Source organism: Pseudophryne corroboree, chromosome 11 (genome assembly GCF_028390025.1).
Source record: "Pseudophryne corroboree isolate aPseCor3 chromosome 11, aPseCor3.hap2, whole genome shotgun sequence".
NCBI lineage: Eukaryota > Metazoa > Chordata > Amphibia > Anura > Myobatrachidae > Pseudophryne > Pseudophryne corroboree.
The window spans coordinates 360,242,855-360,387,033 of record NC_086454.1 but is presented as its reverse complement, the minus strand read 5'-3'; the positions used below and the strand labels follow the sequence as shown (position 1 = coordinate 360,387,033).

Genomic DNA, 144,179 nt, shown 5'->3' with positions numbered 1-144,179 from the left:
GGCGGTCAGAGACAGGATGAGAGGGTGGTCAGAGATAGGATGAGAGGGTGGTCAGAGATAGGATCAGAGGGCGGTCAGAGATAGGAGATGAGAGGGCGGTCAGAGATAGGATGAGAGGGTGGTCAGAGATAGGATGAGAGGGTGGTCAGAGATAGGATGAGAGGGCGGTCAGAGATAGGATGAGAGGGTGGTCAGAGATAGGATGAGAGGGCGGTCAGAGATAGGATGAGAGGGTGGTCAGAGATAGGATGAGAGGGTGGTCAGAGATAGGATCAGAGGGCGGTCAGAGATAGGAGATGAGAGGGCGGTCAGAGATAGGATGAGAGGGTGGTCAGAGATAGGATGAGAGGGTGGTCAGAGATAGGATGAGAGGGCGGTCAGAGATAGGATGAGAGGGCGGTCAGAGATAGGATGAGAGGGCGGTCAGAGATAGGATGAGAGGGTGGTCAGAGATAGGATGAGAGGGCGGTCAGAGACAGGATGAGAGGGCGGTCAGAGATAGGATGAGAGGGCGTCAGAGATAGGATGAGAGGGCTGTCAGAGATAAGATGAGAGGGCGGTCAGAGATAGGATGAGAGGGCGGTCAGACAGGATGAGAGGGCGGTCAGAGATAGGATGAGAGGGCGGTTAGAGAAAGGATGAGAGGGCGGTCAGAGATAGGATGAGAGGGTGGTCAGAGATAGGATGAGAGGGCGGTCAGAGATAGGATGAGAGGGCGGTCAGAGACAGGATGAGAGGGCGGTTAGAGATAGGATGAGAGGGCGGTCAGAGATAGGATGACAGGGCGGTCAGAGATAGGATGAGAGGGCGGTCAGAGATAGGATGAGAGGGTGGTCAGAGACAGGATAAGAGGGCGGTCAGAGATAGGATGAGAGGGCGGTCAGAGATAGGATGAGAGGGCGGTCACAGGTAGGATGAGAGGGCGGTCAGAGGTAGGATGAGAGGGCGGTCAGAGGTAGGATGAGAGGGCGGTCAGAGGTAGGATGAGAGGGCGATGAGAGGGTGGTCAGAGATAAGATGAGAGGGCGGTCAGAGATAGGAGATGAGAGGGCGGTCAGAGACAGGATGAGGGGGCTGTCAGATATAGGATGAGAGGGTGGTCAGAGACAGGATGAGAGGGCGGTCAGAGATAGGATGAGGGGGCTGTCAGAGATAGGATGAGGGGGCTGTCAGAGATAGGATGAGAGGGCGGTCAGAGATAGGATGAGAGGGTGGTCAGAGATAGGATGAGAGGGCGGTCAGAGATAGGATCAGAGGGTGGTCAGAGATAGGATGAGAGGGCGGTCAGAGATAGGATGAGAGGGCGGTCAGAGATAGGATGAGAGGGCGGTCAGAGATAGGATGAGAGGGCGGTCAGAGATAGGATGAGAGGGTGGTCAGAGATAGGATGAGAGGGCGGTCAGAGAGGATGAGAGGGCTGTCAGAGACAGGATGAGAGGGCGGTCAGAGATAGGATGAGAGGGCGGTCAGAGATAGGATGAGAGGGCGGTCAGAGACAGGATGAGAGGGTGGTCAGAGATAGGATGAGAGGGCGGTCACAGACAGGATGAGAGGGCGATCAGAGATAGGATGAGAGGGCGGTCAGAGATAGGATGAGAGGGCGGTCAGAGATAGGATGAGAGGGCGATCAGAGATAGGATGAGAGGGCGGTCAGAGACAGGATGAGAGGGCGGTCACAGACAGGATGAGAGGGCGGTCAGAGATAGGATGAGAGGGCGGTCAGAGATAGGATGAGAGGGCGGTCAGAGATAGGATGAGAGGGCGGTCAGAGATAGGATGAGAGGGCGGTCAGAGATAGGATGACAGGGCGGTCAGAGATAGGATGACAGGGCGGTCAGAGATAGGATCAGAGGGCGGTCAGAGATAGGATGAGAGGGCGGTCAGAGATAGGATGAGAGGGTGGTCAGAGATAGGATGAGAGGGCGGTCAGAGATAGGATCAGAGGGTGGTCAGAGATAGGATGAGAGGGTGGTCAGAGATAGGATGAGAGGGCGGTCAGAGATAGGATGAGAGGGCGGTCAGAGATAGGATGAGAGGGCGGTCAGAGAGAGGATGAGAGGGCGGTCAGAGACAGGATGAGAGGGCGGTCAGAGATAGGATGAGAGGGTGGTCAGAGATAAGATGAGAGGGCGGTCAGAGATAGGATGAGAGGGCTGTCAGAGATAGGATGAGAGGGCGGTCAGAGATAGGATGAGAGGGCGGTCAGAGGATGAGAGGGCTGTCAGAGATAGGATGAGAGGGCGGTCAGAGGATGAGAGGGCTGTCAGAGATAGGATGAGAGGGCGGTCAGAGATAGGATGAGAGGGCGGTCAGAGATAGGATGAGAGGGCGGTCAGAGATAGGATGAGAGGGCGGTCAGAGGTAGGATGAGAGGGCGGTCAGAGATAGGATGAGAGGGCGGTCAGAGATAGGATGAGAGGGCGGTCAGAGATAGGATGAGAGGGCGGTCAGAGACAGGATGAGAGGGCGGTCAGAGATAGGATGAGAGGGCGGTCAGAGATAGGATGAGAGGGCGGTCAGAGATAGGATGAGAGGGCGGTCAGAGATAGGATGAGAGGGTGGTCAGAGATAGGATAAGGGGGCTGTCAGAGATAGGATGAGAGGGTGGTCAGAGACAGGATGAGAGGGCGGTCAGAGATAGGATGAGGGGGCTGTCAGAGATAGGATGAGAGGGCGGTCAGAGATAGGATGAGAGGGCGGTCAGAGATAGGATGAGGGGGCTGTCAGAGATAGGATGAGGGGGCTGTCAGAGATAGGATGAGAGGGTGGTCAGAGATAAGATGAGAGGGCGGTCAGAGATAGGAGATGAGAGGGCGGTCAGAGATAGGAGATGAGAGGGTGGTCAGAGATAGGATGAGAGGGTGGTCAGAGATAGGAGATGAGAGGGCGGTCAGAGATAGGATGAGAGGGCGGTCAGAGATAGGATGAGAGGGCGGTCAGAGATAGGAGATGAGAGGGCGGTCAGAGATAGGATGAGAGGGCGGTCAGAGATAGGATGCGAGGGCGGTCAGAGACAGGATGAGAGGGCGGTCACAGATAGGATGAGAGGGCGGTCAGAGACAGGATGAGAGGGTGGTCAGAGATAGGATGAGAGGGTGGTCAGAGATAGGATCAGAGGGCGGTCAGAGATAGGAGATGAGAGGGCGGTCAGAGATAGGATGAGAGGGCGGTCAGAGATAGGATGAGAGGGTGGTCAGAGATAGGATGAGAGGGCGGTCAGAGATAGGATGAGAGGGTGGTCAGAGATAGGATGAGAGGGCGGTCAGAGATAGGATGAGAGGGTGGTCAGAGATAGGATGAGAGGGTGGTCAGAGATAGGATCAGAGGGCGGTCAGAGATAGGAGATGAGAGGGCGGTCAGAGATAGGATGAGAGGGTGGTCAGAGATAGGATGAGAGGGTGGTCAGAGATAGGATGAGAGGGCGGTCAGAGATAGGATGAGAGGGCGGTCAGAGATAGGATGAGAGGGCGGTCAGAGATAGGATGAGAGGGTGGTCAGAGATAGGATGAGAGGGCGGTCAGAGACAGGATGAGAGGGCGGTCAGAGATAGGATGAGAGGGCGTCAGAGATAGGATGAGAGGGCTGTCAGAGATAAGATGAGAGGGCGGTCAGAGATAGGATGAGAGGGCGGTCAGACAGGATGAGAGGGCGGTCAGAGATAGGATGAGAGGGCGGTTAGAGAAAGGATGAGAGGGCGGTCAGAGATAGGATGAGAGGGTGGTCAGAGATAGGATGAGAGGGCGGTCAGAGATAGGATGAGAGGGCGGTCAGAGACAGGATGAGAGGGCGGTTAGAGATAGGATGAGAGGGCGGTCAGAGATAGGATGACAGGGCGGTCAGAGATAGGATGAGAGGGCGGTCAGAGATAGGATGAGAGGGTGGTCAGAGACAGGATAAGAGGGCGGTCAGAGATAGGATGAGAGGGCGGTCAGAGATAGGATGAGAGGGCGGTCACAGGTAGGATGAGAGGGCGGTCAGAGGTAGGATGAGAGGGCGGTCAGAGGTAGGATGAGAGGGCGGTCAGAGGTAGGATGAGAGGGCGATGAGAGGGTGGTCAGAGATAAGATGAGAGGGCGGTCAGAGATAGGAGATGAGAGGGCGGTCAGAGATAGGATGAGGGGGCTGTCAGATATAGGATGAGAGGGTGGTCAGAGACAGGATGAGAGGGCGGTCAGAGATAGGATGAGGGGGCTGTCAGAGCTAGGATGAGGGGGCTGTCAGAGATAGGATGAGAGGGCGGTCAGAGATAGGATGAGAGGGTGGTCAGAGATAGGATGAGAGGGCGGTCAGAGATAGGATCAGAGGGTGGTCAGAGATAGGATGAGAGGGCGGTCAGAGATAGGATGAGAGGGCGGTCAGAGATAGGATGAGAGGGCGGTCAGCGATAGGATGAGAGGGCGGTCAGAGATAGGATGAGAGGGTGGTCAGAGATAGGATGAGAGGGCGGTCAGAGAGGATGAGAGGGCTGTCAGAGACAGGATGAGAGGGCGGTCAGAGATAGGATGAGAGGGCGGTCAGAGATAGGATGAGAGGGCGGTCAGAGACAGGATGAGAGGGTGGTCAGAGATAGGATGAGAGGGCGGTCACAGACAGGATGAGAGGGCGATCAGAGATAGGATGAGAGGGCGGTCAGAGATAGGATGAGAGGGCGGTCAGAGATAGGATGAGAGGGCGATCAGAGATAGGATGAGAGGGCGGTCAGAGACAGGATGAGAGGGCGGTCACAGACAGGATGAGAGGGCGGTCAGAGATAGGATGAGAGGGCGGTCAGAGATAGGATGAGAGGGCGGTCAGAGATAGGATGAGAGGGCGGTCAGAGATAGGATGACAGGGCGGTCAGAGATAGGATGACAGGGCGGTCAGAGATAGGATGACAGGGCGGTCAGAGATAGGATCAGAGGGCGGTCAGAGATAGGATGAGAGGGCGGTCAGAGATAGGATGAGAGGGTGGTCAGAGATAGGATGAGAGGGCGGTCAGAGATAGGATCAGAGGGTGGTCAGAGATAGGATGAGAGGGTGGTCAGAGATAGGATGAGAGGGCGGTCAGAGATAGGATGAGAGGGCGGTCAGAGATAGGATGAGAGGGCGGTCAGAGAGAGGATGAGAGGGCGGTCAGAGACAGGATGAGAGGGCGGTCAGAGATAGGATGAGAGGGTGGTCAGAGATAAGATGAGAGGGCGGTCAGAGATAGGATGAGAGGGCTGTCAGAGATAGGATGAGAGGGCGGTCAGAGATAGGATGAGAGGGCGGTCAGAGGATGAGAGGGCTGTCAGAGATAGGATGAGAGGGCGGTCAGAGGATGAGAGGGCTGTCAGAGATAGGATGAGAGGGCGGTCAGAGATAGGATGAGAGGGCGGTCAGAGATAGGATGAGAGGGCGGTCAGAGACAGGATGAGAGGGCGGTCAGAGACAGGATGAGAGGGCGGTCAGAGATAGGATGAGAGGGTGGTCAGAGATAGGATGAGAGGGCGGTCACAGACAGGATGAGAGGGCGGTCAGAGTCAGGATGAGAGGGTGGTCAGAGATAGGATGAGAGGGCGGTCAGAGACAGGATGAGAGGGCGGTCAGAGACAGGATGAGAGGGTGGTCAGAGATAGGATGAGAGGGCGGTCACAGACAGGATGAGAGGGCGGTCAGAGACAGGATGAGAGGGTGGTCAGAGATAGGATGAGAGGGTGGTCAGAGATAGGATGAGAGGGTGGTCAGAGATAGGATGAGAGGGCGGTCAGAGATAGGATGAGAGGGCGGTCAGAGATAGGATGAGAGGGCGGTCAGAGACAGGATGAGAGGGCGGTCAGAGACAGGATGAGAGGGCGGTCAGAGATAGGATGAGAGGGCGGTCAGAGATAGGATGAGAGGGCGGTCAGAGATAGGATGAGAGGGCGGTCAGAGATAGGATGAGAGGGCGGTCAGAGATAGGATGAGAGGGCGGTCAGAGACAGGATGAGAGGGTGGTCAGAGATAGGATGAGAGGGCGGTCAGAGATATGTTGAACGTACCAGGAGTCACGGGGGCCACAGACAAGCAATGGGATCCAGCTCTTGGCCACCAGATCAATATGAAATTTAGCCACACACCTGGGATACCAAATTGCGTAGCGGTGATTCGTCCAATCGAATCCAGCTTCACCATAGTGTATTTGTGTGGTCAGAAGATGATGACCACACAGATATGGACTGTAACTGTAGCCGGAATCTTCAGTAATAGGGGAAAAGGATGAGCGTTCCTGGGTGGATGACTGTTATGTGGCAAAAAGGGAACGCAAAACAAAAAACTACACTCCATGACTGTTCTAAGGGATTGCTGCTGGCACACAGCCGCAGCCATAGGAGGCCAGAGCCAGATGGTGAAACTGCAACTGAAATAGCGCTGATGCAAGTGCCGATGGTACGAGCGATGGTGAGCCGATGGTGGCATCTAAATTACCTGCTCAGTCTTCATAGGGTCATCACTATGCATGGCGGTAACTATCAGCAGATGCGCCCCAAGATTTTTGTTCGATTTTCAAGCCTTACCCGCGACACTGCATATATGCGCAAAGCTTTGCTTTTTATTTTTACCCTATTTAAGCAAAAAATCTACATATATGTGAGAGACAACGAGGGATTTATTGCTAGCATTGGAATACAATGTATATTTATTTTATTGGTACAGTAATAATCCAGGGAGTATAATACACTGAAAAGCAAAATCAGTGTTTCAGGATTATACAGCCGTGATGGTAGCCGGTGGTCCCAGGGGGCGTACGGCCCCCCAATCCTTCAGCTGCCACCCCAACTCATCCCGGCTTTATACCCTATTTGTTGGCTTCCTGCCTCCTCCATCTTTTATTCATGGCGTTATGCCGCGCTAATCTCAACCTGTGGCTCTAACTCTTATTCTGGGATTAGGCGACTGTGTCGGCCCTTTTGGAGGTTAGTGGGCCGCAGGTGCCGGCCTTGAAGTGCATGAGGCTGCCTGTCCCTGCTTTTCCGTACAAAGATAGCGTAATCCAGCCGCTTATGTCGGTACGCGTGTACATAAGTATCCGTATGATGGTAACCAAACACAAGAGGTAGATTTAATATGTATCGGCTAATCATTGTTTTGTAGTCGTTCCATTCAGAGACGGTTCCGGGAAAGCATCAAGTGAGTGACGGCGGATCTCATACATTTACTCTAGACACATTCTCCTCTGCACCGAGCTGCACATCTAATGAAAACAAATCACCGTCTTCCTTGCGTGGGAGTCGCTGACTAATTTTATCCCTGCATTGAGAGATATTACAATGTGAGTGACAGCGAGAGGAGCCGGCTGCACACAGCTATAAATACTCCTCGCCCGCGTTACAAGTGGAGAGGACGCGTTTAATGCGCTGTTTGTGGAGCAACCTGACACCTTTTACAAATCTGCCTGGCTCTTAATTGGTTTATTTCCCCCCCTAGAGCTTATAGCAGAGAGGCGCTGTATGGATTGTATAATGATGACAGCAACATCTCTGTATGTGGAATTATAAAGTGGTCCACGGTACCGGGTAACTGCGTATGAAGGATGGGGGTGCTGTCGTAGGCTAAGGGTCAGTTTCAATTTATATATAGACTGTCCCCCGTGCATTGCAACTAGTATCGGCACAATACATGGCGCAGAAGATGCAACTGAAAATGGCGTGCGCGCTGCATAGGGGCATCTCAGCGGCACACCTTGCGTAGTGGTTAGCATCGCCGCTGCCTCACAGTACTGATTTAACTGGTTATAGGCCCATCTGTGTGGAGTCTGTACGTTCTCCACACATTGCTTCAGTCTCCTCCTGCATTGCAAAAACGTACGTGCAGGTTAATTGGCACCTGACCCTAGTGTGTATGTGAGAGGGAATATGAAGTGTAAGCTCCGCTGCGGCAGGGACTGAACGACTGAAATATTCTCTGTAAAGCGCTGCGGAATCTGGCCCTCATTCCGAGTTGTTCGCTCGTTATTTTTCTTCGCATCGCAGCGATTTTCTGCAAACTGCGCATGCGCAATGTTCGCACCACGGCTGCGCCAAGTAAATTTGCAAAGAAGTTTGGTATTTTACTCACGACTTAGCGAAGATTTTTCTTCGTTCTGGGGATCGTAGTGTGATTGACAGGAAGTGGGTGTTTCTAGGCGGAAACTTGCCGTTTTATGGGAGTGTGTGAAAAAACGCTGGCGTTTTCGGAAAAAACGTGGAAGTGGCAGGAGAAACGGGGGAGTGTCTGGGCGAACGCTGGGAGTGTTTGTGACGTCAAACCAGGAACGAAAAGGAATGAACTGATCGCAGTTGCAGAGTAAGTGTGGAGCTACTCAGAAACTGCAAATAAATTTCTGATCGCTATTCTATTCGCTATTTTGCGAATCTTTCGTTGGCTTAGCGTGTGCAAAGCTGCTAAAAGCAGCTAGCGAGCGAACAACTCGGAATGAGGGCCGATGTGTAATAAATGAGGTCGCAACTTGGAACGCTGCTTTTAAGTGAGAACGCGTCATTTCTACCCCGTGACATCCATTCAGCCATCGATGGGAAGTGACTGACATGCGTCTGACTTACAATCACTCATAGCTGCCGTAATCTGCATATGTCGGCAGGGGAGCATGTCGGCAGCGGCGCTTGCACTTCGCATTTGGATCAGGACCAGTCCCTTACTCTCTGGGAAAGGACTTATTGCACCAGCAATGCGGATGTGTCCGCCTCTCCGCTCAGCCAGGCGCAATTCTATGTCGCAGACTAGGGGCCTGATACAGAGTTGGATGCTGCTGCATCTGCGCTAGCACCCATTGCCGGAGTCGCAGGTGCAAGAATACGCCAATCCTAGTTTTAGCTTTCCCCTTGTGCATTATTAGCGCATGCAACTGAAAAGGGGTCGTGACCTCATGGAAGGGGGCGTGGCCTCACATCCTGATCTCATTTTCATCACTCCGGGGTGTGCCCCCGGCGGGATCCGCTCTGAAGATCGACACTGTCTAGGTCGACAATGTTTAGGTCGACCACTATAGGTCGACAGTCACTAGGTCGACAGGGTTGGATGGTCGACAGGGTTTCTAGGTTGACATGTGCTAGGTCAACAGGTCAAAAGGTCGACATGAGTTTTTCAATTTTTTTTTATTTTTTTTAACTTTTCATACTTAACGATCCACGTGGACTATGATTGGAACGGTAATCTGTATGCGCTGTCTCCGCCAGTGGAAACACATTTGAGAAGGCAGTCCCATAACACCCCGTGCCAGTCCCATAACACCCCGTGTCAGCCCCATAACACCCCGTGACAGTCCCATAACACTCCGTGACAGTCCCATAACACCCCGTGACAGTCCCATAACACCCCGTGACAGTCCCATAACACCCCGTGACAGTCCCATAACACCCCGTGACAGTCCCATAACACGCCCACGGCCACTTCCCAGACCCCGCCCACTATTTTGCTTCCCCCGTATGCAACAGCACAATTGTGCATGCAAATCTGTGTTACACATGCGCCATAGGGGTTTACAGAATCATTTGCTCATGTGCAGTAGCGAATAATGTCTGCACTGCACCAACATCGGCACTGCGCTCAGCGTCTGTCCCTGAAGCAGGCACTACATTCCCGAGGAAGGGCCGGAGCCTTGGAGCGCGCTGTGTCTAAGAAAAGTAGATGAAAATGTTCAACACTTGAAATAAAAATAAGCCCGACGTCCCCGTAGTGCAGTGAGGTGCGTGAGTAACGCGTGAGGTAAAACAAAAGCAGTATTACAGGAGTAATTATATTAAATGAATGAGCGAGGCAGACACGTCGGATTAGAGGCCACGTCTGGCACAGCCCTCACGGGTGCTGCTGATCCCAGTAGCCTCCCCTTTTTTCCCATCAAAAACTTTCACTTGAAACAGGATTTCAGCCTCCCGCTTCCTGATGAAAAGGATAACTGGGAAAAGGTTCCTGGAACTGTTTAACTCATACAGCACTATAACTGGAGCTTGGGCCGGAGATAGTTTGTTTGTGCTCGAGTCTCTGCTTTCACTGTACCCAGATCTGTCCCTGGCTGTGGCGGGTGCCGGCTCCGGAGTGCGCAGGCGTGAGTAGCGAAATCCCGCGCAGGCACACTGGAGCCGGCCGAGACAGGGAGACACAGCGCTTCAGCACTGAGCAGAAGCGCTGTGTGCTCGGGGGAGATCTCCAGAGGGGGGAGCCTTCGGCAGACATGATGTTAGTACATCTTCCTGCTTCACCTCGGTAATGAGCCAAACTGTGCCACTATAATACATTTACCCCATTTACTCTGCAAGAGAGGATGGTCAATGTTAGGCGCTAGGAGGGGACGGTTAGGGTTATGCTAGGGGTGGGGGGAGGTTAGGGTTATGCTAGGGGTGGGGGGAGGTTAGGGTTATGCTAGGGGTGGGGGGAGGTTAGGGTTATGCTAGGGGTGGGGGGAGATTAGGGTTATGCTAGGGGTGAGGGGAGGTTAGGGTTATGCTAGGGGTGGGGGGAGATTAGGGTTATGCTAGGGGTGGGGGGAGGTTAGGGTTATGCTAGGGGTGGGGGGAGATTAGGGTTATGGTAGGGGTGGGGGGAGATTAGGGTTATGCTAGGGGTGGGGGGAGGTTAGGGTTATGCTAGGGGTGGGGGAAGATTAGGGTTATGCTAGGGGTGGGGGGAGATTAGGGTTATGGTAGGGGTGGGGGGAGATTAGGGTTATGCTAGGGGTGGGGGGAGGTTAGGGTTATGCTGGGGGTGGGGGAAGATTAGGGTTATGCTAGGGGTGGGGGGAGATTAGGGTTATGGTAGGGGGGGGGGGAGATTAGGGTTATGCTAGGGGTGGGGGGAGGTTAGGGTTATGCTAGGGGTGGGGGGGATTAGGGTTATGCTAGGGGTGGGGGGGAGATTGGGGTTATGCTAGGGGTGGGGGGAGATTAGGGTTATGCTAGGGGTGGGGGGAGATTAGGGTTAGACTGTGAAGGTGGGGGGAGGTTAGGATTAGGTTGCAGGGAGAGGATGGTTAGGGTTAGGCTGCAAGAGAGGATGGTCAAGGTTAGACTGCAGGAGGGGAGGTTAGTGTTAGGCTCTGGGGAGGGGATGGTTAGGGTTAGGTCCCAGGGGGAAGGGGGGAGGTAAGAGTTAGGCTGCAGGGAGAGGACGGTTAAAGTAAGACTGAGGGGGATGGGAGAGAATAGGGTTAGGCTATGGAGAGGGGATGGTTGCAGCTAGGCTGCGGGCGGGGGGGGGGGGGGGTAAGGGTTAGGTTGCGGGTAGGGGATGGTTAGGGATAGGCTGCAGGAGAGGATAGGGTTAGGCTGCGGGTAGGGGACGGTTAGGGATAGGCTGCAGGAGAGGATAGGGTTAGGCTGCGGGGAGGGGACGGTTAGGGATAGGCTGCAGGAGAGGATAGGGTTAGGCTGCGGGTAGGGGACGGTTAGGGATAGGCTGCAGGAGAGGATAGGGTTAGGCTGCGGGTAGGGGACGGTTAGGGATAGCCTGCAGGCGAGGATAGGATTAGGCTGCGGGTAGGGGACGGTTAGGGATAGGCTGCAGGAGAGGATAGGATTAGGCTGCGGGTAGGTGACGGTTAGGGATAGCCTGCAGGAGAGGATAGGGTTAGGCTGCGGGTAGGGGACGGTTAGGGATAGGCTGCAGGAGAGGATAGGGTTAGGCTGCGGGTAGGGGGCGGTTAGGGATAGGCTGCAGGAGAGGATAGGGTTAGGCTGCGGGTAGGGGACGGTTAGGGATAGGCTGCAGGAGAGGATAGGATTAGGCTGCGGGTAGGTGACGGTTAGGGATAGGCTGCAGGAGAGGATAGGGTTAGGCTGCGGGTAGGGGACGGTTAGGGATAGGCTGCAGGAGAGGATAGGGTTAGGCTGCGGGTAGGGGGCGGTTAGGGATAGGCTGCAGGAGAGGATAGGGTTAGGCTGCGGGTAGGGGACGGTTAGGGATAGGCTGCAGGAGAGGATAGGATTAGGCTGCGGGTAGGTGACGGTAAGGGATAGGCTGCAGGAGAGGATAGGGTTAGGCTGCGGGTAGGGGACGGTTAGGGATAGGCTGCAGGAGAGGATAGGGTTAGGCTGCGGGTAGGGGGCGGTTAGGGATAGGCTGCAGGAGAGGATAGGGTTAGGCTGCGGGTAGGTGACGGTTAGGGATAGGCTGCAGGAGAGGATAGGATTAGGCTGCGGGTAGGTGACGGTTAGGGATAGGCTGCAGGAGAGGATAGGGTTAGGCTGCGGGTAGGGGACGGTTAGGGATAGGCTGCAGGAGAGGATAGGGTTAGGCTGCGGGTAGGGGGCGGTTAGGGATAGGCTGCAGGAGAGGATAGGGTTAGGCTGCGGGTAGGGGACGGTTAGGGATAGGCTGCAGGAGAGGATAGGATTAGGCTGCGGGTAGGGGACGGTTAGGGATAGGCTGCAGGAGAGGATAGGGTTAGGCTGCGGGGAGGGGACGGTTAGGGTAGGCAGCAGGAGAGGATAGGGTTAGGCTGCGGGTAGGGGACGGTTAGGGTAGGCTGCAGGAGAGGATAGGGTTAGGCTGCGGGTAGGGGGCGGTTAGGGATAGGCTGCAGGAGAGGATAGGGTTAGGCTGCGGGTAGGGGACGGTTAGGGATAGGCTGCAGGAGAGGATAGGATTAGGCTGCGGGTAGGGGACGGTTAGGGATAGGCTGCAGGAGAGGATAGGGTTAGGCTGCGGGGAGGGGACGGTTAGGGTAGGCTGCAGGAGAGGATAGGGTTAGGCTGCGGGTAGGGGACGGTTAGGGTAGGCTGCAGGAGAGGATAGGGTTAGGCTGCGGGTAGGGGGCGGTTAGGGATAGGCTGCAGGAGAGGATAGGGTTAGGCTGCCGGTAGGGGACGGTTAGGGATAGGCTGCAGGAGAGGATAGGATTAGGCTGCGGGTAGGGGACGGTTAGGGATAGGCTGCAGGAGAGGATAGGGTTAGGCTGCGGGGAGGGGACGGTTAGGGTAGGCTGCAGGAGAGGATAGGGTTAGGCTGCGGGTAGGGGACGGTTAGGGATAGGCTGCAGGAGAGGATAGGGTTAGGCTGCGGGTAGGGGGCGGTTAGGGTAGGCTGCAGGAGAGGATAGGGTTAGGCTGCGGGGAGGGGACGGTTAGGGTAGGCTGCAGGAGAGGATAGGGTTAGGCTGCGGGTAGGGGACGGTTAGGGATAGGCTGCAGGAGAGGATAGGGTTAGGCTGCGGGTAGGGGGCGGTTAGGGATAGGCTGCAGGAGAGGATAGGGTTAGGCTGCCGGTAGGGGGCGGTTAGGGATAGGCTGCAGGAGAGGATAGGGTTAGGCTGCCGGTAGGGGGCGGTTAGGGATAGGCTGCAGGAGAGGATAGGGTTAGGCTGCCGGTAGGGGGTGGTTAGGGATAGGCTGCAGGAGAGGATAGGGTTAGGCTGCGGGTAGGGGACGGTTAGGGATAGGCTGCATTAGAGGATAGGGATAGGCTGCAGGAGAGGATAGGGTTAGGCTGCGGGGAGGGGACGGTTAGGGTTAGGCTGCAGGAGAGGATAGGGTTAGGCTGCGGGTAGGGGACGGTTAGGGTAGGCTGCAGGAGAGGATAGGGTTAGGCTGCGGGTAGGGGACGGTTAGGGTAGGCTGCAGGAGAGGATAGGGTTAGGCTGCGGGTAGGGGACGGTTAGGGATAGGCTGCAGGAGAGGATAGGGTTAGGCTGCGGGTAGGGGACGGTTAGGGATAGGCTGCAGGAGAGGATAGGGTTAGGCTGCGGGTAGGGGGCGGTTAGGGATAGGCTGCAGGAGAGGATAGGGTTAGGCTGCGGGTAGGGGGCGGTTAGGGATAGGTTGCAGGAGAGGATAGGGTTAGGCTGCGGGTAGGGGGCGGTTAGGGATAGGCTGCAGGAGAGGATAGGGTTAGGCTGCGGGTAGGGGGCGGTTAGGGATAGGCTGCAGGAGAGGATAGGGTTAGGCTGCGGGTAGGGGGCGGTTAGGGATAGGCTGCAGGAAAGGATAGGGTTAGGCTGCGGGTAGGGGACGGTTAGGGATAGGCTGCAGGAGAGGATAGGGTTAGGCTGCGGGTAGGGGACGGTTAGGGTAGGCTGCAGGAGAGGATAGGGTTAGGCTGCGGGTAGGGGGCGGTTAGGGATAGGCTGTGGGGAGGGGATGGTTGAAGTTAAGTTGCAGAGGTAAATGCAGGATTTCTGTAGAAGGGATTCCAAATTAGAGCAAGTGTTTCCAGCCCATGAAGGACACATAATTAGCATGTAGCAATCTGTAGTCTGCCCCAAACACAGTGCAGTGTATGTAAGACAGGACGTCAGACATATGCAGGCCCAATGGTCACGGTAAGCCACTTACCAGATTCTCTCTCTGGTGCGATGACTGAGTGCTCAGACACACAGGGCAGACTTGCTAGGAAAATCTGCTACCACTGGGCATGTGCAGCTGCTCCATTCCACTCTTTATACTGCATGTAGTGGCCGCTGGCCAGGCTCTGGGGAAAGGGGGTTTCCGGGCAACTGGAAACCCCCCTGCGTTTGCCTATGGGAGGGGATGGTTAGGCTGTGGGAGGAGTGGGTTAGGGGTAGGGTTTAAATATGTGCTGGGATCCGTCAGAATCTTGACTGTTGGACGCTGCTGCCTGCATACTGACCGTCGGGATACAGACTACTGGGATTTTGTACCCAACGCCCGTGATGGTGCCGACCTAAGGACTGTCCACTGATCCACTGATCCACACCCCTTGCAGGGCATGCTGTTATATGCAGTTACACAGCAGCTAGACCGCCAGCGTTTGGTTAAGCCAGTGCTGGAGCCACCTAATGTCCAATGCTGTAAGTGATATCGTCAGGCTCTCAGGTTATTTCCTAGGCGTGTGTGTGAAGACTATTCCTCTCACTAATAATTAATAATCATCTTTAATTAACGCCACAAATATTAGTTACTCCAAAACATCTGACAGGTTTACAACCGAACATGATGTCTGAAGAGGACGAGATGAGTGGAGGTAATGGAATTTCAAAACAAATCTATCTAAACAAGTACGATGCGCCGTTCCGGTCTGTCAGCGCCCTGTTCTAGGTACGCAGCGAAACAGTAAAGCTCGTTAGCCCCACGCACCCCATTGTCTCATCATTTAATTAGGGACCATTTATGAAAACTGCAGATTAATAAGACAGCGCTGTCTGTGGCGAGCTATAAGGTAATACGCGTCGGTTTTCTAGTCCAGTTTGGAAAGTGAAAGGACAAATGGGATTGGTCTCTATTGTGCCACCATTTTTTTCCCAATGTCTGAGCGCAGCAGTCTCCCGTGCCTGCAGGATGACGGGTTAGCAATCTCACTAATTGCTCCCCTCCTGAATCTGTTCCTCGCTGTGGACCGCTTGGCGCCCCCTCTGCAGGTTGGCTCTGGTTGGCTCTGCTCCTCAGCGCCTAAACAATAATTTTTTACAGGTTTTTATAGGGGTCACATCTACATGATTAAGTCACGCCCTCCTGCATTACCGGGGCCCGGGCAGGCTGTCTACGGCCCTGCTGGTAATGGCCGCCATGCACGCGTTTTCAGTAGACCGCTCTTGCACGGATTCCCACAGGAGGACCCAGAATCCCTGTCCCTGCGTGCAATAGTACATTAATTTTAGGTGATGCATAATTTCTTATTGCTGCGAATCCGGGGCATATTAACAGAGGATGTGGCCGGTGTGCAGCCTCCTCCATCCGGGTCCCCTCCTCTGTAGCCGGCAGCACAATACGCCAAGCACTAGGGGGCAAACATTGTATTGCGCATGCGCAGATCTCTGTGGAAATGACAAGGCGGCCATTTTCCCGGAGATCACCTTATTGGGCAAAATGCCAGGAAAATGGGCACCGACGGGGGACTCTGGAGAGGTGAGCACTGAAAAAAATGGTGCAGGGTGTTGTGGGTCCACTGTATCCCGCACAGACTGTACCCATTGCATAGGCACACGCAAGGGGGGTTTCTGGTTGCCCAGAAACCCCCCTCCACCTGGCCAGAAGCTTAAATTATGACCACTATAGCAATAGTATATAATACAATAGCTAGAGCTGCCACCACAACATTCCATTATGTTTGTGTAGTTATTATTATGGGATGTTTAACCATTTGCTGACCACTTATGTTATTTATATCAGTTTAATACGTTTGATACAGCGTATAACATGCACTATAAATATTGTAATTATTAAAACAGTACTCCATACACTATCCAGTATATAAAAAGACCAAGAGGTACATATGTATATCCAGGGTAGGTACTTCTACCGTTCCCCAGACTCCTGCACTTGCTCCAATGTTCCACAGGGTGGGAGATTGTGGATTGCATTTGAAAACCCCTTCTAGAAATCCTGCGTTTGCCCCTGCATTGTAGACAGGCCACTGCTGCCAATAATAACAATTAGTAAGTAAATATGCCCCTTAAAGAGGAAGTAAAGTCCCCAGCTGACATTAATAAATATATCAAAGGCTTAGGTAATTCTCATGCTAATCTACTTATTAACAGAGCTGCAGGGGAATGTCTGGAATTTGCTAAACAATGATTTTTTATCTATCAATGTACATAAAATAACTGGAGTGTTTCTACTTCAAGCTTCTCTCACTCTTGTGCGGCGGCTACCAAGAGTGACAGCCTGGGAGAACGGCTTTGCAGAAAAGCACAGTGTGGATTGGTTGATACAAGGGGCAGAACCAGTGATGTCACAGCAGCTTAAAAGACTGCAAACACAGATTTTTGTCCTGCTTCGATCTTTGGGGGTCATTCCGAGTTGATCGCTCGCTAGCAGTTTTTAGCAGCCGTGCAAACGCTATGCCGCCTCCCACTGGGAGTGTATTTTAGCTTAGCAGAAGTGTGAACGAAAGGATCGCAGAGCGGCGGCAAAGTTTTTTTTGTGCAGGTTTAGAGCAGCTCAATACCTACTCAGCGCTTGCGATGACTTCAGACTGTTCAGTTCCGGATTTGACGTCACAAACCCGCCCTGCGTTCGCCCAGCCACGCCTGCGTTTTTCCTGGAATGCCTGCGTTTTTTTGAAACTCCCTGAAAACGGTCAGTTGCCACCCAGAAACGCCCACTTCATGTCAATCACACTGCGGCCAGCAGTGCGACTGAAAAGCTTCGCTAGACCTTGTGTGAAACTACATCGTTCAATAGTACGTTGTGCGTGCGCATTGCGCCGCATACACATGCACAGAAGTGCCTTTTTTTGCCTCATCGCTGCACAGCAAACGAATGCAGCTAGCGATCAACTCGGAATGACCCCCAGTGTACATAAATTAAGTGGAGTGTTTATACTTCATGCTTCTCTCACTCTTGTGCGGCGGGTACCAAGAGTGACAGCCTGGGAAAATGGCTTTGCAGAAAAGCACAGTGTGGATTGGTTGATACAAGGGGCAGAACCAGTGATGTCACAGCAGCTTAAAAGACTACAAACACAGATTTATGTCCTGCTTCGATCTTTATCGGAGCAGGTTAAAGGCCTGGTGGGGGCAAAAATGTACAAACGCCACTTCAATAGCTACTATGCAGCTGGAATACTTTTTATTAATACCGACCAATTGCACGGTCTAGTTTCTGTCGCTCTGTATAGACGCGGCAGCTCTGTGATGTCCTCTTGCTCTCTGGGTGTTATTAGTTAATATTATATTGTAGATGAGCGTTTCTAATAGGCAACAACAACAATTTTCAGCGAATGTTTGTAATACGTCCAAGAATCACGTAAGAGAATTGTGTCCCGTGCACGAGCCCCCCGACAAGCGCTCGTTCCGCTAGGCTTTGCGTTATCAATTTCAGCACTGCCGACAGCATTCGGCATTGTTAGTGTTTGCTGCAATATAATTGAGTTCTGAGGGAATGGCTCATTAAGTGCGCTGCGCTGCGGGGGAACTCTGAGAACATGCTTTGAATGCTGCGTTGAGAATATCAGGTCTTGTTTACACCTCTAGCTGGCGTGCCTTTCGGGGCCGTGCGTGTCGGAGCCCTTATAGCGTCGCTGTTTCACCCGCGCTCCCCTATATATTTATATCGATGCTGAAAACTGTGTTTTCCTTGCACACGGTACACAATTACACAAACATACAGGGGGATTTTAATTATTGCTTAGAAACCAGACCTGGGTTTTGAAAGCGCGTTTGCCCTGCGAGATCTCTGATTATCCACTTCTTTGAAAGTAATATAATTATGTTGTCAGGAATGAGCAATTTTTCACAATAGATTGAGTCGGCGAGCTCCTCCGAAGGCGCCTGAAATCCTCCATTCCTCGCACAGCCAGCAGCCGCCTCAACACGTTCCATTTTAATTTTTCAATCCTTACCATCCACCTGTAGCGTCCGCGGACACCCGTTTCATTTTCTCCCCCTAACCAGACAGACATAACGGTTGGCGTGATAGAATTACTTGTCAGGTGAGCTAACAGTGGCATTGATATATATACATTATCGTATATATTTTATTTTACGCTCAGCTGTAACAGAGGAGGTAACATGTAAATCTCGTATTATTATTTTGTTTCTTTAATACATGTCCCAGAAAAAGTTCACGGATTTGTGCACAGCTGTAATTATTGGCTGATCGTATGATGGAAACGGTGTCAGCGGCGTGCAATGATAACGTAACCAGGGATTGGTTTATTAACCATTGTAGTGTTCACTCTAGGAGTGAAAAGGGGCAGGGCGCCGGACTCCGGGGGCACATGTGCGCGCGTCCGAAATGGGGGCGCGACCACGCAAATTAGGGGGCGTGGCCACGCCGACGTCATTTTAGGGGGCGGTGCGGCCCACAGACGCTACTATAGAGAGCGTCTGTGGCCGGCGACGTCACTGTTGGGGGCGTGCCCAGCCCTCTCCCAATGCGTGAATGAATGCCGCGTGCATGCACACGGCATCTATACACGCCGGGAGGGCAGGGAGCGGGCGGCTGTTCTAGCAGGGCGCCGCAAAAGGGGCAGGGCGGGTTTTGCCTGCTAAAAAACGGGCAGGGCGTGGCGCCCTGCTAAAACAGCCTAGAGTGAACACTACATTAGAAAGCAGATGCAGAGCAACACAGGGTTAAACAGAATGCAGCAGATACACGATGCAGTTTCACCAGGTGCAGCCAGGAATGTATGGGGTTAATGCCGGATGGTGTAACACACCTGTATGAATATCCTCAGTGGTGGCAGTGGAGTATATAATATATATATATATATATATATATATATAGATATCTGTAGTGACACAGTAACAGTCTGCATGTAGGAGACACTCAGCGGCAGAGCCTGCCTTAGGCATAGGCAAACTAGACAAATGCCTAGGGCATTTGGTATGCTTAGGGGCACCAGCAGCTTCTGCTGATTAAAATGATATGCGGCATGCCTATATTCTGTGTGTGACTGCGGCTGTATCTGCATACGAAATGCTACATTACAGTGTATTCCTGGAAATCACTGTAACATAGCATTTCATATGCAGATACAGCCACAGTCGCACACAGAATATAGGCATGCCGCATATCATTTTAATCAGCAGAAGCTGCTTGTGCATTGTAGCCATATAGTAATGCAAATAAGATGCATTTTCATAAACAACAGGCACCCGACGTTAGCAGAGCTGCCAGCTGACTCATGTCAGGCATCTCCTGCAGAACTAGCGGCGGTGCTAGGGGGCACCAGCCAAAATCTTGCCTAGGGCATCATATTGGTTAGGGCCGGCTCTGCTCAGCGGCATGTGTCCTTCACCATACAAGACAGAACAGCGAAGAACCGGCAGAGAAACGCAGAGGCGCGGTAGCACACTTAGTCAGGTTGGAGGTCGCCTTTACGCCATTCCCGGGTCCTAGTGCCTGGACGGCAGAGGAGACAGCACGCAGTGGAGTGGTGAGGATGGATCGGAGTATCCTGCTTTTATGCAATAATATAAGAGAAGTGGTAAAGGATCTCGCTAAATACACCAACCACATGAAATATTGGTTGTTAATCCTTATTCCGAGGTGGTCGCATTTGCGGCCGCGATTGTGTATCTTTCCACAACAGCGTCTTTATGCAAATGCCGCAACCGATTCTCAGCCTAATGAGACACCAGCTGGCAGTGGCGCTATTCCGCAGCGACATGTACTAAGACGCACCAACATTGCACCATTGGTCGCAGCATCGAAGACTGCACCTACTCTACGGCAGGTGCAACTCCACCGTCTAAATATGGCCGTCTTTGTCAATGCAACTGCATCTTTAGATTGACATGGATGCATGCGCAGAGCGACTCTGACGCTTGCATAGACTGAAAATATCACTGGCATCCGATATCGCCACTGCGTCCACCGCTGAGTCCGGCCAAGAGTGTTATGAGTGCACTAGCCCCCCCCCCCCCCCCACTCAATGGTTTTGCCGTCAATGGTGGAGTTTCAATGATTTTCTGGGAGCAAATGGTTTTAGTTTCATTCCCCCGTTGGCACCAGGGGTGCAGAGCATAGCCACATCTACAACACTGATTGCCCCCTGGACCTCTATGCCCCCCAGCTATGGTAGCCATCGATGGGTGCAGACTACACTATTGTGGTGCACGTAATTGTGCCTCAGCCCCCCCAAAAATGATGGGCCCCTAGTACCTGCAGGCCCCTAGGCTTCAGCCTAGTCAGCCTTATGGATGATAGGGCGTGTTTACTCTGACAACCGCCCGATGCAGAAACAGCGCTGTGCTCTGGGCTGGACATACCGCGAGACACCTGCAACTTGAAATACATTAAGAACGCAATGTTTGCGTCAGAATTTGTTACGTATTTGTTCAGGATGCAATAGAGGTCAGGCGCTATATGAACCCCAGTGCGCCACTCTGGCTGGATGATGTAAACGTATCACTGAATAAGACGGAAGGGAAATGAAAGAAAAACGTTATGGGTTAAGATAAAACAGAATACATTTAATTTCTGTAATTTCTTGAGAATGGAGACGTATAATTCCTGAAGTAGTGGATCTGGGCAGGACGTGAGTTTACACCGCTCAAGGCCAAATAGATAAATGAACGTCACTTAATCTGTGCATTACCAGGGAAACTTTTATCTAATGGCGCATTTAGCTAATTACGTGCAGTTTTTAAAACAGCCAAAGACCAGACTGAGTTTGGGAAAGCGATGATTGGTGATTTGAATGGTTGGCGTCTGCTAGCTTTGCAATTTCTTCTCTCAATCTGTGTTCCTTTCAGCCTGAAGAAAGAATGTAAATGCGCCCTTGATCAACATTACATGTAATTAGCGCACAGTCCCTGAATCTCGAACATCTATTTATTTTTATCCTTAGGAGGAAGCGTTGTCTTCTGTTCATTTAAAGTCTTCCCGTCATCTGCACAATTTGGTGTCAGCCGTTGCATCAGATTGACTTGGGACTTTTGATGGAATAGAAGCACGAGGCACGAAGGTTACGGTTTGCAATTGGCGTAGATGCGGTTTTCAGATCCAAGCCACAGGATATATCAGCTTACCTTTAGGCGGTTGTATTCCCAAAGCGCAACTGAGTGGTGGCGGAATGGCAGCTCGGAAACCGCCTGCAGTTTAGGCAGGGCCAGATTAAGGTTCACATGGGCCTGAAGCTGAAATTTATGAAGGGCCTATTGTGTGTGGAGATCGCCCACCGGGTCAGCTATGTGTGGTTCCGTGGCAGCGTCTCTTGGGATTTTTCAACATTGTTTAATATTCCCGATCCCACGACCTGGACGCTGGGGGATTGGGGCATTGCTCCAATAAATCCCAGATGTATGGAGGCCATATGGCCCCCATACAGTACATCACCGTCCGTGATGCCCCAATTCCCCAACCTACCGATGATCGCCGATCCATCAGAGAAATGAAACGTTCCCTGATCCTGACCAAAAACTGCATTTTTAAACATGTTTAATATTCCCAATCACCCGGGTGATGTATCGGCTGTGGAGCGAGAGGATGTATTATTTTGACAGTAGATGAAGCCGGCGGTAGCGCCTCTCACTATTAGATGGTAGGCAGGGGGAGCGAGTACAAGCGGAGACTTGGGAGGCGCCAGATGTAATAGCGCTTGGTCTGTGTGCCCAGCATTATAATATACAACTGTAAAAATCTGTAGACTGCTGTACATGAAGTATATAAGCGGTCTGTATGGCTGTACAGTTCAGGGCTGTAAGAAATAAAAATAGCTGAACGCGTTTCCGTGCTATATGTTGAATGCGCAGCCAATTTACTCATTTTAATCCAGCCCTGATTTAGGCCAAATCGCAATTGGGCCAGATTGATGTTTGTAAGTAAAGCAGAATAAGCAAGTAACGTTGTAACTGGAACAAACCAAGGGCCTGATTCAGCTCTGATCGCAGCAGCAAATTTGTTAGCAGTTGGGCAAAACCATGTGCACTGCAGGTGGGGTAGATGTAACATGTGCAGAGAGAGTTAGATGATTTGGGTGGGGTGTGTTCAAACTGAAATCTAAATTGCAGTGTAAAAATAAAGCAGCTAGTATTTACCCTGTACAGAAACAAAATAACCCACCCAAATCTAACTCTCTCTGCACATGTTACATCTGCCACACCTGCAGCGCAGCATAGTGTTGCCCAGTTGCTTGCTTTTTTGTTTTACTTACAGACATGAATCAGACCCAGAGCTCTGTGGAAACTGGTGGGTAAAATCACTGGGGGTCTCCCTGGCAGCGCCAAACAGCGCCAGGCTGCACAGGTTGGGCTTTCTCAGCGCTATTAATAAGAAGGCAGTGACTGTCTGTCTGTCACAGCCTAAAATACAGGTTGCTGAGCATCAGGCTCAGTCATCGAGGGGGAAAACCTTAATGAGCTCCCCTACCTTCAGTGTACTGGCCTGGCCCAGTACTGAATAGCTCTGAGACCGATAGATAGATAGATAGATAGATAGATAGATAGATAGATAGATAGATAGATAGATAGAGATAGATAGATAGATAGATAGATAGATAGATAGATAGATAGATAGATAGATAGATAGATAGCAATTTGCAGGCCACTACATTTGGACTTGCTGTGGACGGTTCCACCAGGACTCTAGAACACACAAGAAATACACCTCTGGGTGGATCTGGGGATCCTTCCAAGTCTTATTGTGATGCACATACATTAGCACACCCTTACTGCGCTGTCCTACGCTCACCGCCCCTATCCACCCCCGTTCCGACTCTGCAGGCATTGGTGGTGGTACATACTGTATCTGCAGTGGGGCGATTCACGTCTTATGCAAAGAAACAGAGGCACGCCCATCCCTAAGTCCGCCCGAATACACGTATGAAACACTGTACACGCCTCATTGGGGTTGCGATGTTCTGCACCAGTGTCACTGAGTATTATTTGAATGTAGGATAACTCCCATCATCATAGCTCCCAGTGAGATGCAGCTCGCTAGTCTCCTGTCTCCCCCACAGGAATGAAAGCAATAACCATTATGCAGCCAAATGGAGTCTATAAATATGCATTAAATCCAAGGGATAAACTACAGCTAAAAATATCTCACTGACGTTAAACCCGACTTCTCTTTGGGCATACGGTGGCCTGTTGTTCTGCATCTGGCTCAGCCTTCAGTGTCTTGTGATGCGTCGGTGGGTTTGTCCTCCTCCTGCGTTGGCTTTGTCCCCCATGTCTGCAGTATAACACGGATATGTGACCTGTGTCGCTGCCTCTATCTCTGCATCTTGTGAAATGGCTCTTCCATCACATATGCAGATTTTTCCATCTCTCCTTCCACCGATTCTCATTTACCGCTGTGCTCCTCCCCTGGCGTATTGTAATTCACTTACAGAGAATGGAATTTCTCAGGTTTTTTTTTAGATTCACAGGTATTGTCTAAAAATATCTGCTAATTGCGCCTGCAGAGATCTCTGTTCAGTCCCCTAGTACTGAGCTGAACAACGCAGCGACTGCAGAGAGACGTGTTTCCCTTGCTACAAGTTATAGGATCTTTTGAAACTTTGTGTGAACTCCGGCTCACTCGTATAACAGCGTTACATCTCCTATCAGACCCTCCAAAGCCCATTTCTTTTACTAAGGGATTCCCGGTCTGACACTAAGTCACCCCGGTGTGCCCCTCGCTCACCACTGCCTCCCCTCTCTATGCCACCCTTGTCTGTCTGCCCTTCCCCTATAGATTGTAAGCTCACAAGCAGGGCCCTCTTCCCTCGTGTGCTCACACCTTTCCCTTGTGAGATCCTGGGCTTAGGAGGAGAATAATAAAAATCAAACCTTGCAGAGAGAGATAAAGTACCGACCAATCAGCCTGTGTTTGAAAAATGACCTTTAGGAGCTGAAAGGTTGATATTTTATTTCTCAACACTTTATCTCTCTCCAAGATTTGATAAATATCTCCCATAGGGGGACATGTACTAAGCAGTGATAAAAGTGGAGATGTGAGCCAGTGGAGAAGTTGCCCATGGCAACCTATCAGCTGCTCTGTATATGTTTATAGTATGCAAATTATAAATGTTACGTCACTGCTGATTGGTTGCCATGGGCAACTTCTCCACTGGCTCACTTCTCCACTTTTATCACTGCTTAGTACATGTCACCCTTAGTCCAGTACCACACTGCCTGTTCATTACCTCCATGGAGAAGTTGTAGCTGCCCATTGGCTAAATATAAACTCCTAATAAATTCCATTATGTCCTTTATTCAGTGTTGTAGGCACCCGATAAACCCTGGTTCCCAGGCAAACACCTAGGTTTGCCTAGTGGTAGTACCAGCTCTGTATTGTCAGGATAATGACAAAATGATGTTAACATTATCCAGTTTCAGGCTTTATCCATGACATGCATAGGCTGCTGTAGCTCTGGGAACATTTAATACATTGACATAAGGCTTTCCCATTATTTTACAATTTTACCATTTTGTACAGAGACATAGGACTTTCCCATTATTTTATCATTTTACTATTTTGGGAGGGTATTCAATTAAGTACCTTTTTTTGACTGGTCGAAAAAACTGCACTAATTCGACACACGGTATTCAATTGCGAGCGTTTTTACCCTGTTTTTTAATAAATTTTTGCCTATGCGTTTTTCTTTTTTTTTTTTTTAATCGGCATTGGCGAAAATGGACCCAATAACAGGCCAAAAAGCCCACGAGTTCGTCAAAACACGTGTATCGGTGGCGAGTTCGCTGACACATGTGGTTTTCGCCAGTGCGCAAAAAATGTCACGGGCACTGAATAGGTCTAATGTAAATTCGACCTAAAAACGGGTGGACTGGCAAAAAAAATCGGCACTAATTTAATACGACTCCCCCTCACCCCCCTTTGTACAGAGACATAGGACTTTCCCATTATTTTATCATTTTACTATTTTGGGGGGTATTCAATTAAGTGCCTTTTTTCGACTGGTCGAAAAAACGGCACTAATTCGACACAGGGTATTCAATTGCGAGCGTTTTTCACCCTGTTTTTTAATCAATTTTTGTCTATGCCATTTCACTTTTTTTTTTTTAATCGGCATGGGCGAAAACGGACCCAAATCGGACGAAAACGCCTGCGAGTTCGCCAAAACACGTGTATCGGTGGCGAGTTCGCTGACACATGTGGTTTTCGCCAGTGCGAAAAAATGTCACGGGCACTGAATAGGTCTAATGTAAATTCGACCTAAAAACGGGTGGACTGGTAAAAAAATCGGCACTAACTTAATACCCCCCTTGTACAGAGACATAAGACTTTCCCATTATTTTTTAATTTTACCATTGTGTCTAGCAGGCTTTGTATAGGAAAGATAATATTGATGTTATTTCAAAATTGTTTTTATTCAACTGTTATTCAGCATTATACAATACAGTTTTTCTGTTATAAACAAATTTTCTTACCTTGTTTCCAATCTTTATTTAAAAATAAATATTATTGGTGGTGATTAATAATGGATTTGACATGTGCCTTTGAAGAAAAAAAAAGTATTGAAATTAAATAATTTACTTAAAAAATTAAACGAGAGGGGGGAAATCAAATTAAAAAAATAAACCAAAAACATTAAACACATCCTACTGAAAAATATTGTTGTTTTTTTGTTCTTCCATATTCAGGTGAAGCTCAGTAATTGTACAGAGCGTCATAAAAATAACTGCTCAACAGTGCGTGCAAAAACAACGACAAAGGTGATTTTGGGAAGAAAAATGCCAGATAAGATATGGTTGTCGTAATCGTGTTCGGAAATCATAGGCGCCACGCCGCGGAAAAGCTTAGACCAGGATATTTTTTTCTCTCTCCATGGTCTGAAACTAGATGCATTATTTTTGGGGTAGTTTCTTTTTCTTTTCCTTTTATGTAAGTTCTCCAAAAATATGTTGTTGTTTTTTTGTTTTTGTTTTTTACATTTTTATGTTCACCGTGAAGTGTTTGCCATGCTTCGCTCAGTCTTTTTCCTGTCCTTTATTTAATTTGCAGCTTTCGTTAAGAGGGGATTTGGATAAGTTCCTATGGGTTCGTTTGGTTGGTTCAGGAATGATTCACAAAATGGTCCATTAGTGGTTGAATAATAAGAATGCGAGCTGATGAAGTATCAACAGGAGCGTATATAGGATCGGATCACCGGCGAGAGAGGGACCCGTGCCTGCAAGACAACAGAAAATCGGGTTACAATATGTTCGTTTCCCATGGTACACAAGTTCATGTATATATGTCAATGGTAATTGTACAAGAAAACACTACGAGGGCGATTTAATTGATCACGTTGAACAATGCTGCACCGCCATCTATGATGCGATGAGGTTGAGCTGTGACAAGTGGTATTATTTATTTCTAAACAGTTATTTACAGTATGTAGCGCACACATGATCAGCAGCGCTGTACATAGAGTATTCCAGACATTCAAGTCAGTCTCTGCCCCAGTGAAGCTTGCAATCTATATTCCCTATCACATGGACACACACTATGGTTAATATATATATATATATATATATATATATATATTTAGAAGCCACTAGTCACCTGGCCTTTTGCCCCGAGAAACAAAGGGAAGGATCTTAAGGCCCATACACACTTGACGATAAAATGAGCGACGTCGTTCATTTCAGCCCTCATCAACGACGTCGCTCATTATATCATCAAGTGTGTATGCATCCGACGACCACCGATGCGCGGCCCCGCGGGACGTTAACGACCCTCGCTTATCTGTGGAGCATGTATGCTCAATTTCCACTATGGTCGTTACCGACCAGAGACGTCGTTGAATGTGTATGGTGTGAAAGACCAACGACCAAGCCACTGTTCACGAGCCCTGTTCCCAGCTCATTATTTTAATAAACTGTTCAGCTTGGATGCTTCAACGATGAATGGTCTATGGTCTATGGTCTTTGGTCTTTGGTCGTTGGTAGTGTGTATGCTCATGTCGTTTGCTCAGCTGTTCAAGGGAAGTTCAAGGGAAGTCGTTAACGACGGTCGTTAACGATGTGTGCATCGTCAAATGTGTATGGGCCTTTATTCTCTTTTGCTGTCCATGTTTGTGAATGAGGATCCTGAGTGTCATTTAAATCAGCTCCCATATACACAGATCATTATCTCGTTTTTAATACATCTCTGGAGAGTAAACAAATATGTCTGCCGCAGGATCCCAGCTCTCCGCGTGTCATCTGACTGCAGAGAGGGGCAGGAGGAGAGGGAGGATGTCATTGCTCAGAACATGCACAAAGGATATTAGGCTAACTTCAAAAATGCTGTCAAACCCATGAAATCCGCTGTTTTCTGAGGTTTGCCGCAGTCCCTGTATGCATTAAAGTATACCGCAGCAGATGATGAAGACATCCACTGTGACCTTCCGGCACTGCAGTCCCCATAGAATTGGAGCACTATATCTCATGGTTTTGTCTTTCCTGAGACCCTCTTCATAGTAATTTGTTGCTAGAACAAAACGCTTCCTTATATTAGAGACTCTTAGGATTCTGATAAATAAACAGTAAAGTTCCATAATTTCCTCAGAAATTTGGGCCTTTCAAGCCGTGGGTGAGACTTGTTAGTGGAGGCCACTGGCTGAAGCATTTGTTAGAATGTTCATACATGCTGGGCACTGAGACCCAGTGAAGTCTGTCCTCCAACACCATGTATTACTGCATATGTGCTGCAGCCATCTTTAGTACTGCGAGACTGATTAAAAGTGACATGGTGGAGACCCCAATCTCTCCAGAGAGACCACAGTGATCACCTGTATGAAGCTGTTCCAGCATCCTGCACTACTACCTGCAAGCAGCATACACTCACTGGTTGGTGAGCGGTATAATAGAACCCCACTGTGCTGAAGCTTCAATCAATGGGAACCAGTGTGTATACAACAGTGAGTACGGCTGTACCTGTTATACCTCCAATAAACCAACACCACAGGTTACGTAACTGGTCTGTTCATAGATTGAGATTGATATAGATCGGCTACGTAACTCTGCAAATAACAACACTTGCACATGCCTCATTCACAACATCACTGTACCACCCTGACAGCAAGTACCAAGCTTAAAGGTGCACCCGTTCCCTCAAATGTTTCTAGTATTGTTCCTACTAAAACAAGGGGGCTATGAGCGCGGGGTGGCTCTGATAGAAGCTGCAAGTTCCATGCTGAAGAGCATTGAGGCTCTTCCAAGACTTCCCAAGGCTATTGAAATGAGATAAAAGGGGAAACGGGGGTGGGGTATTAACGCAATTTTAGGTGCATTCCTGGCAGTGCGGAATTGATGCACGGTCGCTTCACTCTGCAAGAAGTCCATGACCTCTCACATCTCTCTCACTGCCCTATTCACTGCAGTCGGACCTAACACGCAGCTGCACACCAGGTAGTTTTGCACATTGATATTACCAATGCTTGCCTAATGTCTAGGAATGTCTAGGAAGACTTGCGCCACTGCGGAGAGGGGGGCGGTGAAAATGCAAATCGATCTCTTCCCCTGATATCTCCCAGAGGGAAGGTCCCAGAAGTCGTGACGTATACAATAAACATGCATATAAATTCTGCAGATTATCAGCTGGGATATAGAATAAGCTCACAATGAAAGCGACACCTCATTCACCTTCCGTAACAGAAATGGTTTTTGCCGTAAAAGCCGATGATCCAATGTGAAAAGACATAACACACACAAATATACTTTCTGGTTTTCTCACGCGCTGATCTCGCCATATTGTTGTGTAACACATCAGCAGTGATCACTGGAGCCAAGCTGCCGCCGTACATACATACAAATACGCCAAGAGCGAGGGCTCCGTGTTACGCGCAGCAGTTTGCTTGTTTCCTTTTATAAACTAAAATAGGAAATGACTTGGATAAACAAATATAACGGATACCTGCGCCAAGACTTCGCATCCTATACATTAGTCATAGCAGCTGCCACATATTGTGCCTACAGATGCAATTTCAATTTGAGCATCTGAGCCATCCATCCGTGTGTACTGGTTTGCAAAATCACATTACATTCAATTACTCTGGTCCACGTGCTCGCTTATACAGAACCGTATATACCGCAGGGCGTAATTACCGAGCTGAGCTTTCTAATGAGAAGTAAGCACGTCAGCATTGCTAATATGTGATGCATTTACATACAGAATTGAAAATAAAATCTAATTAGTCTTTTGCCGACATGTGTTCCGGCTCACAGATGTCTGTATGCACTGGTGTGCTGCGATACTAAACTACATTAGTAATATACATGAAGGGGGGGGGGGGGGGGGGCGGCGATTTTTCAAATTTAGCTCTGTGGGAAATTCCCCTGAAAACCAGCGTTTTTGGGAGATACCGGCAAAATTTCAGCGTCTCCAGGATATCTCCTATATCAGTTGCGGTCCCTCCGTTTTTCAAAATTAGCCCTCCTAGATTTTTATGGGGGCTGCTATATTGTTCCATTTACCCACCTCCAAAAAACACACAGCTAACGCCACCTTCAGATGGCGTTAAACATAGGGTCTGATTCATATTTGTACGCAAACATGATGGATTGCGTACAAATACGATGTTTGGGGTCTTGCGATGTCGCTCACAGCCCCCTGTCATCCGCATCGCACCTGGCACCGTTCTTCAAAACGGGGGAGTGTCGCCCCTGTTTAGAAGGCGTGGCGGGTCCAGGGTCTGCGTCATTGGACGCAGACTTCCTGGACACGGCGTCCAGGTCCTACAGTCTGATCAGCCTACTGCTACACTATGTATTACCAGTTATTTATATAGTGCACACATATTCCGCAGCGCTGTACAGAGAATATTTGGCCATTCACATCAGTCCCTGCCCCAGTGGAGCTTACACTCTATGGGGGTCATTCCGAGTCGATCACTCACTAGCTGTTTTTAGCAGCCGTCCACACGCTATGCCGCCGCCCTCTGGGAGTGTATTTTAGCTTAGCAGAAGTGCGAACGAAAGGATCGCAGAGCGGCTACAAAAAAAAAAATTGTGCAGTTTCAGAGTAGCTCCAGACCTACTCAGCGCTTGCAATCACTTCAGACTGTTAATTTCCTGATTTAACGGCACAAACACGCCCTGCGTTCGGCCAGCCACGTCTGCGTTTTTTCTGGCACGCCTGCATTTTTCCGAACACTCCCTGAAAATGGTCAGTTGACCGCCAGAAACGCCCTCTTCATGTCAATCACCCTGCGGCCAGCAGTGCGACTGAAAAGCTTCGCTAGACCTTGTATGAAACTACATCGGCCGTTGTGAAAGTACGTCGCGTGTGCGCACTGCGCCGCATACGCAAGCACAGAAGTGTCGTTTTTTTGCTTCATAGCTGCGCAGCAAACATTTTTAGCTAGCGATCAACTCGGAATGACCCCCTATATTCCCTATCACATGCACACACAATCACACTAGGGTTAATTTTGTTGGGAGCCAATTAACCTACCAGTGTATTTTTGGAGTGTGAGAGGAAACCGGAGCACCCAGAGAAAACCCACTCAAGCACAGGGAGAATATACAAACTCCACACAGTTAGGGCCATGATGGAAATTGAACCCGTGACCTCAGTGCTTTAGAATTTTAATGACACGGAATTGCACAGCCACTTCCGTGCGGCTGTGCAATTCCATACAAACATTGAGGCTGCAGCTGATGTCGCCCCTAGAAGCCTGCAGGTGCGAGATCGCGCTCTCCCGCATCCACACATTACAGACCGGTGCTGCGGCCAGACCATCCGGAAGATATCAGTATGAATCTATCCCTCTACCTATCTATCTAACTTGCATTTGGCAAAGGACAAATAATATATATAATTTTGTGTTTTTATTACTTTGGGAAAACGATACAATCAGGAAGAGACCAGGAATGGTTACACTTTCATACATTAGTAGGGAATAAAGACTCAGATCCATTGTTTCTAGAGCCTGACAATGTATCTGGTATTGGCTGTCCCTGGCTGTCACCTGACTGTCACAACCAGCATACCGGCGCCGGGAGCCCGACCGCCGGCATACCAACAGCGTGGTGAGCGCAAATGAGCCCCTTGCGGGCTCGCTGCGCTCGCTTACGCTATTTTATTCTCCCTCCAGGGGGGTCGTGGACCCCCACGAGGGAGAAAAAGTGTTGGTATGACAGCTGTCGGGATTCCGGCGCCGGTATACACCCCTAATTCAGACCTGATCGCTGACAGGCAGACGCAGTCGCTGTGTGGGAGGGGACGGGCCGGCGCCGTTTGGCCGATGTTTTAGGCTTTCCCGGGCCGTGTAGGGGGCAGCCCGCGATGGCTGAGTGACGTCACACGCAGCTGCTGCGACCCGGACAGCGTCGAGTAGCTCCTTCCAGCGCACAGGAGCTGCGCTGGTAGGAAGCTACACCTAAAGTACAAAAGCCTCGCCGCTGTGCGATGCTTTTGTACTTGTGCGGGAGGGGGGGTCGGGCTTGACATGCGGGGCGGACTAGCTCTGTGCTGAGCATCCCCCCGTATGTCAGGGTGCCTGATCGTCGATGGGCTAAATTTATCACATCTACGATCAGGTCTGAATTAGCCGCATTGTTTCTCTAGAAACGTCATCGCTCGTTCACAGGTGACACGAGGCACAGCCGGCAGCTTTATCACTGACATATAAGCAGCTTATATTCGGGCTCGGGTGTTTCCTTCCAGCAAAGTAGAGGTTACAAGCTCTGGGGTCTATTCATGAAGCAGTGATAAGTGTGGAGAAGTGAGCCAGTGGAGAAGTTGCCCATGGCAACCAATCAGCTGCTCTGTACAATTGTATAGTATGCAAATTATAAATGTTACGTCAATGCTGATTGGTTGCCATGGGCAACTTCTCCACTGGCTCACTTCTCCGCTCTTATCACTGCTTCATGAATAGACCCCCAGTATTTTTAAAACACAATTGTCCAATCACTTTTTTGACATTGTGGTTGGTTAGATTGTCCCAGAGACCTGGAATATTTCCAATGGAATAACAGCAACGACAATGGACTTTCCCAAACTACAGTTACACAAAAACTAAAGGGACCCACATTTTGGAGATAAGAATATTAGAGCCTATTTATCAAATAATATTTGTGGGATATGTCCCCGAAAATACTTGTTGTCAGCGGATACTCGCAAATATTAAGGATCCCCCAAATGTGCCGTGGAGGGAACGCGGTACATACAGTATCTCAGATGGGATCCGTAGAATGAACTGGTGGCTGGGAACTCGGATATCAATTTACCGACAACGGCATCCAGCCACTAGTATGCCAGCAGCGGGGCGAGCGCAAAGAGTCCCCTTGCAGGCTCGCTCCCCTTGCCACAGGATCTGTTCCCACTCTGTGGGTGCCATGTACACCCACCAGTGGGAATAGCCCCTTTTCGTATGACTTCCGGCTGCCGGCATTTTGTCGGGATTTCAGCGTCGGTATCCTGACCGCCGGGATCTTGACAGCCGGCAAATTAACTGCATCCCTCTCAGATATCTGCTGCCGACCCACCATTTCCAACAGCAACCGCAGCCCCCATACGTTTCTATAGGCTACTATTCTCCCAAAACAACTGGGAGAGGTTCTTCCTGGCAATGGGCGCGGCACGTGGTCTCCTGACCCTGCTCCCAATATAGAAGTCATATAATTGCTTTTGTGATCAGGGCTGTGATCGCCTCTGCCTGATTGACAGGCAGAGGCGGGCGCGGGGCAGGAGGGGGCGTGCCAGCGGCGTTAGAATGCCGTTGGTGGGGCGCAGTCCAGACAACGCAGGCATGTCCGGACAGTTGCGGGGGCGGACTGCGGCAGCTGCGTGATTTCACAGGCAGCCGCTGCGACCCGGAACGCAGCGTGTAGCCGCCTGCCAGCAGGCTGCGCAGGTAGGGAGCTACTTGGCGGGTGTGAAAGCATCGCACCCGTGCGGGGTGGGGGCCTGACATGCGGGGCGGACTAGCCCTGTGCTGAGTGTCCCCCCACATGTCATTGTGGATGGTCGTAGAAATGATAAATTTAGCACATCTGAGATCAGATCTGAATCCCCCCCTTAGTACCTTACATGGAGATGGTGCAAGTGACGTACCACAAAATGACAGTTGCGGTGGCTGGTGTGATATCAGTGGCGGCGCGGCTTTCCTCGCATTAGCCCTACAGATTGTCACGCTAGCACAAGGCAGTAAATCCGGCTTCTGGGGCTTTCTGCAACACAGACAGTTTTGTGCAACTCAGACTCCGTCTCAGGCCGTGGATGTGACTGCAGGGGTTCGGTATGGCATCCCGCCGCTTGGGATGCCAGTGGTCACATGACTGACAGCGGCACCCTGACATTGAAGATACCGACCGTGGAGGGGGTAAGTCATGAGTCTTCAACCTGCTGTCCTCCAGCTGCTGTGGAACTACACATCCCAGCATGCCCTGCCTCAGTTTTAGCATACCTTAATAGCAAAACTGTGGCAGGGCATGCAGGGATGTGTAGTTTTACAGCAGCTGGAGGTCCACAGGTTGAAGTCCCAAGGGGTAAGTATTTTTAATTTCCCCCGTCCCCTACCCCAACCCTCCAGGAGTAGTGGCAAGGGCTAGTAGATAGATAGATAGATAGATAGATAGATAGATAGATAGATAGATAGATAGTAGAGATGAGCGCCTGAAATTTTTCGGGTTTTGTGTTTTGGTTTTGGGTTCGGTTCCGCGGCCGTGTTTTGGGTTCGACCGCGTTTTGGCAAAACCTCACCGAATTTTTTTTGTCGGATTCGGGTGTGTTTTGGATTCGGGTGTTTTTTTTCAAAAAACCCTAAAAAACAGCTTAAATCATAGAATTTGGGGGTCATTTTGATCCCAAAGTATTATTAACCTCAAAAACCATAATTTACACTCATTTTCAGTCTATTCTGAATACCTCACACCTCACAATATTATTTTTAGTCCTAAAATTTGCACCGAGGTCGCTGTGTGAGTAAGATAAGCGACCCTAGTGGCCGACACAAACACCGGGCCCATCTAGGAGTGGCACTGCAGTGTCACGCAGGATGTCCCTTCCAAAAAACCCTCCCCAAACAGCACATGACGCAAAGAAAAAAAGAGGCGCAATGAGGTAGCTGACTGTGTGAGTAAGATAAGCGACCCTAGTGGCCGACACAAACACCGGGCCCATCTAGGAGTGGCACTGCAGTGTCACGCAGGATGTCCCTTCCAAAAAACCCTCCCCAAACAGCACATGACGCAAAGAAAAAAAGAGGCGCAATGAGGTAGCTGACTGTGTGAGTAAGATAAGCGACCCTAGTGGCCGACACAAACACCGGGCCCATCTAGGAGTGGCACTGCAGTGTCACGCAGGATGTCCCTTCCAAAAAACCCTCCCCAAACAGCACATGACGCAAAGAAAAAAAGAGGCGCAATGAGGTAGCTGACTGTGTGAGTAAGATAAGCGACCCTAGTGGCCGACACAAACACCGGGCCCATCTAGGAGTGGCACTGCAGTGTCACGCAGGATGGCCCTTCCAAAAAACCCTCCCCAAACAGCACATGACGCAAAGAAAAAGAAAAAAAAGAGGTGCAAGATGGAATTGTCCTTGGGCCCTCCCACCCACCCTTATGTTGTATAAACAGGACATGCACACTTTAACCAACCCATCATTTCAGTGACAGGGTCTGCCACACGACTGTGACTGATATGACGGGTTGGTTTGGACCCCCCCCAAAAAAGAAGCAATTAATCTCTCCTTGCACAAACTGGCTCTACAGAGGCAAGATGTCCACCTCATCATCATCCTCCGATATATCACCGTGTACATCCCCCTCCTCACAGATTATCAATTCGTCCCCACTGGAATCCACCATCTCAGCTCCCTGTGTACTTTGTGGAGGCAATTGCTGCTGGTCAATGTCTCCACGGAGGAATTGATTATAATTCATTTTAATGAACATCATCTTCTCCACATTTTCTGGATGTAACCTCGTACGCCGATTGCTGACAAGGTGAGCGGCGGCACTAAACACTCTTTCGGAGTACACACTTGTGGGAGGGCAACTTAGGTAGAATAAAGCCAGTTTGTGCAAGGGCCTCCAAATTGCCTCTTTTTCCTGCCAGTATAAGTACGGACTGTGTGACGTGCCTACTTGGATGCGGTCACTCATATAATCCTCCACCATTCTTTCAATGGTGAGAGAATCATATGCAGTGACAGTAGACGACATGTCCGTAATCGTTGTCAGGTCCTTCAGTCCGGACCAGATGTCAGCATCAGCAGTCGCTCCAGACTGCCCTGCATCACCGCCAGCGGGTGGGCTCGGAATTCTGAGCCTTTTCCTCGCACCCCCAGTTGCGGGAGAATGTGAAGGAGGAGATGTTGTTGACAGGTCGCGTTCCGCTTGACTTGACAATTTTCTCACCAGCAGGTCTTTCAACCCCAGCAGACTTGTGTCTGCCGGAAAGAGAGATCCAAGGTAGGCTTTAAATCTAGGATCGAGCACGGTGGCCAAAATGTAGTGCTCTGATTTCAACAGATTGACCACCCGTGAATCCTTGTTAAGCGAATTAAGGGCTCCATCCACAAGTCCCACATGCCTAGCGGAATCGCTCCGTGTTAGCTCCTCCTTCAATGTCTCCAGCTTCTTCTGCAAAAGCCTGATGAGGGGAATGACCTGACTCAGGCTGGCAGTGTCTGAACTGACTTCACGTGTGGCAAGTTCAAAGGGCATCAGAACCTTGCACAACGTTGAAATCATTCTCCACTGCGCTTGAGACAGGTGCATTCCACCTCCTATATCGTGCTCAATTGTATAGGCTTGAATGGCCTTTTGCTGCTCCTCCAACCTCTGAAGCATATAGAGGGTTGAATTCCACCTCGTTACTACTTCTTGCTTCAGATGATGGCAGGGCAGGTTCAGTAGTTTTTGGTGGTGCTCCAGTTTTCTGTACGTGGTGCCTGTACGCCGAAAGTGTCCCGCAATTCTTCTGGCCACCGACAGCATCTCTTGCACCCCCCTGTCGTTTTTAAAAAAATTCTGCACCACCAAATTCAAGGTATGTGCAAAACATGGGACGTGCTGGAATTTGCCCAGATTTAATGCACACACAATATTGCTGGCGTTGTCCGATGCCACAAATCCACAGGAGAGTCCAATTGGGGTAAGCCATTCCGCGATGATCTTCCTCAGTTGCCGTAAGAGGTTTTAAGCTGTGTGCGTATTCTGGAAAGCGGTGATACAAAGCGTAGCCTGCCTAGGAAAGAGTTGGCGTTTGCGAGATGCTGCTACTGGTGCCGCCGCTGCTGTTGTTGCGGCGGGAGTCCATACATCTACCCAGTGGGCTGTCACAGTCATATAGTCCTGACCCTGCCCTGCTCCACTTGTCCACATGTCCGTGGTTAAGTGGACATTGGGTACAGCTGCATTTTTTAGGACACTGGTGACTCTTTTTCTGAGGTCTGTGTACATTTTCGGTATCGCCTGCCTAGAGAAATGGAACCTAGATGGTATTTGGTACCGGGGACACAGTACCTCCAACAAGTCTCTAGTTGGCTCTGCAGTAATGATGGATACCGGAACCACGTTTCTCACCACCCAGGATGTCAAGGCCTCAGTTATCCGCTTTGCAGTAGGATGACTGCTGTGATATTTCATCTTCCTCGCAAAGGACTGTTGGACAGTCAATTGCTTGGTGGAAGTAGTACAAGTGGTCTTACGACTTCCCCTCTGGGATGACCATCGACTCCCAGCAGCAACAACAGCAGCGCCAGCAGCAGTAGGCGTTACACGCAAGGATGCATCGGAGGAATCCCAGGCAGGAGAGGAATCATCAGAATTGCCAGTGACATGGCCTGCAGGACTATTGGCATTCCTGGGGAAGGAGGAAATTGACACTGAGGGAGTTGGTGGGGTGGTTTGCGTGAGCTTGGTTACAAGAGGAAGGGATTTACTGGTCAGTGGACTGCTTCCGCTGTCGGCCCAAGTTTTTGAACTTGTCACTGACTTATTATGAATGCGCTGCAGGTGACGTATAAGGGAGGATGTTCCGAGGTGGTTAACGTCCTTACCCCTACTTATTACAGCTTGACAAAGGGAACACACGGCTTGACACCTGTTGTCCGCATTTCTGGTGAAATACTTCCACACCGAAGAGCTGATTTTTTTGGTATTTTCACCAGGCATGTCAACGGCCATATTCCTCCCACGGACAACAGGTGTCTCCCCGGGTGCCTGACTTAAACAAACCACCTCACCATCAGAATCCTCCTGGTCAATTTCCTCCCCAGCGCCAGCAACACCCATATCCTCCTCATCCTGGTGTACTTCAACACTGACATCTTCAATCTGACTATCAGGAACTGGACTGCGGGTGCTCCTTCCATCACTTGCAGGGGGCGTGCAAATGGTGGAAGGCGCATGCTCTTCACGTCCAGTGTTGGGAAGGTCAGGCATCGCAACCGACACAATTGGAGTCGGACTCTCCTTGTGGATTTGGGATTTCGAAGAACGCACAGTTCTTTGCGGTGCTACTGCTTTTGCCAGCTTGAGTCTTTTCATTTTTCTAGCGAGAGGCTGAGTGCTTCCATCCTCATGTGAAGCTGAACCACTAGCCATGAACATAGGCCAGGGCCTCAGCCGTTCCTTGCCACTCCGTGTGGTAAATGGCATATTGGCAAGTTTACGCTTCTCCTCCGACAATTTTATTTTAGGTTTTGGAGTCCTTTTTTTACTGATATTTGGTGTTTTGGATTTGACATGCTCTGTACTATGACATTGGGCATCGGCCTTGGCAGACGACGTTGCTGGCATTTCATCGTCTCGGCCATGACTAGTGGCAGCAGCTTCAGCACGAGGTGGAAGTGGATCTTGATCTTTCCCTAATTTTGGAACCTCAACATTTTTGTTCTCCATATTTTAATAGACACAACTAAAAGGCACCTCAGGTAAACAATGGAGATGGATGGATACTAGTATACAATTATGGATGGACTGCCGAGTGCCGACACAGAGGTAGCTACAGCCGTGGACTACTGTACTGTGTCTGCTGCTAATATAGACTGGTTAATAAAGAGATGTAGTATGTATGTATAAAGAAGAAAGAAAAAAAAACCACGGGTAGGTGGTATACAATTATGGACGGACTGCCGAGTGCCGACACAGAGGTAGCTACAGCCGTGGACTACCGTACTGTACTGTGTCTGCTGCTAATATAGACTGGTTGATAAAGAGATGTAGTATGTATGTATAAAGAAGAAAGAAAAAAAAAACCACGGGTAGGTGGTATACAATTATGGACGGACTGCCGAGTGCCGACACAGAGGTAGCTACAGCCGTGGACTACCGTACTGTACTGTGTCTGCTGCTAATATAGACTGGTTGATAAAGAGATGTAGTATGTATGTATAAAGAAGAAAGAAAAAAAAACCACGGGTAGGTGGTATACAATTATGGATGGACTGCCGAGTGCCGACACAGAGGTAGCTACAGCCGTGGACTACTGTACTGTGTCTGCTGCTAATATAGACTGGTTAATAAAGAGATGTAGTATGTATGTATAAAGAAGAAAGAAAAAAAAACCACGGGTAGGTGGTATACAATTATGGATGGACTGCCGAGTGCCGACACAGAGGTAGCTACAACCGTGGACTACTGTACTGTGTCTGCTGCTAATATAGACTGGTTGATAAAGAGATGTAGTATGTATGTATAAAGAAGAAAGAAAAAAAAACCACGGGTAGGTGGTATACAATTATGGACGGACTGCCGAGTGCCGACACAGAGGTAGCTACAGCCGTGGACTACCGTACTGTACTGTGTCTGCTGCTAATATAGACTGGTTAATAAAGAGATGTAGTATGTATGTATAAAGAAGAAAGAAAAAAAAAACACGGGTAGGTGGTATACAATTATGGATGGACTGCCGAGTGCCGACACAGAGGTAGCTACAGCCGTGGACTACTGTACTGTGTCTGCTGCTAATATAGACTGGTTGATAAAGAGATGTAGTATGTATGTATAAAGAAGAATGAAAAAAAAACCACGGGTAGGTGGTATACAATTATGGACGGACTGCCGAGTGCCGACACAGAGGTAGCTACAGCCGTGGACTACCGTACTGTACTGTGTCTGCTGCTAATATAGACTGGTTGATAAAGAGATGTAGTATGTATGTATAAAGAAGAAAGAAAAAAAAACCACGGGTAGGTGGTATACAATTATGGATGGACTGCCGAGTGCCGACACAGAGGTAGCTACAGCCGTGGACTACTGTACTGTGTCTGCTGCTAATATAGACTGGTTGATAAAGAGATGTAGTATGTATGTATAAAGAAGAAAGAAAAAAAAACCACGGGTAGGTGGTATACAATTATGGATGGACTGCCGAGTGCCGACACAGAGGTAGCTACAGCCGTGGACTACTGTACTGTGTCTGCTGCTAATATAGACTGGTTGATAAAGATATGTAGTATGTATGTATAAAGAAGAAAGAAAAAAAAACCACGGGTAGGTGGTATACAATTATGGATGGACTGCCGAGTGCCGACACAGAGGTAGCTACAGCCGTGGACTACTGTACTGTGTCTGCTTCTAATATAGACTGGTTGATAAAGAGATGTAGTATGTATGTATAAAGAAGAAAGAAGAAAAAACCACGGGTAGGTGGTATACAATTATGGACGGACTGCCGAGTGCCGACACAGAGGTAGCTACAGCTGTGGACTACCGTACTGTACTGTGTCTGCTGCTAATATAGACTGGTTGATAATGAGATGTAGTATGTATGTATAAAGAAGAAAGAAAAAAAAACCACGGGTAGGTGGTATACAATTATGGATGGACTGCCGAGTGCCGACACAGAGGTAGCTACAGCCGTGGACTACTGTACTGTGTCTGCTGCTAATATAGACTGGTTGATAAAGAGATGTAGTATGTATGTATAAAGAAGAAAGAAAAAAAAACCACGGGTAGGTGGTATACAATTATGGACGGACTGCCGAGTGCCGACACAGAGGTAGCTACAGCCGTGGACTACTGTACTGTGTCTGTTGCTAATATAGACTGGTTGATAATGAGATGTAGTATGTATGTATAAAGAAGAAAGAAAAAAAAACCACGGGTAGGTGGTATACAATTATGGATGGACTGCCGAGTGCCGACACAGAGGTAGCTACAGCCGTGAACTACCGTACTGTGTCTGCTGCGACTGGATGATAAATAATGATATAAAAAATATATATATATCACTACTGCAGCCGGACAGGTATATATTATATAATGACGGACCTGCTGGACACTGTCTGTCAGCAGAATGAGTTTTTTATAGAATAAAAAAAAAAACACCACACAAGTCACACGACGAGTGTTTAACTTTTTCAGGCAATCACAATATAGTATACTACTAACTATACTGGTGGTCAGTGTGGTCAGGTCACTGGTCAGTCACACTGGCAGTGGCACTCCTGCAGCAAAAGTGTGCACTGTTTAATTTTAATAATATGTACTCCTGGCTCCTGCTATAACCTATAACTGGCACTGCTCCCCAGTCTCCCCCACAATTATAAGCTGTGTGAGCACAGTCAGATATATACATAGATGATGCAGCACACTGGGCTGAGCAGTGCACACAGATATGGTATGTGACTGAGTCACTGTGTATCGTTTTTTTCAGGCAGAGAACGGATTATATTAAATAAAACTGCACTGTCTGGTGGTCACTGTGGTCAGTCACTACTAAACTCTGCACTCTCTACAGTACTCCTAAGCTCCAGTAAATCAAGTGTCTCTGTCTCAAATCAATCTCACTCTCTCTCTTCTAATCTAAATGGAGAGGACGCCAGCCACGTCCTCTCCCTATCAATCTCAATGCACGTGTGAAAATGGCGGCGACGCGCGGCTCCTTATATAGAATCCGAGTCTCGCGATAGAATCCGAGCCTCGCGAGAATCCGACAGCGTCATGATGACGTTCGGGCGCGCTCGGGTTAACCGAGCAAGGCGGGAAGATCCGAGTCGCTCGGACCCGTGAAAAAAAACATGAAGTTCGGGCGGGTTCGGATTCCGAGGAACCGAACCCGCTCATCTCTAATAGATAGATGTAGAGTAAGTGGCTTGGTGTGCTATTTATACAATACTCTGATGGTGGCAGTGACGTGGTTTGTGTTATGCTGAGCAGATAGATAGATAGATAGATAGATAGATAGATAGATAGATAGATAGATAGATAGATAGATAGATAGATAGATACTAGATAGATAGATAGATAGATAGATAGATGTAGAGTAAGTGGCTTGGTGTGCTATTTATACAATACTCTGATGGTGGCAGTGATGTGGTTTGTGTTATGCTGAGCAGATAGATAGATAGATAGATAGATAGATAGATACTAGATAGATAGATAGATAGATAGATAGATAGATAGATGTAGAGTAAGTGGCTTGGTGTGCTATTTATACAATACTCTGATGATGGCAGTGACGTGGTTTGTGTTATGCTGAGCAGATAGATAGATAGATAGATAGATAGATAGATAGATAGATACTAGATAGATAGATAGATAGATAGATGTAGAGTAAGTGGCTTGGTGTGCTATTTATACAATACTCTGATGGTGGCAGTGATGTGGTTTGTGTTATGCTGAGCAGATAGATAGATAGATAGATAGATAGATAGATAGATAGATAGATAGATAGATACTAGATAGATAGATAGATGTAGAGTAAGTGGCTTGGTGTGCTATTTATACAATACTCTGATGGTGGCAGTGACGTGGTTTGTGTTATGCTGAGCAGATAGATAGATAGATAGATAGATAGATAGATAGATAGATAGATAGATAGATAGATGTAGAGTAAGTGGCTTGGTGTGCTATTTATACAATACTCTGATGGTGGCAGTGACGTAGTTTGTGTTATGCTGAGCAGATAGATAGATAGATAGATAGATAGATAGATAGATAGATAGATAGATACTAGATAGATAGATAGATAGATAGATAGATAGATAAATGTAGAGTAAGTGGCTTGGTGTGCTATTTATACAATACTCTGATGATGGCAGTGACGTGGTTTGTGTTATGCTGAGCAGATAGATAGATAAATAGATAGATAGATAGATAGATAGATAGATAGATAGATAGATAGATAGATAGATAGATAGATGTAGAGTAAGTGGCTTGGTGTGCTATTTATACAATACTCTGATGTGGCAGTGACGTGGTTTGTGTTATGCTGAGCAGATAGATAGATAGATAGATAGATAGATAGATAGATAGATAGATAGATAGATAGATAGATAGATGTAGAGTAAGTGGCTTGGTGTGCTATTTATACAATACTCTGATGTGGCAGTGACGTGGTTTGTGTTATGCTGAGCAGATAGATAGATAGATAGATAGATAGATAGATAGATAGATAGATAGATAGATAGATGTAGAGTAAGTGGCTTGGTGTGCTATTTATACAATACTCTGATGTGGCAGTGACGTGGTTTGTGTTATGCTGAGCAGATAGATAGATAGATAGATAGATAGATAGATAGATAGATAGATAGATAGATAGATAGATAGATAGATAGATAGATGTACAGTAAGTGGCTTGGTGTGCTATTTATACAATACTCTGATGGTGGCAGTGACGTGGTTTGTGTTATGCTGAGCAGATAGATAGATAGATAGATAGATAGATAGATAGATAGATAGATAGATAGATAGATAGATGTAGAGTAAGTGGCTTGGTGTGCTATTTATACAATACTCTGATGGTGGCAGTGACGTGGTTTGTGTTATGCTGAGCAGATAGATAGATAGATAGATAGATAGATAGATAGATAGATAGATAGATAGATAGATAGACGTGGTTTGTGTTATACTGAGCAGATATATCCTCTTCAGTATGTGGCTAAACATGAAGAGTCATCACATTTGGAAGAGACCTCTATTGCAATGATAATATGTAATCAGCGCACATTTAGATTTGCTGATTGGTCTTCCAGCTTCCAGCGCTGACAGCTATCATTGTGTATTACTTTTATGCAATCAGGGGCTGCAGCAGATGGAATAATCCTGTGCGGTGGCCGCAGCACAATCAAATCATTTGGGTTTTATGCACCGGGCAGCTGCACAAGGGATGGTAATCAGAGATGAGGAAAGCGAAATCTAATCAAAGACATTATCCGTCCCACGGGCGCAGGCAGCAGCGCCTCACTGAGAGCTGATGGCGCCGAGTGACGAGGGGGCCCCTGCAGATAAAAACTTACTGGGATTAAAGTCCCCAGGATAACTTTTTGTTCCCAAGGGGCTTATTCACACGGATGGATTTTGTGTGCGCGAAGCTTTGAGCGGTTTGCCGGCATTCATTGAAGCGGCTGCTGTTGGTTTGGTATTCTTTTCCCCAGTGGCTTGTCTTCAGGTGCTTTGTAGCATAGCTGAAGCGTTTTCCAGCGTACCCGTCGTTCTGCCCAGCTGAATAGGAAATGGCGCCACTACAGTGAAGGATAAACAGTCAGCATCTTGTGTAAAATATGTGGCGGCCACAGGGCCTAATTCAGACCTGATCGCTAGGCTGCGTTTTCGCACAGCGGGCGATCAGGTCTAAACTGCGCATGCGTATGTACCGCAATGCGCAGGCGCGTCACACGGGTACAAAGTAGATCGCCGCTCAGCGATGGGTTTGTGCGAAGAATCCATTCGCACGGGCGTTCACTAGAAGATTGACAGGAAGAGGGCGCTTGTGGGTGGCAACTGACCGTTTTCAGGGAGTGGTTGGAAAAACGCAGGCGTGTCCAAGCATTTGCTGGGCGGGTGTCTGACGTCAATTCCGGTCCTGGACAGGCTGATGTGATCGCAGCGGCTGAGTAAGTCCTGGACTGCGCACAGACTGCACAAGATCTGTCTGTACCGCTCTGCTACACATGCGATCACACACTGCACAGCGAAAATACACTCCACTATGGGCGACGACTATCTGATCGCAGGACTGCAAAAACCCCTAGCAACCGAACAGGTCTGAATTAGGCCCTTAGTGTCACAAATACTGCAAGCATCGTTTGGCCTATAAAAACGACAAAGCAGTCCAGCGATAAAATACATCCATTGAGCTTGCCACGGATCGACAGCGGGCAGTGGCGTCTCCAGAGGTGGGCGTGCAGCACAGGCCAAAATTCAAACAAGGGAGCTCGACAACGAGATTTGGGTCATCCTGGCTACACCCCCGATGTGGTTCGCGGCATTCCCAGTTTTACTAGGGAAGTGTGAGGGGTGTGGGAGGGTGCTCTGGGTCTTCCGAGAGGACGTTCTGGGGAACTCTGTGAGAATTATATTTTGAAATGAACATTGATGGTTGATTAAAGTTATTATTCAAATTCATATTTAGAGAGTTGACTGTTTTGCGATGTAATATCTGCCTAGGTGAACCAGGGTAATGTTTTGCGTCTTATTTCAGGGCGGATATGGGTCAGGGCACTTTGTGTTACAATGAAATCTGTACATTGAATGAACAAAAAGTAGATAATCATCTATGGGGCCCAGAGGGCAAGAGGGCCCAACACAATGCCAGCTCTCCCTCCCGAGGCACCCGGTCTGCCCCTCTGAGCGTACGCAGGGGATGGCGCCTGCGCAATGTAACCCGCCCAGGGTGGCAGGTGTGGCTGGTCCCTCCCACAAATCTTGCGATGTCCAGTTCTGCCTCTGATCCCATGGTATATATACAACTGGAGCCTCTGGTATATGAGCAGCCAGCCCCATGTAATCACTGCACATGCAAAGGCTTCCGCTCTGATTAGTCTGTAAGGGCAGAGAACACTGGGCAACACTACAAGCAACTAATGGGCTCATTCACTTTCTAATGTGTTGCTGATATTTTTGTTTTGCATGAATGTAAAATCACTCAGCGCCTTCCAGGCTGGAGTCCGTGCCAAACCCACGCAAAACCCGGCCAATTCCTTCCCTACTCCTGACGGATAACTTGGCAAAGCAGGATTCTTAAAGGCAGAATATTCTTTTGAACCATTTCTCTGTTCTGTTACTCCATGGGTTGAAAATAATGTGTATGCAAGGTATGATAACACCATGACACTCACGGTCTGATTCTGACTCGCGTGGAGAAGTGCACACAGCAGCAATTGGCGGTCAACCGTCTGCATGCAAATTTGGCACTACAAATTCCTTCTCTAGCGTTCGGCCCATGCACACTCTAATACTGATTGGTGTGTACTTATATGCCACCATCGGTCGCGCCATAGTTACATAGGCTCGACGTCCGGAAACATGCAAGATTAAACCGTAAAACAAACTTGCGTTCAACTGTGTGAGTGTCTGGGAGCACAAGGAAGTGAGTTCCAGAGAAAAGATGCAGCACAAGAGAAATCCTGGAGGTGTGAGTGAAAACAGGTGATCTGACAGTAAAAGGACATACATAGGCCCTCATTCCGAGTTGTTCGCTCGTTCTTTTTCTTCGCATCGGTGCGATAAGTCGCAAACTGCGCATGCGCAATGTTCGCAGTGCGTCTGCGCCAAGTAAATTAGCACAAAAGTTTGGTATTTTACTCACAGCGTAACGAAGAATTTTTATCGTTCTGGTGATCGTAGTGTGATTGACAGGAAGTGGGTGTTTCTGGGCGGAAACTGACCGTTTTATGGGTGTGTGTGAAAAAACGCTGGCGTTTCTGGAAAAAAACGCGGGAGTGGCTGGAGAAACGGGGGAGTGTCTGGGCGAATGCTGGGTGTGTTTGTGACGTCAAACCAGGAACGAAACTGACTGAACTGATCGCAGTGGCAGAGTAAGTCTCGAGCTACTCGGAAACTGCAAAGAAATTTCTATTCGCAATTCTGCTAATCTTTCGTTCGCAATTCTGCAAAACTAAGATTCACTCCCAGTAGGCGGCGGCTTAGCGTGTGCAAAGCTGCTAAAAGCAGCTAGCGAGCGAACAACTCGGAATGAGGGCCAGTATGTTTTGGGTCGTTTTCTGAAGATTAAAAAAAAAAAAAAAAGATGTAAGGAGGTGTGAGGTTGCTGAGACCTTTTGACATCAAGGGGTGTATTTATCATTAATGGCAGTGAGGGCCCCATAAATTGTGGCAGTAAATAATTTCCAGGGCTATTTAGTGATAGGCTAATCAGCAGGTGAATAGGTGAAGTGCGGTTACGCCCAATTACTGCAAGGACACGCCCCTTTTCGGTGGTCCCTCTTCTCTACTTCCAGATGTTGGGAGGAATAGCGAAGATGAAAATTGGAGTGTCTTCCGTTCGGCTGCGGCGTCCTGCGTACTTTGTTACGGTAATGCAAGATTCCGCCTGTGTGTAATGAAAATGTTTATCGCCTGCGCATGCATAGTCAGTATCTGGATGATAGATCTTCACTGTATAGTTAGACGTTATTTGGTTGACATGCAGTCTACAGGCACAAAATGTCGACATGACAACAGTCGACACACACACACAAATGAACAGCCTGAACACGGAAGAGGAAACTGTGGCACCCAGGGCCGGGTCCCTGGACTTTCAGGTATTTTGGGTACTTCAGTCGTTCACCCCGCTACAGCTGACGTTTGCGAAGCAGGGCTTATGTCATCACTTATACTTTCGAGTGCGCTATTGGTCCCCTGTCTACCTCCCTCCATTGTCCCAAAACAAACCTCGGCTGACTATGAGTGTGCCTTGTTACAGCGCAGAGTACTAAGTGTCTTTACCCATTAGAGCTAAAGGGTGCAGGTAACAGTCCCTCAGCAAAAAACAATTGATGGGCCCCTAGTCTTCAGCCTAGTCTGGCTTTTCGGATAATACGACCCTGGCAGCACCGTACGCAGTGGCGCTGAGGGTGGGGGGGGAGGTACAAATTACCTGGACCCAGGACCACACCTCCTGTGATTAGGCCACGCCCCCTGAAAAGTACCTGGTCCCAGCCAGGCTCTCTACTGCCCTGGCTGGGAGGCATACCATGCCCCTGTAAATGGGTGCTTCTCATGTGCTAGACACGCCCCCAAAGAGGTGTGGCCATGCCCCCGCATGCTGCGGTCACACCCCCTCCAAGGGGGGCAGGCGGGCCCAGAAAGTTAACATGGAAGGGGGGGAATACCGCACAGGATATAATGGATGTCAGAGAATGATTTTCTAGATACCAAGATCAAATGATTAAAAGAAAACGCTGTTTTCTAATTCTAATGTGATTTGGTGGTGCACCCTGAGTCAGTGTAGGAACATAAGACAATGGGGAGAAAAGAAGACTCTTTTGTGGGCGCACTCTTAACTTTAGACAGTAAATAAATTAGTCAGAATAAATTAAAAATTATAATTTTAATGGTTTCACAAAATTAAGATAGTCAGTGGTTCTTGAAGATAATAACAGTCAAAAGATGACAATATATTTAGATAGCACGAAGTGCTGATACAAAATAGAAGCTAAATTCCGGCTGACGGAATAGGTTCTGAGTGTTATAAGCAATAGCTAAAATATTAGACGGTACGTTCCAATGATAAACAAGTTCCTGTTTTGTGTTCCATGTCACAATAAACTAATAATACAGTCTGGATACTGATTTATCTTGTGAGTAGTATATATGTATCTCTCATATTCGGTCAATTAATAAAAGAAAGAGAGAGAGTAGAGAGTGAGATGGCAGTGTGAATCTTCTGTCAGTGTTAGACACTGTACGTGCTGAACCAATGAGCTCTACTACACTGAGTCTTCCTCAATGGTCACCCACTTGAGTACTGACCCAGCCCAACACTGATTAGCTTCCGAGATCGAACGGCTTCGGGCGTTTCCAGTGTGGTATGATAGTAGAGAGAATAAACAATGATTGGAAGCTCTGGAATCACTGATGAGAGTTCACGAATCTACACAGTTATTCAGGACAGATGATAGAAATAAGTCAATAGGATAAATCAGATGGATCTGCTGCCAATGTTAGACAGGGACGTGGCCCTGAATCAATGGTGAGAGTCCATGAAATGAAGGAAAGGGGAAAAAAAAGGGGGATTGGTGAGTATTGGTATTAATACTAATCTAATGGAAATTTTCACAAGATTATAGCCAGGAAGAAGAGGGATGATGTCGGAAGACGCGTTTCACCCGTCCGCCGGGCTTGATCACTTCCTCGTGGGAAGTGATCCTTTAGGAAGTGATCAAGCCCGGCGGACGGGTAAAATGCATCTTCCGACATCATCCCTCTTCTTCCTGGCTGACCGGAGTAACGGACGTTCTCCCATACCTACCTGTGTTCTGCACCTCTCATGATTTCCTCGTCCCGGAACTGATCGGAGCAGCGGATGGCTTCTTGCACCCGCCAGGTGATCGGAGCAGGGGACAGCTTTTTGCACCCGCCAGGGTCTCCACCAGGCCGGCGGTACCTGCACTCCCTCACGGATCGAGACGGGCTACAGTACTGTATAAGGGGACAATATACCCCTATACCCAGCGCGGGTAATATCTGTTTTTTTACACCTCATCACAATAATTTGTATGGTAGATATCGGCAGATTTTGGCCCGCACTGATTGGACATTTGTTTTCATGTGTTCGTGAGAGCAATAGCTTATCAGATTTATCTCATGTATCATTATGCATTTTGAAATCAGGCTATATTGGCAGATCTTTAGGTATTAAGTTTTTATAGCCTCTATCACTTACATTAATATCAGCAATATTTATTGACTTTTGCTATTATTGAAATTTATTTTTAGTATGATATTGGCAGTGATTTATTCTGAACCTCAATAGACCTTTCCTAATCAGGAGATGACACTGTAAATTTTGTTACAGTCGTTCTACCATTTGGTTCTGTTTCTTTACTACTATCATTCAACAGTTGGATACTTTCATACAGTCTATCGGTTACATTGTTATCTTTCTTCGTGTCTCTGTATCTTTATCTCAGACATCCTAGACATAGGAAATCATTGGATTACTATTTATAGATAATTATACTCAGAGACTATACTTTGGCACTTATCAATTATCCAGCTAATTTCAGAATTAATATTGCAGTCCATTGTACTATTGCCACGAATTATAATCTTGTGAAAATTTCCATTAGATTAGTATTAATACCAATACTCACCAATCCCCCTTTTTTCCCCCCTTTCCTTCATTTCATGGACTCTCACCATTGATTCAGGGCCACGTCCCTGTCTAACATTGGCAGCAGATCCATCTGATTTCTCCTATTGACTTATTTCTATCATCTGTCCTGAATAACTGTGTAGATTCGTGAACTCTCATCAGTGATTCCAGAGCTTCCAATCATTGTTCATTCTCTCTACTATCATACCACACTGGAAACGCCCGAAGCCGTTCGATCTCGGAAGCTAATCAGTGTTGGGCTGGGTCAGTACTCAAGTGGGTGACCATTGAGGAAGACTCAGTGTAGTAGAGCTCATTGGTTCAGCACGTACAGTGTCTAACACTGACAGAAGATTCACACTGCCATCTCACTCTCTACTCTCTCTCTTTCTTTTATTAATTGACCGAATATGAGAGATACATATATACTACTCACAAGATAAATCAGTATCCAGACTGTATTATTAGTTTATTGTGACATGGAACACAAAACAGGAACTTGTTTATCATTGGAACGTACCGTCTAATATTTGAGCTATTGCTTATAACACTCAGAACCTATTCCGTCAGCCGGAATTTAGCTTCTATTTTGTATCAGCACTTCGTGCTATCTAAATATATTGTCATCTTTTGACTGTTATTATCTTCAAGAACCACTGACTATCTTAATTTTGTGAAACCATTAAAATTATAATTTTTAATTTATTCTGACTAATTTATTTACTGTCTAAAGTTAAGAGTGCGCCCACAAAAGAGTCTTCTTTTCTCCCCATTGTCTTAGGGCCCAGAAAGTTGTTGTACCGGGGCCCAGGAGTTCTCTTGGTAGCCCTGACCGTATACACTATCTAGGAGAGATAACTCCATCTGTGGCCCTCATTCCGAGTTGATCGCTCGCTGCCATTTTTTGCAGCGCAGCGATCAGGTTACTACTGCGCATACGTATGCACCACAATGCGCACTGGCGTTGTACGTACCCGCATTGTTGCTGTGCAATGCTTCTAGCGATGAATCCATTCGCACAACCGATCGCAAGGAGAGTGACAGGAAGAGGGCGTTTGTGGGTGGCAACTGACCGTTTTCTGGGAGTGGTAGAGAAAACGCAGGCGTGTCCAGGCGTTTGCAGCGCGGGCGTCTGACGTCAATTCCGGGACCGGACAGGCTGAAGTAATCGCAGCGGCTGAGTAAGTTCTGGGCTACTCTGAAACTGCAAAAAACTTTTTCGTACCGCTCGGCCGCACAGGCGTTCGCACACTTGCAAAGCGAAAATACACTCCCCCGTGGGCGGCGACTATGCGTTTGCACGGCTGATAAAAGTAGCTAGCGAGCGATCAACTCGGAATGAGGGCCTGTGTTAGGAGTAGACATCACATAGTGAAGAACATGTGTAGTTTTTGTGTAGTCTTGGAGAAGAAAACATAAGTTCATCATCTTTGGGGACACTTATTGCAGAGTAATGGACGGTGTTCCTTGTGTACTATTTGTATGAGCTCCATCTAATAAACATTTGTTTTCCATTAACAAACATGAGTACAAAGTATTCGCTCCTAAACAGCCAATCAGAAGAAAGCCGCTCGTTCACCATTCCCTATTGTTAAAACTCAACAAAACCACCCGAGGAATCAGCCTGCAGCCGGCGGCTGAGCGTCTGCGTTCTCCAAGCGAGGGCTAAGTATGTTTGACAAGCTGGAATGTGTTTGTCCTTGAAATCAGCATAATCTTTTCCTTTTGTTTACTTGATGGGCAAATTAATAAAATATTAGAAAATGATCTGGCCCCTGAGCCCCTGGCGGAGGGTTCAGCGAATATTTAATACCAGCTCAGCCGCCGCGGCTGATTAACGCACCGTTAGACTTTAAAGACATCTGACTAGAATCGGGGGACCCATTAAATCTGTTGTTAGTCAAGGTCCTTCTGCTTTATGGTTTGATCTTTAAAATAAAATAACCCATAATTGACAACATTTTAAGAGGTGCCAGGATGCTTCGCCGCTAAGTCGGCACACTAATGCCTCATACGACCCCGGTGAACCTTGGTGCGCCACAGTCCCTGTCACGCCATGCTTACGGAATAATGGGGCAGATGTATTATTCCTGGAGAAGTGATAAAGCCGTGATAAGTGCCAGGTGATAACGCACCAGCCAATCAGCTCTAATATGTAAATTGACAGCTAGGAGCTGATTGGCTGGTGCGTTATCACCTGGCACTTATCACGGCTTTATCACTTCTCCAGGAATAATACATCTGCCCCTGTATTATGAGGTACTTTCTGAGTGAGGGCCTAGGTACTGATTCACCAGGGACATGACTTGGATTGTGTTGCCCACTGCAGTATTTGAAAGCCACACTGAGGTGAGTCATGGACTGTAGGTCGTTTTACAAGTGCTCATGACTATTGTTCCTTAACACTTTTATTGCAGCTGGAAAAGTGCTGAACTTTTCTATCTCCCAACATTGAGCCTGATCCTGGTGTGAGCGGTATTGTACAGCCGCAAGGGAGCGGAATGATTATAGCGCTTGTGCGACATCCTCTCAGTTATACACATATGGCCCAGATTTATCAAGAATTAGAGAGTGAGAAATTTCACGGTGATAAAAAAAACAGCCAATCAGCTCCCAGGCTGTGTTTGAAAAATGACAGGAGCTGATTGGTTGGTACATTATCACCATGCAGTTTATCACTCTTCAAGGCTTGATAAATCTGGGCCATAAGGAGAGATATATCAAGTATCGGAAATACTTTGCAATGCATCCCAGCCTTGTCCTATGCAGGACCTTCCATATTGCTGACGTGGCGCAGTATAGTACCGACTTCAAGATTTATGACTGGACTTGTTGCTTGAAGGTGCTCATTGGCCCACATGACCTATAGAGGGCGGTGCCTATCAGGCCAAGATCTGGAATGTTACTGTTTCTGGAGCTTGATGCATGTTGGCGGTCATTTCGAGTTGATCGCACGTAGCAACTTTTTGCTGCCCGTGCGATCAACTAGACGCCGCCTATTGGGGAGTGTATTTCTGCATAGCAGGGCTGCGATCGCTTGTGCAGCCCCGCTATGCTAAAAACGTTTCCTGTAAAAGAAGAGTTACTTACCCTGTGCGATGGATCCAGCGATGCAGGTCCCGGAATTGACGTCAGACATCCGCCCTCCAAACGCCTCAACACATCTGCGTTCGGATCTTCACGCCCAGAAAACGGTGAGTTGACGCCCCGGAACGCCTTCCTCATGGCAATCTTCATACGGTCACTGCTGTGACCGCTTTCTTTGCTAGCGGCGTTGCTGCCCGGCGACGGCTGTCACCGGGCAACGACATGTCTGCGCAACGCGGGTGCAGTGCATGCGCAGTCCTGACCTGATCGCACGGCTGCAACGAAGCGCAGCGTGTGATCGGGTTGGAATGACCCCCATAGGGCCTAATTCAGAGTTGATCGCAGCAGCAAATTTGTTAGCAGTTGGGCAAAACCATGGCCCTCATTCCGAGTTGTTCGCTCGCAAGCTGCTTTTAGCAGCATTGCACACGCTAGGCCGCCGCCCTCTGGGAGTGTATCTTAGCTTAGCAGAATAGCAAACGAAAGATTAGCAGAACTGCTACTAAATAATTTGCTGCAGTTTCTGAGTAGCTCCAGACCTACTCCTAGACTGCGATCAGCTCAGTCCGTTTAGTTCCTGGTTTGACGTCACAAACAGGCCCTGCGTTCGGCCAGCCACTCCCCCGTTTCTCCAGCCACTCCCGCGTTTTTCCCTGACACGCCTGCGTTTTTTAGCACACTCCCGGAAAACGCTCAGTTACCACCCAGAAACGTCCCTTTCCTGTCAATCATTCACCGATCAGCAGTGCGACTGAAAAGCGCCGCAGGATCCACAGCAAAACTGCTAAGTTTTGTGTAAAATAACTTAGCGCATGCGCACTGCGTACCATGCGCATTTAGCAACAAATCGCAGCATAGCAAAAATCGTCAACGAGCGGACAACTCGGAATGACCCCCCATGTGCACTGCAGGGGGGGCAGATGTAACATGTGCAGAGAGATTTGGGTGTGGTGTGTTCAAACTGAAATCTAAATTACAGTGTAAAAATAAAGCAGCCAGTATTTACCCTGCACAGAAACAAAATAACCCACCCAAATCTAACTCTCTCTGCACATGTTACATCTGCCCCACCTCCCCCTGCAGTGCACATGGTTTTGTACATCTGCTAACAAATTTGCTGCTGCGATCAACTCAGAATTTCCCCCATAGTCATAACACTTTAGAGTGTAAGCTTTCACGAGCAGGGCCCTCTTCCCTCATGTGCTTTTCCTTCTCTTACTTAGACTATATTCTACTCCATACTCCCTTCGACGGCACCTTACCCTCGGTTAGCTGTCACCCTGATTCTTATGTCAGTGACGTCTGCTGATGCAGATATGTTAATATACACCGTACTTGTCCTATATTGTCTTGTACTGTTTTCTTGTTTTGCCTATTTGTTATGTACTCTGTAATGGGCGCTGCGGATCCCTTGTGGCGCCATATAAATAAAGCATAATAATAAGAAAAGCCAACCCATAGAATTCTATGGGGCTTGCTATGTCGCAGGTTCGCAGCGGATATCTCCAATATCTGCTGCAGAGCTTTTTAATACATATGGAGAACTATATATATTGCGGTAAACCTAAGAAAACAGCAATTTTCAAGAAAATGTTGCCTGGTTGTCTGCCAGGTCCTAATGCAGTGTATAGGGAAGGGTGTATGGTGTATGTGTGTGTATGGAGGAGGGTGTATGGTGTATGTGGGTGTATGGAGGAGGGTGTATGGTGTATGTGTGTGTATGGAGGAGGGTGTATGGTGTATGTGGGTGTATGGAGGAGGGTGTATGGTGTATGGTGTATGTGTGTGTATAGGGAAGGGTGTATGGTGTATGTGTGTTTCCACAGAACCACTGGCAGAGTAATGTCCATGGGAGATGGGGCAGAGCTACTATGACCAGATTCTGGGGGAGGCCTGGAGTGTGATAAAGTGGAGAGAGATAAAGACATACTTGCTCATCCCCACGGATTGTCCGGAATGCTCCTGAAAATCGGGAAAGGTAGGTAAGTCTCCCGAATGCGACCCCCCCCCCCCCCCCAGCACCCTCTCATTGTGGGCGGTCCGGAGAGGCCGATCATATTATCTTAGTCTTGCCCCCCCCATGTCAATGATAGTAATCAGTGCATTGACGAGCGGTGGGCGGGGCTATGATGATGCAGTCGTACATCCACGCCTCCCTTGCTGCCCACCTACGACAAGGCCACGCCCCTTTAATACCGACCTGGCTGCCAGCTCCTGCCAGTAGCAAGCCGGGAAGTATGGATAAAGTATCGGCCAATCAGCTCCTAACTGCCGTGTTACAGGCTGTGTTTGAAAAATGACAGTTAGGAGCTGATTGGTTGGTACTTTATTTCTCTCCACTTTATTCGCTGGATTATGACTCAGGGGGAGGCCTTATAATGCAAAGAGTCCAGCCCCGCCCCCTCCTGCCTTCTCCCGAAGCCGACCAATATGGTTTCCACGCCAAACTGCGTTTCTCGTACGTAGCCGTTAAGTGCAACATACGGTCACGTCTGCAGCTGTGAAGCCCTAAGGCTGAAACACCGTCATACACTTCAACTTTGCCTTACGGGTTTTTTTTTTTAAAGATCTTTCTCCGACTATTATTACATTATATGAGATATTAAATAGTGACAGGCACTTTGTGATGTTATTCCTGGAAGAACAGAGCGGGGCCTTTGAGCGATTTTGCGCATAAACATAATAGTCTGTACTTTATCTGTCAAAGAGCCATTAGAACAGGAAAATGGTTCATGGATGTGCAGAGAGGTACGGGGTCATTCTCCGAGCATCTAATCACCAATACTCTGTCAGTAATTGCAGGACTCTGGCATCAGACGCTGCCAAAAATCATTGCCCGCGGCGCTCTGTCCACCTAAACTTTCACACCAAGCGCCCAGCGTCAGGCGTACTTTGAAGACAATTTTCCAACTCAACGTAGCCCGTCTGGCCGATTCAGTCTGGAAATGAACTCAAACTTTTTTTAAAATTTTTTATGCAGTCACAAAAAAATATAATTAATCTGAAACGATTCAGAAACGTGCTCTGGACGCCGGTCGTTTTGTGCGGCATGGCGTTGCTCTTTCCATATATCTGTCATTTGTTGTATTTTGTTTTCGGTGCAGGGGAAGCAGGTAAGGGGGGCAAGGTACCAAATGGGAATCCCGCCTGAAAAAACACATTTCCTAAACATTCGGAGTATGTCATCTTGGCAGCCGGCGCTGCGCTCCATCTGCCAGGATGCGATGTGTTTAACCGTAAGTAAATTAGAGCCTTTTGCAAGGTCGCAGATGCCAGGCAAAGAGTGTTAATTTCTAGCTGAAGCCGAACAAAAAGCCAACTGAGGTGACGGAGAACAGATAATTAGAGGGGAAGATTATATGAAACGTCAAAGCAGAACCACCATTAATTTAGGCGGGTGTTCCGGGTCTTGTGACCAGAAGCGCTGAGACGGGGTCAGCGGCACATGGGGCTGCCATACAGCCTAGGGAGGTAAGGGGCCTGGGCACCTAGCCAGACACAAGCTGAAGGCGCAAAGTCTGCACTTCTGGTGTTGTCTCTAGTTCCGCGTCATCTTCAAGCTGCTGCAACACCCCACCGCACACGGGGCCAGATTCATGTTTGGTAGGTATTGCACAGCTGTAAGGCAATTCCGTGTCACTAAAATGCAGCATGAGGCGTCTGTAGGAGATAGACACCTCCTGTTAGCGATAGCGAGGATCCGAGCGCCGCGTCTGAGGACGCAGCCTCGGGTCACCATCCGCGATTCGCAATTGTTACAGGCACTGGCCAGCCTGCTTCAGCTGAAGCAATCGGAGATTTGAGTAGCGGAAAAAGTTGTGAAAAGTTTCTCTTTTTGAAAACTTTTTTTTTAATCTCTACAGTATATCAGTTTTTTTCTGCAAAAGTGCTTTTAAATAAACACAGGAGGGCTGCCCTCAGGGCCGGTGCTAAGGTGTTCAGCGCCCTCCTGCAAAATATAAATTTGCGCCCTCCCATAGTTTACATGCAGGGCCGGGGGGTTACCATGGCCTCTTCGGCCCCTGAGCTGCAGGAGATCCGTGCAAGCCTATGGATGTGAACTCTCTGCCCACACACACTCTGTGCAGCGCTAGTTACGGCTCTGCACACAGACAGTGCCGTAACTAGACATTTTACCGCTGTGTGCAAGAGAGGGCATCGCCCCCCCCCGGCATGTAAAATAGGGGCAGTGCGCGCTGCAGGTGCGCGCAAAAAAATAGGGGCATGGCTTCCTGGGGAAGGGGTGTGGCCACAAAATAATACCAATTCATATTACATATTATAGTAGTCTCCATTATTCAAACTACGCCACACAGTAGCGCCACTACACCAGGTAGAGCCCCTTTTACACATTACGGCCAACAGATTACCCCTTTTACACATTACGGCAGACAGCGTCCCCCTTTTTACACACATTACAGCAGACAGTCCCCCTTTTTACACATTACGGCAGACAGCGTCCCCTTTTTACACATTACGGCAGACAGTATCCCCCTTTTTACACATTACGGCAGACAGCGTCCCCCTTTTTACACATTACGGCAGACAGCGTCCCCTTTTTACACATTACGGCAGACAGCGTCCCCCTTTTTACACATTACGGCAGACAGCGTCCCCCTTTTTACACATTACGGCAGACAGCGTCCACTTTTTACACATTACGGCGGACAGAGTCCCCTTTTTACACATTACGGCAGACAGCATCCCCTTTTTACACATTACGGCAGACAGCATCCCCCTTTTTACACATTACGGCAGACAGCATCCCCTTTTTACACATTACGGCAGACAGAATCCCCTTTTTACACATTACGGCAGACAGCGTCCCCTTATAACACATTACGGCAGACAGCGTCCCCTTATTACACATTACGGCAGACAGCGTCCCCCTTTTTACACATTACGGCTGACAGCGTCCCCTTTTTAAACAAATTACAGCGGACAGAGTCCCCTTTTTACACATTACGGCAGCCAGCGTCCCCCTTTTTACACATTACGGCAGACAGAATCCCCTTTTTACACATTACGGCAGACAGCGTCCCCTTATAACACATTACGGCAGACAGCGTCCCCTTATTACACATTACGGCAGACAGCGTCCCCCTTTTTACACATTACGGCTGACAGCGTCCCCTTTTTAAACAAATTACAGCGGACAGAGTCCCCTTTTTACACATTACGGCAGCCAGCGTCCCCCTTTTTACACATTACGGCAGACAGCATCCCCCTTTTTACACATTACGGCAGACAGCATCCCCCTTTTTACACATTACGGCAGACAGAATCCCCTTTTTACACATTACGGCAGACAGCGTCCCCTTATAACACATTACGGCAGACAGCGTCCCCTTATTACACATTACGGCAGACAGCGTCCCCCTTTTTACACATTACGGCTGACAGCGTCCCCTTTTTAAACAAATTACAGCGGACAGCGTCCCCCTTTTTACACATTACGGCAGACAGCGTCTCCTTTTTAAATACAAACACACACATACATATACACACACACACGCACGCACTTTCTCTCTCACACTCTTTTTACATCCCCTTACCACAATCTTGCTGGCCAGATCTTCCACAGTCTGCTAGCCTGGTCCATGTAGCTCCGCCCCCTTGGCCTGTGTAGCTCCGCCCCCTCGTCAGAACGCAAACTGACACTCTTCTCACTGTCACAGGAGACAGAGGAGAAGGAGTCATGCTGTCGGCACTGCTGCGGCTGCCTGTCAGTATGACAGGGCAGGCGCAGCAGCAGCAGCAGGGGGGGCAGGACAGCGCTTCACCTGCACTGCATCCCTTTGCTGAGCGGGTAGCGCCGGGCCTGCATTACCACCCTGAGATTAAGGTAGCGAAAAACAGATTGCGATGTGTAGGAAGGTTTGCGGCGGTACATATATATAGTATACCGTACATACTGCCGCAAACCTTCCTACACAGACTTTCCATACTTAACCCTTCAGTAGACAGGGAGAGGTTAGAGCTTATATAATGTTGATAAATTGACACGCATCACTGCACTCTATTTTCCATCTTTGGCCTCGTTTATACAGCGCACTGGCGATACAACGCAAAATATCTTAGCTTTGCAGCTTAGCGACCTTTTGGGGTCATATTCCGCAAAGCGATCCAAAATGCAGGGGCGGCACCCCTTAATATATACATAGGAAATGTACAATTTGCGGGAATTGTTTTCTGCAAAATATTGTTAATAAATAACAATAAAAGGCCCCAAAGAGTCTCGTTCCAATGTCAGATCGACGGAACTGCCGGCTCATTCTTCCTGTCAGTCTCTCATATCAAACCTGGAATTCAGTTGTGGCACACATAGCAGGGAGGACATCAGACAATGAAATAAAAGAGCCAGAGGTGTCATCAGAACGTCTTTGATGCTTCCTACATCAATGCCAGCGTCGCAGGTACACGCAGAACAATGGCGGACGGGGGAGATCAGAAGCAGCTTCCAGACATTCTACTCATGGATGGAAATGTCATATTCATCCCACTGCTCCTAAATATTAGTCACAATTGCGGGCGATGCATTACCCTTTCCCAGAGGATGAACGAGGACCCGTTCCGCAGTCAGGAGCCACTCTTAGGGGTATATCCAATGGAACTCGATATTTATCCTGCAAAAATGAACACGCCTGTCACACCCATTGTTTAATTACAGCAGGTATGCGCGCTCCCGATTCTCGCACTGTCCCAATTGAAAAAAATTGGGCGCCACAATTTTTCGGCTAAAAACCCGAGTGATAAAATAGAAAAACATGGAGAGAACAGGTGCGCCCTGTAGAAACTGCAAATAAACATTGGCTCGCAGAATAGACGGCTGTAACTGGCCCAGATAAAAATAGTTTTTGCTTTTAAAATGGTTCTTGAGGCTGATTAATGTATTTTTTTTAATAGTACAAAAAAATAACACCCCAAAATGATAGAAAGTAATTTAAAATAAATAAATAAATGAGCGTGGATACATTTGTGGTGCATAAAATCACCGTCAGTTATTTTTTGAGCCATTTAAAGCCACTTAAAATAAAAAAAAATCTGTAACTCCCACCTACGATCTTAAAAACACCCAGAGCCGTTTCTTGCGGCCGGTGAGGCGTGCCGTTGTACGGGGCACCCGCCGCGGCACTTCTGGTGGCTCCTGGTGCTCCCCCTCTTCCCCGTCATTAGTACTCTGCTTGAGGGGCGGAGTTTCGCATAATGATGCGTTTGCGCTGTGATGTCAAGACGTAAATGTGTCATTATGTGAAACTCCACCCCCGAGTGGAGTACTAGTGACAGGAAGAAGGGGGAGCACCAGGACTCAGGAGCAACTGGCGGGCGGGAGGAGGTGGAGGGAGATCCTGGCCGGCGCTATAAACATCCCTGACAACAAGCACTACATAGCCCTGACAACAAGCACTACATAGTCCTGACATAGCCCTGACAACAAGCACTACATAGCCCTGACATAGCCCTGACAACAAGCACTACATAGCCCTGACAACAAGCACTACATAGTCCTGACAACAAGCACTACATAGCCCTGACAACAAGCACTACATAGTCCTGACAACAAGCACTACATAGTCCTGACAACAAGCACTACATAGCCCTGACAACAAGCACTACATAGCCCTGACAACAAGCACTACATAGCCCTGACAACAAGCACTACATAGCCCTGACAACAAGCCCTGACAACAAGCACTACATAGCCCTGACAACAAGCACTACATAGCCCTGACAACAAGCACTACATAGCCCTGGCAACAAGCACTACATAGTCCTGGCAACAAGCACTACATAGCCCTGACAACAAGCACTACATAGCCCTGGCAACAAGCACTACATAGCTCTGGCAACAAGCACTACATAGTCCTGACAACAAGCACTACATAGCCCTGACAACAAGCACTACATAGCCCTGACAACAAGCACTACATAGCCCTGACAACAAGCACTACATAGCCCTGACAACAAGCACTACATAGCCCTGACAACAAGCACTACATAGCCCTGACAACAAGCACTACATAGTCCTGACAACAAGCACTACATAGCCCTGACAACAAGCACTACATAGCCCTGACAACAAGCACTACATAGCCCTGACAACAAGCACTACATAGTCCTGACAACAAGCACAACATAGCCCTGACAACAAGCACTACATAGCCCTGACAACAAGCACTACATAGTCCTGACAACAAGCACTACATAGCCCTGACAACAAGCACTACATAGCCCTGACAACAAGCACTACATAGCCCTGACAACAAGCACTACATAGCCCTGACAACAAGCACTACATAGCCCTGACAACAAGCACTACACAGCCCTGACAACAAGCACTACATAGCCCTGACAACAAGCACTACATAGCCCTGACAACAATCACTACACAGCCCTGACAACAAGCACTACATAGCCCTGACAACAAGCACTACATAGTCCTGACAACAAGCACTACATAGCCCTGACAACAAGCACTACATAGCCCTGGCAACTGGCATTACACAAAGCCCTGGCAACTGGCATTACACAGCCCTGACAACGAGCATTACACAGCCCTGGCAACTGGCATTACACAGCCCTGGCAACTGGCATTATATAGCCCTGGCAACTGGCATTACATAGCCCTGGCAACGAGCATTACATAGCCCTGACAACAAGCACTACATAGCCCTGACAACAAGCACTACATAGCCCTGACAACAAGCACTACATAGCCCTGACAACAAGCACTACATAGCCCTGACAACAAGCACTACATAGTCCTGACAACAAGCACTACATAGCCCTGACAACAAGCACTACATAGCCCTGACAACAAGCACTACATAGTCCTGACAACAAGCACTACATAGTCCTGACAACAAGCACTACATAGCCCTGACAACAAGCACTACATAGTCCTGACAACAAGCACTACATAGCCCTGACAACAAGCACTACATAGCCCTGACAACAAGCACTACATAGCCCTGACAACAAGCACTACATAGCCCTGACAACAAGCACTACATAGCCCTGACAACAAGCACTACATAGTCCTGACAACAAGCACTACATATTCCTGACAACAAGCACTACATAGCCCTGACAACAAGCACTACATCAACAAGCACTACATAGCCCTGACAACAAGCACTACATAGCCCTGACAACAAGCACTACATAGCCCTGACAACAAGCACTACATAGCCCTGACAACAAGCACTACATCAACAAGCACTACATAGCCCTGACAACAAGCACTACATAGCCCTGACAACAAGCACTACATCAACAAGCACTACATAGCCCTGACAACAAGCACTACATAGCCCTGACAACAAGCACTACATAGCCCTGACAACAAGCACTACATAGCCCTGACAACAAGCACTACACAGCCCTGACAACAAGCACTACATAGCCCTGACAACAAGCACTACATAGTCCTGACAACAAGCACTACATAGCCCTGACAACTAGCACTACATAGCCCTGACAACTAGCACTACATAGCCCTGACAACAAGCACTACATAGTCCTGACAACAAGCACTACATAGCCCTGACAACAAGCACTACATAGCCCTGACAACAAGCACTACATAGCCCTGACAACAAGCACTACATAGCCCTGACAACAAGCACTACATAGTCCTGACAACAAGCACTACATAGCCCTGACAACAAGCACTACATCAACAAGCACTACATAGCCCTGACAACAAGCACTACATAGCCCTGACAACAAGCACTACATCAACAAGCACTACATAGCCCTGACAACAAGCACTACATAGCCCTGACAACAAGCACTACATAGCCCTGACAACAAGCACTACATAGCCCTGACAACAAGCACTACACAGCCCTGACAAGCACTACATAGCCCTGACAACAAGCACTACATAGTCCTGACAACAAGCACTACATAGCCCTGACAACTAGCACTACATAGCCCTGACAACAAGCACTACATAGCCCTGACAACAAGCACTACACAGCCCTGACAACAAGCACTACATAGCCCTGACAACAAGCACTACATAGTCCTGACAACAAGCACTACATAGCCCTGACAACAAGCACTACATAGCCCTGGCAACTGGCATTACACAGCCCTGGCAACTGGCATTACACAAAGCCCTGGCAACTGGCATTACACAGCCCTGACAACGAGCATTACACAGCCCTGGCAACTGGCATTACACAGCCCTGGCAACTGGCATTACATAGCCCTGGCAACTGGCATTACATAGCCCTGACAACAAGCACTACATAGCCCTGACAACAAGCACTACATAGTCCTGACAACAAGCACTACATAGCCCTGACAACAAGCACTACATAGCCCTGGCAACTGGCATTACACAGCCCTGGCAACTGGCATTACACAAAGCCCTGGCAACTGGCATTACACAGCCCTGACAACGAGCATTACACAGCCCTGGCAACTGGCATTACACAGCCCTGGCAACTGGCATTACATAGCCCTGGCAACTGGCATTACACAGCCCTGGCAATGAGCATTACATAGCCCTGACAACAAGCACTACATAGCCCTGACAACAAGCACTACATAGCCCTGACAACAAGCACTACATAGCCCTGACAACAAGCACTACATAGCCCTGACAACAAGCACTACATAGCCCGACAACAAGCACTACATAGTCCTGACAACAAGCACTACATAGCCCTGACAACAAGCACTACATAGCCCTGACAACAAGCACTACATAGCCCTGACAACAAGCACTACATAGTCCTGACAACAAGCACTACATAGCCCTGACAACAAGCACTACATAGCCCTGGCAACTGGCATTACACAGCCCTGGCAACTGGCATTACACAAAGCCCTGGCAACTGGCATTACACAGCCCTGACAACGAGCATTACACAGCCCTGGCAACTGGCATTACACAGCCCTGGCAACTGGCATTACATAGCCCTGGCAACTGGCATTACACAGCCCTGGCAATGAGCATTACATAGCCCTGACAACAAGCACTACATAGCCCTGACAACAAGCACTACATAGCCCTGACAACAAGCACTACATAGCCCTGACAACAAGCACTACATAGCCCTGACAACAAGCACTACATAGCCCTGACAACAAGCACTACATAGCCCTGACAACAAGCACTACATAGTCCTGACAACAAGCACTACATAGCCCTGACAACAAGCACTACATAGTCCTGACAACAAGCACTACATAGCCCTGACAACAAGCACTACATAGTCCTGACAACAAGCACTACATAGTCCTGACAACAAGCACTACATAGCCCTGACAACAAGCACTACATAGCCCTGACAACAAGCACTACATAGCCCTGACAACAAGCACTACATAGCCCTGACAACAAGCACTACATAGCCCTGACAACAAGCACTACATAGCCCTGACAACAAGCACTACATAGCCCTGACAACAAGCACTACATAGCCCTGACAACAAGCACTACATAGCCCTGACAACAAGCACTACATAGCCCTGACAACTAGCACTACATAGCCCTGGCAACTGGCATTACACAGCCCTGGCAACTGGCATTACACAAAGCCCTGGCAACTGGCATTACACAGCCCTGGCAACTGGCATTACACAGCCCTGGCAACTGGCATTACACAGCCCTGGCAACTGGCATTACACAGCCCTGGCAACGAGCATTACACAGCCCTGGCAACTGACATTACACAGCCCTGACAACTGGCATTACATAGCCCTGGCAACGAGCATTACACAGCCCTGGCAACTGACATTACACAGCCCTGACAACTGGCATTACACAGCCCTGGCAACTGGCATTACACAGCCCTGGCAATTGGCATTACACAGCCCTGGCAACTGGCATTACGCAGCCCTGGCAACTGACATTACACAGCCCTGGCAACTGGCATTACACAGCCCTGGCAACTGGCATTACACAGCCCTGGCAACTGGCATTACACAGCCCTGGCATTACACAGCCCTGGCAACTGGCATTACACAGCCCTGGCATTACACAGCCCTGGCATTACACAGCCCTGGCAACTGGCATTACATAGCTCTGGCAACTGGCATTACATAGCTCTGGCAACTGGCATTACACAGCTCTGGCAACTGGCATTACACAGCCCTGGCAACTGGCATTACACAGCCCTGGCAACTGGCATTACACAGCCCTGGCAACGATCATGACACCCGTCCCAGAGCATGAAACCCCTGGTAACCAGCATGGATCGCAGAGCATGAAACCCCTGGCAACCAGCATGACACCCAAAGCGTGAAACCCTTGGCAATGAGCAGGTAATTTAAAAGTAATTAGAAGCTTTACTGTAGGGCATAATGTATGACGGGCATTGCGGTGTGTGGCATAATATGGTGCAGGGGCATTGCGGTGTGTGGCATAATATGGTGCAGGGGCATAATGTATCAAGGGCATTGCGGTGTGTGGCATAATATGGTGCAGGGGCATTGCGGTGTGTGGCACATAATGTATCAAGGGCATTGCGGTGTGTGGCATAATATGGTGCTGGGGCATTACTGCGTGGGGCTTAATATGGTGGAATTATTTTTTTTTTCCTGCGGTGGCCGTGATCTGTTGGTGCAGGGTCAAAACTGGGGTGTAAAGCAGTCTTTTCAGGCGAGACCATGACCATTTTAGAGAGGCCACGCCCCCTTGCCTCGCTAAAATGGGGTGTGTGCATTTTTTTACTGTGGGGGGGGGGGGGGTAACGACGTCTTTTAGTATTCTGCACTTTGCGGAATTTCACCCCAATAATGACATGTAATTATTGGCCTAATTAAGGTAATCATTACAGGCGTGTTTTAGGGATTCTGAACCAAGTTCCGCCATTTTAACTTTAAAATAGGGATTTTCCCCCAACTGTGCATCTGATCTTAGCTGCAAGAAAAAAAAACTTAATGGCTATCGACCGCGGCTAAAATTCTCGGGGCCAGTTGAATCGGACACACCTTGCTCCGCGGGAAAAAAAAATTGCGTTCAATTGGATATGCCCACATTACAACCTGTTACAAATCAAGTTTGCTTTTTGGTTAAGCAATTAGTAAAAAACCCCATCCCCTCCCCAAAAAACAAACAAACAAACAAAAAAAAACAATATGTGGAAAAGTTGCCAACAGTCAGTAAAAAAAACAAAAAAAAGTTCCATTGTCACTCGTCAGTAGGATATAAGTAGTGGTTCGCTGACAGCACAATACGGAATGGAAATTGCCGCGGTCTGTTGTTGTAAGAGCAGGGAAACAGTCTCCATGGCGACGAGGTGAATTGTTCTCATCCTTACAATTCCAATATGTGCCTCAGACCATAAATCAATAACAGCTAAAAAGCAGAAAACACTGAGCCCCAAACTACTGAAACGTCAAGAGCTAAATACAGTATTAATGGGATTCCCACCTTCAGACGACATTGATGTCTAGTGCAAACCTTTGTGCAACTTCTGCAAAAGCAATGCTTTATGGGGGTCATTCCGAGTTGATCGCTCACTGGCTAGTTTTAGCAGCCGTGCAAACGCTATGCCGCCGCCCACTGGGAGTGTATTTTAGCTTAGCAGAAGTGCGAATGAAAGGATCGCAGAGCGGCTACAAAATAATTTTGTGCAGTTTCAGAGTAGCTCAAAACCTACTCAGCGCTTGCGATCACTTCAGACTATTCAGTTCCGGATTTCACGTCACAAACACGCCCACCGTTCGCCCAGCCACGCCTGCGTTTTTCCTGGCACGCCTGCATTTTTCCAAACACTCCCTGAAAACGGTCAGTTGCCACCCAGAAACGCCCCCTTCATGTCAATCACTCTGCGGCAACCAGTGCGACTGAAATGCATCGCTAGACCCTGTGCGAAACTGCATCGTTTGTTGTGCCCATACGTCGCGCGTGCGCATTGCACCGCATACGCATGCGTAGAACTGCCGATTTTAAGCCTGATCGCTGCGCTGCGAACAAATTCAGCTAGCGATCAACTCGGAATGACCCCCTATGTCTCAGACTGCCTTTTGTCCTATCCAGTGATTTATAGCATGCCGATAATAACTATATGTGAAGTATACGATGCAGGGAGTGCAGCAGGGCTCTGTCTTATCCACACAGCTGAGCCTGATGATAGAAATACATGGTTGAAAGAACCAGAAGGACATTAATTGCATCCACGAACAAAGGGACATGGAAAACACAGGACGGTGGGGGACAAATATGCAACGTTATTCCTGAAAGTAATGCTTGTTAATTGGTTTTTAGATGCCCATCCTAGATCTTGCCACCTATGGTGCCATGGCTCTGCTTTTTACTGTGGCCTTATAAAAATCATTTAGGGCACGGATTCTGAGTCGGACTGAAAGTGGCTGAGTTTGCGTGACGCAGCGACAACCAGAGTGCAACCAATGCCATAACTAGGGGTGTATGAGTGGTGCCTGTGGGCGCTCCGGCCAGTTTCCTACTTCCCAATGCTGGCAGCCCTGCCCCTTCGCTGTGATGTAATGTGTTCAGGGGGCGGGGCCAGCACAGGGCACAGTTCAGCCCTGTTTCGCCACTGGTTCCCACGGACAACAGCAAGATAATCCTCAACACGAGCAGATATAAGTAGATAAAGTTTTAAAGTTTAAAAACATTTCAGAAATGAATGCGGTTGCTCACCGCACTGTGTCATTACACTGCCCACTCTCTGCCGGCACAGCGAACTGCGCCACCGTATCATTAACCAGACACAGTAATTTTGCATCCCTATGGATTTAATGGAGCGTAGCAGCACGTCAAGAGTAGGACAGTAATACCGGGGCGTGAGAGCGAGGCGCTGAACCGCTGATGACTAAATAAACATGGGATACAGATATACAGAGCACCATGAATCACCTCTCGCTGCTGCACTTCCTATGAGGGATGAGAACCTGATGTCAGCCAAGCTGGAGTTTGTAAAGTAAGTATTAGTCTAGGGCAGGGTTTCCCAAAGCGCTCCAACAGTCCAGGTTTCAAGGATATCCATGTTCCTTCACGGATGGTATAATGAAATGGACTGTGGTACTAATTGTTACCTGAGCTTAAGCATGGATATCCTTAAAACCTGACCTGTTAGAGGTGCTTTAAAGACTGAGTTTGGGAACCACTGGTCCAGGCTACTACATCAGGAAACAACTTTCTTCTGTACACTGCTCTAGAATTCATCTAATAACTTCGGGGTTCTATTTACTAAGACACGGAGAGAGATAAAGTGCCAGCCAACCAGCTCCTGTCGTTTTTCAAACCCAGCCTGTAACATGACAGATAGGAGCTGATTGTCTGGAGCTTTATCTCTCTCCACTTTATCTCTCTCCAAGGGTTAGTACATAGACCCCTTATTCCCTAATATCACAACTGTCCCATTCAATGCCCATGTAGCAGGAATTGGTCTGGGTTTTATATAAAGAGACTAGGGACGGCCCTATATACAGTGCTGGGGACGGCCCTATATACAGTGCTGGGCACGCCCCTTGTTGGACAGGACCACACCCTGTGTCACGTGACCCCCATCCCCTTCACAAGCAGACGCTACCGCGGAGCGGCAGTGCTGGCACAATGTGAATTGAACGCATGATGGACAGAATTGCTGACGCATTGCACGCGCAGAACTCAATGTGCATATACGCCCGTATGCTAAGTTAGCCCATCTCAGCAGGTCGAAAAAGGGGGGTTTACCGCATTTTTCCTTTAGTACATCCCACTATGTAACTTTATTACAAGCAGGAGTAAGTGGTGGCCAGGGGCGGAACACCCTCTATACAGACAAGTTTGGCCACTTATGGACTCAGGGATTGCTGCCCTTCCAGCCACAGTATGACAGTGACATTCACGCTGATGAAGCCACTCACAGAAAATGGCATCGTAGCCCTGGATCTGCAATGCGCAGTGCGACTTCTGGGCATGCAAAACCATCGGAGAAGCACATAAACATTGGGCTTACGTCCCCCGTGGCTGCAGTAAGGAGAGTGATGAGTAGGGAGGGAGAAGGGAGACATTTATATAACCTCTCGTCTTGTGTTGCTGCACTGTCTCTCAAAGTCAATATATATATATATACTTTGCTTGTTCTGGGGATGACCTTGAAACACTGTATTCTTAAATACCCATGCAAAATGCACAGCGCCATACCAAACACACACACACACACACACACACACACACACACACACACACACACACACACACACACACACACACACACACACACACACACACACACAACACTGCAAACCAAAAGCATTGCAGCTATTAATAGGTATGTTTGGAAGACTGCACGCCATTTCTGCGCAATGTTCTGTACGCGAACAATCTCGCTCTCCTAAATTAGCCGTAATCAGCTAGAAGCTCTGCGTGTACCAGCAAGACTGCAGAACTAATGCGGGATAACAGAACATGCATTAAACTGAATTAAAAAATCTTTATTTATATTCATAGACTCGATTCTGGTTTATTTGACAAAGATGAGAGCGCCCGTTGCAATCATTCCGCACAACAGAGCACACGCCGACTGATGAGCTGGGGAGGAAGGGGGCAGGGCTGGAACGTCATGTAGATATTTAGAGCGTTCCAATATTAACAGCAGCACAGAGTGCATCAGCCCAGCCAACTGCTGACTGTCCATGTAATGCAAAGTGGTGAGTGGGAGGGGCTAGGCTAACGCGAGTCCAAACATCCCAGTGTCAGTCTTCCAACTGCCGGTAGTTTGGCTGCACTCTTCCGGTTGCTATGGGATACTGTACAATTGCATTATGTCAGTAAGTACCAGAAAATTACTAATAATCTATTATAATTATAATCCTTCTGGATCTCTCTGCAGCATTGGACACCGTGGACCATGGCATTCTAATTGAGTCCCTGAAGAATTTCTGTGGACTGGACGGCACAGTCCTTAGCTGGTTCAAATAATTTCTCACAGGCAGGTCACAGAGAGTATCGTCTGGATTATACTCATCACCACCAGTGCCATTGCCATGTGGTGTCCCACAAGGTTCTGTATCCCCCATGCTTTTTGCATTATACATGCTCCCATTGGGCGAAATAATCAGGCGCCATGGGCTGGTCTACCACTGCTATGCAGATGATACACAACTGTACTTGTCCTTTGCTCCAGGCACTGATAACCCAATAGCAACCCTAAATGGCTGTCTAGCTGAGCTCCAGGAGTGGATGAGCGCCAGTTGGCTGCGACTGAACTCATAAAAACAGAGGTCCTTATGATAGGACTGCAACATCAAAGGACAAGACTGCAGCATAGCCAACAAACTGGACTTACACTCGGGGATTCAGAATTACAAACCACTGATCGTGTGCGGAATCTTGGCGTTGTCCTGGATGGTGGCTTGACACTTAAACATCAGATATCAGCCACAATCAAATCCTCATTCTTTCACCTGAGGAACATAGCCAGAATCAAGCACTTAATTCCCTCAGATGATCTGCCAAAATTCATACATGCATTTGTATCATCTCGATTAGACTACTGCAATGCCCTCTACATTGGTCTCCCAGCAAAAGAATTGCACCGCTTACAGCTGGTAGAAAATACAGCCGCCAGGCTATTAACCAACCAGCCCCGTTCCACCATCCTCTACTTACTCCACTGGCCGCCTGTAAGATGGAGAATCATCTTCAAGATTGGCTTACTGAGCTTCAAAGCCCTACATGACCAAGGCCCAAGGTACCTGAAGCAGCTTCTGACCCCATACTGCCCCACTCAATTACTGCGATCTGTAGATGAAGGAATATTAGCAGTACCTAGAATCTCCCGTAATTCATCTGGGGGTCGAGCTTTCAGCTTTGCGGCTCTGACTCTATGGAAGTCACTTCCCCGCACAGTGCGAGAGGCCCCACTATAGAGTCCTTAAAAAAAAAAGACTTTCCTGTTTACTCAAACATTTCACTAATATCTACTGTTAAGCTTATTTTCTATTTTGTGCTATAAAGGCAAATGGAAAGCACTGTGAATCCTATTAGGAGAAAAGTGCTATATAAATAACTATTATTATTATTATTATTATCAACAATATGGAATTTGCAATGGCACCAGAGCATCGTACTGCCCAGGTTGCCTCATGAAGTAGGAGCCTGTGTGAAGTGCCCTCTGTATCCTGCAAATAACTGCTCTGGGAACAGTGAGCGACATCTCATTTTACAGCCATTAATCTGGATTGCATCTAGTTCTACAACAGTGAATGTACACACAGAGAACGTTATTTACAAAGTGCAAAATGTCTGCTGGGCGGCAGATAGGTTTGTACCCATAAAATGCCTCAACTTGAACAAGTGGGCGTGGATTTTTGCTGAGGTGCTTGTGGCGATGACATTTGTGTAGGAGGAGGAATCTGAATAGGTGCAGTAATAGGCTGGGACTGCGGACGCTCCCAACACAGCACGCTACAAAAAAAAAAAAAAATACAGCTAGCAGAAACGGGACCGCCTCCTAAACTTCCACTGTTACCTGTTTTGCGCCTCCAGGTTTTACTTTGGTGGAGAAGCGTAATTCCTGGTGCATTTTCAGCAATGAAATTGAAAGCTTCACATAAATAAATCAATACATCCTGGTGTCCCCACACTGCCATGATTAATATAAGTCATCAATCATACCTTCCGACATTTACACAGGCTTAAATGGAATTGGACTCAGATGTCTATCTATGCCCACCACAAACGCCCTCGCTAACATTAGTCTGATTTCATGAATATGTCAGGCCTTAGGAATACTAGTCAGGACTCATGAATACATATACAGTGCATCCGGAAAGTATTCACAGCGCTTCACTTTTTCCACATTTTGATATGCTACAGCATTATTCCAAAATGGAATAAATTCATTTTTGTGCTCAAATTTCTACACACAATGGGGGTCATTCCGACCCGATCGCTCGCTGCAGTTTCTCGCAGCGCAGCGATCGGGTTGGAACTGCGCCGCCGACGCATGCCAGCCGTCGTTGCCTAGCGATCGCCTCTGAGGCAATGGTGGTCGCTGGGCGGGAGGGGGCTGGACGGCGGCGTTAAGCCGCCATTTAGGGGGCGTGGTCTGGCCAACGCTGCACTGGTCGGGAGCTACTCTTCAAGTGCAAAGGCATCGCCTTTGTGTGATGCCTTTGCACTTCCGTGGCGGGGGGGGGGACGGCACTGACATGTGGGGCGGACTAGCCCTGTGCTGGGCGTCCCCCCGGCATGTCAGTGTGACTGATCGTAGCTGTGCTAAATTTAGCACAGCTATGATCAACTCGGAATGACCCCCAATACCCCATAAGGACAATGTGAAAAAAGATTTTTTGATATTTTTGCAAATTTATTAAAAATTAAAAACGAAGAAATCACATGTAGATAAGTATTCACAGCCTTTGCCATGAAGCTCAAAATTTAGCTCAGGTGCATCCTGTTTCCACTGATCATCCTTGAGATGTTGCTACAGTCCACCTAAGGTAAATTCAGTTGATTGGACATGATTTGGAAAGGCACACACCTGTCTATATAAGGTCCCACACTTGACAGTGCATGTCTGAGCACAAACCAAGCATGAAGTCAAAGGAATTGTCCATAGACCTCTGAGACAGGATTGCCCTGAGGCACAAATCTGGGGAAGGGTGCAGAAAAATATCTGCTGCTTTGAAGTTCCCAATGAGCACAGTGGCCTCCATCATCCGTAAATGGAAGGAGTTCGTATCCACCAGGACTCTTCCTGGAGCTGGCTGGCTGTCTAAACTGAGCGATCGGGGGAAAAGAGTCCTAGTCAGGAAGGTGACCAAGAACCCGATGGTCACACTGTCAGAGCACAGCATTCCTCTGCGGACAGAGGAGAACCTTCCTGAAGGACAACCATCTCTGCAGCAATCCACCAATCAGGCCTGTATGGTAGAGTGGCCAGACGGAAGCCACTCCTTAGTAAAAAGCACATGGCAGCCCGCCTGGAGTTTGCCAAAATGCACCTGAAGGACTCTCAGACCATGAGAAAGAAAATTCTCTGGTCTGATGAGACAAAGATTGAACTCTTTGGCGTGAATGCCAGGCGTCATGTTTGGAGGAAACCAGGCACCGCTCATCACCAGGCCAATACCATCCCCACAGTGAAGCATGGTGGTGGCAGCATCATGCTGTGGGGATGTTCTTCAGCGGCAGGAACTGGGAGACTAGTCAGGATAGAGAAAAGATGAATGCGGCAATGTACAGAGACATCCTGGATGAAAACCTGCTCCAGAGCGCACTTGACCTCAGACTGGGGTGACGATTCATCAAGACAACGACCCTAAGCACACAGCCAAGATATCAAAGGAGTGGCTTTAGGACAACTCTGTGCATGTCCTTGAGTGGCCTAGCCAGAGCCCAGACTTGAATCCGATTAAACATCTCTGAAGAGATCTGAAAATGGCTGTGCACCGACGCTTCCCATCCAACCTGATGGAGCTTGAGAGGTGCTGCAAAGAGGAATGGGCGAAACTGCCCAAAGATAGGTGTGCTAAGCTTGTGGCATCATATTCAAAAAGACTTGAGGCTGTAATTGCTGCCAAAGCTGCATCAACAAAGTATTGAGCAAAGGCTGTGAATACTTATGTACATGTGATTTCTCAGTTTTTTATTTTTAATAAATTAGAAAAAATCTAAAAAAAACTTTTTTCACGTTGTCATTATGGGGTATTGTGTGTAAAATTTTGATGGAAAAAATTAATTTATTCCATTTGGAATAAGGCTGTAACGTAACAAAATGTGGAAAAAGTGAAGCGCTGTGAATACTTTCTGGATGCACTGTGTCAGGCCTCTTGAATATAGGATAGATCTTAAGCTGGGTACCCACAAGATCAGAATCAGTTTATTGCCCAATATATCAGTACATAATACACAAGAAATTAGTTTCCGATGACCACAGCTCCTAGACAGATACAACACGTGACATAACACAGGGAAGAGAAGCATGACGGGTACTTGAGTACATGTTACGTGTATGACATGAAATGGGCTAGGCAACTGTTGAGTTAACCAAGATAGTTGCTTGGGGGGAGAAACTGTTCCTGTGTCTAGCAGTTCTCGCCAGCCTCAAGCTGTACCGTCTGCCAGACGGCAGCCGACGGAACAGGACGTGAGCGGGGTGTGAGTGGTCGTCAACGATGCTTCCTGACCACTTCATGACCCTTGCCCGATAGATATCCTCAATTGCCGGGAGATTTGTCCCTATGATTTTTTCCGCTACCCTTACGATCCGCTGTAGTCTGTTCCTGTCGTGGGTTGGGGCGAGCCAAACCACACTATTATCGAGGTGCAGAGAACAGATTGGATAATTGCCGAGTAAAAGAGGATTAGAAGTTCCTGCGGCAGTTTGAACTTCCTAAGTTGTCGTAAGAAGTACAACCTCTGCTGGGCTTTTCCCACAATGCCATCGATGTTAAGACTTCCACCTCAGATCCCTGGCTATCGTGGAGCCTAGAAATCGGAATGATTCTTCCACCGTTACCGTATTGTCCGCAATTGTCCGTAACCGTTTTTGATTAATTTAGCTGTAGATTATTTGTGCCGCACCAGGTGACCAGCCTCTCAACCTCCTACCTGTAAGCAGACTCCTCCCCATGCGTAATGAGACCAATTAGTGTGGTGTCATCCGCAAATTTAAGGAGTTTTACAGATGTGTCTGCGGAAGAGCAGTCTTTGGTGTAGAGAGAGAAGAGGAAGGGAGAAAGTACACACCCCTGGGGTGACAGATATATAGTTCATTCTAGTGACAAATGATGTATCGGTAGCTGATCGACGGGTGTGTACACAGGCTGCAGGGACCACCAACAAATGGAAATGCCCACCTAGCTGTGATGACTGGACTGACATAGCGAGCGGCTGATTGGTAAGTTTGTGTCATTAACCTAATCAGCTGCTCTGTCAGCATAACAGCGGGATCGGCGGACATGTCGCCCAGGTGTGTACCCAGCCTTATGAATGTTAGTTAGGCCTCATGAACACAAGCCAGGCCTAATGAACACAAGCCAGACCTCATGAACACAAGCCAGGCCTCATGAACACAAGCCAGAACTCATGAACACAAGCCAGACCTCATGAACACAAGCCAGACCTCATGAACACAAGCCAGGCCTCATGGATACAAGCCAGGCCTCATGGATACAAGCCAGGCCTCATGAAAACAAGCCAGGCCTCATGAACACAAGCCAGGCCTCATGAACACATGCCAGGCCTCATGAACACAAGCCAGGCCTCATGATCACAAGCCAGGCCTCATGAACACTAGCCAGGCCTCATGAACACATGTGAGGCCTCATGAACACAAGCCAGGCCTCATGAACACAAGCCAGGCCTCATGAACCCAGGTCAGGCCTCATGAACCCAGGTCAGGCCTCATGAACACAAGCCAGGCCTCATGAACACAAGCCAGGCCTCATGAACCCAGGTCAGGCCTCATGAACCCAGGTCAGGCCTCATGAATACAAGCCAGGCCTCATCAATGTAAGTCAGGACTCATGACTGTAGGTCAGGACTAATGAATATTAGTAAGGCCTTCTGAATATAAGTTAGGGCACATGAATGTTAGTCAGGTCTCATGACTGTTAGTCAGGCCTTATGAATATGTCAGGCCTCATAAATATTATGCTGGGTACACACTGGTAGATATATCTGCAGATCAATTGATCTGCAGATATATCTACAGTGGGCCGAGCACTGTGTTGTGCATACACACCATCGGGACTGATGTCACAAACAGGGTTGGCATTTACATGCGCCCGCCCAGTTTAGCTGTCAGTCACCACCGGCGTTTGCAGCAAGTGTATGAGCAATGCTGACCACCCGTACACACAGCACAATGCACTAATATGTCGTTAGATATATTGGCCGTCAGCTGTGCTGCAGGGCCGACGTGATATGTCTGTGAAGTACGGTGTTCATAGACATATCGCTCGTACACAATGGCCGACGGACCTGTGCTATATCGGCCAGTGTGTACGCTCCTTATGTTACGCAATGTGTCAGCGATGTCACTCCTTCCTTGAAAATAGATAGACACTAAACCTGTTCATCTCACTTCATACCTGCCTCCACTGTTATAGAAGACACGTCCACTTTAAATATTCAACCATCTTCCCACAAAACTATACACTATAAATATTCAGAATCTTCCTGTACATACTAAATATAGTAACACGTAACTCAGGGGGACATGTACTAAATAGTGATAAAAGCGGAGAAGTGAGCCAGTGGAGAAGTTGCCCATGGCAACCAATCAGCTGCTCTGTATACTTTTATCAGGGCCGTAACTACGTGTGTGCCAAGTGGGCTTGGCACACAGCGCAGTTGCCCTGAGGGTGCACGGCCAGCGGCATGTAATGAGTCAAATTGACTCATTACATGCCGCCTCTGCTGTGAGCGCCGCGCGCCGCGCTGGAGGGAGAAGAGACCAGCGCCGGGCAGCGGACAAGGAGGAGGAGGGAGGGGGAGCAGGGAGCCGCAGCAGCGCTATTTCATTGGTAGTAAGCGCCGCTGCAGCATCCCCCTTTCCTTCTGTATTGGCTGCCCGGCGCTGCTATGGATGCTGGGATGCGGTTCCTTCATCCCAGCATCCACAGCAGCGCCAGGCAGCCAATACGGAAGGAGAAGGGGATGCTGCAGCGGCGCTTACTACCAATGAAATAGCGCTGCTGCGGCTCCCTGCTCCCCCTCCCTCCTCCTCCTTCTTACCTCACTGCCTGCACCGAGAGGGAGATGCCAGCACGAGGAGCCTGTCAGCGGGGAGAAGGTAAGTATATCCCTCTCTCTCTTTCTTTCTCTCTCTCTCTCTCTCTCTCAGGGGGACACCGTCTGCCGCAATGTGTAAAAAGGGGGCCTGGCTGCCGCAATGTGTAAAAAGGGGGCCTTGCTGCCGCAATGTGTAAAAAGGGGTCCTGGCTGCCGCAATGTGTAAAAAGGGGTCCTGGCTGCCGCAATGTGTAAAAAGGGGTCCTGGCTGCCGCAATGTGTAAAAAGGGGTCCTGGCTGCCGCAATGTGTAAAAAGGGGTCCTGCCTGCCGCAATGTGTAAAAAGGGGACGCTGGCTGCCGCAATGTGTAAAAAGGTGGACTGGCTGCCGCAATGTGTAAAAAGGGGACGCTGGCTGCCGCAATGTGTAAAAAGGTGGACTGGCTGCCGCAATGTGTAAAGAGGGGGCCTGGCTGCCGCAATGTGTAAAAAGGGGGACTGGCTGCCGCAATGTGTAAAGAGGGGGCCTGGCTGCCGCAATGTGTAAAAAGGGGGACTGGCTACCGCAATGTGTAAAAAGGGGGCCTGGCTGCCGCAATGTGTAAAAAGGGGGACTGTCTGCTGTAATGTGTAAAAAGGGGGACGCTGTCTGCTGTAATGTATAAAAGGGGCTCTACCTGGTGTAGTGGCGCTACTGTGCAGCGTAATTTGAATAATGTAGACTACTGTGCACCGTAGTATGAATTGCTATTATTTTGTGGCCACGCCCCTTCCCCGTGCAGCCACGCCCCTATAAATTTTTCGCACGCCTACGGCGCGCACTGCCCCTATCTTACATGGGGGGGGGGGGGGCGCCACTGTCGTCTCTTGCACACAGCGCTAAAATGCCTAGTTACGGCACTGACTTTTATAGTATGCAAATTATAAATGTTACGTCATTGCTGATTGGTTGCCATGGGCAACTTCTCCACTGGCTTAGTAAATGTCCCCCCTCAATGCCTAGGTACAATGTCTCTGCTGCGTTTATGAGGCTCTGAGCTCTCCATTTATCCTCGGTACAGTTCTGGTTGTATGTCTGTGTAAGGAATACGTTGCTTTTACGTTGGTTTAAGCCCCCGGGATGGTTGAAATGGCACCAAATCCATCATGTCATGAGGAAAATCTGACATCCGGCCTAGTTATCGGTAACGCCGAGTGTGCGCAGAACAGATTGCTTCTCTGCGGATATGACTGGAAATGTCATATACTAATACTCTGTATTCTTGCAGAAGTCTGCAGCACTGTATGACTTACAGCCTATTATACCACTCCGTAGCCAACCAACAGAAGATACATGAAACTTTCTATCAGCCGCTGCCGGAACGCATGACATCATTGCAGGATAACCTTACCAACAAAAATATGAACTAACGTATCTAGAAATAACGACACAGACCACTGAGACGCCATTAACATCGGTCAACCGTTATTTGTTTATAATACTAAGTATGGTGACAATAAGAAAGAACGGCCGGATCAGCAGTGACATTACGTCTTATTGCCGCTACGCGTGTCCACGACATGACTTTATATCAATCATAGGCTACGCCAATAAGCGCTGAGGCTCCAACTCTCTCCCAATACACCGTAATAGGGCCGGCCAGACAGCCAAACACAATGATCCCCGGTAAGGAGGGCCAGAGTATACAATGTATTGGGCAAAGAGAGCAGCTCCGAACAGCGGCGCAATAGCCACCGTAACCGCCGCTCTTTCCCGCCACATATATAAGTCGACAAATCCCAACCGGCAAAGAAAAAGAAAAAAACGGGTGGGGAAAAAGGTGACTCCGGGAGGGAGGGAAAATCCGTAGAGGAAGAGGAAGAGGAATACTCCTTCCTCCACAAAATGTCCGCTAGCTCCTCCCTAATACTCCCACTATGCTAATTATATCCCGCCCCCCAGACCTGTTAACTGTTTACTAACCTAACCAAACTATGCAAGGATCACACAATACTACAGCCTTGACGTTTACCATCGCTTGCGCTTATTTGCACTAGCTCTTCATTCTCTCACATACCTGCTGTATACATACATGCAGAGTATAACTTCTAGTATATAGAACAATAGAAGATATTGTGTGTATCTGTATTACATACAGAAAACATACATGCAGAGTATAATTTACAATATACAGAACAAGAGAAGGTATTGTGTGTATTTGTGCAGCAGTATATAGTACATGTGAGCATTATACACAGGTGCAGCGGTATATACATGTGAGCATTATACACAGGTGCAGCGGTATATACTAGAGATGAGCGGGTTCGGTTTCTCTGAATCCGAACCCGCCAGAACTTCATGTTTTTTTTCACGAGTCCGAGCGACTCGGATCTTCCCGCCTTGCTCGGTTAACCCGAGCGCGCCCGAACGTCATCATGACGCTGTCGGATTCTCGCGAGGCTCGGATTCTATCGCGAGACTCGGATTCTATATAAGGAGCCGCGCGTCGCCGCCATTTTCACACGTGCATGGAGATTGATAGGGAGAGGACGTGGCTGGCGTCCTCTCCGTTTAGACACTTGATTTACTAATTTTGGGGAGCATTAGGAGTACTCAGTAGTGTACAGTGCAGAGTTTTGCTGATAGTGACCAGTGACCACCACTTTTATTTATAATCCGTTCTCTGCCTGAAAAAAGCGATACACAGCACACAGTGACTCAGTCACATACATACCATATCTGTGTGCACTGCTCAGGCTCAGGCCAGTGTGCTGCATCATCTATATATATTATATATCTGTCTGACTGCTCAGCTCACACAGCTTATAATTGTGGGGGAGACTGGGGAGCACTACTGCAGTGCCAGTTATAGGTTATAGCAGGAGCCAGGAGTACATAATATTATATTAAAATTAAACAGTGCACACTTTTGCTGCAGGAGTGCCACTGCCAGTGTGACTAGTGACCAGTGACCTGACCACCAGTATATAATATTAGTAGTATACTATCTCTTTATCAACCAGTCTATATTAGCAGCAGACACAGTACAGTGCGGTAGTTCACGGCTGTGGCTACCTCTGTGTCGGCACTCGGCAGCCCGTCCATAATTGTATACAGTATACCAGTGACCTAACCGTGGTTTTTTTTTCTTTCTTTATACATACATACTAGTTACGAGTATACTATCTCTTTATCAACCAGTCTATATATTAGCAGCAGACACAGTACAGTGCGGTAGTTCACGGCTGTGGCTACCTCTGTGTCGGCACTCGGCAGCCCGTCCATAATTGTATATACCAGTGACCTAACCGTGGTTTTTTTTTCTTTCTTTATACATACATACTAGTTACGAGTATACTATCTCTTTATCAACCAGTCTATATATTAGCAGCAGACACAGTACAGTGCGGTAGTTCACGGCTGTGGCTACCTCTGTGTCGGCACTCCGCAGCCCGTCCATAATTGTATATACCAGTGACCTAACCGTGGTTTTTTTTTCTTTCTTTATACATACATACTAGTTACGAGTATACTATCTCTTTATCAACCAGTCTATATATTAGCAGCAGACACAGTACAGTGCGGTAGTTCACGGCTGTGGCTACCTCTGTGTCGGCACTCGGCAGCCCGTCCATAATTGTATATACCACCTAACCGTGGTTTTTTTTTCTTTCTTTATACATACATACTAGTTACGAGTATACTATCTCTTTATCAACCAGTCTATATATTAGCAGCAGACACAGTACAGTGCGGTAGTTCACGGCTGTGGCTACCTCTGTGTCGGCACTCGGCAGCCCGTCCATAATTGTATATACCACCTAACCGTGGTTTTTTTTTCTTTCTTTATACATACATACTAGTTACGAGTATACTATCTCTTTATCAACCAGTCTATATATTAGCAGCAGACACAGTACAGTGCGGTAGTTCACGGCTGTGGCTACCTCTGTGTCGGCACTCGGCAGCCCGTCCATAATTGTATATACCACCTAACCGTGGTTTTTTTTTCTTTCTTTATACATACATACTAGTTACGAGTATACTATCTCTTTTTCTTTGCGTCATGTGCTGTTTGGGGAGGGTTTTTTGGAAGGGACATCCTACGTGACACTGCAGTGCCACTCCTAAATGGGCCCGGTGTTTGTGTCGGCCACTACGGTCGCTAATCTTACTCACACAGCTACCTCATTGCGCCTCTTTTTTTCTTTGCGTCATGTGCTGTTTGGGGAGGGTTTTTTGGAAGGGACATCCTACGTGACACTGCAGTGCCACTCCTAGATGGGCCCGGTGTTTGTGTCGGCCACTAGGGTCGCTAATCTTACTCACACAGCTACCTCATTGCGCCTCTTTTTTTCTTTGCGTCATGTGCTGTTTGGGGAGGGTTTTTTGGAAGGGACATCCTGCGTGACACTGCAGTGCCACTCCTAGATGGGCCCGGTGTTTGTGTCGGCCACTAGGGTCGCTTATCTTACTCACACAGCGACCTCGGTGCAAATTTTAGGACTAAAAATAATATTGTGAGGTGTGAGGTATTCAGAATAGACTGAAAATGAGTGTAAATTATGGTTTTTGAGGTTAATAATACTTTGGGATCAAAATGACCCCCAAATTCTATGATTTAAGCTGTTTTTTAGTGTTTTTGGAAAAAAACACCCGAATCCAAAACACACCCGAATCCGACAAAAATAATTCGGTGAGGTTTTGCCAAAACGCGGTCGAACCCAAAACACGGCCGCGGAACCGAACCCAAAACCAAAACACAAAACCCGAAAAATTTCAGGCGCTCATCTCTAGTATATACATGTGGGCATTATACACAGGTGCAGCGGTATATACATGTGAGCATTATACACAGGTGCAGCAGTATATACATGTGAGCATTATTCACAGGTGCAGCGGTATATACATGTGGACATTATACACAGGTGCAGCAGTATATACATGTGGGCATTATACACAGGTGCAGCAGTATATACATGTGAACATTATACACAGGTGCAGCAGTATATACATGTGAGCATTATACACAGGTGCAGCGGTATATACATGTGGACATTATACACAGGTGCAGCAGTATATACATGTGAGCATTATACACAGGTGCAGCGGTATATACAGGTGGACATTTGGTGAGGTTTGATCACAGATGTGTGGATGACAGGGGGGGGGGGGGGCACTGCCTCACCTGTCACAGACGTTCTACTACAGAGTTTTGACTATAAAATTTATTAGACTAATACAAAGGAGATATTTCTAATATAATCTTTGTATTTTTTATATACTTAACATAGTCAAAACTCTGGCGTATACGTTAGTATGACAGGAAAGGCTCTGCCTCATCTCATCTCACCGCACGTCACTGGAAAAACGTACAAATAACTACACCCATTATATGGAATTAGGGAAGTGGCACTGTGTATTTTCCTTGCAGAAGACACAGCGAATTACACCCGGTATACAGAATGAGGCAACTTGTTACTTCTTACAGAAGAACACACAGAGAATAATACCTGGTATACGGTATGAGATAAGTGGTACTGTGTAATTCCCTTACAGAAGAACACAGAGAATTACACCTGGTATACAGTATGAGAGAAGTGGTACTGTGTAATTCCCTTACAACAGAACACACAGAGAATTACACCTAGTATACAGTATGAGAGACGTGGCACTGTGTAATTCCCTTACAGCAGAACACACAGAGAATTACACCTGGTATACAGTATGAGAGAAGTGGTACTGTGTAACTCCCTTACAGAACACACAGAGAATTACACCTGGTATACAGTATGAGAGAAGTGGTACTGTGTAATTCCCTTACAACAGAACACACAGAGAATTACACCTAGTATACAGTATGAGAGACGTGGCACTGTGTAATTCCCTTACAGCAGAACACACAGAGAATTACACCTGTTATACAGTATGAGAGAAGTGGCACTGTGTAACTCCCTTACAGAACACACAGAGAATTACACCTGGTATACAGTATGAGAGTAGTGGTACTGTGTAATTCCCTTACAGCAGAACACACAGAGAATTACACCTGGTATACAGTATGAGAGACGTGGCACTGTGTAATTCCCTTACAGAAGAACACACAGAGAATTACACCTGTTATACAGTATGAGAGAAGTGTCACTGTGTAACTCCCTTACAGAACACACAGAGAATTACACCTGGTATACAGTATGAGAGTAGTGGTACTGTGTAATTCCCTTACAGCAGAACACACAGAGAATTACACCTGGTATACAGTATGAGAGAAGTGGTACTGTGTAATTCCCTTACAGCAGAACACACAGAGAATTACACCTGGTATACAGTATGAGAGAAGTGGTACTGTGTAATTCCCTTACAGCAGAACACACAGAGAATTACACCTAGTATACAGTATGAGAGAAGTGGTACTGTGTAATTCCCTTACAGAACACACAGAGAATTACACCTGGTATACAGTATGAGAGTAGTGGTACTGTGTAATTCCCTTACAGCAGAACACACAGAGAATTACACCTGGTATACAGTATGAGAGAAGTGGTACTGTGTAATTCCCTTACAGCAGAACACACAGAGAATTACACCTGGTATACAGTATGAGAGAAGTGGTACTGTGTAATTCCCTTACAGCAGAACACACAGAGAATTACACCTAGTATACAGTATGAGAGAAGTGGTACTGTGTAATTCCCTTACAGAACACACAGAGAATTACACCTGGTATACAGTATGAGAGTAGTGGTACTGTGTAATTCCCTTACAGCAGAACACACAGAGAATTACACCTGGTATACAGTATGAGAGAAGTGGTACTGTGTAATTCCCTTACAGCAGAACACACAGAGAATTACACCTGGTATACAGTATGAGAGTAGTGGTACTGTGTAATTCCCTTACAGCAGAACACACAGAGAATTACACCTGGTATACAGTATGAGAGTAGTGGTACTGTGTAATTCCCTTACAGCAGAACACACAGAGAATTACACCTGGTATACAGTATGAGAGAAGTGGTACTGTGTAATTCCCTTACAGCAGAACACACAGAGAATTACACCTGGTATACAGTATGGGAGAAGTAGTACTGTGCAATTCCCTTACAGCAGAACACACAGAGAAATACACCTAGTATACAGTATGAGAGACGTGGCACTGTGTAATTCCCTTACAGCTGAACACACAGAGAATTACACCTGGTATACAGTATGAGAGAAGTGGTACTGTGTAATTCCCTTACAGCTGAACACACAGAGAATTACACCTGGTATACAGTATGAGAGAAGTGGTACTGTGCAATTCCCTGACAGGTCCCTACATACAGTATAAGAAGAGATATGGATAATTAGCATAAGTAACGAGAAGCAGTACTAGAGCTTCATCATTAGATGCTGCGATTAAGATGAGGGGATTGTTTGGACAGTCCTGTAATCCATACTGATGACCCACACAGCCTGACCGCGTCGTGTCTGGTACACGTTCCGGGTGATTAGCGCTGATAAATCGCTTCTTATAATGTGGGATCTAGAAGTGATGCGCTGGAAGCGCTGACATATATGAGATGACACGGGCCGCTCATGAAGAATAACGCGGGTCCTTATACGTCGTTCTATAGGTCAGGCAACAGATATTTTATATTTGCAGATTGCATGTAAATGATCTGAGGATTATCACGGTCGCTTTCCTCGCCGTGATGGATGGAACGCTACGTGTCGAGCCCCGCTTCAGGGATCATTAGACCATTTCAGCAGACGGATCTTGCTCTGGTGCCAGATTACGGTGACCTTGAATAAGTCACTCTATCACTGCAATGCCCTTTGGCAGCAGCCCAGGAAACTGGGAATTACATACGGGATAATGCCGTCTACCATTGTATCATCTGAGCAATGTTATCCGTGTCCTAATTCATTTCTACCACAGACACAAGATGGAGGGTTGTACTGTAGCCGCGCAGACCTCTCCGTGTAGGAATAAAAGTTATCTAGATGTAGAAAGTGTCATCAGAATACAATTGTTTAATGAGCTGCACTGAACCAAGGGCCTAATTCAAGGTTGATTGCAAAAGCAAAATCTTCCTCTAATGGGCAAAACCATGTGCACTGCAGGTGGGGCAGATGTAACATGTGCAGAGAGAGTTAGATTTGGGTGGGGTGTGTTCAAACTGAAATGTTAATTGCAGTATATAAATAGAGCAGCCAGTATTTACCCTGCACAGAAACAATACAACCCACCCAAATCTAACTCTCTCTGCACATGTTACATCTGCCCCACCTGCAGTGCAGCATGGTTTTGTCCAGTTGCTTGTTTTTTTGCTTTGCTTACAAACATCAGAACTTATCACTAGAGACAGGAGGACAGCGGCGGTGCAAGTACTTGTGAAATATTTTTCCTGAAGTGAGTATCACTGGAGAGACCTGGTGGTACCTGGCCATAGTCACGGGCCTTAGTAGATACTGTAGGGAGATTAGCAATCGCTGTCATAAATGGTGCTATAACTGGAGAAATGTTTCTTTTTCTCATTTTTTGTTGCAATAAGACACACTGTGGGCCACATAACATAGAGAGTGCGATGTACTAAAGGAAAAATGTGGTAAACCCCCCATTTTTGGTAGTCTTACAGCATTTTCATATGTACTACTGCGTGGCCACCGGGTTTTCTGGGCAGAGGTAGCCTCCGTCCATAGCTTGAGGCGTCCAGCTCCGGGCACCGCCAGCGGGATGTCCTGCCGCAGCCATCCTCCTCCTGCCCCGCCGGGCAGCCAGTCTTCATGCAGCATCAGCGCCATACAGACACCTCCGCTCCTGGCCCCAGGCTGCACTGATTGGCGGGGGTGGAGCTGGCGTCTTTGTCCGTCCTTCCCCGCAGTCACAGCGTGGGTAAGCCGCCTCCTTCCTCCAGCAGCAGCAGCCACCATCGCAAAGGAGAGCTCTTATTGGAGACAGTTATACTAATCGCATATGTAAGTACATAAAAGGAGTACAAATCAGAATATGGATCGCATAGGACTGGAACTGTGATTATGCGCAATTCAGAATTAGACCATCACCCTGCACATATATGCAATGACCCTAGACTATGAACAGAAAGCCACAATTCCAGCCTAAATTAGGAATGAACACTGTATTGTACAGTACAAAGATTGTATTTGTTCCCAAAATGGAGCAAAACGCATTAGTCGTTTTCATTTATCTGTCACAATGGGGAGAATTCAATTCAGCGTTATGGACAACACATTGCGCCTGCTGCAATCACAAGATTTTCCTTGTACCGCTACATAACACTACCTTGTATTGCTGATATGTGTGCAGCCGGGCACTGCTGTGATGTCTGGCGGCACATCACACTGATCTGAATTGGCCCCATTGCATTAAATTTTTTTGCAATATAAAGTTTGTTTATTCTGACTAAAAATACACAATGGGGGTAATTCCAAGTTGATCGTAGCAGGATTTTTTTTAGCAGTTGGGCAAAACCATGTGCAGTGCAGGGGGGCAGATATAACATTTGCAGAGAGAGTTAGATTTGGGTGGGTTATTTTGTTTCTGTGCAGGGTAAATACTGGCTGCTTTATTTTTACACTGCAATTTAGATTGCAGATTGATCACACCCCACCCAAATCTAACTCTCTCTGCACATGTTACATCTGCCTCCCCTGCAGTGCACATGGTTTTGCCAAACTGCTAACAAAATTCCTGCTGCGATCAACTTGGAATTACCCCCAATATTACAGTCCTCTTATCTGTTTTCAGGCTGGTGCAAAAAATTGTTACTATTGTTCATGGACAGATAATAACATAACACACTCTACACAGATAATAACATAACACACTACACATATAATAACATCACACTACACAGATAATAACATAACACACTCTACACAGATAATAACATAACACACTACACAGATAATAACATAACACACTACACATATAATAACATCACACTACACAGATAATAACATAACACACTCTACACAGATAATAACATAACACACTACACAGATAATAACATAACACAACACACTCTACACAGATAATAACATAACACTCTACACATATAATAACATCACACTACACAGATAATAACATACACACTCTACACAGATAATAACATAACACACTACACAGATAATAACATAACACAACACACTCTACACAGATAATAACATAACACACTACACAGATAATAACATACACACTCTACACAGATAATAACACACTCTACACAGATAATAACATATCACATTACACAGATAATGACATAACACACTCTACACAGATAATAACATACACACTCTACACAGATAATAACATACACACTCTACACAGATAATAACACATCACACTACACAGATAATAACATACACACTCTACAGATAATAACATATCGCACTACACAGATAATAACACAACACAACACACTCTACACAGATAACACACTCTACACAGATAATAACATATCACACTACACAGATAATAACATACACACTCTACACAGATAATAACATATCACACTACACAGATAATAACATATACACTCTACACAGATAATAACATAACACACTCTACACAGATAACATAACACAACACACTACACAGATAATAACATAACACACTCTACACAGATAACATAACACTCTACACAGATAATAACATACACACTGTACACAGATAATAACAGAACACACTGCATAGATAATAACATAACACACTCTACACAGATAATAACATAAACACTCTACACAGATGATAACATAACACACTACACAGATAATAACATACACACTCTACGCAGATAATAACATAACACACTCTACACAGATAATAACATAACACACTACACAGATAATAACATAACACACTCTACACAGATAATAACATACACACTCTACACAGATAATAACATAACACACTCTACACAGATAATAACATACACTCTACACAGATAATAACATACACTCTTTACAGATAATAACATACACACTCTACACAGATGATAACATAACACAATACACAGATAATAACTAGGGATGAGCGGGTTCGGTTCCTCGGAATCCGAACCCGCCCGAACTTCATGTTTTTTTACACGGGGCCGAGCGACTCGGATCTTCCCGCCTTGCTCGGTTAACCCGAGCGCGCCCGAACGTCATCATCCCGCTGTCGGATTCTCGCGAGGCTCGGATTCTATCGCGAGACTCGGATTCTATATAAGGAGCCGCGCGTCGCCGCCATTTTCACACGTGCATTGAGATTCATAGGGAGAGGACGTGGCTGGCGTCCTCTCCGTTTATAGAGAAGAGAGTGAGACAGTAGAGAGAGACACAGTAGTAATTTTGGGGAGCATTAGGAGGAGTACTAGTTACTTGCTGAAGTGATAGATAGTGTGACTGTATATATATCTGACTTGTGGGGGAGACACTGACAGTGGGGAGCAGTTAGAGTCTGAGAGCAGGACTCAGGAGTACATATAACGTACAGTGCACACTTTTGCTGCCAGAGTGCCACACTGCCATTGTGACCACACTGACCACCAGTATAATATATATTGTGATTGTCTGCTTAGGAGTACTACTTGCAAGTTGCTGATAGTGTGACCAGTGACCTGACCACCAGTCACCACCAGTTTAATATATATATATATATATATATATATATATATATATAGTTGTATATAATATATATATAATATTGTATACCACCTACCCGTGTTTTTTTTTTTTTCTTTCTTCTTTATACATACTACTATAGTAGCTTACTGTAGCAGTCTGCGGTGCTGCTGAGCTGACTGTGTCCAGCAGGTCCGTCATCAGTCATTACATAATAAATATATATACCTGTCCGGCTGCAGTACTAGTGATATTATATATATATATATATATTGATTTCATCTCATTATCATCCAGTCTATATTAGCAGCAGACACAGTACGGTAGTCCACGGCTGTAGCTACCTCTGTGTCGGCAGTCGCTCGTCCATCCATAATTGTATACCACCTACCCGTGGTTTTTTTTTTTTCTTTCTTCTTTATACATACTACTATAGTAGCTTACTGTAGCAGTCTGCGGTGCTGCTGAGCTGACAGTGTCCAGCAGGTCCGTCATCAGTCATTACATAATAAATATATATACCTGTCCGGCTGCAGTACTAGTGATATTATATATATATATTGATTTCATCTCATTATCATCCAGTCTATATTAGCAGCAGACACAGTACGGTAGTCCACGGCTGTAGCTACCTCTGTGTCGGCAGTCGCTCGTCCATCCATAATTGTATACCACCTACCCGTGTTTTTTTTTTTCTTTCTTCTTTATGCATACTACTATAGTAGCTTACTGTAGCAGTCTGTGGTGCTGCTGAGCTGACTGTGTCCAGCAGGTCCGTCATCAGTCATTACATAATAAATATATATACCTGTCCGGCTGCAGTACTAGTGATATTATATATATATATATTGATTTCATCTCATTATCATCCAGTCTATATTAGCAGCAGACACAGTACGGTAGTCCACGGCTGTAGCTACCTCTGTGTCGGCAGTCGCTCGTCCATCCATAATTGTATACCACCTACCCGTGTTTTTTTTTTTTTTTTCTTCTTTATACATACTACTATAGTAGCTTACTGTAGCAGTCTGCGGTGCTGCTGAGCTGACAGTGTCCAGCAGGTCCGTCATCAGTCATTACATAATAAATATATATACCTGTCCGGCTGCAGTACTAGTGATATTATATATATATATATTGATTTCATCTCATTATCATCCAGTCTATATTAGCAGCAGACACAGTACGGTAGTCCACGGCTGTAGCTACCTCTGTGTCGTCAGTCGCTCGTCCATCCATAATTGTATACCACCTACCCGTGGTTTTTTTTTTTTCTTTCTTCTTTATACATACTACTATAGTAGCTTACTGTAGCAGTCTGCGGTGCTGCTGAGCTGACAGTGTCCAGCAGGTCCGTCATCAGTCATTACATAATAAATATATATACCTGTCCGGCTGCAGTACTAGTGATATTATATATATATATATATATATTAATTTCATCTCCTTATCATCCAGTCTATATTAGCAGCAGACACAGTACGGTAGTCCACGGCTGTAGCTACCTCTGTGTCGGCAGTCGCTCGTCCATCCATAATTGTATACCACCTACCCGTGTTTTTTTTTTCTCTTTCTTCTTTATACATACTACTATAGTAGCTTACTGTAGCAGTCTGCGGTGCTGCTGAGCTGACAGTGTCCAGCAGGTCCGTCATCAGTCATTACATAATAAATATATATACCTGTCCGGCTGCAGTACTAGTGATATTATATATATATATATATATATTAATTTCATCTCCTTATCATCCAGTCTATATTAGCAGCAGACACAGTACGGTAGTCCACGGCTGTAGCTACCTCTGTGTCGGCAGTCGCTCGTCCATCCATAAGTATACTAGTATCCATCCATCTCCATTGTTTACCTGAGGTGCCTTTTAGTTGTGCCTATTAAAATATGGAGAACAAAAATGTTGAGGTTCCAAAATTAGGGAAAGATCAAGATCCACTTCCACCTCGTGCTGAAGCTGCTGCCACTAGTCATGGCCGAGACGATGAAATGCCAGCAACGTCGTCTGCCAAGGCCGATGCCCAATGTCATAGCACAGAGCATGTAAAATCCAAAACACCAAATATCAGTAAAAAAAGGACTCCAAAATCTAAAATAAAATTGTCGGAGGAGAAGCGTAAACTTGCCAATATGCCATTTACCACACGGAGTGGCAAGGAACGGCTGAGGCCCTGGCCTATGTTCATGGCTAGTGGTTCAGCTTCACATGAGGATGGAAGCACTCAGCCTCTCGCTAGAAAACTAAAAAGACTCAAGCTGGCAAAAGCACCGCAAAGAACTGTGCGTTCTTCGAAATCCCAAATCCACAAGGAGAGTCCAATTGTGTCGGTTGCGATGCCTGACCTTCCCAACACTGGACGTGAAGAGCATGCGCCTTCCACCATTTGCACGCCCCCTGCAAGTGCTGGAAGGAGCACCCGCAGTCCAGTTCCTGATAGTCAGATTGAAGATGTCAGTGTTGAAGTACACCAGGATGAGGAGGATATGGGTGTTGCTGGCGCTGGGGAGGAAATTGACAAGGAGGATTCTGATGGTGAGGTGGTTTGTTTCAGTCAGGCACCCGGGGAGACACCTGTTGTCCGTGGGAGGAATAGGGCCGTTGACATGCCTGGTGAAAATACCAAAAAAATCAGCTCTTCGGTGTGGAAGTATTTCACCAGAAATGCGGACAACATTTGTCAAGCCGTGTGTTGCCTTTGTCAAGCTGTAATAAGTAGGGGTAAGGACGTTAACCACCTCGGAACATCCTCCCTTATACGTCACCTGCAGCGCATTCATAATAAGTCAGTGACAAGTTCAAAAACTTTGGGCGACAGCGGAAGCAGTCCACTGACCAGTAAATCCCTTCCTCTTGTAACCAAGCTCACGCAAACCACCCCACCAACTCCCTCAGTGTCAATTTCCTCCTTCCCCAGGAATGCCAATAGTCCTGCATGCCATGTCACTGGCAATTCTGACGAGTCCTCTCCTGCCTGGGATTCCTCCGATGCATCCTTGCGTGTAACGCCTACTGCTGCTGGCGCTGCTGTTGTTGCTGCTGGGAGTCGATGGTCATCCCAGAGGGGAAGTCGTAAGCCCACTTTTACTACTTCCACCAAGCAATTGACTGTCCAACAGTCCTTTGCGAGGAAGATGAAATATCACAGCAGTCATCCTGTTGCAAAGCGGATAACTGAGGCCTTGACAACTATGTTGGTGTTAGACATGCGTCCGGTATCCGCCGTTAGTTCACAGGGAACTAGACAATTTCTTGAGGCAGTGTGCCCCCGTTACCAAATACCATCTAGGTTCCACTTCTCTAGGCAGGCGATACCGAGAATGTACACGGACGTCAGAAAAAGACTCACCAGTGTCCTAAAAAATGCAGTTGTACCCAATGTCCACTTAACCACGGACATGTGGACAAGTGGAGCAGGGCAGGGTCAGGACTATATGACTGTGACAGCCCACTGGGTAGATGTATGGACTCCCGCCGCAAGAACAGCAGCGGCGGCACCAGTAGCAGCATCTCGCAAACGCCAACTCTTTCCTAGGCAGGCTACGCTTTGTATCACCTGTTTCCAGAATACGCACCCAGCTGAAAACCTTTTACGGCAACTGAGGAAGATCATCGCGGAATGGCTTACCCCAATTGGACTTTCCTGTGGATTTGTGGCATCGGACAACGCCAGCAATATTGTGTGTGCATTAAATATGGGCAAATTCCAGCACGTCCCATGTTTTGCACATACCTTGAATTTGGTGGTGCAGAATTTTTTAAAAAACGACAGGGGCGTGCAAGAGATGCTGTCGGTGGCCAGAAGAATTGCGGGACACTTTCGGCGTACAGGCACCACGTACAGAAGACTGGAGCACCACCAAAAACGCCTGAACCTGCCCTGCCATCATCTGAAGCAAGAAGTGGTAACGAGGTGGAATTCAATCCTCTATATGCTTCAGAGGTTGGAGGAGCAGCAAAAGGCCATTCAAGCCTATACAATTGAGCACGATATAGGAGGTGGAATGTACCTGTCTCAAGCGCAGTGGAGAATGATTTCAACGTTGTGCAAGGTTCTGCAACCTTTTGAACTTGCCACACGTGAAGTCAGTTCAGACACTGCCAGCCTGAGTCAGGTCATTCCCCTCATCAGGCTTTTGCAGAAGAAGCTGGAGGCATTGAAGGAGGAGCTAAAAGGGAGCGATTCCGCTAGGCATGTGGGACTTGTGGATGGAGCCCTTAATTCGCTTAACAAGGATTCACGGGTGGTCAATCTGTTGAAATCAGAGCACTACATTTTGGCCACCGTGCTCGATCCTAGATTTAAAACCTACCTTGGATCTCTCTTTCCGGCAGACACAAGTCTGCTGGGGTTCAAAGACCTGCTGGTGACAAAATTGTCAAGTCAAGTGGAACGCGACCTGTCAACATCTCCTCCTTCACATTCTCCCGCAACTGGGGGTGTGAGGAAAAGGCTCAGAATTCCGAGCCCACCCGCTGGCGGTGATGCAGGGCAGTCTGGAGCGACTGCTGATGCTGACATCTGGTCCGGACTGAAGGACCTGACAACGATTACGGACATGTCGTCTACTGTCACTGCATATGATTCTCTCACCATTGAAAGAATGGTGGAGGATTATATGAGTGACCGCATCCAAGTAGGCACGTCAGACAGTCCGTACTTATACTGGCAGGAAAAAGAGGCAATTTGGAGGCCTTTGCACAAACTGGCTTTATTCTACCTAAGTTGCCCTCCCACAAGTGTGTACTCCGAAAGAGTGTTTAGTGCCGCCGCTCACCTTGTCAGCAATCTGCGTACGAGGTTACTTCCAGAAAATGTGGAGAAGATGATGTTCATTAAAATGAATTATAATCAATTCCTCCGTGGAGACATTGACCAGCAGCAATTGCCTCCACAAAGTACACAGGGAGCTGAGATGGTGGATTCCAGTGGGGACGAATTGATAATCTGTGAGGAGCGGGATGTACACGGTGATATATCGGAGGATGATGATGAGGTGGACATCTTGCCTCTGTAGAGCCAGTTTGTGCAAGGAGAGATTAATTGCTTCTTTTTCGGTGGGGGTCCAAACCAACCCGTCATTTCAGTCACAGTCGTGTGGCAGACCCTGTCACTGAAATGATGGGTTGGTTAAAGTGTGCATGTCCTGTTTATACAACATAAGGGTGGGTGGGAGGGCCAAGGACAATTCCATCTTGCACCTCTTTTTTCTTTCATTTTTATTTGCGTCATGTGCTGTTTGGGGAGTGTTTTTTGGAAGGGCCATCCTGCGTGACACTGCAGTGCCACTCCTAGATGGGCCAGGTGTTTGTGTCGGCCACTAGGGTCGCTTAGCTTACTCACACAGCTACCTCATTGCGCCTCTTTTTTTCTTCTTTGCGTCATGTGCTGTTTGGGGAGTATTTTTTGGAAGGGCCATCCTGCGTGACACTGCAGTGCCACTCCTAGATGGGCCAGGTGTTTGTGTCGGCCACTAGGGTCGCTTAGCTTAGTCATCCAGCGACCTCGGTGCAAATTTTAGGACTAAAAATAATATTGTGAGGTGTGAGGTATTCAGAATAGACTGAAAATGAGTGGAAATTATGGTTTTTGAGGTTAATAATACTTTGGGATCAAAATGACCCCCAAATTCTATGATTTAAGCTGTTTTTTAGGGTTTTTTGAAAAAAACACCCGAATCCAAAACACACCCGAATCCGACAAAAAAAATTCGGTGAGGTTTTGCCAAAACGCGGTCGAACCCAAAACACGGCCGCGGAACCGAACCCAAAACCAAAACACAAAACCCGAAAAATTTCAAGTGCACATCCCTAATAATAACACACTCTACACAGATAATAACATACACACTCTACACAGATGAAAACATAACACACTACACAGATAATAACATAACACACTCTACACAGATAATAACATACACACTCTACACAGATAATAACATACACACTCTACACAGATGATAACATAACACACTACACAGATAATAACATACACACTCTACACAGATAATAACATTACACACTCTACACAGATAATAACATAACACACTCTACACAGATAATAACATACACACTACACAGATAATAACATAACACTCTACACAGATAATAACATAACACACTCTACACAGATAATAACATACACACTACACAGATAATAACATAACACTCTACACAGATAATAACATAACACACTCTACACAGATAATAACATACACACTCTACACAGATAATAACATGCACACTCTACGCAGATAATAACATAACACACTACACAGACAATAACATAAAACACTCTACACAGATAAAAACATAACACACTCTACACAGATAATAACATAACACACTACACAGATAATAACATAACACACTACACAGATAATAACATAACACACTGCACAGATAATAACATAACACACTCTACACAGATAATAACATAACACACTCTACACACATAATAACATAACACACTACACAGATAATATAACACACTCTACACCGATAATAACATAACACACTACACAGATAATAACATAACGCACTCTACACAGATACTAACATAACACACTACACAGATAATAACATAACACACTCTACACAGATAACATACACATGCTACACAGATAATAACATAACACACTCTACACAGATAATAACATACACACTCTACACAGATAATATAACACACTCTACACATAATAACATAACAAACTCTACACAGATAATAACATACACACTCTACACAGATAATAACATAACACACCATACACAGATAATAACATAACACACTCTACACAGATAAAAACATAACACTCTACACAGATAATAACATAACACACTACACAGATAATAACATACATACTCTACACAGATAATAACATAACACACTACACAGATAATAACATACATACTCTACAAAGATAATAACATAACACACTACACAGATAATAACATAACACACTCTACACAGATAATAACATACACACTCTACACAGATAATAACATAACACACTACACAGATAATAACATAACACACTACACAGATAATAACATACACACTCTACACAGATAATAACATAACACACTCTACACAGATAATAACATAACACACTACACAGATAATATAACACACTCTACACCGATAATAACATAACACACTACACAGATAATAACATAACACACTCTACACAGATACTAACATAACACACTACACAGATAATAACATAACACACTCTACACAGATAACATACACACGCTACACAGATAATAACATAACACACTCTACACAGATAATAACATACACACTCTACACAGATAATAACATAACACACTACACAGATAATAACATACACACCCTACACCGATAATAACATACACACTCTACACAGATAATAACATAACACTCTACACAGATAATAACATAACACACTCTACACAGATAATAACATAACACACCATACACATAATAACATACACACTACACAGATAATAACATAACACACTCTACACAGATAATAACATAACACACCATACACAAATAATAACATACACTCTACACAGATAATTACATAACACACCATACACAGATAACATACATGCTACACAGATAATAACATAACACACTCTACACAGATAATAACATAACACACTACACAGATAATAACATAACACACCATACACAGATAATAACATAACACACCATACACATAATAACATACACACTCTACACAGATAATAACATACACGCTACACAGGTAATAACATAAGACACCATACACAGATAACATAACACACCATACACAGATAATAACATACACGCTACACAGGTAATAACATAACACACTCTACACAGATAATAACATAACACACTACACAGATAATAACATAACACACTCTACACAGATAATAACATAACACTCTACACAGATAATAACATAACACACTACACAGATAATAACATAACACACTCCACAGATAATAACATAACACACTACACAGATAATAACATAACACACTCTACACAGATAATAACATAACACACTACACAGATAATAACATAACACTCTACACAGCTAATAACATAACACACTACACAGATAATAACATACACACTCTACACAGATAATAACATAACACAGTGCACAGATAATAACATAACACACTCTACACAGATAATAACATAACACACTACACAGATAATAACATAACACACTCTACACAGCTAATAACATAACACTCTACACAGATAATAACATAACACTCTACACAGATAAAAACATAACACACCATACACATAAAAACATACACGCTACACAGATAGGGGCTGATTCAGAGGCAGAGCCGGGCTGACCTTCTGGGACTTTTGCAAATCTCAGAAGGCCCGATGGGTTGATGGGCCGGTCTGGCCACACAGAGAGACCGGGGCTGGCTGAGCAGCACAACCTCCCGTCGCTTTGCTCGGCTGCACAGCACATGGAGACAGGGACTGGCCGAGCACCTCCTCCTCCTGCAGCTCCGCTCAGCCATCCGCTATACAGAAACACGGGGGCTTACAGCCATGACCACGCCCCCTTGCCGCACCCAGACACTGCAGTACCGGGGTTGTTATAGAGCCCCAGTCCATCCTGGTCAGAGGTGTACATATTGCCGACGAGGCTTGGTGATCACAGAGTTCTCTGTCATACGCCCATGTGACGGGAATGTTGCAGACGTCTACGTGAAAGTGGCTGCGTACACAGTCTTGCAATTGCCCACATAGGAGGCCATACATGGACGGAGAAACTGCACATGCCATAGGGCTGGTTTTGATGGTGCAACCGATGGTGGCATCTATGGATGCATTAATTGGTATGACTGGCGCTGACAGTGGGCGTCTGCGTCTCAGTCCTTGCACAATCGGACATACGGATATACAATAGGGAAGAATTTTATAGTGGCATCTGCATAAAGTCACACACAGGCGACCGCCTATAGGCACAGCTGCGGACAGGACCGCCATTAGAAATTGTGGGGCCCACCAGAATAGACAGAGCCCCCCACCCCCTCTGCCACCACCTCTCACCTTCCGCTCCCACAGCAGCCCCCACAGTTTACCATTCTGGGTCCAGGTTGCCGATCCTAGAAGCAGGCTGCAGGACACCAGGTGGCCCCTAGGCCCCGACCACGGCGGGCCGGCACCTCAGCAGCAGCACAGGAATGAGTCCGGAGCAGGCAGCCATAGATTGACAGAATTGTAGGTATTTCAAATTTTGAGCCAGCCGCAAGCTAATTGGCCACTCCTTATTGGCTGCCGGTCCGGCGAGCTCTGATTGCCATGTGGGACCCTCTCGTGGTCTGGATCTGGAGTCCCAGCTGTCCCCCCCTGATGGCGGCCCTGACTGCAGGCACTTCTACGCTCATCTCTGAATCAGACCTATAACAGCATACGGGAGAGGAGAATAAACTACGCAAAACATTAAGGGGGACATTTACTAACTAGTGATAAGAGCGGAGAAGTTGCCCATGGCAACCAATCAGCACTGAAGTAACATCTATAATTTGCATACTATAAAATGATACAGAGCAGCTGATTGGTTGATGGGGCCACTTCTCCACTGGCTCACTTCTCCGCTCTTATCACTGCTTAGTAAATGTCCCCCTAAATATCCTCACAACTGAGCAAACGTGTATAATGAAATATATGACAGTGGTCACTTATATTTACCTTTCTATAACACGCTATTACAGAGCACATTGGTGAAAGTGTAGTTCTCCTCTAAAGCTCTGTCCCCCCCTGCCGTCTATTTATTAGGAATATTACGGGGATCTCACTCATGAGAGGAAACACAGAGCGCAGGCTGATCGTACCGAGAAGACACCGCGCCCATTGTGCTTTCATCTCGCCACCTCTGGCGGCTGGGACGCCCGCGGAGAGCTGAGAGGCAAACGACACTGTTTGTGATATTAATTATTAATTCCACATACTGTCTGGCTGCACTTTGTACTCTGGCAGGCGGCCCCGGGGGCCGGGAATTTCCATCACATCAGTGGATATTTAAAATTTAAATAGACAAAAAAGTGACTTTCTGTCGTCTCACTAAACTCAAACCCCCAGATGGCTACTGATACCAAGATGACCCTGATTATGTCCGTATTATATACTAGATTACCAACTTTAATGACGGTAGTGACACAGCAGTGAAAGCAATGAAAGACAATTTTTTACTTAAATAGAAAAAGGTTGTATTACAACATGAAATATATATATATATATATATATATATATATATATAAAAACAAAGCTACTGTCTGTACATTATAGTAATAAAAGTATGGATATAAATCAATACCACATACCTCCCAACTTTTGCCTGTAGAAACCCGACCGCACGAGAGGCGGGAAGGGGGTGTGGCTTTGGGTGGAAGGGGCATAGCCTCTGGTGGAAGGTGCGTGGCCTCACAACAAAGGCCCATTTTCCGTCATTTGGGGGGCGTGCCCAGCTCTCACCAAGCAGTTGGGCTCACCTCCCCACACTGAATAGATACCGTGCGCATCTATTGAGCGATCACTCACTGCTTGTGATTCCCTGTGCATTCCCTCCTCACATCATATCACTGCCCCTGTCACATGCAGCCCTGTCCTCACTGACACATCACTCCTCTCCTGATATGCTCTGTGCTGCTGGGGACTCTGCTCCTCCCACTATATAACTCTCAGTCTGTGGCATCCTGCTGCCTCCATTCCCCTCCTCACATCATGTCACTGCCCCTGTCACATGCAGCCCTGTCCTCACTGACACATCACTCCTCTCCTGATATGCTCTGTGCTGCTGGGGACCCTGCTCCTTCCACTACACAACTCTCAGTCTGTGGCTCCCTGCTGCCTCCATTCCCCTCCTTACATCATGTCACTGCCCCTGTCACATGCAGCCCTGTCCTCACTGACACACCACTCATCTCCTGATATACTCTGTGCTGCTGGGGACCATGCTCCTCCCACTATATAACTCTCAGTCTGTGGCTTCCTGCTGCCTCCATTCCCCTCCTCACATAATGTCACTGCCCCTGTCACATGCAGCCCTGTCCTTACTGACACATCACTCATCTCCTGATATACTCTGTGCTGCTGGGGGACCCTGCTCCTCCCACTATATAACTCTCAGTCTGTAGCTTCCTGCTGCCTCCATTCCCCTCCTCACATCATTGCCCCTGTCACATGCAGCCCTGTCCTCACTGACACATCACTCATCTCCTGATATACTCTGTGCTGCTGGGACCCTGCTCCTCCCACTATATAACTCTCAGTCTGTGGCTTCCTGCTGCCTCCATTCCCCTCCTCACGTCACGTCACTGGCCCTGTCACATGCAGCCCTGTCCTCACTGACACATCACTCATCTCCTGATATACTCTGTGCTGCTGGGGACCCTGCTCCTCCCACTATATAACTCTCCGTCTGTGGCTTCCTGCTGCCTCCATTCCCCTCCTCACATCATGTCACTGCCCCTGTCACATGCAGCCCTGTCCTCACTGACACATCACTCATCTCCTGATATACTCTGTGCTGCTGGGGACCCTGCTCCTCCCACTATATAACTCTCAGTCTGTGGCTTCCTGCTGCCTCCATTCCCCTCCTCACGTCACGTCACTGGCCCTGTCACATGCAGCCCTGTCCTCACTGACACATCACTCATCTCCTGATATACTCTGTGCTGCTGGGGACCCTGCTCCTCCCACTATATAACTCTCAGTCTGTGGCTTCCTGCTGCCTCCATTCCCCTCCTCACATCACGTCACTGGCCCTGTCACATGCAGCCCTGTCCTCACTGACACATCACTCATCTCCTGATATACTCTGTGCTGCTGGGGACCCTGCTCCTCCCACTATATAACTCTCAGTCTGTGGCTTCCTGCTGCCTCCATTCCCCTCCTCACATCATGTCACTGCCCCTGTCACATGTAGCCCTGTCCTCACTGACACATCACTCATCTCCTGATATACTCTGTGCTGCTGGGGACCCTGCTCCTTCCACTATATAACTCTCAGTCTGTGGCTTCCTGCTGCCTCCATTCCCCTCCTCACATCATGTCACTGCCCCTGTCACATGCAGCCCTGTCCTCACTGACACATCACTCATCTCCTGATATACTCTGTGCTGCTGGGGATCCTGCTCCTCCCACTATATAACTCTCAGTCTGTGGCTTCCTGCTGCCTCCATTCCCCTCCTCACATCATGTCACAACCTGTCACATGCAGCCCTGTCCTCACTGACACATCACTCATCTCCTGATATACTCTGTGCTGCTGTGGACCCTGTACCTCCCACTATATAACTCTCAGTCTGTGGCTTCCTGCTGCCTCCATTCCCCTCCTCACATCATGTCACTGCCCCTGTCACATGCAGCCCTGTCCTCACTGACACATCACTCATCTCCTGATATACTCTGTGCTGCTGGGGACCCTGCTCCTCCCACTATATAACTCTCAGTCTGTGGCTTCCTGCTGCCTCCATTCCCCTCCTCACATCATGTCACTACCCCTGTCACCTGCAGCCCTGTCCTCACTGACACATCACTCATCTCCTGATATACTCTGTGCTGCTGGGGATCCTGCTCCTCCCACTATATAACTCTCAGTCTGTGGCTTCCTGCTGCCTCCATTCCCCTCTCACATCATGTCACTGCCCCTGTCACATGCAGCCCTGTCCTCACTGACACATCACTCATCTCCTGATATACTCTGTGCTGCTGGGGACCTCCCACTATATAACTCTCAGTCTGTGGCTTCCTGCTGCCTCCATTCCCCTCCTCACATCATATCACTGCCCCTGTCACATGCAGCCTTGTCCTCACTGCGACATCACTCATCTCCTGATATACTCTGTGCTGCTGGGGACCCTGCTCCTCCCACTATATAACTCTCAGTCTGTGGCTTCCTGCTGCCTCCATTCCCCTCCTCACATCATATCACTGCCCCTGTCACATGCAGCCCTTCCTCACTGACACATCACTCATCTCCTGATATACTCTGTGCTGCTGGGGACCCTCCTCCTCCCACTATATAACTCTCAGTCTGTGACTTCCTGCTGCCTCCATTCCCCTCCTCACATCATGTCACTGCCGCTGTCACATGCAGCTCTGTCCTCACTGACACATCACTCATCTCCTGATATACTCTGTGCTGCTGGGGAGCCTGCTCCTCCCACTATATAACTCTCAGTCTGTGGTTTCCTGCTGCCTCCATTCCCCTCCTCACATCATGTCACTGCTCCTGTCACATGCAGCCCTGTCCTCACTGACACATCACTCATCTCCTGATATACTCTGTGCTGCTGGGGACCCTGCTCCTCCCACTATATAACTCTCAGTCTGTGACTTCCTGCTGCCTCCATTCCTCTCCTCACATCATGTCACTGCACTGTCACATGCAGCCCTGTCCTCACTGACACATCACTCATCTCCTGATACACTCTGTGCTGCTGGGGACCCTGCTCCTCCCACTATATAACTCTCAGTCTGTGGCTTCCTGCTGCCTCCATTCCCCTCCTCACATCATGTCACTGCCCCTGTCACATGCAGCCCTGTCCTCACTGACACATCGCTCATCTCCTGATACACTCTGTGCTGCTGGGGACCCTGCTTCTCCCACTATATAACTCTCAGTCTGTGGCTACCTGCTGCCTCCATTCCCCTCCTCACATCATGTCACTGCCCGTGTCACATGCAGCCCTGTCCTCACTGACACATCACTCATCTCCTGATATACTCTGTGCTGCTGGGGGACCCTGCTCCTCCCACTATATAACTCTCAGTCTGTGGCTTCCTGCTGCCTCCATTCCCCTCCTCTCATAATGTCACTGCCCCTGTCACATGCAGCCCTGTCCTCACTGACACATCACTCATCTCCTGATATACTCTGTGCTGCTGGGGACCCTTCTCCTCCCACTATATAACTCTCAGTCTGTGGCTTCCTGCTGCCTCCATTCCCCTCCTCTCATCATGTCACTGCCCCTGTCACATGCAGCCCTGTCCTCACTGACACATCACTCATCTCCTGATATACTCTGTGCTGCTGGGGACCCTGCTCCTCCCACTATATAACTCTCAGTCTGTGGCTTCCTGCTGCTTCCATTCCCCTCCTCACATCATGTCACTGCCCCTGTCACATGCAGCCCTGTCCTCACTGACACATCACTCATCTCCTGATATACTCTGTGCTGCTGGGGACCCTGCTCCTCCGACTATATAACTCTCAGTCTGTGGCTTCCTGCTGCCTCCATTCCCCTCCTCACATCATGTCACTGCCCCTGTCACATGCAGCCCTGTCCTCACTGACACATCACTCATCTCCTGATATACTCTGTGCTGCTGGGGACCCTGCTCCTCCCACTATATAACTCTCAGTCTGTGGCTTCCTGCTGCTTCCATTCCCCTCCTCACATCATGTCACTGCCCCTGTCACATGCAGCCCTGTCCTCACTGACACATCACTCATCTCCTGATATACTCTGTGCTGCTGGGGACCCTGCTCCTCCCACTATATAACTCTCAGTCTGTGGCTTCCTGCTGCCTCCATTCCCCTCCTCACATCATGTCACTGCCCCTGTCACATGCAGCCCTGTCCTCACTGACACATCACTCATCTCCTGATATACTCTGTGCTGCTGGGGACCCTGCTCCTCCCACTATATAACTCGCAGTCTGTGGCTTCCTGCTGCTTCCATTCCCCTCCTCACATCATGTCACTGCCCCTGTCACATGCAGCCCTGTCCTCACTGACACATCACTCATCTCCTGATATACTCTGTGCTGCTGGGGACCCTGCTCCTCCCACTATATAACTCGCAGTCTGTGGCTTCCTGCTGCCTCCATTCCCCTCCTCACATCATGTCACTGCCCCTGTCACATGCAGCCCTGTACTCACTGACACATCACTCATCTCCTGATATACTCTGTGCTGCTGGGGACCCTGCTCCTCCCACTATATAACTCGCAGTCTGTGGCTTCCTGCTGCCTCCATTCCCCTCCTCACATCATGTCACTGCCCCTGTCACATGCAGCCCTGTCCTCACTGACACATCACTCATCTCCTGATATACTCTGTGCTGCTGGGGACCCTGCTCCTCCCACTATATAACTCTCAGTCTGTGGCTTCCTGCTGCTTCCATTCCCCTCCTCACATCATGTCACTGCCCCTGTCACATGCAGCCCTGTCCTCACTGACACATCACTCATCTCCTGATATACTCTGTGCTGCTGGGGACCCTGCTCCTCCCACTATATAACTCTCAGTCTGTGGCTTCCTGCTGCCTCCATTCCCCTCCTCACATCATGTCACTGCCCCTGTCACATGCAGCCCTGTCCTCACTGACACATCACTCATCTCCTGATATACTCTGTGCTGCTGGGGACCCTTCTCCTCCCACTATATAACTCTCAGTCTGTGGCTTCCTGCTGCCTCCATTCCCCTCCTCTCATCATGTCACTGCCCCTGTCACATGCAGCCCTGTCCTCACTGACACATCACTCATCTCCTGATATACTCTGTGCTGCTGGGGACCCTGCTCCTCCCACTATATAACTCTCAGTCTGTGGCTTCCTGCTGCTTCCATTCCCCTCCTCACATCATGTCACTGCCCCTGTCACATGCAGCCCTGTCCTCACTGACACATCACTCATCTCCTGATATACTCTGTGCTGCTGGGGACCCTGCTCCTCCGACTATATAACTCTCAGTCTGTGGCTTCCTGCTGCCTCCATTCCCCTCCTCACATCATGTCACTGCCCCTGTCACATGCAGCCCTGTCCTCACTGACACATCACTCATCTCCTGATATACTCTGTGCTGCTGGGGACCCTGCTCCTCCCACTATATAACTCTCAGTCTGTGGCTTCCTGCTGCTTCCATTCCCCTCCTCACATCATGTCACTGCCCCTGTCACATGCAGCCCTGTCCTCACTGACACATCACTCATCTCCTGATATACTCTGTGCTGCTGGGGACCCTGCTCCTCCCACTATATAACTCTCAGTCTGTGGCTTCCTGCTGCCTCCATTCCCCTCCTCACATCATGTCACTGCCCCTGTCACATGCAGCCCTGTCCTCACTGACACATCACTCATCTCCTGATATACTCTGTGCTGCTGGGGACCCTGCTCCTCCCACTATATAACTCGCAGTCTGTGGCTTCCTGCTGCTTCCATTCCCCTCCTCACATCATGTCACTGCCCCTGTCACATGCAGCCCTGTCCTCACTGACACATCACTCATCTCCTGATATACTCTGTGCTGCTGGGGACCCTGCTCCTCCCACTATATAACTCGCAGTCTGTGGCTTCCTGCTGCCTCCATTCCCCTCCTCACATCATGTCACTGCCCCTGTCACATGCAGCCCTGTACTCACTGACACATCACTCATCTCCTGATATACTCTGTGCTGCTGGGGACCCTGCTCCTCCCACTATATAACTCGCAGTCTGTGGCTTCCTGCTGCCTCCATTCCCCTCCTCACATCATGTCACTGCCCCTGTCACATGCAGCCCTGTCCTCACTGACACATCACTCATCTCCTGATATACTCTGTGCTGCTGGGGACCCTGCTCCTCCCACTATATAACTCTCAGTCTGTGGCTTCCTGCTGCTTCCATTCCCCTCCTCACATCATGTCACTGCCCCTGTCACATGCAGCCCTGTCCTCACTGACACATCACTCATCTCCTGATATACTCTGTGCTGCTGGGGACCCTGCTCCTCCCACTATATAACTCTCAGTCTGTGGCTTCCTGCTGCCTCCATTCCCCTCCTCACATCATGTCACTGCCCCTGTCACATGCAGCCCTGTCCTCACTGACACATCACTCATCTCCTGATATACTCTGTGCTGCTGGGGACCCTGCTCCTCCCACTATATAACTCGCAGTCTGTGGCTTCCTGCTGCTTCCATTCCCCTCCTCACATCATGTCACTGCCCCTGTCACATGCAGCCCTGTCCTCACTGACACATCACTCATCTCCTGATATACTCTGTGCTGCTGGGGACCCTGCTCCTCCCACTATATGACTCGCAGTCTGTGGCTTCCTGCTGCCTCCATTCCCCTCCTCACATCATGTCACTGCCCCTGTCACATGCAGCCTTGTCCTCACTGACACATCACTCATCTCCTGACATACTCTGTGCTGCTGGGGACCCTGCTCCTCCCACTATATAACTCTCAGTCTGTGGCTTCCTGCTGCCTCCATTCCCCTCCTCACATTATGTCACTGCCCATGTCACATGCAGCCCTGTCCTCACTGACACATCACTCATCTCCTGATATACTCTGTGCTGCTGGGGACCCTGCTCCTCCCACTATATAACTCTCAGTCTGTGGCTTCCTGCTGCCTCCATTCCCCTCCTCACATCATGTCACTGCCCCTGTCACATGCAGCCCTGTCCTCACTGACACATCACTCATCTCCTGATATACTCTGTGCTGCTGGGGACCCTGCTCCTCCCACTATATAACTCGCAGTCTGTGGCTTCCTGCTGCTTCCATTCCCCTCCTCACATCATGTCACTGCCCCTGTCACATGCAGCCCTGTCCTCACTGACACATCACTCATCTCCTGATATACTCTGTGCTGCTGGGGACCCTGCTCCTCCCACTATATAACTCGCAGTCTGTGGCTTCCTGCTGCCTCCATTCCCCTCCTCACATCATGTCACTGCCCCTGTCACATGCAGCCTTGTCCTCACTGACACATCACTCATCTCCTGACATACTCTGTGCTGCTGGGGACCCTGCTCCTCCCACTATATAACTCGCAGTCTGTGGCTTCCTGCTGCTTCCATTCCCCTCCTCACATCATGTCACTGCTCCTGTCACATGCAGCCCTGTCCTCACTGACACATCACTCATCTCCTGATATACTCTGTGCTGCTGGGGACCCTGCTCCTCCCACTATATAACTCTCAGTCTGTGGCTTCCTGCTGCCTCCATTCCCCTCCTCACATTATGTCACTGCCCATGTCACATGCAGCCCTGTCCTCACTGACACATCACTCATCTCCTGATATACTCTGTGCTGCTGGGGACCCTGCTCCTCCCACTATATAACTCGCAGTCTGTGGCTTCCTGCTGCCTCCATTCCCCTCCTCACATCATGTCACTGCCCCTGTCACATGCAGCCTTGTCCTTACTGACACATCACTCATCTCCTGATATACTCTGTGCTGCTGGGGACCCTGCTCCTCCCACTATATAACTCGCAGTCTGTGGCTTCCTGCTGCCTCCATTCCCCTCCTTACATCATGTCACTGCCCCTGTCACATGCAGCCCTGTCCTCACTGACACATCACTCATCTCCTGATATACTCTGTGCTGCTGGGGACCCTGCTCCTCCCACTATATAACTCTCAGTCTGTGGATTCCTGATGTCTCCATTCCCCTCCTCACATCATGTCACTGACCCTGTCACATGCAGCCCTGTCCTCACTGACACATCATTCATCTCCTGATATACTCTGTGCTGCTGGGGACCCTGCTCCTCCCACTATATATCTCTCAGTCTGTGGCTTCCTGCTGCCTCCATTCCCCTCCTCACATCATGTCACTGCCCCTGTCACACGCAGCCCTGTCCTCACTGACACATCACTCATCTCCTGATATACTCTGTGCTGCTGGGGCCCCTGCTCCTCCCACTATATAACTCGCAGTCTGTGGCTTCCTGCTGCCTCCATTCCCCTCCTCACATCATTTCACTGCCCCTGTCACATGCAGCCCTGTCCTCACTGACACATCACTCATCTCCTGATACACTCTGTGCTGCTGGGGACCCTGCTCCTCCCACTATATAACTCTCAGTCTGTGGCTTCCTGCTGCCTCCATTCCCCTCCTCACATCATGTCACTGCCCCTGTCACATGCAGCCCTGTCCTCACTGACACATCACTCATCTCCTGATATACTCTGTGCTGCTAGGGGACCCTGCTCCTCCCACTATATAACGCTCAGTCTGTGGCTTCCTGCTGCTTCCATTCCCCCCCTCACATCATGTCACTGCCCCTGTCACATGCAGCCCTGTCCTCACTGACACATCACTCATCTCCTGATATACTCTGTGCTGCTGGGGACCCTGCTCCTCCCACTATATATCTCTCAGTCTGTGGCTTCCTGCTGCCTCCATTCCCCTCCTCACATCATGTCACTGCCCCTGTCACACGCAGCCCTGTCCTCACTGACACATCACTCATCTCCTGATATACTCTGTGCTGCTGGGGCCCCTGCTCCTCCCACTATATAACGCGCAGTCTGTGGCTTCCTGCTGCCTCCATTCCCCTCCTCACATCATTTCACTGCCCCTGTCACATGCAGCCCTGTCCTCACTGACACATCACTCATCTCCTGATACACTCTGTGCTGCTGGGGACCCTGCTCCTCCCACTATATAACTCTCAGTCTGTGGCTTCCTGCTGCCTCCATTCCCCTCCTCACATCATGTCACTGCCCCTGTCACATGCAGCCCTGTCCTCACTGACACATCACTCATCTCCTGATATACTCTGTGCTGCTAGGGGACCCTGCTCCTCCCACTATATAACGCTCAGTCTGTGGCTTCCTGCTGCTTCCATTCCCCCCCCTCACATCATGTCACTGCCCCTGTCACATGCAGCTCTGTTCTCACTATTACCCCTTTTACATAGTGTCAACTGAGCCGGCAATGTAACCTGGGTAGCGAGTAGGTTAGGACCCATGTAACGAGGCAGTGTATCCGGGTGACATGCGTGTACCGGCCCATGTCATATTTACAGGGTAGTGTGATGTAACCTCCAAGCGTCAGCAGACAGAAGTCCCTGAAATAACCCGGGTCCACAGGCTTCTATAGGGTAACCCCAGGAAAAACAGGTGTCAACCCCCGCACCGAAGCTCCAGCGTCCAGGGCCTAGTACATATGGGAAATGATGCCAAAGCTTTTGGTCACATTTTCCCTTTAGTACATCCTGGTCTATGCCAGGAGAATGTTCTCTGTTGTCGGGATTCTGTGTGTAAAGGGTTAATACTCGCCACATCCGTTGCACACCTTACACCATGCATGTCCAAACTGCGGCCCTCCAGCTGTTGTGAAACTACATATCCCAGCATGCCCTGACACAGTTTTGCTGTCAGAGAATGCTAAAGCTGTGTCAGGGCATGCTGGGATGTGTAGTTTCACAACAGCTGGAGGGCCGCAGTTTGGACATGCCTGCTTTACACTATTCAGGCATTAAGTAATATACTGTATGCAGCTCTCTCTGGCATAAAGGGATCTATAGTCACACAGCGACACGAGCAGTCGTTCTGCAGGACGCAACAACAGGAGAACCTATCAGTAGAGATGAGCGCCTGAAATTTTTCGGGTTTTGTGTTTTGGTTTTGGGTTCGGTTCCGCGGCCGTGTTTTGGGTTCGAACGCGTTTTGGCAAAACCTCACCGAATTTTTTTTGTCGGATTCGGGTGTGTTTTGGATTCGGGTGTTTTTTTCAAAAAACACTAAAAAACAGCTTAAATCATAGAATTTGGGGGTCATTTTGATCCCAAAGTATTATTAACCTCAAAAACCATAATTTACACTCATTTTCAGTCTATTCTGAATACCTCACACCTCACAATATTATTTTTAGTCCTAAAATTTGCACCGAGGTCGCTGTGTGAGTAAGATAAGCGACCCTAGTGGCCGACACAAACACCGGGCCCATCTAGGAGTGGCACTGCAGTGTCACGCAGGATGTCCCTTCCAAAAAACCCTCCCCAAACAGCACATGACGCAAAGAAAAAAAGAGGCGCAATGAGGTAGCTGTGTGAGTAAGATTAGCGACCCTAGTGGCCGACACAAACACCGGGCCCATCTAGGAGTGGCACTGCAGTGTCACGCAGGATGTCCCTTCCAAAAAACCCTCCCCAAACAGCACATGACGCAAAGAAAAAAAGAGGCGCAATGAGGTAGCTGACTGTGTGAGTAAGATTAGCGACCCTAGTGGCCGACACAAACACCGGGCCCATCTAGGAGTGGCACTGCAGTGTCACGCAGGATGTCCCTTCCAAAAAACCCTCCCCAATCAGCACATGATGCAAAGAAAAAGAAAAGAAAAAAGAGGTGCAAGATGGAATTGTCCTTGGGCCCTCCCACCCACCCTTATGTTGTATAAACAAAACAGGACATGCACACTTTAACCAACCCATCATTTCAGTGACAGGGTCTGCCACACGACTGTGACTGATATGACGGGTTGGTTTGGACCCCCCCCAAAAAAGAAGCAATTAATCTCTCCTTGCACAAACTGGCTCTACAGAGGCAAGATGTCCACCTCATCATCACCCTCCGATATATCACCGTGTACATCCCCCTCCTCACAGATTATTAATTCGTCCCCACTGGAATCCACCATCTCAGCTCCCTGTGTACTTTGTGGAGGCAATTGCTGCTGGTCAATGTCTCCGCGGAGGAATTGATTATAATTCATTTTAATGAACATCATCTTCTCCACATTTTCTGGATGTAACCTCGTACGCCGATTGCTGACAAGGTGAGCGGCGGCACTAAACACTCTTTCGGAGTACACACTTGTGGGAGGGCAACTTAGGTAGAATAAAGCCAGTTTGTGCAAGGGCCTCCAAATTGCCTCTTTTTCCTGCCAGTATAAGTACGGACTGTGTGACGTGCCTACTTGGATGCGGTCAATCATATAATCCTCCACCATTCTATCAATGTTGAGAGAATCATATGCAGTGACAGTAGACGACATGTCCGTAATCGTTGTCAGGTCCTTCAGTCCGGACCAGATGTCAGCATCAGCAGTCGCTCCAGACTGCCCTGCATCACCGCCAGCGGGTGGGCTCGGAATTCTGAGCCTTTTCCTCGCACCCCCAGTTGCGGGAGAATGTGAAGGAGGAGATGTTGACAGGTCGCGTTCCGCTTGACTTGACAATTTTGTCACCAGCAGGTCTTTCAACCCCAGCAGACCTGTGTCTGCCGGAAAGAGAGATCCAAGGTAGGCTTTAAATCTAGGATCGAGCACGGTGGCCAAAATGTAGTGCTCTGATTTCAACAGATTGACCACCCGTGAATCCTTGTTAAGCGAATTAAGGGCTGCATCCACAAGTCCCACATGCCTAGCGGAATCGCTCCCTTTTAGCTCCTTCTTCAATGCCTCCAGCTTCTTCTGCAAAAGCCTGATGAGGGGAATGACCTGACTCAGGCTGGCAGTGTCTGAACTGACTTCACGTGTGGCAAGTTCAAAGGGCATCAGAACCTTGCACAACGTTGAAATCATTCTCCACTGCACTTGAGACAGGTGCATTCCACCTACTATATCGTGCTCAATTGTATAGGCTTGAATGGCCTTTTGCTGCTCCTCCAACCTCTGAAGCATATAGAGGGTTGAATTCCACCTCGTTACCACTTCTTGCTTCAGATGATGGCAGGGCAGGTTCAGTAGTTTTTGGTGGTGCTCCAGTCTTCTGTACGTGGTGCCTGTACGCCGAAAGTGTCCCGCAATTTTTCTGGCCACCGACAGCATCTCTTGCACACCCCTGTCGTTTTTTAAAAAATTCTGCACCACCAAATTCAAGGTATGTGCAAAACATGGGACGTGCTGGAATTTGCCCATATTTAATGCACACACAATATTGCTGGCGTTGTCCGATGCCACAAATCCACAGGAGAGTCCAATTGGGGTAAGCCATTCCGCGATGATCTTCCTCAGTTGCCGTAAGAGGTTTTCAGCTGTGTGCGTATTCTGGAAAGCGGTGATACAAAGCGTAGCCTGCCTAGGAAAGAGTTGGCGTTTGCGAGATGCTGCTACTGGTGCCGCCGCTGCTGTTCTTGCGGCGGGAGTCCATACATCTACCCAGTGGGCTGTCACAGTCATATAGTCCTGACCCTGCCCTGCTCCACTTGTCCACATGTCCGTGGTTAAGTGGACATTGGGTACAACTGCATTTTTTAGGACACTGGTGAGTCTTTTTCTGACGTCCGTGTACATTCTCGGTATCGCCTGCCTAGAGAAGTGGAACCTAGATGGTATTTGGTAACGGGGGCACACTGCCTCAATAAATTGTCTAGTTCCCTGTGAACTAACGGCGGATACCGGACGCACGTCTAACACCAACATAGTTGTCAAGGACTCAGTTATCCGCTTTGCAGTAGGATGACTGCTGTGATATTTCATCTTCCTCGCAAAGGACTGTTGAACAGTCAATTGCTTACTGGAAGTAGTTCAAGTGGGCTTACGACTTACCCTCTGGGATGACCATCGACTCCCAGCGGCAACAACAGCAGCGCCAGCAGCAGTAGGCGTTACACGCAAGGATGCATCGGAGGAATCCCAGGCAGGAGAGGACTCGTCAGAATTGCCAGTGACATGGCCTGCAGGACTATTGGCATTCCTGGGGAAGGAGGAAATTGACACTGAGGGAGTTGGTGGGGTGGTTTGCGTGAGCTTGGTTACAAGAGGAAGGGATTTACTGGTCAGTGGACTGCTTCCGCTGTCACCCAAAGTTTTTGAACTTGTCACTGACTTATTATGAATGCGCTGCAGGTGACGTATAAGGGAGGATGTTCCGAGGTGGTTAACGTCCTTACCCCTACTTATTACAGCTTGACAAAGGGAACACACGGCTTGACACCTGTTGTCCGCATTTCTGGTGAAATACCTCCACACCGAAGAGCTGATTTTTTTGGTATTTTCACCTGGCATGTCAACGGCCATATTCCTCCCACGGACAACAGGTGTCTCCCCGGGTGCCTGACTTAAACAAACCACCTCACCATCAGAATCCTCCTGGTCAATTTCCTCCCCAGCGCCAGCAACACCCATATCCTCCTCATCCTGGTGTACTTCAACACTGACATCTTCAATCTGACTATCAGGAACTGGACTGCGGGTGCTCCTTCCAGCACTTGCAGGGGGCGTGCAAATGGTGGAAGGCGCATGCTCTTCACGTCCAGTGTTGGGAAGGTCAGGCATCGCAACCGACACAATTGGACTCTCCTTGTGGATTTGGGATTTCGAAGAATGCACAGTTCTTTGCTGTGCTGCTTTTGCCAGCTTGAGTCTTTTCATTTTTCTAGCGAGAGGCTGAGTGCTTCCATCCTCATGTGAAGCTGAACCACTAGCCATGAACATAGGCCAGGGCCTCAGCCGTTCCTTGCCACTCCGTGTGGTAAATGGCATATTGGCAAGTTTACGCTTCTCCTCCGACAATTTTATTTTAGGTTTTGGAGTCCTTTTTTTACTGATATTTGGTGTTTTGGATTTGACATGCTCTGTACTATGACATTGGGCATCGGCCTTGGCAGACGACGTTGCTGGCATTTCATCGTCTCGGCCATGACTAGTGGCAGCAGCTTCAGCACGAGGTGGAAGTGGATCTTGATCTTTCCCTAATTTTGGAACCTCAACATTTTTGTTCTCCATATTTTAATAGGCACAACTAAAAGGCACCTCAGGTAAACAATGGAGATGGATGGATTGGATACTAGTATACAATTATGGACGGGCTGCCGAGTGCCGACACAGAGGTAGCCACAGCCGTGAACTACCGCACTGTACTGTGTCTGCTGCTAATATAGACTGGTTGATAAAGAGATAGTATACTCGTAACTAGTATGTATGTATAAAGAAAGAAAAAAAAACCACGGTTAGGTGGTATATACAATTATGGACGGGCTGCCGAGTGCCGACACAGAGGTAGCCACAGCCGTGAACTACCGCACTGTACTGTGTCTGCTGCTAATATATAGACTGGTTGTTAAAGAGATAGTATACTGGTAACTAGTATGTATGTATAAAGAAAGAAAAAAAAACCACGGTTAGGTGGTATATACAATTATGGACGGGCTGCCGAGTGCCGACACAGAGGTAGCCACAGCCGTGAACTACCGCACTGTACTGTGTCTGCTGCTAATATATAGACTGGTTGATAAAGAGATAGTATACTCGTAACTAGTATGTATGTATAAAGAAAAAAAAAAAAACCACGGTTAGGTGGTATATACAATTATGGACGGGCTGCCGAGTGCCGACACAGAGGTAGCCACAGCCGTGAACTACCGCACTGTACTGTGTCTGCTGCTAATATAGACTGGTTGATAAAGAGATAGTATACTCGTAACTAGTATGTATGTATAAAGAAAGAAAAAAAAAACACGGTTAGGTGGTATATACAATTATGGACGGGCTGCCGAGTGCCGACACAGAGGTAGCCACAGCCGTGAACTACCGCACTGTACTGTGTCTGCTGCTAATATATAGACTGGTTGATAAAGAGATAGTATACTCGTAACTAGTATGTATGTATAAAGAAAGAAAAAAAAACCACGGTTAGGTGGTATATACAATTATGGACGGGCTGCCGAGTGCCGACACAGAGGTAGCCACAGCCGTGAACTACCGCACTGTACTGTGTCTGCTGCTAATATATAGACTGGTTGATAAAGAGATAGTATACTCGTAACTAGTATGTATGTATAAAGAAAGAAAAAAAACCACGGTTAGGTGGTATATACAATTATGGACGGGCTGCCGAGTGCCGACACAGAGGTAGCCACAGCCGTGAACTACCGCACTGTACTGTGTCTGCTGCTAATATATAGACTGGTTGATAAAGAGATAGTATACTCGTAACTAGTATGTATGTATAAAGAAAGAAAAAAAAACCACGGTTAGGTGGTATATACAATTATGGACGGGCTGCCGAGTGCCGACACAGAGGTAGCCACAGCCGTGAACTACCGCACTGTACTGTGTCTGCTGCTAATATAGACTGGTTGATAAAGAGATAGTATACTCGTAACTAGTATGTATGTATAAAGAAAGAAAAAAAAACCACGGTTAGGTGGTATATACAATTATGGACGGGCTGCCGAGTGCCGACACAGAGGTAGCCACAGCCGTGAACTACCGCACTGTACTGTGTCTGCTGCTAATATAGACTGGTTGATAAAGAGATAGTATACTACTAATATTATATATACTGGTGGTCAGGTCACTGGTCACTAGTCACACTGGCAGTGGCACTCCTGCAGCAAAAGTGTGCACTGTTTAATTTTACTATAATATTATGTACTCCTGGCTCCTGCTATAACCTATAACTGGCACTGCAGTAGTGCTCCCCAGTCTCCCCACAATTATAAGCTGTGTGAGCTGAGCAGTCAGACAGATATATAATATATATAGATGATGCAGCACACTGGCCTGAGCCTGAGCAGTGCACACAGATATGGTATGTGACTGACTGAGTCACTGTGTGTATCGCTTTTTTCAGGCAGAGAACGGATATATTAAATAAACTGCACTGTGTGTCTGGTGGTCACTCACTATATAATATATTATGTACTCCTGGCTCCTGCTATAACCTATAACTGGCACTGCAGTAGTGCTCCCCAGTCTCCCCCACAATTATAAGCTGTGTGAGCTGAGCAGTCAGACAGATATATATAATATTATATATAGATAATAGATGATGCAGCACACTGGCCTGAGCCTGAGCAGTGCACACAGATATGGTATGTGACTGACTGAGTCACTGTGTGTATCGCTTTTTTCAGGCAGAGAACGGATATATTAAATAAACTGCACTGTGTGTCTGGTGGTCACTCACTATATAATATATTATGTACTCCTGGCTCCTGCTATAACCTATAACTGGCACTGCAGTAGTGCTCCCCAGTCTCCCCCACAATTATAAGCTGTGTGAGCTGAGCAGTCAGACAGATATATATAATATTATATATAGATAATAGATGATGCAGCACACTGGCCTGAGCCTGAGCAGTGCACACAGATATGGTATGTGACTGAGTCACTGTGTGCTGTGTATCGCTTTTTTCAGGCAGAGAACGGATTATAAATAAAACTGGTGGTCACTATCAGCAAAACTCTGCACTGTACTGAGTACTCCTAATGCTCCCCAAAATTAGTAAATCAAGTGTCTCTCTAATCTATTCTAAACGGAGAGGACGCCAGCCACGTCCTCTCCCTATCAATCTCAATGCACGTGTGAAAATGGCGGCGACGCGCGGCTCCTTATATAGAATCCGAGTCTCGCGATAGAATCCGAGCCTCGCGAGAATCCGACAGCGTCATGATGACGTTCGGGCGCGCTCGGGTTAACCGAGCAAGGCGGGAAGATCCGAGTCGCTCGGACCCGTGAAAAAAAACATGAAGTTCTGGCGGGTTCGGATTCAGAGAAACCGAACCCGCTCATCTCTACCTATCAGTGGTCCTGGCAGCCTGACAAGTCCCATGTAGTGAGTAAGGGGGTGGGTGAGAGATCGGACCACCTTCTCGGGCGGAATTCAGACATGTCAACTGTAATCTGTCGCTACAACTACAGTAAAACAACTTCACAGTACGTTAATTTTCCTACTATAAATCACTAGGTAAATTATAACACTATTGCGCCAATCGTCTTATAATGACCTGCGCATAATGAATAAAAATCAATAAATAAATACATATATACATAGAAAAAATGTTTACAGTTCCCATAAGGTATATATTAATAATAATTACAGCAGCAGCATCGATAATATTATTATTAGTAGTTATTATATTATTATAACTACTACTAACACAAATAATAACATAAGTAGCGTTTAAACCAACAGCTGACAATCTTATACATAAACAGTATCTTCTTATTTCCAATATTGGCCCCAATAACAACCACCAGCTTACAATAAATGGCTACAAACACTAGAGATGAGCGGGTTCGGTTTCTCTGAATCCGAACCCGCCAGAACTTCATGTTTTTTTTCACGGGTCCGAGCGACTCGGATCTTCCCGCCTTGCTCGGTTAACCCGAGCGCGCCCGAACGTCATCATGACGCTGTCGGATTCTCGCGAGGCTCGGATTCTATCGCGAGACTCGGATTCTATATAAGGAGCCGCGCGTCGCCGCCATTTTCACACGTGCATTGAGATTGATAGGGAGAGGACGTGGCTGGCGTCCTCTCCATTTAGATTATAAGAGACTGAGAGAGATTTACTGGAGCTGACTAGGAGGAGTACTGTTACTGTAGAAGTGTAGAGACTGAGTGGAGAGAGTTTACTAGTGAGGACAGTGCAGTTTACTTTATAATCCGTTCTCTGCCTGAAAAAAGCGATACACAGCACACAGTGACTCAGTCACATACCATATCTGTGTGCACTGCTCAGGCTCAGGCCAGTGTGCTGCATCATCTATTATCTATATATAATATTATATATATCTGTCTGACTGCTCAGCTCACACAGCTTATAATTGTGGGGGAGACTGGGGAGCACTACTGCAGTGCCAGTTATAGGTTATAGCAGGAGCCAGGAGTACATAATATATTATATAGTGAGTGACCACCAGACACACAGTGCAGTTTATTTAATATATCCGTTCTCTGCCTGAAAAAAGCGATACACACAGTGACTCAGTCAGTCACATACCATATCTGTGTGCACTGCTCAGGCTCAGGCCAGTGTGCTGCATCATCTATATATATTATATATCTGTCTGACTGCTCAGCTCACACAGCTTATAATTGTGGGGGAGACTGGGGAGCACTACTGCAGTGCCAGTTATAGGTTATAGCAGGAGCCAGGAGTACATAATATATTATATAGTGAGTGACCACCAGGACACACAGTGCAGTTTATTTAATATATCCGTTCTCTGCCTGAAAAAAGCGATACACACAGTGACTCAGTCAGTCACATACCATATCTGTGTGCACTGCTCAGGCTCAGGCCAGTGTGCTGCATCATCTATTATCTATATATAATATTATATATATCTGTCTGACTGCTCAGCTCACACAGCTTATAATTGTGGGGGAGACTGGGGAGCACTACTGCAGTGCCAGTTATAGGTTATAGCAGGAGCCAGGAGTACATAATATTATATTAAAATTAAACAGTGCACACTTTTGCTGCAGGAGTGCCACTGCCAGTGTGACTAGTGACCAGTGACCTGACCACCAGTATATATAATATTAGTAGTATACTATCTCTTTATCAACCAGTCTATATTAGCAGCAGACACAGTACAGTGCGGTAGTTCACGGCTGTGGCTACCTCTGTGTCGGCACTCGGCAGCCCGTCCATAATTGTATATACCACCTAACCGTGGTTTTTTTTTCTTTCTTTATACATACATACTAGTTACGAGTATACTATCTCTTTATCAACCAGTCTATATATTAGCAGCAGACACAGTACAGTGCGGTAGTTCACGGCTGTGGCTACCTCTGTGTCGGCACTCGGCAGCCCGTCCATAATTGTATATACCACCTAACCGTGGTTTTTTTTTCTTTCTTTATACATACATACTAGTTACGAGTATACTATCTCTTTATCAACCAGTCTATATATTAGCAGCAGACACAGTACAGTGCGGTAGTTCACGGCTGTGGCTACCTCTGTGTCGGCACTCGGCAGCCCGTCCATAATTGTATATACCACCTAACCGTGGTTTTTTTTTCTTTCTTTATACATACATACTAGTTACGAGTATACTATCTCTTTATCAACCAGTCTATATATTAGCAGCAGACACAGTACAGTGCGGTAGTTCACGGCTGTGGCTACCTCTGTGTCGGCACTCGGCAGCCCGTCCATAATTGTATATACCACCTAACCGTGGTTTTTTTTTCTTTCTTTATACATACATACTAGTTACGAGTATACTATCTCTTTATCAACCAGTCTATATATTAGCAGCAGACACAGTACAGTGCGGTAGTTCACGGCTGTGGCTACCTCTGTGTCGGCACTCGGCAGCCCGTCCATAATTGTATACTAGTATCCAATCCATCTCCATTGTTTACCTGAGGTGCCTTTTAGTTGTGCCTATTAAAATATGGAGAACAAAAATGTTGAGGTTCCAAAATTAGGGAAAGATCAAGATCCACTTCCACCTCGTGCTGAAGCTGCTGCCACTAGTCATGGCCGAGACGATGAAATGCCAGCAACGTCGTCTGCCAAGGCCGATGCCCAATGTCATAGTACAGAGCATGTCAAATCCAAAACACCAAATATCAGTAAAAAGCCTCTTTTTTTCTTTGCGTCATGTGCTGTTTGGGGAGGGTTTTTTGGAAGGGACATCCTGCGTGACACTGCAGTGCCACTCCTAGATGGGCCCGGTGTTTGTGTCGGCCACTAGGGTCGCTAATCTTACTCACACAGCTACCTCATTGCGCCTCTTTTTTTCTTTGCGTCATGTGCTGTTTGGGGAGGGTTTTTTGGAAGGGCCATCCTGCGTGACACTGCAGTGCCACTCCTAGATGGGCCCGGTGTTTGTGTCGGCCACTAGGGTCGCTAATCTTACTCACACAGCTACCTCATTGCGCCTCTTTTTTTCTTTGCGTCATGTGCTGTTTGGGGAGGGTTTTTTGGAAGGGCCATCCTGCGTGACACTGCAGTGCCACTCCTAGATGGGCCCGGTGTTTGTGTCGGCCACTAGGGTCGCTAATCTTACTCACACAGCTACCTCATTGCGCCTCTTTTTTTCTTTGCGTCATGTGCTGTTTGGGGAGGGTTTTTTGGAAGGGCCATCCTGCGTGACACTGCAGTGACACTCCTAGATGGGCCCGGTGTTTGTGTCGGCCACTAGGGTCGCTAATCTTACTCACACAGCTACCTCATTGCGCCTCTTTTTTTCTTTGCGTCATGTGCTGTTTGGGGAGGGTTTTTTGGAAGGGACATCCTGCGTGACACTGCAGTGCCACTCCTAGATGGGCCCGGTGTTTGTGTCGGCCACTAGGGTCGCTTATCTTACTCACACAGCGACCTCGGTGCAAATTTTAGGACTAAAAATAATATTGTGAGGTGTGAGGTATTCAGAATAGACTGAAAATGAGTGTAAATTATGGTTTTTGAGGTTAATAATACTTTGGGATCAAAATGACCCCCAAATTCTATGATTTAAGCTGTTTTTTAGTGTTTTTTGAAAAAAACACCCGAATCCAAAACACACCCGAATCCGACAAAAAAAATTCGGTGAGGTTTTGCCAAAACGCGTTCGAACCCAAAACACGGCCGCGGAACCGAACCCAAAACCAAAACACAAAACCCGAAAAATTTCAGGCGCTCATCTCTAAGTCAAACACTCATCTTGTTCTTGGGGGTAATTCAGACCTGATTGCAGCAGCAAATTTGTTAGCAATTGGGCAAAACCATGCGCACTGCAGGGGGGGGGGGGGCAGATGTAACATGTGCAGAGAGAGTTCGATCTGGGTGGGTTGTGTTCAAACAGAAATCTATTATTTATTTATTATCAGTTATTTATATAGCGCACACATATTCCGCAGCGCTTTACAGAGAATATTTGGCCATTCACTGCCCCAGTGGAGCTTACACTCTATATTCCCTACCACATAAATTCATGCTAGGGTTAATTTATAGGGAGCCAATTAACCTACCAGTATATTTTTGGATTGTGAGAGGAAACCGGAGTACCCGGAGGAAACCAACGCAAGTACGGGGAGATTATACAAACTCCACACAGTTAGGGCCATGGTGGGAATGGAACCCATGACCTCAGTGCTGTGAGGCAGTAATGCTAACCACTACACCATCTGTACTGCCTCAATCTAACTTGCAGTACAAAAATAAAGCAGCCAGTATTTACCCTGCGCAGAAACAAAATAACCCACCCAAATCTAACTCTCTCTGCACATGTTACATCTGCCCCTCCATGCAGTGCACATGGGGGGTCATTCCGAACCGTTCGTACGTTTTTTCTCTGCGGTGCGAACGGGACAGAAATGCGCATGCGTGGCGGACGCATTGTGCACGCACGACGTTGCCTGGCAATGATCGTCGCCGGGCAACGACGCCGCCAAATGTGATCGCAGCGGCAATCACAAGAAGATGGACAGGCGGGGGGCGTTCCGGGGCGGATACTCACCATTTTCAGCCGTTTTCGGGGAGTGGTAAGAAGAACGCAGGCGTGTCCAGGCGAACGGAGGACAGATGTCTGACGTCAGGACCGGGACCTTCATCGCTGGATCCGTCGCATTGGGTGAGTAACTGCTGCCCTGGTCTTATTTTGTGTGAAACTTTTTTAGCATAGCGGGGCTGCACAAGCGTTTGCAGCCCTGCTATGCTAAAATACACTCCCCCATAGGCGGAGATTAGTTGATCGCACCAGCAGCAGTAAAGTTGCTTGGTGCGATCAACTCGGAATGAGGGCCATGGGCCCTCATTCCGAGTTGTTCGCTCGCTAGCTGTTTTTAGCAGCCGTGCAAACGCTATGCCACCTCCCTCTGGGAGTGTATCTTAGCTTAGCAGAAGTGCGAATGAAAGGATCGCAGAGCGGCTACAAAAAAGATTGTGCAGTTTCTGAGCAGCTCCAGACCTACTCAGCGCTTGCGATCACTTCAGACTGTTTAGTTCCTGTTTTGACGTCACGAACACGCCCTGCGTTCGGCCAGCCACGCCTGCGTTTTTCCTGGCACACCTGCGTTTTTCCTGACACGCCTGCGTTTTTTTCACACACTCCCCCGAAAATGGTCAATTACCTCCCAGAAACACCCACTTCCTGTCAATCACTCTGCGGCCAGCAGTGCGATTGAAAAGCGTCGCCAGACCTTGTGTGAAACTGCATCGGCTGTTGTGAAAGTACGTCGCGTGTGCGCATTGCGCCGCATGCGCAGAAGTGCCTTTTTTTGCTTGATCGCTGCGCAGCGACCAAAAACAGCTAGCGATCAACTCGGAATGACCCCCATGGTTTGCCCAATTACTAACAAATTTGCTGCTAGATCAGGTCTGAATTACCCCCCTTGTTACGTAATAAAATATCCAATAATACATCTAAACAGTATAATAATGCAACCAGTATAGCTCAATTACATATGTCAGTTGGACTGGCAAGCATTGCGTGGCAATGTGGGGAGATGTATCAGCCCTTATAGTTGTTGCCCGTAGCAACCACGAAGTGCCTATAAGTTGTCATTTTATAGAATGTGCTAGATAAATGATAGCTAGGAGCTGATGCGTTGTCCTCTGTGGAAGGTTTGATACATTTCCTCACAGTAACCGGTACCGTCCACTAGATGTCAGCGCCGCACAGGGAATGACTCACCAGAACCGTGCTGTTGTCGCAGGATGGCTGCTTTTCCAGGGGCCGGGGAAGCGGAGGAGGACGCTGCAGTGGCTGGAGATGCAGCCAGGCTTTGTCCTGGAGGGATGGGGCGCTTATTTCCAGGCTCTGGGGTGGCTCTGTTTCCGGGGTTATTCCTGCGGGGCCCACTGCTCTGGATGTGGGATACAGCCTCGGCCGCCTGCATGTCGGGTGGGGAGAAGCGAGAAATGACCCGTAGCATCGCCTGGGCTTTGTGTTCCTGAGTCTCATCGTCTCCATAATCGGACACCCGGCACTCGTACACCCCCTCGTCCTGCTTCCTGACATTGGAGAGCCTCAGCCGGTGGGAGATGTCATTGCCTTGCACCCGGACAGTCTGCAACATGCACAGCACAGAGCACATTAGGTGACTGGGATTCCTCCCGATAAACATGTCAGCATTGCAATACGACAATCACACACAACTGTACGCACAACTAGTCATAGGCAGCCTTATACACTTCAGGGGCCGCATGGGTGACCCCCGAGCCTTCAAAATGGCCGCAGGTTCCCCTTAATCTCAGTAATAAGGTAAAACAGTACATTTCATCATAAAGTAATGACATATCAGCGGGCGCTTGGTATATACGGGGTCACAGTTTGCATTACTCCTGTTGTGGCCACTTGTAGGAAGTGACGTCCTCCTACTTTCCCCTCACGCATCAAAGAATTATGGGGGGACATTTACTAAGCAGTGATAAAAGTGGAGAGGTGAGCCAGTGGAGACATTTCCCATGGCAACCAAAATGTTGCATCAACGCTGATTGGTTGCCACGGGCAACTTCTCCACTGGCTCACTTCTCCACTCTTATCACTGCTTAGTACATGTCCTCCTAAGTTTACTGAGTACCCCACCTTCCTATAGCAAGTGTCAGTCACATTATACAGGCCTTTCATCTAATAGCCACAGGGTTGGACCGGCCCACCGGAGTGCAGGGGAAATACCTTGTGGGCCACACTACCCGACTCATCCTCTAGGGGTCAGGATCCATGCGCTGTACATTGTTACTCCAGAGGGGCAGTTACTTGGTGGAGCAGGACCCCTGATAAACATGGGATTGGTTCATTTCAATAGAAACAACACAATAATTTGCCTATTGGTTAGCCAAGTGACTGTTGTTGGTGGTCACACCCTCTCTGGTGGGTGGCTACACCCCCTAAAATAGGCCTCTACCACTGAATACCCTCTGGGGGGCTCTTCGTGCCCCAGCCTAGGGCCTTGCAGAGCTATAATACACACGGTTGTGGCCCCGCCAGCTGAACATGTGACATTATGATGAGAGGGTGGGTCTGCAGGCACCGGGGAAGAGGCTCGGTGGCTCTATAGGTTGCATGTTGCCGTTCCAGTCACCCTGCAAGCCACATGCAGGAGCCAGGGGGGAGGGGTGGGGCCCTCCAGGCCCTGTACCCTGGGTGGTAGCACCGCTTGCCCACTTCTAGTTAATGGCCTTTATAAATCAAATGTCCACTCCTATTCGTGGGCCTGTATAAAACCAGATGGCTCAATACCACACGTGTTGTATTCACTCCGCTGTGACAAAACAAATTACAACTAGCGCACAAATTGATCATTTCTTTTGGTCTTCTCTGTATTGTGTCCCTGTAAAGATTTTTGTATTTATTCAGGAAACATGTTGCATAAAATATGTTGTTTTTTTTTTACAAAACAACACACGTGGCCCTGGATTACACAGGACTCCATTTTGTTAAAGTGTGAGAGGAAGCAGCCATTAAGTGAGACATATTCTAATGTAACCTGCCCATTTCAGTCGACGGAGGCATCTAATTAATGGCCGACATTATGAGTTGTCCGCAGTGGGGCTCAGGCAAAATTTGAGGCAAATGCATCTTTTTCAACTGAGCATGCGCAACAAACATTCTTGTCTTTTTTAGCCACGCAGGTAGAGACGCATTTCGCCCTTAGCCTACTCGTGACAAAGGGGCCAGAACGGTGATGGGGAGGAGGCAAGTAGGTGCGGCATTATTACAGGGCGTGGTGGCTGGTACATATGCACCTGTTTGGAGATAGATCACGTGCAGATGCTGAACCCCTGATGTAGACTACAATGATAATGATTAGTGGACAATTCTGATTGGCTGAATGCATCTGAATCCCTCCCACTTATGGTAATATTATGGTAATGCTGGCGCCGTTATCTGTTTGCACAGATACAGTGATGTTAGCGATCGGTTCACAGTAATTAAGCATTTTTCCAAGTTATCCTATAAAGGGGCAAGGCAACTGGTATGTGTATTAATGTCTGCTTAAAAATAAACCTTAACTACTGTATCTGTGTCTTCGACTTTCACTTTCCATGCGCTCCTGTGAAGCCCCGCCTCCTGCCGCAACCCTGGCGCATTTGCTCCCCGCTGCCTACAGAAGCAAAGGAGGCGCATGTGACTGGCTTGCCCAATCGGCCGCATCGCATGTCAGCCACCAGTTCGGCCAGCCTGGTAAAACGCGCCTTTTCTCAAACGCAAATTCTGTCCTACTCACCCTGAGCCCCCGGCAGGTGCAAATAACACCTGCATTTTATTCTTAACATGACCTGTTCCTTCAATGCCCTTCCGCATAAATACAAGGCATATTAATAATGTATACCTGGCAGGGAGGAGCGCTATGGTGATTGTATGAATGGGAAGCTTTTTGCTGGGGGCCTTAGTAAATGTAATTATTGTTGAAAGAGGCATTATATCTTAATGTCCTCAACTGGAAAACACGCTCTGAGGTCACCTCTCTCCCAGGTTCCCTCATATTCTGCTACATATTTAATGAACGACACTAATAAGTGCTCGTTCTGTGATCTCGCTTTACATTTATATGTAGAATGTCTTTGTACCCGAGTGACAGCGGAAAATCTGCTTTAGGGGGAGATGTGTCAAGCCTTGGAGAGAAGATGGAGAAGCTGCTCAAATCAATAAAAATGTATTAATCATGAAGCAGTGAAAAGTGTGGAGAAGTGAGCCAGTGGAGAAGTTGCCCATGGCAACCAATCAGTGTTGAGGTAACATTTATAAAATGCATTCTATAAAATTATACGTAGCAGCTGATTGGTTGCCACGGGCAATTTCTCCACTGGCTCACTTCTGCACACTTTTATCACTGCTTCATGAATAGACCCTACAGTCTTTCAAATGGCAGATACAATCTGATTGGTCGCTTTGGGCAACTTCCTCACTTTGGGGTCTATTTATGAAGCAGTGAAAAGTGTGGAGAAGTGAGCCAGTGGAGAAGTTGCCCACGGCGACCAATCAGCATTGATGTAACATTTATAATTTACATATTATAAAATTATACAGAGGAGGTGATTGGTTGCCATGGGCAACTTCTCCACCATCTCACTTCTCCACACTTTTCACTGCTTCATGAATAGACCCCTTAATCGCTTTCCAAGACTTGATGCATCTCCCCTTTAGTCCTATGCAAGTGGCCCTGACAAGGATTAGGCAGTAGGGGCAGTTTCCTCGGGCACCTGGAGTCTGGGTGGCCACACGGTCAGCCTCATGTGTCTCCTAAAGCAAGACAACTGCCAGCAGTTAAAATGGCGGCCGCACTGCTTCGCTGCACCGTCACGTGATGTATTAAGTGACGCCGCGCTGTAGCTTTGCCGTCCCTAAACTCCATCTGTGATATTGGTTCATTGATTTCTCTCAGATAAATAAGGAACCTGACACTGTGTATTCCGGATGACAATGGAAGCGGCTTGATCTAGTTTTTAATCTAAGTCATGTTCTAAGTGTTTCCCGCTGCTACCTGTGGCCCGCTTGTGGATTAAGCTGCCCAGGCATAAAGGACTTGTCAATGTCCTTTATTACAGTCCTACAGCTAGATGGATTTCCTGCTCAAATATCCCTAACTCAAGCTCAACTCATTTACCATCGATCCGCAAGTCAAAGGACAAAGCATTAAAAAGATCACTGGCGTTCTAGGCGGCTGCGCCAAATCCCCTCATAACGCTCGTACAATGCTCTGACTAATATGAACTTATCTCCCTTTCTTTCTATTCCTCGCCTCATCTTATTTTCCGTCCGCCGTCAGAAGAATTCCAGCGAGCTGAGAGATCTCTCATTTCACACATGAGGGAAATCTCCTGAGAGATTTATGGTCAAATCTGGTGTTTTATCGCCTCTTCGTCCATTGCTGCGAGCACATCGACTGCATATTACACAGAGATCGCCTCGAAAAACGCCCCCCGGCTCTGCAGCGCAATCCCAGCAACAAGTCCCTGCCAGCCTGTTTAAATCTAGAAAGAAATACAATTGGCTTGGAATTTTTAGGTGACATTAGCGAGAGGCGAGGGCGATATTGGAGGACTCGTCTAGAGCACCCTTAAAATATCCGGTCTTCCGCTGCTCTTAGAGGCTGTTATTTTCTGCCAAACGCCACATTTATTACAGGGATAAAATGACTTTGAGCAGCCCAAGGCGGCATTTAAACCCTTCTGCATTGAATTCTGTCTCCCTGTGAACAAACTGGAGCTTCCGTCTCTTTGCAGCCAAGCATTGTTCTAAATAAAGTGCCCCAGGTGCCCAAGAGGTCAAAGGTCTCTTTAACCCACTGAGTGACCTGTCTTTTGCAGTGATGCAATGATTGCATAAAATGGTAAAGCGAGCCCATTGCGATCCCCGCTAAATGCAAACATAGCGCAGAAATATTCCACTTACACTGATTTTGGTCCCATCTTTATTCACGATGACCTGCAAAGCAACAGAAAATGAATGAGGCCATTGGTAAATACTGCGTTCATTATGCATTTGTTGTTGTACGGTTCTTCTATTGGGAATCATTATGCATGAAGCCCCTGTAGGATGGCTGGGAATGCTGTATATGTATATAGGGGCTGACTTATCATAATAATACTGAGCACCATAATGTGAGAGCGCAGCCCCCCCCCCTCCAGGGCGCATGTCTGCTGGGACGCTGTTTACACATACAAGTCGCAGGAATAAGTAGCGGGACACAGATGCATTTCGGAGTAGCACTTCCACATAGTAAACAAGCAGTCGTCGTATCAGCCTGTGGTCTAAAGCGTAACTATTAAGCACAAACAGTCGCTAGAGAATACAGTCACTTCTCTATGTGTGTTATAGCATCTCTACCCTCACATCACTAATAGTAGCAGCCAGCACCGGGGGAGAGAACAAAGACTGAGATCACAAAATACTGTGTACCAAAATTACTGTACTCCAATACTGTGTACCAAAAATACTGTACTCCAATACTGTGTACCAAAAATACTGTACTCCAATACTGTGTACCAAAAATACTGTACTCCAATACTGTGCACCAAAAATACTGTGCACCAATACTGTGTACCAAAAATACTGTACTCCAATACTGTGCACCAAAAATACTGTATTCCAATACTGTGTACCAAAAATACTGTGTACCAAAAATACTGTACTCCAATACTGTGCACCAAAAATACTGTACTCCAATACTGTGTACCAAAAATACTGTGCTCCAATACTGTGTACCAAAAATACTGTACTCCAATACTGTGTACCAAAAATACTGTACTCCAATACTGTGCACCAAAAATACTGTACTCCAATACTGTGTACCAAAAATACTGTGCTCCAATACTGTGTACCAAAAATACTGTACTCCAATACTGTGTACCAAATATACTGTACTCCAATACTGTTTACCAAAAATACTGTACTCCAATACTGTGTACCAAAAATACTGTATTCCAATACTGTGTACCAAAAATACTGTACTCCAATACTGTGTACCAAAAATACCAAAATACTGAGTACCAAAAATACTGTACTCCAATACTGTGTACCAACAATACTGTACTCCAAAACTGTGTGCCAAAAATAGTGTACTCCAATACTGTGTACTGTGCCCCAAAAATACTGTATTCCAATACTGTGTACCAAAAATACTGTACTCCAATACTGTGTACCAAAAATACTGTACTCCAATACTGTTTACCAAAAATACTGTACTCCAATACTGTGTACCAAAAATACTGTATTCCAATACTGTGTACCAAAAATACTGTACTCCAATACTGTGTACCAAAAATACCAAAATACTGAGTACCAAAAATACTGTACTCCAATACTGTGTACCAACAATACTGTACTCCAAAACTGTGTGCCAAAAATAGTGTACTCCAATACTGTGTACCAAAAATACCAAAATACTGTGTACTAAAAATACTGTACTCCAATACTGTGTACCAAAAATACTGTACTCCAATACTGTGCACCAAAAATACTGTGCTCCAATACTGTGTACCAAAAATACCAAAATACTGTGTACCAAAAATACTGTGTACCAAAAATACCAAAATACTGTGTACTAAAAATACTGTACTCCAATACTCTTTACCAAAAATACTGTACTCCAATACTGTGCACCAAAAATACTGTGCTCCAATACTGTGTACCAAAAATACCAAAATACTGTGTACCAAAAATACTGTACCCCAATACTGTGTACCAAAAATACCAAAATACTGGGTACCAAAAATACTGTACTCCAATACTGTTTACCAAAAATACTGTACTCTAATACTGTGTACCAAAAATACCAAAATACTGTGTACCAAAAATACTGTACTCCAATACTGTTTACCTAAAATACTGTACTCTAATACTGTGTACCAAAAATACCTAAATACTGTGTACCAAAAATACTGTACTCCAATAATGTGTACCAGAAATACCAAAATACTGTGTACCAAAAATACTGTACTCTAATACTGTGTACCAGAGGTTGTGTGAGACAGCTTATTGCTATAATTCATGTATATAGAGCCTATATAACATAGAGAATATATAACATAGTCCGTCGTGCTGTACAAACAGAGGTCTGTGTGGTATGTGATATACCTACACACTCAGTGCTGAAAGAGACATGCTCACAGGAGCTTACAATCTAAAGGAAATGAAAGAGAAAGACGAAGAGAGGGAGGAAAAGATGGAGAGAGAGAGAAAGAGAGAGAAAAAAGAGAGAGAGAGAGAGAGAGAGAGAGAGAGAGAGAAAACATTGGGATCGGGGAATGAGGAAGAGAGAGAAAGAAAAGGAGGTCGAGGGGAGAGCACATAGATTTGGGTGGGAATTTAGGTAAACGTGGGGAGAGAGAGAGGGCGAGGGGTGTGTGTGCATGAAATAGGGAGACAGACTGAACAGTAAATACTCAGGGAGTAGTAACCATATAAGATCTGATTTTGTATGATGGGCAGAGATATTGTGTCTGAGAGAGACTGTTCTGGATGATTGGGGGAAGAGACAAAGGAAATACAGGTAATAAACACAGAGAGATGGAGGGAACGAGATAGAAACCTGGCAATAGGTGGGCGGAAGAATATATGGAGAGATAAAAGTATGAGAGAAAGAGACAGAAATAAGAGAGACACAGAAAAAAAAAGAGAGAGAGAGGGAGAAAGAGAGAGAGAGAGAGAGAGAGACAGGAGAGAGAGAGGGAGAAAGAGAGAGGGAGAGGGGTGGGAGAGATCGTCTGTCAGAAAGCTAAGGGTTGGGGAGAGAAGATTCGTAATTAGGTGACAGAAATGAATATAAACGTACATTAGAAGAGGGATCTGTAGGGAACATATTCCATAGTTAATAATTCTCTAATTTCTCAGGCAGTCACTTTGGATGGTGCACATATATATATATATATATATATATATATATGTGTGTGTGTATATATATATATATATATATATGTGTGTGTGTGTGTATCTATATCTATCTCTATATATATCTCTATATATATGTATATATATATATATAGCTTGCACCATCTAGACTTTGATTACCACAGACATAAATATTTGTATATAATTGTGCGTGCGTGTGTAGAGGTATATAGGTATATAGATTTATAATCTGCAGTAGCTTGCATGGTGAATTAACTGCGGACGGATGAGCCTCCTGCGAGAGCGTGGGCCAAATCATATAAACTTGAATTATTGCAGTAGCAGAATACTGTCCCTGTATTAAAAAGGGGTCAATTGACTTCTGTCTCCAAAATAGCAAACAGTGCTGCGATGGGTTTTGCCAGCTGAGGAGGGAGAACCGTCCAGCCCACGGCGCTGCCTCTCCTAGCATACATTTACCTCAATAATGCTGCCTGTCAATATCTATTTACCTCTATGTAAATAACTAATTACAGGACTGGGAGGCTGCCCGGGGGCTCGGCTGCAATGGGCTCATATTTAGAACTGGATTGTGATGGGAAGAGGGGGAACCTCAGCCTCCTTCCATTTTGGGGTTCAGCGTCGGTGTGATGCCACCTTACCCCTACATGGTAGCCTTTGGGCTAGCTCCCTGGGGCTGATGACTCACTGCCCAATCTGAGTCCCGTTCCCATTGGCTGTGGATGGCGGTGACCATGAGTGGTCCCAGCGATGTAGGGGAGATGTCTATCAGGTGTCTGTGCTCTTACTGTACATAGGGTAGGGATGAGTAGAGAGGCAGAGTGGTCATTTACCTTGTTCCTGCTCCCGGGGGCACTGAGAGCTAATTCCAGTGCTGTTTCTCTGGTTGCCTCTTTAAGGTACCACCACTGGATTTCCAAAGAGAAAGATGTAGATCCGCTGGCACGGAAAGCACAAGGCATCTCTATGTCATCTCCCTCCCTTATTGTCACATCTTTGGGAACTTCAGTGAATTTGGCTGAGAGCAGAAGATAGAATTACAGGGGGTTGGTTAACAGCAGAGATTAATAGACAAGATCAGGCCGCTATAATCTCATCCAGCTCTACAGCAGTTTGTTAAAGTAGACTCCAGTGCATATATATAATATATATATATATAATTATAAATTTATTTATCTATCTATCTATCTATCTATCTATCTATCTATCTATCTATCTATCTATCTATCTATCTATCTATCTATCTATCCATCGACAGTATATGAAGCAATGGAATATTTGCAGCACCCCTGCCCATTGCTCCGTGGAAGACAATCTCTGCTTATGGCAAATGATGATGACAGCCCCCCCCCCCCCCCCCCCCTGCCCCCGTCCTCCTCTCCACCACCTTTCTGCAGACCTGTCCCCTCTACATAACAGTGCAGACAAAAACACTTACCCACTGCACCAGGTCTCCCAAATACACCCCCGGAACCGTGCAATGCACCCATTATGTGTGACATTGTTACATGCCACTTGTATTATGTCTTCTCTCCAATAAATATAGTGCACGCATACCCCCCCCCCCCCCCCAACATTATGTCTCACCTGTACTATGACCCACTGACTACCTACTCTCAGCACCCCCCTCCACTCCACTCTCACGTACATATTTCTGGCTGGTTTTCTTCCAGGCTCTCCGTGCAGATGTTATATTGTTGTCTGCATTGCTCAAAACTCTCATTTGAAATTTAAATCCCTGTTTCCTAATGCAACTCGAATTTAATTCTGCACCTGTGTAGCTGAGTGCCCCCCCCTCCTCCCTGCCACCAACACGGCATGGTGACTGTTGGCATCGGGTGCAAGGGAGAGGCTGGACACGGGCTTGCGGGCAGCAGGTAGCGGCTGACCTAGGTGCCGGGGAGGTGGGAATAATGATGTGGAGCACTCACCGTGTACACTGAAGAGTAGGGGGGAATTCAACATCAGGTAACAGATAGCGCTGAACAGACCTTGCTTTTCCATCTCATACATGTCAGTTTTAGGGGGCGAAGAGCAAGGAGTCAGTACCACACTTGGGTTTCCAAGAGAGAACTAAGAGATTTCCAATCCCATGGCAGACGCCGATGAATTGCAGGAGGTATAGGAGGTAAGTTATCGCTGGTATGTCCTCCAAAATGCAAGCCCACAGCAGTGTGCTCCTCGTTATAACATCCACATTGAGACCGGAGGGGTCTCCTCTAGGACCAGCTGTGATCCGGGCGCAGGATCCATGCAAGACCCATCCCCAGTATCAAATCTGGAGCCCTAACGAGGAGGCAGCAGAGGAACCTTCATTTCACCCCAGACCACCGGATCAAGGAATTGCTTGTTGCTGCCTGACCTGAGGTCTGTCTCCTTGTGACGTCTGGAGGTATAACCAGGAGCTGCTGGGGCTCATCCAGATCCCCCGTCTATCTCTTCTCCTGCCTGGATCCTCTCTCTGTGCAGGGTGGACCTGCAAGCAAACCAAAGGGGGGATGTTTGTTGGTGGCGATTTCTCAATTTCCAAAATCCACAACAGTGACCAGCCCCACAACGCCGAGTTCCTGCATCCCTAGATCCAGCTGGGAGATTTGGCGTAGCCAGGAATTGCCCTTCCCCCCACCTTCCAAGAAAACCCCCCAAAATATATATCTACAAAGGTTATTTGGCTTCTTTAGTATCATCAAATAGAGAAGGAGTTTAAACCAGCATCTACTTAGCCCAAAAAATGTTCATCAGTGCTCCACTTCAGGGAGAGGAGAAGGAGGAGGGACGTGAGGGGGCACGTCTGTTTAACCCCCACCGAGCTGGCTTTGGTGGAGCCTCCTTGGCATACATTATTCAGCAGTGCCTGGTGCCTCCTCTGTCCCCCTCCAGGACTCTACACCACTGTCCTCTCCCTTCTCTTTGCTTATGGGGACTGTTGTGTTTGCAGGTTGCAGGCTCACTACAGGGGGTGATAAATCACTTGTCGCAACAATAGGGGGATTTAAATGCCTTATTGGGACTATAAGAACCCAGATAATGGCTTTGTTATTTGGCGGCGGAGGGGGGACAGGGGTGCACAGTGAAAATCCCAAGCCCAAGTCATCCCACCAACCAAAGCCGATTGCGCCTCGCACAAAGGTGACCACACTTTAAAGGAATAATGTGTAATTAAAATATATATATATATATATGACAGCCCCTGTTTAACCCTTTCGCTGCCCATTAGCGATGCACCCAATACTTCTCAGTCAATGCTGCTTTTCCTAGGACATGATAAAAGTCTGGAGCCACAGCATCACATTTACATTACAGATGAAGTAATGGCATTGCAGAGCTGAGATCCCCCCTCTACCACCGCCGCCCCCTCCCCTACACTAGTAAAAACCTCTTATTTTTGGGAGAGAAAGAAATCAGTGTATTGGAGAAAAGGGGGGGTGGGGAGGGTTACCAGAACGCATCGCCCTGGACAAATACCGCCGGGACCCCGTCTCCTGGCATTGCAGAATAAGCAACAGCCGCTCTCCTGCTCTGTATTCCAGCCCAATACATATATATATATACCCATAGAAACTTCTGCCCTATTTATTCTGAGCTGCACCACCCAGTACGACTAATACAGAGAACGTTTTTATGTCCTTGCATCAGAGCAGGAATAATAAAATATACAATAGACCTATTTCTATACGGTGACAATTAGGGGCTTGGATATATCCAGCTCTAGAGATGGTCTATGTTGCATCCTCTAGGATTATTGGGGAGCTGGAACCCTAGTGCAGCAGTAGACGGAATGCATTGCTCACCTCTCAGTCCTGCCATGCAGTCTGAAGATGAAGCTGTGTAGCACTGGCGTCTGAATCAGAGAAATTCCATGAGCTGCAGGGGACAACGGGAGCTGGCCACTGCATCCTCTCAGGTGCCATCAGCTGGCAGACCTGGATGTGCGGCTGCTATATCTCAGCAATCAGCTTTCTCCCAGTCCCTGATTCAGTCCTTTTCTGCAAAGTTAGCAGCTGGTGGTGTAGCCGGTGCCCTCCCTCCCCTGCCTATGCAGTCAGATGGAACAGCCTTGCTGTAGCCACCAGTGTGGGGATCAGATTGACCTATTCATATGTGCATTGTACATCACTCCCTTTGCAAGCGGTGGAAGGCTCACGTTTACTGGCATGTAGGGCACAGGCGTGTGCCGGACACTTACATGGGGTTCCCCCACCCCAGGATTTGCTTAGACTCCCCCTTGGACACAAATGCACCGCAGAGCCGGCAGGGATGGATCTCAGACTCCCAAATGGCTCCTAGAGAGGACTGGGGGAAAAAAAAATACATTCAGTGCCTCGCTCACAGGGAGGGGGCTGCCTCCAAATTTCCACCCTGACCCCCATCTGAATGACAGCATCATCAAAAGGGTCTCACAGGGGGAAGTGAAGGGGGAGGCGTGAGTGGGGGATGAAAGAGGAGATAGGGAGAAAGTCTCTAGGACAGATGTGGATGTTTGACACTGTGGCGGTGGCGGAACTACAAGTGGCAGCATGCTGGGACTTGTAGTTCCTCAGCAGTCGGAGGACTACAGGATGCCTGAGCTTGATGCAGAGCAGTAGGGGCAGGATAGCTTCCCTTTGGACCGTTGCATTTAGAAAAGGAGTAATTGAGCCTCTGGAGAGAGTCCAGGACTAATAAATGTTTATTTAGCCAGGGATTGTAGCACATCTGCCCATGGTTCCAGCCAGGGAATCTCCACACTCTCAGTTCTAGTAATGTGCAGCCATTGGACCGGTGTGTCCTGAGACTATAGAGGAGATGTCTCACACAGACAAGAGGAGAATGATCAGGGGCCGTGAATGGGGGAATCTATTCAATTTACTCACCTTGTGGCCACCAGAAAATACCACATGAGCCATCTTCCTGGAGATATTGGGGGTCATTCCGAGTTGATCCCTCGCTAGCAACTTTTTGCAGCGCAGCGATCAGATAGTCGCCGCCTATGGGGGAGTGTATTTTCGCTTTGCAAGTGTGCGAACGCTGTTGCAGCTGACGGCACAAAAAAGTTTGTTGCCGTTTCTGAGTAGCTCTGGACTTACTCAGCCGCTGCGATCACTTCAGTCTTTTTGGTCCCGGAATTGATGTCAGAGACCCGCCCTGCAAACGCTTGGACACGCCTGCGTTTTTGCAAACACTCCCAGAAAACGGACAGTTGACACCCACAAACGCCCTCTTTCTGTCAATCACCTTGCGATCGGTTGTGCGAATGGAATCTTCGTTAAATCCATCGCCCAACAATGATCCTCTTTGTACCCATACGACGCGCCTGCGCATTGCGCTGCATACGCATGTGCAGTTTTGCCGAGCTTTAACCTGATCGCAGCGCTGCAAAAAGTTGCTAGCAAGCGATCAACTCAGAATGACCCCCATTGTCATGCACAGTACACTCTGGCACAGCGCAGTTTGTGCCCAGGGTGGGGGGCTCCACAGGGGGTAACTACACATGGAATCCCCTCCTCTGATAAAACGCCTGGGCATGGTGACACAATTTGTATTGTCACAGCTCTGACCCCTAATGTCGCAAATCGCCGCATTACACAGTGGGGGGTGGAGCAACAATGATGCAATTCGCACAACATCACATCATCAACCGCTCATCAAGGTTTTCTTTAGTCATTGCGGGCCGGTAATCAGGGGTCTCCCGGACATCCTGGGAGAAGTTTTTACTATAATAAATTTCCTTTGAAAAATGAACAATAATATAAATATACAGTATGTCTGGGAGTCAGATTGAAGCAGCGGGATGTTTCGGGTTTACCCCTAATTGGGAGACATGTATCATATGAAGATTCTGGGGGGTTGTTCAGGTTTGTTAGCAAACCAAAAAAGCACACTAATGGGCAAAACCATGGGGGTCATTCCGAGTTGATCGCACATAGCAACTTTTTGCAGCCCGCACAATCAACCTGACGCCGCCTATGGGGGAGTGTATTTAGCATAGTAGGGCTGCGATCGCTTGTGCATCCCCGCTATGCTAAAAAAGTTTCACACAAAACAAGACCAGGGCTGCAGTTACTCACCCGGTGCGACGGATCCAGCGATGAAGGTCCCGGTCCTGACGTCAAACATCCGCCCTCCAAACGCCTCGACACGCCTGTCTTGGACTCACCACACCTGGAAAACGGTGAGTATCCGCCCCGAAACGCCTCCCGCCTGTCCGTCTTCTTGCGATCGCCGATGCGATCACATTTCTCGCTGGCGGCGTTGTTGCCCAGCGACGATGCGCGTGCGCATTGGGTCCGCCGCGCATGCGCATTTCTGACCCTTTCGCACCGCAGTGAAGAACAGCTGCGTGCAAACGGGTCGGAATGACCCCCCATGTGCACTGAGGATGGACAGATGTAACATGTGCAGAGAGAGTTAGATTTGGGTGGGTTATATTGTTTCTGTGCAGGGTAAATACTGGCTGCTTTATTTTTACACTGCAATTTAGATTTCAGTTTGAACACACCCTACCCAAATCTAACTCTCTCTGCACATGTTACATCTGCCCCACCTGCACTGCACATGTTACATCTGCCCCACCTGCACTGCACATGTTACATCTGCCGCCCCTGCAGTGCACATGGTTTTGCCCAGTTGTGTGCTTTTTTGTGCCTTGCCCTATAGCAATACTTATTCCAGCCACTATAGAGATCTGTACAGAGAGCCTCCGCTACACTGTCATTGGGGCCCCACGATGCATGAACAGCTCTGTGACGTCACCTGGTTACCGGACATTCCCCCATTGGTGACATCAGATGCGCTCTCACACCTGGTATACTGAGCACATCCGCAGTGGCAAAGTGTGGAGTGGGGATGGTGCGTCAAAGACCAAACAGCCCAGAGGGGTACATCATTAATTGGGGCCCATATAATTTGCCATTTTATGGCCGTATCATATCTATCAGCAGTCCAGATTTTTGGAAGAAAAAGTGGGGATTTCTGACCAGAAAACAAGTGCGGCCTTGTGGAAAATGCCCATTATGTGGGACCCAGTTGGCTCCATCATTGTGAGGTGTCCTCTATTTGTATTTGTTTCCTATAGAACGGGCGATATACTGTTCTTGGAGATAACTCTCATTATGGCCTATTGTGGTACCTCTGTGTAATCACTCTGTAGTAATGATACATATTGGTGAAAGCACCGGCCGGTCTCCCAGCTGCAGCGATGCCTCGGATGCCTCACATAAAGGGATTTATCATTCAGGACCAGCCTGCTTCCTCCCCGCTGCATCAATGTGCATGAGACCCGTCCTGGCTGAATTTATATGACGCTAATAAAATATATAATGCTGTGGAGAGAGAGAACAGCTTTGTTTAATTATATATGTGCCCCCTCTTACAAGGGAGAAGAACGAAGTCACATCCTAATAATCAGGAGGCAGGAGGACGGATGGAGATGCATAGTTGCTTAGGGACACATCTACTAAGACGGCGCTTCCAATAGCGTCAGGTGCGGGGCATTGGAGTACTACAAGGCCCATAATGCTATGGTAAAAAAAATGAAAAACATTTCAAGAGGCAAATTGTCCAATCTTGGGAATTGTAAATACTTTTGAGGTCCTAATGGAGAGGAAGGGATGAAACGGCTACAGACAGACTGGCTTCCATAAACTCCGGGCACCCTACTGTTAAAGTGGCCGGTCCATTCCATGTCGTTCACTAATTAAAGGATTTGCAACTCAATCTGAACCAGTTAACTTATGACTGAAAGGACTAGGGCCTGTGGGGAGTCTTCATCCGGGCACCCTCCTTAGCGGATTAGTGTGTGTGCACTAGTAGTCTTGGGGCGCTGTGCCAGAGTCTACTGCGCATGCACAGGTCTCCAGGGAAATGGCACGGCAGCCATTTTCCCAGTGATTTCCCTACTGCGCATGCACAGGTCTCCAGGGAAATCGCACGGCAGCCATTTTCCCAGTGATTTCCCTACTGCGCATGCACAGTTCTCCAGGGAAATGGCACGGCAGCCATTTTCCCAGTGATTTCCCTACTGCGCATGCACAGGTCTCCAGGGAAATCGCACGGCAGCCATTTTACCAGTGATTTCCCTACTGCGCATGCACAGGTCTCCAGGGAAATGGCACGGCAGCCATTCTCCCACTGAATTCCCTACTACGCATGCACAATCTCAATGGAAATGGTACGGCGGCCATTTTCCCATTGACTTCCCTACTGTGCATGTGCAAAATGCTGGGAAAATGGTAGTGATGAGCGGGTTCGGTTTCCGAGAAACCGAACCCCCCCGAACTTCACCCTTTTTAGACGGGTCTGAGCCATACTCGGATTCTCCCGTATGGCTCGGTTAACCCGAGCGCGCCCGAACGTCATCATCCCGCTGTCGGATTCTCGCAAGATTCGGATTCTATATAAGCAGCTGCGCGTCGCCGCCATTTTCACACGTGCATTGAGATTGATAGGGAGAGGACGTGGCTGGCGTCCTCTCCGTTTATATAGTTATATACTACACAGTTGATCTGATTGCTTAGCTTATTGTGGGGAGGATTGGGGAGCAGCTGTTAGGAGGAGTACAGTGCAGAGTTTTGCTAATAGTGACCACCAGTTTTTTATCCGTTCTCTGCCTGAAAAAAACGCTCCATACCATATCTGTGCTCAGTGTGCTGCATGATATATATCTGTGCTGAGTGCTCACACTGCCTAATTGTGGGGACTGGGGAGCAGCTATAGCAGGAGTACAGTGCACAGTTTTGCTGACAGTGACCACCAGTATACGTTTGTCTGCCTGAAAAACACTCCTGTAGTGTCTTTTTTTTTTATACTATAAACGCAGTCTGCTGACAGTGTCCACCAGGTCCATTATACTGTATATAGCAGTACGGTAGGCCACTGCTGTACCTACCTCTGTGTCGTCACTCGTCGTCCATAAGTATACTATCCATCCATCTACATTGTATACCTGTGGTGTCTTTTTTTCTTTATACTATAAACGCAGTCTGCTGACAGTGTCCACCAGGTCCATTATACTGTATATAGCAGTACGGTAGGCCACTGCTGTACCTACCTCTGTGTCTTCAATCACTCGTCGTCATACATAAAGTATACTATCCATCCATCTACATTGTATACCTGTGGTGTCTTTTTTTCTTTATACTATAAACGCAGTCTGCTGACAGTGTCCACCAGGTCCATTATACTGTATATAGCAGTACGGTAGGCCACTGCTGTACCTACCTCTGTGTCGTCACTCGTCGTCCATAAGTATACTATCCATCCATCTACATTGTATACCTGTGGTGTCTTTTTTTTATACTATAAACGCAGTCTGCTGACAGTGTCCACCAGGTCCATTATACTGTATATAGCAGTACGGTAGGCCACTGCTGTACCTACCTCTGTGTCGTCACTCGTCGTCCATAAGTATACTATCCATCCATCTACATTGTATACCTGTGGTGTCTTTTTTTTTTATACTATAAACGCAGTCTGCTGACAGTGTCCACCAGGTCCATTATACTGTATATAGCAGTACGGTAGGCCACTGCTGTACCTACCTCTGTGTCGTCACTCGTCGTCCATAAGTATACTATCCATCCATCTACATTGTATACCTGTGGTGTCTTTTTTTTTTTATACTATAAACGCAGTCTGCTGACAGTGTCCACCAGGTCCATTATACTGTACATAGCAGTACGGTAGGCCACTGCTGTACCTACCTCTGTGTCGTCACTCGTCGTCCATAAGTATACTATCCATCCATCTACATTGTATACCTGTGGTGTCTTTTTTTCTTTATACTATAAACGCAGTCTGCTGACAGTGTCCACCAGGTCCATTATACTGTATATAGCAGTACGGTAGGCCACTGCTGTACCTACCTCTGTGTCGTCACTCGTCGTCCATAAGTATACTATCCATCCATCTACATTGTATACCTGTGGTGTCTTTTTTTTATACTATAAACGCAGTCTGCTGACAGTGTCCACCAGGTCCATTATACTGTATATAGCAGTACGGTAGGCCACTGCTGTACCTACCTCTGTGTCGTCACTCGTCGTCCATAAGTATACTATCCATCCATCTACATTGTATACCTGTGGTGTCTTTTTTTTATACTATAAACGCAGTCTGCTGACAGTGTCCACCAGGTCCATTATACTGTATATAGCAGTACGGTAGGCCACTGCTGTACCTACCTCTGTGTCGTCACTCGTCGTCCATAAGTATACTATCCATCCATCTACATTGTATACCTGTGGTGTCTTTTTTTTTTAATACTATAAACGCAGTCTGCTGACAGTGTCCACCAGGTCCATTATACTGTACATAGCAGTACGGTAGGCCACTGCTGTACCTACCTCTGTGTCGTCACTCGTCGTCCATAAGTATACTATCCATCCATCTACATTGTATACCTGTGGTGTCTTTTTTTCTTTATACTATAAACGCAGTCTGCTGACAGTGTCCACCAGGTCCATTATACTGTATATAGCAGTACAGTAGGCCACTGCTGTACCTACCTCTGTGTCGTCACTCGTCGTCCATAAGTATACTATCCATCCATCTACATTGTATACCTGTGGTGTCTTTTTTTTTTATACTATAAACGCAGTCTGCTGACAGTGTCCACCAGGTCCATTATACTGTATATAGCAGTACGGTAGGCCACTGCTGTACCTACCTCTGTGTCGTCACTCGTCGTCCATAAGTATACTATCCATCCATCTACATTGTATACCTGTGGTGTCTTTTTTTCTTTATACTATAAACGCAGTCTGCTGACAGTGTCCACCAGGTCCATTATACTGTATATAGCAGTACGGTAGGCCACTGCTGTACCTACCTCTGTGTCGTCACTCGTCGTCCATAAGTATACTATCCATTCATCTACATTGTATACCTGTGGTGTCTTTTTTTCTTTATACTATAAACGCAGTCTGCTGACAGTGTCCACCAGGTCCATTATACTGTATATAGCAGTACTGTAGGCCACTGCTGTACCTACCTCTGTGTCGTCACTCGTCATCAATAAAGTATACTATCCATCCATCTACATTGTATACCTGTGGTGCCTTTTAGTTGTGCGCATTAAAATATGGAGAACAAAAATGTGGAGGTTAAAAAAATAGGGAAAGATCAAGATCCACTTCCACCTCGTGCTGAAGCTGCTGCCATTAGTCATGGCTGAGACGATGAAATGCCATCAACGTCGTCTGCCAAGGCCGATGCCCAATGTCATAGTACAGAGCATGTAAAATCCAAAACACAAAAGATCAGTAAAATGACCCAAAAATCAAAATTAAAAGTGTCGGAGGAGAAGCGTAAACTTGCCAATATGCCATTTACGACACGGAGTGGCAAGGAACGGCTGAGGCCCTGGCCTATGTTCATGGCTAGTGGTTCAGATTCACATGAGGATGGAAGCACTCATCCTCTCGCTAGAAAAATGAAAATACTTAAGCTGGCAAAAGTACAGCAAAGAACTGTGCGTTCTTCTAAATCACAAATACCCAAGGAGAGTCCAATTGTGTCGGTTGCGATGCCTGACCTTCCCAACACTGGACGGGAAGAGCTTGCGCTTTCCACCATTTGCACGCCCCCTGCAAGTGCTGGAAGGAGCACCCACAGTCCAGTTCCCGATAGTCAAATTGAAGATGTCAGTGTTGAAGTACGCCAGGATGAGGATATGGGTGTTGCTGGCGCTGGGGAGGAAATTGACATGGAGGATTCTGATGGTGAGGTGGTTTGTTTAAGTCGGCACCTGGGGAGACACCTGTTGTCCGTGGGACTAATATGGCCATTGACATGCCTGGTCAAAATACAAAAAAAATCAGCTCTTCGGTGTGGAATTATTTCAACACAAATGCGGACAACTGGTGTCAAGCCGTGTGTTGCCTTTGTCAAGCTGTAATAAGTAGGGGTAAGGACGTTAACCACCTCGGAACATCCTCACTTATACGTCACCTGCAGCGCATTCATCATAAGTCAGTGACAAGTTCAAAAACTTTGGGCGATAGCGGAAGCAGTCCACTGACCACTAAATCCCTTCCTCTTGTAACCAAGCTCCAGCAAACCACACCACCAACTCCCTCAGTGTCAATTTCCTCCTTACCCAGGAAAGCCAATAGTCCTGCAGGCCATGTCACTGGCAACTCTGACGAGTCCTCTCCTGCCTGGGATTCCTCCGATGCATCCTTGAGTGTAACGCCTACTGCTGCTGGCGCTGCTGTTGTTGCTGCTGGGAGTCGATGGTCATCCCAGAGGGGAAGTCGGAAGACCACTTGTACTACTTCCAGTAAGCAATTGACTGTCCAACAGTCCTTTGCGAGGAAGATGAAATATCACAGCAGTCATCCTGCTGCAAAGCGGATAACTGAGGCCTTGGCAGCCTGGGCGGTGAGAAACGTGGTTCCGGTATCCATCGTTACTTCAGAGCCAACTATAGACTTGATTGAGGTACTGTGTCCCCGGTACCAAATACCATCTAGGTTCCATTTCTCTAGGCAGGCGATACCGAAAATGTACACAGACCTCAGAAAAAGAGTCACCAGTGTCCTAAAAAATGCAGTTGTACCCAATGTCCACTTAACCACGGACATGTGGACAAGTGGAGCAGGGCAGACTCAGGACTATATGACTGTGACAGCCCACTGGGTAGATGTATTGCCTCCCGCTGCAAGAACAGCAGTGGCGGCACCAGTAGCAGCATCTCGCAAACGCCAACTCGTTCCTAGGCAGGCTACGCTTTGTATCACCGCTTTCCAGAATACGCACACAGCTGAAAACCTCTTACGGCAACTGAGGAAGATCATCGCGGAATGGCTTACCCCAATTGGACTCTCCTGGGGATTTGTGACATCGGACAACGCCAGCAATATTGTGCGTGCATTACATCTGGGCAAATTCCAGCACGTCCCATGTTTTGCACATACCTTGAATTTGGTGGTGCAGAATTATTTAAAAAACGACAGGGGCGTGCAAGAGATGCTGTCGGTGGCCCGAAGAATTGCGGGCCACTTTCGGCGTTCAGGCACCGCGTACAGAAGACTGGAGCACCACCAAACACACCTGAACCTGCCCTGCCATCATCTGAAGCAGGAGGTGGTAACGAGGTGGAATTCAACCCTCTATATGCTTCAGAGGATGGAGGAGCAGCAAAAGGCCATTCAAGCCTATACATCTGGCCACGATATAGGCAAAGGAGGGGGAATGCACCTGACTCAAGCGCAGTGGAGAATGATTTCAACGTTGTGCAAGGTTCTGCAACCCTTTGAACTTGCCACACGTGAAGTCAGTTCAGACACTGCCAGCCTGAGTCAGGTCATTCCCCTCATCAGGCTTTTGCAGAAGAAGCTGGAGACATTGAAGGAGGAGCTAAAACAGAGCGATTCCGCTAGGCATGTGGGATTTGTGGATGGAGCCCTTCATTCGCTTAACCAGGATTCACGGGTGGTCAATCTGTTGAAATCAGAGCACTACATTTTGGCCACCGTGCTCGATCCTAGATTTAAAACCTACGTTGTATCTCTCTTTCCGGCAGACACAAGTCTGCAGGGGTTCAAAGACCTGCTGGTGAGAAAATTGTCAAGTCAAGCGGAACGTGACCCGTCAACAGCTCCTCCTTCACATTCTCCCGCAACTGGGGGTGCGAGGAAAAGGCTAAGAATTCCGAGCCCACCCGCTGGCGGTGATGCAGGGCAGTCTGGAGTGAGTGCTGACATCTGGTCCGGACTGAAGGACCTGCCAACGATTACTGACATGTCGTCTACTGTCACTGCATATGATTCTCTCACCATTGAAAGAATGGTGGAGGAGTATATGAGTGACCGCATCCAAGTAGGCACGTCAGACAGTCCGTACGTATACTGGCAGGAAAAAGAGGCAATTTGGAGGCCCTTGCAGAAACTGGCTTTATTCTACCTAAGTTGCCCTCCCTCCAGTGTGTACTCCGAAAGAGTGTTTAGTGCCGCCGCTCACCTTGTCAGCAATCGGCGTACGAGGTTACTTCCAGAAAATGTGGAGAAGATGATGTTCATTAAAATGAATTATAATCAATTCCTCCGTGGAGACATTCACCAGCAGCAATTGGCTCCAGAAAGTGCACGGGGACCTGAGATGGTGGATTTCAGTGGGGATGAATTAATAATCTGTGAGGAGGGGGATGTACACAGTGAAAGGGGTGAGGAATCGGAGGATGATGATGAGGTGGACATCTTGCCTCTGTAGAGCCAGTTTGTGCAAGGAGAGATTGATTGCTTCTTTTTTGGTGGGGGCCCAAACCAACCAGTCATTTCAGTCAGTCGTGTGGCAGACCCTGTCGCTGAAATGATGGGTTCGTTAAAGTGTGCATGTCCTGTTTATACAACATAAGGGTGGGTGGGAGGGCCCAAGGACAATTCCATCTTGCACCTCTTTTTTCTTTCATTTTTCTTTGCATCATGTGCTGTTTGGGGACAATTTTTTTGAAGTGCCATCCTGTCTGACACTGCAGTGCCACTCCTAGATGGGCCAGGTGTTTGTGTCGGCCACTTGGGTCGCTTATCTTAGTCACACAGCTACCTCATTGCGCCTCTTTTTTTCTTTGCGTCATGTGCTGTTTGGGGAGTATTTTTTTGAAGGGCCATCCTGCGTGACACTGCAGTGCCACTCCTAGATGGGCCAGGTGTTTGTGTCGGCCACTTGTGTCGCTTAGCTTAGCCATCCAGCGACCTCTGTGCAATTTTAGGACTAAAAATAATATTGTGAGGTGTGAGGTGTTCAGAATAGACTGGAAATGAGTGGAAATTATGGTTATTGAGGTTAATAATACTATGGGATCAAAATGACCCCCAAATTCTATGATTTAAGCTGTTTTTTAGGGTTTTTTGAAAAAAACACCTGAATCCAAAACACACCCGAATCCGACAAAAAAATTTCGGTGAGGTTTTGCCAAAATGCGTCCGAATCCAAAACACGGCCGCGGAACCGAACCCAAAACCAAAACACAAAACCCGAAAAATTTCCTGTGCACATCACTAGAAAATGGCCACTGCACCCTTATCCTAGTGATTTTTCAGTGCTGCTGCTGCCGACACAGGAGAGGTTAGTAATGATAAAATAGGTGGAGTGTATGGTGTGGGCCCCTGGACTTAGGGGCCCATACACACTGCACACACGGTACCCATTATGGACACACCACTGGAAGGACCTCATCCATCGCTGGAGGAATGACAGGGTTTCCAACTCTAGGAGACTCAGCTTTTGGGGTACATTTGCTCATTGCAGTCCTAGCTGGCCACTTGCACACGTGATAGTGTAGAGAGGGGAAGGTTCTACTATTACACAGTGAGAATAGATGGGTTGTCATATGGTATCTCATCCCATTACGTAATAGCAGAGGAGATGAAAGGACTCCACTGAGTTGGACTCAAGCTTGTGGGACTGGATTAAGGACTCACTGTTGCTCAAGTCCACAGAAGCCTCAGGCGTTAAGTCCCATAAATCAATATTCAAGGCATCCATCCAACCATACATCTTGAAACTTTCCATCAGGAAGTTTATATAGGTCTGGCAGCTGCGAACACCATGTTTATTTTTATATGTATACTTTAGGAGAACCTTCCTGTGCCAGCCTGATACTGGCATGCATCAAGCAGGAAACTAATTTGGTGAGCCAAAATGTTTTATTACCCCCTTCCCCTCCCCCCAATATGTTAAAATATTCTTTAGTCGCGTACGACACTATTTTTTATGTTCTTTACAAACCCTTTTTGTAGTTCTTATAAGAACAGATGCTTTAAAGCATTGAATGTGCTCTCACACCGGCTTGCTGCATGTGGCATTTTACAAGAGTGCCCCTCGCTGTGCCTTTCTGTATTATTTCATGTCTACACCATATACGCCTGTCTCTGTTACACAAACTAGTCTGACCCCTTTC

The 144,179-nt window shown here is 47.6% G+C and overlaps 1 protein-coding gene and 2 pseudogenes across 2 annotated transcripts; 1 reads left to right on the top strand and 2 right to left on the bottom strand.

Moving 5' to 3' along the window:
• Positions 1–25,629: 25,629 nt before the first annotated feature.
• On the bottom strand, positions 25,630–132,293 carry VSTM2B (V-set and transmembrane domain containing 2B). 2 transcript variants are annotated; one of them, XM_063946030.1, is made up of 6 exons: positions 132,091–132,293; positions 130,231–130,775; positions 129,133–129,317; positions 125,342–125,374; positions 120,638–121,013; positions 25,630–26,448 (listed from the first exon to the last, which is right to left on the bottom strand). In XM_063946030.1, exons 2-6 carry the CDS (start codon positions 130,310–130,312, stop codon positions 26,360–26,362), a joined length of 765 nt encoding a protein of 254 aa, XP_063802100.1. In that variant the 5' UTR covers positions 130,313–130,775; positions 132,091–132,293; the 3' UTR covers positions 25,630–26,359. The 2 variants fall into 2 exon arrangements, with proteins under 2 accessions (XP_063802100.1, XP_063802099.1); XM_063946029.1 differs by lacking the exon at positions 132,091–132,293 and having other exon boundaries at positions 130,231–131,422.
• Positions 47,851–47,969, bottom strand: LOC134971063 (5S ribosomal RNA; annotated as a pseudogene).
• LOC134971050 (5S ribosomal RNA) lies at positions 49,439–49,557 on the top strand (annotated as a pseudogene).
• Positions 132,294–144,179: the final 11,886 nt, after the last annotated feature.

Coding starts and splice junctions, on each gene's coding strand:
- VSTM2B (XM_063946030.1), bottom strand. CDS start 130,312: ATGTATGAGATGGAAAAGCAAGGTCTGTTCAGCGCTATCTGTTACCTG. Junction 129,318..130,230: donor CCTACTCTTCAGTGTACACG/GTGAGTGCTCCA, acceptor TTCTGCTCTCAG/CCAAATTCACTGAAGTTCCC. Junction 26,449..120,637: donor GCGACAACAGCACGGTTCTG/GTGAGTCATTCC, acceptor GTTGTCTTGCAG/GCACGGGTCCCTCTCTCGCC.